General features: G+C 32.3%; 2 protein-coding genes and 2 non-coding genes across 10 annotated transcripts in view; 3 read left to right on the top strand and 1 right to left on the bottom strand.

Annotated features, from left to right (window-relative positions):
* Positions 1–27,185: 27,185 nt before the first annotated feature.
* Positions 27,186–45,719, bottom strand: LOC111283326 (auxin response factor 8-like). 5 transcript variants are annotated; one of them, XM_089758447.1, is made up of 14 exons: positions 45,373–45,719; positions 45,105–45,225; positions 44,912–45,010; positions 44,774–44,830; positions 44,534–44,689; positions 44,377–44,461; positions 40,351–40,441; positions 40,008–40,172; positions 39,809–39,931; positions 37,766–37,841; positions 33,432–33,579; positions 29,673–30,655; positions 29,377–29,567; positions 27,186–27,655 (listed from the first exon to the last, which is right to left on the bottom strand). In XM_089758447.1, the coding sequence occupies exons 3-14, from the start codon at positions 44,915–44,917 to the stop codon at positions 27,469–27,471; spliced, it is 2,268 nt and encodes a 755-aa protein (XP_089614573.1). In that variant the 5' UTR covers positions 44,918–45,010; positions 45,105–45,225; positions 45,373–45,719; the 3' UTR covers positions 27,186–27,468. The 5 variants fall into 5 exon arrangements, 3 of the variants coding, with proteins under 3 accessions (XP_089614573.1, XP_022727508.1, XP_089614572.1); XM_022871773.2 differs by having other exon boundaries at positions 45,105–45,217; XR_016340947.1 differs by having other exon boundaries at positions 27,538–27,655; positions 29,300–29,567; positions 45,105–45,217.
* A 22,442-nt stretch (positions 45,720–68,161) lies between these two features.
* LOC149519711 (small nucleolar RNA R71) lies at positions 68,162–68,268 on the top strand. Its single transcript, XR_016341147.1, has one exon. It is a non-coding gene; the product is annotated as a small nucleolar RNA R71 (small nucleolar RNA).
* A 2,194-nt stretch (positions 68,269–70,462) lies between these two features.
* Positions 70,463–70,569, top strand: LOC149519710 (small nucleolar RNA R71). The gene has a single exon (XR_016341151.1). It is a non-coding gene; the product is annotated as a small nucleolar RNA R71 (small nucleolar RNA).
* Positions 70,570–137,894: 67,325 nt separating this feature from the next.
* LOC111283503 (nucleoporin protein Ndc1-Nup protein) overlaps positions 137,895–144,179 on the top strand; it is a 7,578-nt gene continuing 1,293 nt past the window's right edge. Inside the window, exons 1-5 of one of the 3 annotated variants that reach the window (XM_022872091.2) lie at positions 137,895–138,064; positions 138,239–138,338; positions 139,965–140,412; positions 140,502–140,726; positions 141,538–141,921. In XM_022872091.2, coding sequence (XP_022727826.1) covers positions 140,014–140,412; positions 140,502–140,726; positions 141,538–141,921 — 1,008 coding nt within the window. In that variant the 5' untranslated portion in view covers positions 137,895–138,064; positions 138,239–138,338; positions 139,965–140,013. Of the gene's footprint in view, positions 138,065–138,197; positions 138,339–139,964; positions 140,413–140,501; positions 140,727–141,537; positions 141,922–144,179 lie in introns of those variants that run through there. The other 2 variants (XM_022872093.2, XM_022872092.2) reach the window with 2 other exon arrangements.

The following is a 144,179-nucleotide window of genomic DNA, read 5'->3' as shown; positions in this document are numbered from 1 at the left end:
CTTTTTTTCTTCTTTCTTTCACTATTTTTATTTTTATTTTCCTTTTTTCTTCATTTTTTTTCTTCAATCTTTCACTTTTTCTTTTTATTTCCTTTGGGTGGATTCAAAACTTCTAGGAACTTTTAAATTGGGCCTTTGCCCTCAGCATAAAGGATTCCTTTTGGGCATCACTATTCTTAACCCCTAAATACAACTTTTTTACCCCCTAATGTGGAGGGTGACCCTTAGTTAGGGTTTATTTTTGAAAGATTTTACCAAGTTTAATGAGGTAGTAAGCGATAAAATTTTTTATATTTTGGAAGGGATGATGAAAAATGATCATTTGTCATTTCAAATTTGACCACTTAAAACAATCAAATTAAAAAGTAGTTCCATTTGGGAAAATGAATTTGGAGAATTACGTGAAAAGTTCTCCTCTCTTTTTTTTTATTTTTTCCTTTTTTTACAAAATATTTGGATTTGTTAGGACTTTATTTGGATTTATTCAAATTTCTTAAGTGCATGATGTCATAACCATTTTTCTTTTTTCTTTTTCTTTTTTTTCTTGACATGCCCCCAATAACTCGTACATAAATTCACTTTACCAGCAGTGAGATTCGTGGAAGATAACCCATTTTAACAAATCACCCTTAATGAAAGTTACTGCAAGAAAAGGATCATGTGGAATGAACCTAGTTACAATGTCAAATGATTCTTGCTACTCCACAAAAAGAGAACATATGGGTTGATCATAACTCAAATTGTCTTATGCATATAAGCTACATTTAGTTGGCATTTAAGTTTTAAGCCTAGTTTAGTTGGCACATAAACCCAGATTAGATAGCACATAAGCCTAGATTAGTTGACAAGTAAGCCTAGATTAGTTGACACTTAAGCCCAGATTAACTGGCATGTAAGCTCAGATTAGCTAAAAAGTATGCACCTCTTTTTATCTATTTTATGTGGTGAATTCTTTTTCATTTAATAGAAACCTTTGTATGTTGAATCATCCAATCCATTGGGAAAGAAAATTTTTACCTTTTTCATTTTTGATAGGGATCGTCAATTTCTCAAAAAAATTTAAGTCCACCCAAGTTTTTAGTCTAGTCTAGCTGTACTCAATGAAATTTAAATCCAGTCTAACTAGCGTCTAATGAAAATTTAAGCCCAGTGTAGCTTGCACCCAATGAAATTTAAGCCCAGTTTAACTAACACCAATGAAAATTTAAACCCAATCTAGTTGGAACCTAATAAAATTTAAGCATAGTTTAGCTAGCCTCAATGAAAATTTAAGCCCATTTTACCTAATACCAATGAGATTTAAGCTCAGATTATTTGGCACTTATAAGGTTTAAAGCCCAATTTAGTTGGCATGTAAGCCTAGATTAGCGGTCACCTCACTTGACTTACGGCTAGTCCCAATCACCTCATTTGACTTGTAATTCAATCTCAGTCACCTTATATGGTCTACAGTTTTGTCCAATCACTTCATTTAACTTGTAGTTTAGACCTGGTCACTTCATTTGACTTGCGATTCAATCTCAATCATCTCATTCGACCTGAGGTTCAATTTCATTCACCTTATTGGACTTGTAGTTCAATCTCAGTCACTTATTCAACATGTGATTCATTCTCAATCACCTCATTTAACCTGCGGTTTAATCCTGATTGCTTCATGCAACTTGCAATTTATTCTCGACAACTTCATTCAACCTGTAGATTAATATTAGTCGTCTTTATTTTTGGCTCATAGTTGAATCTTGGTCATCTCAAGAAAGTAAACAAAAAAACAAAAAATAAAACACAAAAAATGATAAATGATAAATGATAAACAATAAACAATAAAATAAAAAATAAAAAACCAAAAAAAAATAACAAATAAAAAATTAAATAAAAAAAACTCTTCTTAGTAAGCAACATCTAGACAAAATTATTATTATGTCTTTGTATTACTCTTGATCTACAAAAATATGCAAATAAGGGAAACTATAGACACCTAATTTTGTCCAAGACTTTTTATCTTTTAATCCAGGCTTGTTTTTGTAATTGGGCTTTGATCATCACTTTTTGAACCCATTACACGATCCACTTTTTAGTGGTCCAGTATGAGACTATATTGGGTCTCTGTAATGAGGTTTGTTATATAAGCCCTAATGAATGCCTAAATCACCCAACAAAAAGCCTAAACAATAACTTTTTTTTTTCAAAACCCAAATAAAGCCCAATGTAGGCCATTAAAAGTGACCCAAAATATTGCCTAATCAAAGTCCATTATGGCCCGATTGGATAAAGCCCAATATGGCCCAAATGGTTAAAGCCCACAAGTAAAATAAAATAAAAAAAATGTATCAATCAATAAAGGCCCACAACCAAACAAAATAAGAACCTAAAACAAAAAGCAAAAGCCCATTCAACCTTATAAGAGTTGTTTCGAGAAAGCTATAGCTCTCATGAAAAAGAGAAAAAACCATGCATGCCATAAAGTAAAACATGTTGAGCAGAAGCTACTACCAAAAACTAAAAGGAAAACTGAATAAAAGTGTGGCATAGACATTATAGGAAGAAGAGAAAAACTAAAAACCAAAATGACGTGGGATAAGGTAGCAAAAGAGAGAAAAGAAATGGGAAGCTTTGTATGAAAAAATTGAAAAAGTGGTTCAAGAGTACATGGAGAATTATTTTTGGGCAAAAAAAACTAAATAGAAGAGAGGGTCAAATAGAAAAAAGATTGAGAAAAAAATATATATAGCAAAAAAAAAACCACCGATAAAAGAAAGCAAAAAAAAAATGAAAACTAGTTGAAGTATGAAAAAATTGAAAAAGTGGTTCAATAGTACATGAAAAATTATTTTGGGGTAAAAAAAACCAAACAAAAAAGAGAGGCAAATAGAAAAAGGATTGAGAAAAAAAAATAGCAAAAAAGAGAGCTCCAGTAGAAAAAATAACAAAAAAATAAAAACTAGTTAGAAGCAGAGAGAAGTGATAGGGTACATCTAGAAAAAGAAAAAAAACCAATAGAGGAAGAAATGAAAATGGAATAGTAAAAAAAAAAAGTTAAGCAAAAAAAAAAAAAACTTAACAGATAACAAGAAAAACCAAAAGGTTGTTGTAAGAAGAGGAACATAGAAATGGATGTGAATAGCAGTAGAAAGAAGTAAACAATAGCAGAATGCCAAAAATTGATGTGAAGAATACCAGCAGAGAATAAAAGGGGAAAAAAATAGAAGACTAGTAGCAATAAAAGGAAAATGTGAAATGAAAACTAAAGAGAAAAGGGAGAGCAAAGAAAAAAGAAGAAAAACCTTGAAAAAAAAACTAGAAAAAGGGATGGCTTGCTGGAAAAAAAACAAAAAAAAAAGGTTTCATGCACTACTAGCATGGAGGTTTGAAGCTTTCACCTTTGTTTTGTAATTTTTATATGTTTTTATTTTTTTTATACATGCTTTTGTCTTGTATGATATTGTGTTTGGAAGTTTGGAGCTTGTCTTTCGATTATGGTTTGTAATTGCAGCAACTAGTAAAAGGGGTTACAAAGCCTAAGCCTACATCAGTTCTCATTTTTCCTTTAGTAGATCACTATTTTTTTTTACTAATGTTTGCTACTATATTTTCTTAGGTTTACCTGCTTACCTTTAAGGGTCTAATGGTGTCTTATTTTTGGTGTTAAAAAAAAGCCTTTTGGCTTTCAAAATGGGGAATAAGGGTTCATGTATGGAATTAGTTTTGAAAGTTTTTTTTTTATACATTGGTGGTTCTTACGAGCAAATCTTTTACAGAAGCATAAAAGTTTCATCTTGATTTCTTACTTACTAGCTTTTTATTTCTCTACTGCATGTAGTTTGTATATGGAAGCTAAAACTTTCTTCTTTCTATAATGGGTGGCTGTTTACGAAGATTAGTGGGGATGGGTGGAATATCATTTTTTAATTATTATCTTAACTTTTAATTATCATTTGGGTTTATAGGGGATTTGCTTTATTTTGGTTTTAAGTTGAAACTAGGGAAAAGAGCTTAAGGATAATTAAAAATTTTACAACTAAAAAATTTAAAGTAAAAAAAAAAGATAAAAGATAAAAAATAAAAAAATAACCAAATGATTAATTAAGATTGATGAATTAAAATTTGTTGTTTTTTCCTACATAGATGTTACAGTGAATTAAAATTCATGTTTTTAAAAAAAAATTCTTCCTAGATGTTGAGAAATTATTAAATACTAAAAAATAAAATTAATAAAAAGTAAATAAATAATAATAATAATAAATTTTCAATGAAAAAGGAAAATATATATAAATATAAAAATTCAATTTTTTTAGAGAAATTACAAAAAAACGAGCTTACTCCAAAAATTAACTTAGATGTTGGAAATTTTTAAAGAGGTTCATAAATTTTTGAAACCCTAAAGTGTAACCCTAAAATGAAATGCTAGGTGAAACCTCGAAGCCTTAGGTAAAACTCCAAAGCCCTAGTTGAAACCCTAAAATGCTAAATCTACCCAAAACTCAAAAACCATCTTAAATTTTTAAGGATTTGTATGAAAACCTTTTGTAGAGTAATATGTTCCTTAATGCCGCCTAGATGATGGCATATTTAGGAAATTGTATTTCATTAAGATTTTTCATATAATTCCTTAATCTTGAAAAAATAAAAGAAAGAACAAAAATGAAAACAGGATCTTAAATAAAAATGGCTACATCTAAATAACGCCTAGAAATTGGAGAGTCACGCTAGTTTTTTTATATTTAAAGACCCGATCCTAAATTTGTGTCTTATAATCATTTGCAAATATCCCATTTATGCATATAAATTTATTTTAATTATTGATGTTTATGGTTAATCATAGCATTTTGCACTTTGTCTACATTAAAAAAATTCTAAAAAAAATCTTCAAAAAGTTGATTTCAAATAAAATTAAATTAAAAAAAATGCTAAAGAAGATCATTTTTGGTACTTTGCCTATATGTTAGAGAGTTACCAATAATTATCATTTGATAAGAATGTTATTTTTTATTTTTAAGAAAATGTTGTGATGAATCTTAGATGAAAAAGATTATCTTTGAATTCTACTTATATGTTGGAGAATTATAAGATATTTCTTTAATCAAAATATTTTCACAATATTCCCAAATAAAAATTTTTAATTGATTTTCTTTTTTCAAAATGAATGGAATTATTATTAAATCTTAAATAAAAAAAACCATTTTTATCCAAAACTATAGATAGCACATGGTTAATTGGTGCCAATTTTATTGGTGCTAGGTGCTAATCCTCCCCACGTATAATCGACTCTCAAACCTAATATTGTTTTCGTAAACAAAAAATTATCCTTTTGATAAACTTTAAGCCTATATTATTGTTTTATTAAAAAAATAAAAATTTTGGATGGCTAATCACACCCTTAAAAAAGAATTGGTGGTGATTTCCCTTTTTTAAGTATCCATGCTTGATCCAAATTGGACTTTTCATAGGACATAACGTAGGCCATGGTTTAGGCTTTTCAAAGAAAGAGATAGATAGGCCCAAAACAAATGTTTAAAGGTTATTAAAACCAAGGATCATTCTTTCATTTAATGGATTTACTCTGGAGTATATTCCCTTTTCATTTTCTTATGCTTTCCACCCATTCATTTATTTTATTTTTTCTTTCTTTCTTCTTTCTTCTTTCTTTCACTTTTTCCTTTTACTTTTTCTCTTTTTCTTCACCTTTTCTTTTTCATTCTTTCATTTTTTCTTTCCTTTGTGTGGATTCAAAACTTCTGGGAACTTTTATATTAGACCTCTACCCTCAACATATGAGATTCTTTTAGACATCATAGTTCGTGACCCATAAATGCATCTTTTTTGTCCCTTAATGTGGAAGGTGATCCTTAGTTAGAGTTTATTTTTGAAAGATTTTACCATGCTCAAAAGGATAACAAGGGATAAATTTATACATTTGTAAAAAGATGATGAAAAATGACAATTTATCATTTCAAGTGTGATCACTTAAATTGAAGAGCAATTCTTTTTGAGGAGATGAATTTGAAGAAAGGTTATTTGTTTAAAAAATTCTCTTTTTTTTTTTTCCTTGTTTCTTTTACAAAATATTTGAATTTGTCAAGACCTTATTTGGATTTATTCAAATTTCTTAAGTAATGATGTCATAACCATTATTCTTTTTTATTTTTTTTCATTTTTTCATTTTTCTCTTTTTTTTCATTTTTTTTGACATGCCCCCTATAACTCATACATAAATTCACTTGCCAATAGTGCAATTATGGAGATACCATATATTAACAAACTACCCTTAATGAAAGTTATTGTAAGAAAATGATCATGTGGATTGAACCTGTTTAAAATGTCAAATGATTTTTGTAACTCCATAAAAAGAAAATATATGGGTTGATTATAACTCAAATTGTCTTAAGGACAATGAGATCTTTCTTTTCTGATCAACGTGTCCCCAAGACATTGGAACAAGCTAGTTTTAGGGTAAAGAACTAAAAGGTTGGTATGTCTAAAGTATTTTACGAGACTTGGGGTGGCTTTGATTTTGGAAATTTTTGGAGTTACAATGTAACATTGACACATCAAATTACCACATCTAAATTCTTAAAAATGTCATGATTGCTTGATTTTCTCAAAATCTCAATTTTTTATTTCTTTTTTAATTAACTGTTTCATTGTTCATTGCCTAGGAAAAGAATATCATCATTTGATATCATACATTATCAGGTGAGGAAAAGGTTCATGAATTCAAATTCATGGCTTTTGAAAGGTTGTGGTTGATTGATGGAATCAACTGAATGATATAAGAAAAAGGGTATAAAAGCATTTGACAAATTCTTAATAGTGATCATCAACTTATTCAAGGCTCTTTTCTTTTATCACAAAACTTTGTTTCCTTTTTTCCTTTTCTTTTTTTTTTTTACATTTTACATTTTTTTTCATTTTTAAAGGCATTTCTCCTTCTATAACCTTGGGATTTAACTATAAGGACTTTATTCAAATCTAAAAATTTTCCTTTTTTTTACTAATTTTGTTTCAAAGAAAACCTATAGTCTAAATTTAAAGGAAATTAAAAACTTCAAATGACAATATTCATAAATTTGTGAGACACTATGATGCACAATATCCATTCATGCCTTGCAAACACTTAGACTTGACCCAAAAAATTCACATACCAATAGTGCTCTTGTGATGGCATTCTAACTTATAGAAACAAAAGTTCCTCACTTGGCACTTTTACTTTAGCATCATTGATCCTCAATTCTATTACTATAAATCATCATAACCACTAACCAATTCTTTAAACTTTGTAAGATTTGCATTGATCAAACCCTAAACTATTTCTTTGAAGATAGTACAATCTTCTATGGAATACCCTTCAAACCTATCATAGAATTCATAATTAGCATTGGGATCATACCACTTGGAGTAAGAAGGCTTTCTAGGCTTTATAAGGGTAATGGAAATCAAATGATTTTTGACAAGTACAATGAAAAGTTCAACGTAAGACATTGAGAGTTAATGATACATCTTGACTCACTTTCTCTTATGACTTTGTGAATGGCTTAGGTTGACCCTTTGTTTAATCAATATTTGTGGCAAAAAAATTGTAGCACACAGATGAGATGGCTGAGAAAAATTACCAGCTTCAGGTGTCGATTGGGAATAATATGGTGACCAATGGGAATAATCATTCATCAAATCTTCTTGTATCATGATGAAGTTTCTCTTATTTTGCCCTTCAACCATTATCCCTTGGGCATATTTGTCAAAAATATTTCCTTACCTTTTGTTAAGAATTTCCACATTGGTATCCATAATCCTTTCCCTTTTTATCCCATCCTCGATTCTACCCATAACAAATAGCAAATCTCTAAATTTTGAGGATATATTACCAATCAACTTATCATAATAGAAGGAAAGATATCCATAAATATAGAATTCAACGCGCTATTAGTTAAAGGTGGTCGGAATTGTGGTGCAACCTCTTTTCATTTAACGGCATATTCTTTATAGCTCTTATTTAGGTTATTTCTCATGTTTTAAAGGGCTAAATAGTTTGGAGCCATCTCTAACATGTGCTAGTATTACGTCAAGAATGCCTGTAATAAATCCCTTAAAATATGAATTTGGCTCCTTTTCAAACTACAATACCAATTGCCTGCTGCCCCAATCAAACTTTTTTGAAAAACATGAATATGTAGCTTTTCATCACCAGCATACCCAACCACTTTGTGACAATATTGAACCAAATGTGTCTCAGGACATCCAGTTCCATCATACTTATAAAACGATGGAACCTTGAACTTAGATGGAATAACCACATCTAGAACTAGTTGAGATTTCTTTGCATCACAAGATTTATCCTTACCTTTAACCGCTTGAATTCTTTCTTCCAAGAGATTATACCTTTTCTATTCATCAAAATTCCATGATTCCTCCTTTATGGGCACTCAGCTAGTTCTTTCAAGTTCATCATTTCCTTGAGTAAAAAGTCCCTCAATAATCTCCTCCATCTCTCCTACCAAATCAATATTCTCCTCATCCTTATAAGAAATAGCAAGTATTATTCTTGAAGAAATTCTTTTGTTTTTAGAACACACATGAATTGCATTTTATTGAGTGGATATATAAATGAATGAATGAATGAATGCACGAATGACAAACTCCTTGGTGAAAAATGTGGAAATAAGAATAGGGGCAAGAATTAAAGGCAAACCATAATTAACATATCCAAGTTCAAAAAGACAACATCATGTTAATAAAAAAAAACATTTTCCAAACAAAAAAAGTCTGCAAACATTTTACTTTCCCAATAACCTATCACTTAAAAAGCCTCTTTAAACAAAAACTCCATCTATGTTCATCATAATGCCATCCCCTTCTCATTGTTCCAAGATTTTTAACCCATTATTGTTGTTAGATCTAACCATTTCATATCTATGAGTGATTGCACCTTGTTTTTGAAAGCCTCACAATTCTCAATGGAGTGCCTCATATTTCCATCATGGTATTCACATCTTGCATTTGGGTCAAACCATTTTGGGTACAGAAGCTTTAAAAGCTCTAAAGTTACAGAGCTAATAAGGTGTCCCTTAAATAGATAGGGAAAGAGTTTTCCATATGAAATGGGGATAGAATCTAGCTATTTTTTTTTCTTGGGTAATTTTTAAACAATAGGTTTGCTAGGAATCTAAGCATTTTGTGGTGATGCATAGTTACAGGATTGAGAAATTGGCTGAACAAGTGGTTGGGGAATGGAAGGTTGGAGATGTGGACTTCTTAAAGACTACATGACATTTTGAGGCCTAATCTTAAATGCTTGGAAAGGAGGTTGAAAATAGATATGAAAAGGATTTGAATGTAAGTTTAGGTTTGAAGTGATTTGTGAAGGTTGTATGGAACCTAGTAACTCCATCTTGGAAATCAAATTCTAGAGTTCAGACACTTGCATGGTCAGATCACTAATCCCTTTTATGATCTTGTCCAGACCTTAATTATTGCACAAACCACTGAATGCTTAGCATACTCAAGAAATGTACTAGGCCTAGCGAAAATCAATTGATCACAACTCCACGAGTTCATAAGACTTATTTAAGTTGAAACTAGTAAAGACCTTAAAAAGCTACCAACTTAAGTTTCTTAGTCTATTAACCGTTTTTGTTAACTCAATGAGTTGTTTTGTCATCTCTCAAATCTCATGACCAAACTCCTCTTAATTACGTTCTAACACACTAATTCGAACCTCCAATTGATCTTTCATATTTTTAGCTTCTTATACCCACTAAACCAAATATTTTATTTCAAGGGTTTAAACCAAAATATTTATGCTAATAACTTGCTAAATGAATGACACAAAACAATTTCTAATTTGCATGCTACACAGAATATGTCTATGAATGCCCAAGTATGATAATGATACAAATATATCTACAAAAATGGAATAGCCCAAAATATACAATTCACTTTAAAGATGAATGTAGAATGCAATGATTGGATTTTGAAAAGATGGCAAACTCCTTACCTATCCTAAATCTCTTTTTATGTTTTATCCTTATTTTTATTTGGACTCTTTTTTTATCCTAACTTTATTTACACTATTACCTCAGACATAAATTGCATAAGAATGCCCCACATATCCTACTTTTGGGTAATTTTTAAAAAAGAGATTGGTATGGTTTTTAACTTTTAAATAATTTCTATAAGTGGTTGACACTGCTGATGGCTTCATGAGAACTTCTTTTGTCAATGACAAATCTAAAATAATAGAAATAACATAACAACCATATAATACAATGGAATATATATAATGTCTTAAGTTTCGACGATTTTCTAAAAAATTAGCACGGCTTTACCCTGGACAGGCTTCCTATGGCTCTTGATATGCTAGGTTAGGATTTATTTATCTAAAGGTTCCCAAATCAATCTCCCCAATCTTCACCCATTATAGGCTTCAAATAAAATGAGTTGAATTTGAGTGGAAGTGTTTCGCTAGCAAATGAAAAAGTTATCACCTCACAAAAGTGTAGCTGCTTCACTTCTTCCTAAAAAGATAGAACCTAGGTCAAAAGCTCATGCATGCAAATGAATATGCAAAGTGCGCAAAGCAATATATTAATGAAAATAACATAAATAAATCACAAATACAAAATCAAAACAAAATAATAACTAACATGCAATTTATTTATTTATTTATATTTTTTAAAAAAATTTAAAATGAAGGGAATTAAATTAAATATCAGCTAAAACAATTAAATCGAAAACATTCATAGCACATGATTAAAATTTTAGCCTAATTCTCAAAATATCGCTATTGGAGTCACCAAGCTATCATAACATATCAGTTCGGAGACTCGATCACTAGACGTAAACATTTAAAATTGATAAAAATGAAGAGTCACCACCAATCCTTTTTTAAGGGTGTGATTGGCCACCCAAAATTTTTATCTTTCTAATAAAACAATAAAACAAGTTTAGAGTTTATCAAAAAGATAATTTTTAGTCTGTAAAAATAGGATTGGGTTCGAGAGTCAATTATGCATAAAAAAGAATTAGCACTCTCACAGCACTCATAAAATTGGTACTAAATAATTGTGCGTTATCAATAGTTTTAGCTAAAAATGGTTTTTATTTAAGATTTAAAAATAATTCCCTTCATTTTGAAAAAAAAAAAATCAATTAAAAATCTTTATTTAGAATATTATGAAAATTTTTAGATTAAAGAAATATCTTATAATTTATAACATATAGGCATAATTCAAAGATAATACTTTCCATCTAAGATTTATCACAACATTCTCTTAAAAATAAAAAATATCATTCTTAGCAAATGATACCTATTGGCAACTTTTCAAGATCTAGGTAAACTACCAAAAATTATCTTCCTCATAATATTACTTTTATTTTATTTTGTTTGAAATCAACTTTTCAAAGAAGTTTTTTACGTGGTGAAAGTGGAAAATGCTATGATTAACCATAAACATCAACAACTAAAATAAATATATATGCATAAATGGGATATACATAAATGATGATAAGATACGAATTTATGATCGAATTCTTAAATATAAAGAGACCACCGGAACTCCCCAACCTCTAGGCAGGGTTTAGATACGACCATTTATACTTAAGATCCTATTTTTATTTTTATTCTTCCTTTTTTTTTAGGATTAAGGAATTATATGAAAAATCTTAATGAAATAAAATTTTCTAAATACTACATCATCCAGGCAACATTCGAGAACAGATTACTTCATAAAGGGTTTTCATACAAACCTTTAAAATTTTAAGATGCTTTTGGAATTTTTAGCAGATTTAGGTTTTGAACGTTTCAACTAGGGTTTTAGGGTTCCACCTAGTGTTATGGGGTTTCATCTAAGATTTAGGGTTTCACTTAGAGTTTCATTTTAGAGTTTCATTTTAGGGTTTCACTTTAAGGTTTCAAAAATTTACCAACCTCTCTAAAAATCTTCAACATCTAGATAGATTTTCAAAGCAAGCTCATTTTTCATAATCTTTCTAAAAAAATTAAATTTTTATATTTATATATATTCCTTTTCATTGAAAATTTATTATTATTATTATTTATTTACCTTTTAATATTTTTACTTTTTGATATTTAATAATTCCCTAACATTTAAGCAAAATTATTTTGTTAAAAAAAACATGATTCTTAATTCACTTCAACATCTAGGTGGGGAAAGACAATAATTTTTAATTAATCAATCTTAATTAATCATTGGTTATTTTTTATTTTTTTCTTTCTTTCTACTTGCCTTAAAACTTTTATTTTTAAAATTTTTTATTATCCTTAAGCTTCTTTCCCTAGCTTTAACTTAAAACTAAAATAAAGCAAATTCCCTACAAACATTAATGATAATTAAAAGGCAAGATAATAACATAAAAATGATATTCTACTTGTCCCTACTGATTTTTTAAACAACCACCCATTGTAGAAAGTATGAAGCTTTAGCTTCTATATACAAACTACATGCAATAGAGAAATAAAAGGCCAATGAGCAAAAAATGAAGATAAAGCTTTTAAGCTTCTATAAACCATTTACACGTAAGAACCACCATCATAAAAAAAAAACTTCACAACTAATCTTATACACAAACCCCTGTTCCACTATTTTGGAAGCCCAAAGGCTTTTTTTTTTTAATGCCCAAAATATGACACCATTAAACCTCTAAAGGTAAGTGGCTAAACCCAAAGAAAATACAACAGCAAACATTAGTAAAAAACAAAAACAGTGATATGTCAAAAGAGAAATGAGAATCGATGTAAGCTTAGGCTTTGTAAACCCTTTTACTACTTGCTACAATTGTAAACCATAACCAAAAGACATGCTTCACACTTCCAAACACAAGCTCATGTGAGACAAAAGCACGTATAAAATAGGATTAAAAACATATAGAAAAATACAAACCAAAGGTGAAAGCCTCAAGCCTCTACGATAGTAACTCATGAAACTTTCTCTATTTTTTTTAGGAAGTCATCCCTCTTTCTGGTTTTTTTTTTTTCAAGCTTTCTATTCTCTTTTCTTTTGTTTTCATCTTTTTTATTTGGTCTTCTTTTTGTGTTTTCTTTTTACTGCTACTAGTCTTCTATTTTTTTTTTCTTTTACTAATATTCTTCATGTTAGTTTCTAGTATTTTGCTATTATTCATTTCTTTTTGCTACTTTTTACATCCATTTCTATGTTCTTTTTCCTGCTACATTTTTTTTCTTGTCTTATTATCTCTTGAGTTTCTCTTTTTCTTATTCAACTTTTTCCTTGTTCCATTTTCATTTCTTTTTTTCTTGGATGTATGCTTGTCACTTTTTTTTGCTTCCACCTAGTTTTTACTTTTTTTTTTTTTTTTGCTTTTCTTCTCTTGGCATTCTCCTCTTTGCTACATTCTTTTTTACTGAATTCTTTTTTTTGCATGCCCCTTTCTTTTGTTTAGTTTTTTACCCTAAATGATTCTCCCTATTCTCTTGGACCTCTTTTTTAGTTTTTCTCATACAAAGTTTCTCATTTTCTTCCCTCTTTTTTGCCCGCTTGTTCCATGCCTTTTTGGTTTTCAATTTTTCTTTTCTTCCCATTTCTAGACCATATTTCCATATATTTTTCCTTTCAATTTTTAGCAATAGCTTTTCCTCCACATTTTGCATTATAGCATGCATGGTTTCTTCTCTTTTTCACATGAGCTACATCTTTCTCAAAACAAATCTAATAAGGTTGAATGGGCCTTTGCTTTTTATTTTGGGTTTTTATTTTGTTTTGTTGTAGGCTTTGTTGATTGATAGTTTTTTTTTAATTTTATTTTGCTTATGGGCTTTAACCATTTGGGCCATAATGGGCTTTAGCCATTCGAGCCATAGTGGACTTTTGATTAGGCCATATTTCATATCATTTATAATGGTGCACATTTGGGCTTTATCTAGGCTTTAAAAAATAGGTCTTTTATCAAGCTTTTTATTAGGCCATTTGGCCATCCATTTAGGCCCATGCAATGAGTCTTATTAAAAAGCTCACATTAGTCTTTATATCGAAACATTAAAAAGTAGATTGTGTAATGGGCTTGAAAAGTGATGATTGAGGCCTAATTACAAAAGCAAGCCTGGATTAAAAGATAAAATATCTCAAACAAAATCATGTGTCTACATGTCTACACAAGTCACTCAAATGATTTCATTCATCAATCATAACCCCTCAAGAAGCATGAACTTGAATTCAAGAACCTTGCCTTCATCGGATAATATTGTGATGAAAAATAGTGATAATCTTTTCCTAGGTAATGAACAATGAACAACCAATTTCAAAAAAAAAAAAAACAGAAAGAAAATTTGAGACTTAAAAGATCAATTAAACATGACATTTTTTTTTAAAATTTTGGATGTGAAAATTTGATGTGTCAAGGCTATGCTCCAAAAATTGCCAAGATTAAAGCCACCCAAATCCTTTTAAATAACCATGAGCATACTAGTCTTTTAGTTTTTTACCCTAAAATTATCTTATTCTAGTGTCTTAGGTCATATTGAACAAAAAAGAAAGACCTCATTGCCTTTTGGACAACTTGAGCTATGATTAACTCATTCTTTATTGTGAAATGACATGAACTCTTTGGCACCCTAAATGATTCATTCCACATGACCTTTTTTTCTCATATTAACCCTCATTAGGGGTGGTTTGTCACTAAAGCATCTTTCTTGAATTGTGGTGGAGGCATATAATGAAAAAAAAAATCAAAATGAAAAAAAAAAAGAAAAAAAAAGAAAAAAAAAGAAGAAAAGAAAGAAACCTTTGATTGTGACATCATGTACTTAAGGCATTTGAATAAATCCAAAAATAAAAAGATCTCAATAAATTTATGAAGAAACTAATGAGAGAAAATTAGAGAGTTCAAAAGGAGTTAAAGTCTGAAGAAATCCCCAAAATGAAAACGCGAACACAAAAAAAACCTTTTTTCAAATCTTTTTCCAAAAAAGATCACTCTTCAAAATTAGGTAACTTTTCTTCATATGATAAATGGCCGGCCATCTTTCATCATCCTTTCATAAATATAAAAGTTTATCATTTACTACCCCTTTGAGCTTGATAAAATTCTTTCATAATAAACCTTAACCAAAGATCACCCTCCACACTGGGGGTAAAAATGATGCATTTAAAAGGGTTATGTCGAATAAGGAACCTTATATGATAAGGGCAAATGTCCAATAAAAGGTCTCCAAGTTTTAAATTTACTCAAAAAAAAAGAAAAGTGAATGTAGAAAAATAAGAAAATAAGGAAAAAGAAAGAAACATGAAAATGAAGAAATGAAAAAGATGAATAAAAAAAATATGAAAAAAAAATAGAAGAAAAAAAAATAGAAGAAAAGAAATGAATAATTGAGTGAAAAGCATGGGAAAATGAAATGATAGATACCTCAAAATGAATCCCTTAAATGAAAAAATGATCTTTGGTTTAATCACCCTTAAACACTTGTTTCGAGTCTATCTATCATTTTCTTTGAAAACACTGGACCTTGGCCTACATTACATCCCTAGAAAAGTCTTATTGGATCAAGCATGGATGCTTAAAATTGAAAAGCTCATCTTTAAGGAATGGTGTGAACTTAGAGTCTTCCACTGTGAATTGTTTACTCTATTATGAATCCAAAGTCTCCAAACTATGAATCATTTACTCTGTTGTGAACCTAAAGTCTTCAACTGTGAAACATTTACTCTAGTTGTGAATCCAGAGTCTTTCAAATGTGAATCATTTACTCTAGTTGTGAATCCAAAGTCCTCTAATTATGAATCATTTATTCTATTTTGAACCCAGAGTCCTCTAAACCGTGAATTGTTTACTCTACTGTGAATTTAGAGTCTTCCAACTGTGAATCATTTACTCTGTTGTGAATTCAGAGTCCTCTAAATTGTCAATCGTTTACTCTATTATGAATCCAAAGTCTTTCAGTTGTGAATCATTTACTCTGTTGTGAAACCAGAGTTTTCTAACTATGAATCATTTTTTTTATATGAATATAGAATAATCTAACTATGAATCATGTACTCTGTTGTGAATCCAGAGTCCTTTAACTATGAATCGTTTACCCTATTATGGACCCAAAGTCCTCTAATTGTGAATCGTTTACTTTAGGCGTAAATCCAAAGTCTTTCAATTGTGAATCATTTACTCTCGGTGTAAATCCAAATACCTCTAACTATGAATCAATTTCTCTTATGTGAATTCAGAATCTCCCAGTTTTAATCTTCTACTTCATTATGAATCTTAAAAAACATAAAAAAAATAGCAACAAGCATAAGCGAAAACCTTTAGACCTTGGTTCGAACAAAATTGATGTCTTTGGTCCTTGCATTATTTTCGATTCTCATAAATATGTAAAGAGGGGAGCTATAGACACCTAATTTTATTCGGGCAAAATCTAGCAAGTTGTAAAGTTCTTAAAATTTGACCCAGTTCAAATCTAACATTTTTTTTAAAATTTTGACAAGGTTTAAAATCGAATTTAGAACCAATTTGACCCAAATGCCCCAAGGTCAAACTTGATCAAATCTGATCAAATAAAGTCAAACTTAATCAAATATGGTCAAAATTAATCAAATCAAATAGAACTCAAGTCAATCTTCCAAATTCACAACCAAGTGGGATTAATAAACCTTGGGATTAATATTTGTGATTTTAATGCACTAAAAACTTTAATCACACTTCGAGAAGGATAAAATTACAGAAACACCCTTAGAGGTATTTTTGTAATTTGACCTTCTCGAAGTTGAATTTTTGTGAAAACTTCTATATCATATTTAAATATTATTTTATGATTTTTGATACATCAAAAACCATAATCACACCTCAAAATATGTGAAATAATTAGAATGCCCTTAAGGGGTATTTTTGTAATTTGACCTTTCTTAGGTCAATTTTTCACGAAAACTTCTAAATCATAATTTCATAATATTTCAAGAATTTTGGTGCAGCAAATACCTTGATCGCACCTTAGAATGTGTAAAATTACTAGAATGCCTTTTACGAGTATTTTTGTAATTTGATATTCCCAAGGTCAATTTTTCATAAAATGTTTCAGATCACATTTTTAAATTATTTTATGATTTGTAGTGCATTGGAAACCTTTATCGCACTTCGAAAGGTGTAAAATTACTAAAATATCCTTTAGGGGTGTTTTTATAATTTGAACTTTTTGAGGTCAATTTTTCATAAAAACTTTCAAATCATGATTTCATAATATTTTAAGATTTTTGGTGCTTTAAAATCACAAAAATGAAGAAAAAAATTCTTTTCCAAGAAAATGGCACATAAGGCGAAAACTTTAACAAAGGTAATTTGGTCTTTCACAAGATTCCAGTAGCACTTAAATCCTCATTTTGTGCTAGATTTATCATGGATCGTTGATCATTTGAAAGCCTTGATCCAAGGGTGAAAGGTGATTGCTTACTAAATGAACAAGGGAGAACGGATAGTCATTAGATGAATTTTTTATCAAGGGCTATTATTCACTTACATGGGATATTTTTTCTCACCATTTTGAGAGTTGAAAAAGGAGGAAGAAGTAGGTAAGTGGTGCGAAAAATATGAAGGAAAAAAATTTTGGAAAGCTTGGAGGAGGTATAATTTCTACTTTTTTTTTTCCTTTACATTATTCATAAGCATTCTGTAACATTTACCGTAGTTTTCATATCATTTAACCTTTAATTTTTATTTTTTTTTTTCTTGAGGAAATCCATAGTTTTTCATCTCTTTTAATCCAAGCTTGGATCAAGATTTCATCTAACTGAACAATTGTTTGGACTGAAACTAAAGAATCAAGCAACAACAATCAAAGATATCCATCATTGTTTGCCATGGAAGGTTCAGCCAACCTCCATTGCACCATGGCTGAACCTCTTATTGGTCCATTTTTTATGTTTTCTTTGCTTATAATATTGTTTATGAATGAGTTGAATGTTATTTCATATGTTTAATGCATATATGTTGAAGATTTAGTGGTTTATGTTTAGTGTGTGGCTATATATGTTTGTTTTCATGGTTTCCTTACCATTTAGATCATTACATGTTCAATAAAATTCCCTCATGATCAAAATACCTATATATTATAGTATTCGAAAGTTTTGATGCATGATTTAACTAAATAAAAAGTTGGATGTTTATGGTTTTCCATGGGAGTGTTCTGCCAAGCTTCCCCATGTTTTGGCCAAACCTTCATTCATTGCATGATTCCCAAACGTTGCTTATTTCCTACTTTTTTAGTTTTTATTTGTTCATCAAGTTTTCTATGTGTTTGATTAAATTTTCAATGAATAAAAATGTTGAATTAGTATACTTTTTAGTGATTTTATGTTATTTATATGAGTTTCAAAATAAATAAAAAATGGTGGAACATGTCCTTAAATTTTTAAAACCCTTAGTTTTTTTATCTATTTTTACTATAATGTTGCATGCATGTTTAGTTTGTAATATACTTTTGAGTATGCCTTAGTTTGTAATAAGTTTATTTTCATACATGTTCCATACATTAAAGTTTGCATTTTCATTAATGACATTTTAGTAATTTTGTTACATTCATCAAACTCTGCATTTTTATCAATGGCATTTAGGAAATTTTATTTCATGCAATCCGAATCCTAAATCCTAAATCCAAATACTAATCGTAAGCCCTAAATCCAAACCTTAGCCCCTAAACTAAACCCTAACCCAAAACCCTAACTTAGACCCTAAAACCGAAACCTTAACCTAGACCCTAAACTAACCCCAAACCCTAAACCAACCCCTAAACCCTAAAACCAACTAGGTCTCATTCATGCATTTGCATTTCATTTCATTTTGTTGTTACATGCATTCTTTAATTGTCATGTATTCATATTTTATCATTCATATTTGATTATCATGCATTCATCACTTATTATTATGTTCATGTATTCCATGCATATACTTTATAAATGAGGTTTTTTTATAGAAAAATGTTTTTAAATAAAACGACATCTTAAATAAATATAGCTTTTGAGATCTAGTCTAAATATAAAGGAACTTTCAACGACTATTATTTATGTAAGGTGTCATCTCAATTTTTGTAAGGTGATTTGAAAACTTCTAAGTTAAAGATATTTTTAAAGCTCTACCTAAATATAAGAGAATGGAAGAAGTGGCCTAACACTTAGGACGATTTCATTTTGATCCAAAAAAAATGTTTTGCTTTTCAAAAAAAAAATTTTAAATGATTTGCTTTCAAAAAAAAAAAAAAGAAATTTTGATTTTTCGAGTATACAATGGAATTAGTTTATAAACATTAAAGAGGACCATGTTTACCAAAATCTAAGGACAACATGCAATTAATTGGTACCATCTTTGACGAGTGTTGTAGGGGTGCTAATTCTTTTTTACGTATAACCAACTCTGGAACCTAACTCTAATTTTCGCAGAGTGCGAAAAAATTTTTTAGTAAACTTTAAACTCATTTTAAATGTTTTATTAAAAGGATAAATTTTTAGGTAACTAATCACATTATAAAAAATATTGGTGGAGACTCCTTGTTTTGGTTTTTATTGAAAATGCTTTTTAGCCCCCATTTTTTTTTCATTATCCAAGCCTGGCGGTTGAGTTCTCAAATCCGTATGTCGCAACACCCCCACAACACCCAAAAATTAATACCAAATTAGTCACATGTTATCTTGTCTAAACCTTAATCAAATGGTTTTTGTTAATTTTTTAATTTCAATATTTAAATATCAAAAAAAAGTCTTTAGGTTTTCACCAAAAAAATTTTTTCTCCATCTCAAAAGTATTCAAGATAAACTTGTTGTTTACTTGAAAAGGTTCTATCATTGCATTTATGAAATATATTATGAAAAAAATTATTTATATCCTACTTATGTATTCACAAATTATAAATTTCAAATTAATTCCAAAATAATTATACAAAACTATTATACAAACATAATGTACAAAAATATTTACAATTTCTAAATTTTACATCCTTAAATTACCATATATAAATAAAATAGCATAAAAAATTGAATAAAAAAGAACAAAAAAAAATCAGCAAAAAAAGAAAAAAAGCCTTGCAATTAAGGTTTGGTTGGGCTTGGTGCAACACACATATCTTTTTTACACAAGTCATAAGGCTACAGCTCTCTATGCCTAAAACAACACCATTTTGATTACTTATAAAAGCCAAAAAAAAATTTTACCCTTTCATTTTTTTTTTTTTTTTGCTACAACTCTTTCTCTCTACTTTCAAACTTCTCAACTTATCTCTAAATATTCTTTAACCCAAGAACAAAACCTAGACACCAATGACCTTTCCCAAAACCCGATGAGCTAGCCATTGTCTTTGCTACTCTCTACTTGGAGTGTAAATGATACATTAATAATCGCAAGCTACTCGGATTCGATTCAAATAAACCTCAATTTTGGTTTGATTATTATCGAGTCGAGCTTGAGTAACTCGATTCATCGATCGAGCTGAGTTCAAGTATTTTTATATCCGGTTCGAGTAGCTTGCGAGCCTAATCGAGCTTTTATATTTAAATATTTTTTATTATTTTAATTAATAAAATATCTCAAAATCGAGTTCGAGTTTGAGTTCGAGCACAAATAATCGAGGTCTTGTCGAGTATAAGAATCGAGCTTATTTTTACATATTAATCGAGCTTAATCGAACGAGCTCGAGTAGCTTGATTTCGATCATGAATCAGCTCGAGTTAGAAAAATGAAACTCGATCGGGTTCGAGCTGAGTATCAAGTCGCGAGTTGAGAGTCCAGCTCAAGCTCGAGCTTTTCATTGTATCGGCTCAACTTGACTCGATTACACCCTTACTCTCCACCGATCGATAGCCCAAAATGATATCTCCTTCCTAACTATTTTCACACCAACAACTACTCATTTTTCTTTCACATCAAAATGTTAAAGCCAAAAATAAACAGCCTAAGCCACTATTTTCACCGCCAATCACCTTCTTTTTGTTTTTCAACCCAGAATCTTCCAAAACCATTATTTTCTATCACTTTAACTACCTAGGACTACCACAAAGTCTTTCCTATATGCCTCTCAAGAACAAACTCCAAATCCAGAAACCTTACTTTGAAATCTTAATGTTGAATCCTTAATCTCTCTTTTTTTTTCCTTGTGTTTTTTGTGATTGTTGATATGTGTGGATTGATTTTTCTATTTCAATTTGGAACCTTTTTTTTTTTTTTTCAATTGGGGTTTGTTTACTAGGCCAATAGCTTTGTTGGTAAGTGAGAATGGGTTTGCTGAACTGTTTATAGGTGTTTCTAATTTGGCTTTTGGGTTTTTGATTGTGCTTATTCAATTGTCTATGTTAGGGCTTTGTTGGCCAATTCTTTGTTGCTCTTGTTCACAATTGGGAATTACTTGGCTCTATTTTATCTCTCTTATTGATTTGAGTTGAAATTGCTTCTGAAAATTGAGCTTGTTACCGTGTTTTTGATCTTTGAGGCTAATTATTTTGCAAAATTGCTTACCGCCTCTGGTTTTGGGTACCACTCACCCAATCTTTGACTGCTTATATTTTTCATGCTCCCACCATTTGTGTTCTTCCTCCTTTATATCAAGGCTTAATGCCTAGCTTTTTTATTGTAAATCAATTAGAATATTTGAGAAATTGAATCTACAAACAGATTTTGATTCTGATTTTTATACAGTCCTAATTTTTTTTCAAAAATTTCTTGATTCTCTCATAATACCAATAAGCTATTCTTGACTCTCAAGTTTAAAACTTTCCAATTTTCACATTATCAAGAATCTAAACCCAAACCCAATCTTAATGTTGACCTTGATTTCCACCTAAAATAAAATAAATGATAATAATAATAATAATAATAATAATAATAATAAGAAAAAATGAAAGTTTTGGGCCATTTTATCTTGGCTTAAAATTTAATTTCATAATTAAAACCCAATCGAATAATTTTGAACCCAATTATCAAAATAAAATTTAAGGCCTATTAATATCGAAAAGATCCGTAATAAAATGGTTTGTCACAAGCGTAAGACTTTTTAGTTTTAAGGCCATTCATAAATATCTAGTATGAAAAGCAAAATGGGACAAAGAAATTTTGTTCCCTTTTAAAGACACTTGCACACTAGTTGGTCCGAAATCAAAAGAAATGCCCTAAAAAAGCAAAATTTTGACCAAAAAAAAAATTTGAAGCTGAGAAGTATAAGATGACACGGAAGATACAAAGGCTTAAAGAAAAAAAAAGAACAATTAAAAGATAAGGTAGACAAGCAATAAGTCAAAATTCGTAAGATCACTAGAAAATGCAATAAAACTATTACTAATTAGGGGAAGTAAATTATGAATGTAAAAGGCTGTATGCCGAGGTGAAGGCCAAAGAAAGAAGGATCACCAAAATTGACTTGCAAGAACAAAAGATAGAAGAAGGAATTTTTTAAAATGGAGAAAAAATACACTCTAATGTAAAAAGAGAATATTATGCTACGTGAGTACGCCTAAGATTTAAGGCAAAAGTTAAGCCAAAAAGGGAATTATATTGATGGGCTTATAAAGAATATGATCAACTACTTATGGAGAAAAAAGGGTTGTTATGCCAAGTATGGAATGGTAAAAGAGAAAATTTAAGATACATAGAGCATTTGGCGAAACCATTTTTCCAAGTCGTGAGTAAGGCAAAAGAGGTGGCTAAAAAGGCAAAGGCATTAAGATATGAAGTTAACCCAATAAGGAAGTATGGACAACACTTGTTGAATTTTTTTGGTGAGGCAAATTAATACGAGCAAATCAAATATTTTATGGATATAATTTAAGGATGAAAAGTTCCATGTGAAAACAAGTTCTTGGAATAAATAAAGCATCTTTCATTGGAAATTGTTGCGGGGCAAATATTCCTACATTCATTTTATTCATATATTTCATTCACCTATATTTATGAGTCATTTTGTGCCTAACTTATGAAGAGGTTTCAATGGTTTCACTTAGCAACATCAAATCTTGGAATGAAAAAAAAGTTTTAAAATATCACAAAAATATGAGGGTGATTTGTCCAAAACCTTTTTTTTATTGAATAAGTCCTCTAATTATGATAATCAAGGTTCAAGGATAACTCAAACATTCCTACTTGCCATTCACATGACACTCATGCCATACCAAAGGTCATGAAAAAGCAAAGTCGAGCTCCTTGCCTAAGCACACAAGGTAATAATTTTAAAAAGACTTTTATGATAAAGTTAAAGCTATTTGTCACTTTAAGAATTAAGTAATGCAAGAAGATTCTTAAGTTTGGTTTTCAAATCATTCTATACTAAAAAAACGGAAGAGGTATAGTAATTTTGTGGTGATTTTAAATGTTTTGAATGGATATAGAGAGTGTTTTTAACAAAAAGGGCCCTAAAATTTGGGATTATATGTATGTCATTTAAGGGAGATTTTAAAAATCTAAGTTGAAAAACTAAAAGAGGAAGTCAAGATTTATTGAAAAAAGGAATTTTTTTAGGCTTTGTCATTGGAGCATGACAAAAGACTATGGCACCATTGAATTTTTTGATGCCACTATCTAGGATTCTTTTTAATTTCTAGTAATTTATGGTTTCTTAAGTGGTTTGTTAATTTTTTGGCACTAAAATTTGGAACATTGGCCGATTTCTAGAATTTTTTGGATTTTTTTATGAAGCTTTCGAGAGAAAGAAAAGATGATAAAAAGTTAAGAGAGAAGAAAAGGAAGAAAACTAAAAGAATTTGAAAAAATTTTACTTTTATAGGCTGTGAAAAATGGCATAGTTTTGCAAGTATATCTATTGTTGATCCATTTGTCTGACTCGTACTCTAAACTGCAAACACTCTGGTCATATGTAGCCTTTTTTCTTAATTCATTTTAGTTTTGTTTTATTTATTTATTTTGATTTATTTTATTTATTTTTATGCATAATTTTTTTGTTTTGTTTTATTTATTCTATTTTTTTATTTGTTATTTTGCTTTGCCTTATTTAATTTTTTTACTTCTTTTCGTGTATATTTAAATTTCCAATATTTCAATAATTTGAAAATGAAGAAATTAAAAGATTGAAAATTTTAGAAACAAAGTTGTAAGTTATAAGAAAAAATTGAAAGATCAACTTTTTGTAAATTTTCACAACAAAAAAAGATTTTGTTTAAATTATTGAAAAAAATTTGAAATATTAATGTTTCTTAAATTTTTACAATAAAAGAATTTTTCAAATAATTATGAAAATTTTTGAAAGATTAATTTTTCCTAAATTTTGACAATAAAAGGATTTTTTTTTAAAGATAATTAGGAAATTAATTTTACATCAAAAAGATTTTTCTAATTTTTTTTTAAAAGTTAAAAAATTATTTTTTCCTAAATAAAGGAATTTTTAAGAACAATTAGGAAAAAGTTGAAAGATCAATTTTTTTTCTAAACTTTTAAAAATTAAAATAATTTTTTAATCAATTTATAAATAAAATTATGACTTGAAATTTTTGAAATGAATGTAACAATGGAACATTTTCAATTGAGACAAGAGTCTTCTTAAATACTCATAAATTGAAAAAATAAGTTTTCAATATATAAATTCTATAATAGATTTTTATTATACAAATTCATTTAAAATTTTTTATTAAAGCTATAATAGATAACATAAAATTAATTAGTACTATTTTTTGGACGAACATCGTAGGGTGTTAATATTTTCCTTGCATGTAACCATACTTATAGGCTTAGTTTTATATTGTGGATCAATTTTTTTTTTCAAATGTGAGTCAAGCTTATAATTTCTTTAAAAATAATAAATTCATATAGATGACTAATTGTACCTAATAAAAAAATAACTTAGTGACAATTTTTTCCTAATAAATGGACCCTACATCTCAAGCGATCAATTTCATATCTTTGGATCATTAAAAAAATCACATTAGCATTTACTTGTTTAAAAGTATCAATTACATATGCATTTAATGGTTTCTTAAGATCACATGATACATGTGACATTTTTTCATTATGTATGAGTTTATCTTGATATAACTTATATGATAAGATTTATCTAAATATAATAAAAATATAAAAATTTATTTATGCAAGATGAAACCGTTCATGAGCATAATAATTTTTTTTATTATTCTTAAAATATTTTTCTTTGTTTCTTATTTATTTGGTCATTCCGTTAACAATCAAAATCGTTATTTCCTTTTTAACCAACTCTTTTAAGCCATTCCTTCAACAATCTACGCTTCTTTCAACAAGAGAAAGATTGTATAGAACAATTCCTCTACATCGATGTATGTCATTTCTATTTAAATTATATCACGTAATCATATTATTTAAAAAAAAAATAAATTATTTGTTACATATAACATGTATTGATTCTATTGAAATAAAAAAAAAAAAATTATTATTTAATTATCATATGTGATTTGTAATAAATGATTAATATTTTTCAATAATATAATTATGTGATGTAATTTAAGTAGAAGTGACATATACTAACATGGAGTAAGAATTTCGTACAAATTTTTTCACAACCTTTTTATTAGAGATACGTGCATTATGCATTAATTATTAAATAAAAATGCTTTTGTTATGAAATATCTTAATCATAATAAACCTTCAAAAACTTCATTAAAATCTAATTCTAATTTTAATTTGATCCACGAAAATATCAAATTATTAAGTTGCAAATTTTCACATGATCAGTGGCACCACGTTGAAGCCTGAAGGGGGCCATTTTTCAAAACTTCTAATACATAAGTTTACAATTTGCAAGTGCTCCTTTAAAAAATAAAAATGACTCCCCAAGAAAATAATTTTTTTTTTTAGTGATTATAAATGTTTTAAATTTTAATAAATTTGTAAACAGTATTAATATTTAATAGTTTAATTATCATTAAATAAAAATAAAAAATAATTATTTTCTTAAATACGACCCATATTAGAAAGTTGAAATTTTTCAAAAAAGTTTAATAAAAAAATAAAAAAAAAGATGAAATTAATAGAACAGAAAAAACACAAAAGCTATTTTCTAAAAGTCTGAACCTAACATAGATCACCGCTATAATTATTGTGAAAGATTAACTTGTGAGAAATTATTATTATTTTGTACCATAAATAAATATTATTATACAAAATAGTACTTAAAATGTAAAATAGATAATTAATTAATACAGTTCAAGTTTTGTTTATTATTAATTTTTTAGATTAACTTGTGAGGAATGATTAAGTTAAGGTGTATGTTGTTGTTGATAAATTGATTGATTTTTTGTTGACTCTTTATTTTTACTGCACCAATTAAAAAATATTTTTCAATGATAAAAATCGTTAAAATAAAGTTTGGCAACAAAATAGAAGAAGAATTTCTTGCAATAATCTTATTCTCTATATTAAAAAAAATTGCTAAAACTTTTTGGTCAAATTATTTTCTTTTTATGAAATATCATTGTGCATAATTTTAAATAAAATTATTTAAGTTTCTTTCATTTTCAATTGTTATATTTTTTTTTTCAATACTAGAATTTTTATGTGTTTTGTTTATGGTACATTATGGAATGTCATATTTCACCTAAATTTTTTTATAATTTTTGATAAACTTATCATATATTTGTCATATACATACATTTAATAATTAATTTTTTATCAGTTTTTATAAATATATTTAACAAGATACTTATCACCTCTTTAATTTTGCTTGTAAAATCTAAACATTTTAGGTTTTAATTTTTTTTTTTTTTTAAATTGTTCATTGATGAATAAAAATAATAATTTTAACTCCAAAAACTCGTGACATTGACTAAAAATTGTATGAAAAGAAGTACTATATCACGCTATAATAAAAAAAAGTTCAAAGTCAAATGTAATGCAAAAATATTATTGAGCTGTCGTACAATTATTTACGTACAATTAAACCTTTATTTGGACATTGACGGAAAACTATGCAATTTAGGTAACATGAAATTTTTTTTCCTAACTTTGTTCATTTTTTTTTTTTTTAATTTTGAATAAAGCTTAAATTGAATGTAGATGATTGTTCCACAACCCAAATTGTTACAAAGACACAGAATCGATAAATTTAAACTTACGCGTACAGTTTAAGCAAGCACAAGAATTGCAACTTGCAAAACCGCTTTTTTTTTTTTTTTTTTTTTTTTTTTTTTGGAGTGGCAAAACTCTCATTGCACACCTACGAAGTAGCACCGAACTTTCATGGGTAAAAAGAAAGAAGTTATTAGCAGTAAAAGCAAGAATTTATCGAGAAACAAGGAGTCATAATTGCAGGATAATAGCAGTAGCATATAATATGTGTTGCTTAAAGTTGAGGGCATGTTTTAGATGATTTAATTCCCTAACCAAGGCTGTGAACTTTAGATACACGTATTCTGAAGGCAAAGAGGGGGGGGAGGGGGGGATGGGATAATACATTATAGTGTTGGCGAAACAAAGTCTTGTTCTGATGCACTACAAACACAATAGCGGTGGGAGGTTGTTGACACCAGCAGACATTGGAAAATTTTCGTTGGAATTTTTGGTTCAGTATTCAAGTGAACCAACGGATGAGGGTCCAGAGACATGATCTCGACCACCAGTGCCAGTGCCACTGCTATTCATCCTTGGACCTGGGGTTGGGCCAAAGGGCTCCTCCACTCGTTGCTCCCTCATCCTCTGCACATCCTCTGGTGAAAGTATCTTTATGTACCAAACATTATTCACAAACGCCCTGCATGGTAGTTATTCGTTATCCAAACAAAAATTAAACACATTTTAACGATCTTAAATGCCCAAATGATATCAAATATCATCAAAATGCAAAACGTCTAAAAACAATCAATGAAAATACTAAACTATGGTAGCTTGCTTAAGGAGAATTCTCACTTTTGAGTTTTAACTATCATATGATTCAGTCTTGTGATCCAGTCACCTCTCTTCAGTTAAGTCCCTCAGGATTTTTTCCTTCTTCCTATGAGATCAATAGTTTCTTGTTATCTTTACTGTTTTCCTTTTGTTTTTCAAAGGGTCTTGGAGAAGAAAGAAGTCAAGTGCTTATATCCAGTGTAAAGGATATGGATGATGAAAAAGTTGCTTAACGGAGTATAAACTACTACAGTCAAAGTTAATCTGAAAAAATAAATAAATAAATAAATAATAAAGTCCAAACCTAAACCAACCTGATTTGAGAAAGAAAAGTCAACAATCCAAACCCGCCCAGGTCAAACCTGGAATGAAACAAACCTAAGCTACTCAACAGACTAACCTTAAGCAATCTGAACTTAAATTGATTTGACTTAAAATCAATACTTTAAACTGAAATGACCCTAACTCAATAACCCTAATGAAAATAACCCATGTTAAACTCAGATCCAAATAACACGAAATACATACATTTTCCATCGACCCGAACTCACCTGACTTGCCCAATTGTCACCTCTAGTTTAAACCAAGTATCAGCTTTGAGACTCAACTTTTGGCTTAGTTATTGATGAACTTACTAGGCACATTGAAGATGTGCTTTTGTGTATGGACTTGGCAATTCGTAAATATAATATAGTGTTGATAGATGAGAAAACTTGAATCCTGAAGTGATTCGGGGCCTAAGAGCTTCTACTTGATCAAATCTAAAACAAAGCATTTGAAATGCAACTTCACTATAAGCAATAATGAGATTGGAAGATCAATGAGAAAGTGTGAAAACATAAAAAGCATAACAAAAACTTAGAAATCTAAACTCTTGGTTCAATTATTCAAAATGATGGGAAAACTGATAAAGATGTCACTCAGAAGATCCAATCAGAACTGAAGGAAATACATTGAGAGTACAAGATAACTGCTAAATTTTACCAAAACTCTTACAGGATGGAAATAAGACCAACATTGTCAATTATCCAAAAAGATGGGAAACTGATGAAGATATCACTCACAAAAAGCAAGCCAAATTGAAGGAAATGCATTGAGAGTCTTGTATGACTGCCAAATTTTACCAAAACTCTTACAAGATGGAAACAAAACAAATATGGTCATCTGGACAACTATGCATCAAACTATGTCAAAAATGAGCATGGCACAAATTAGAATTCTATGCTAGATGAGTGGGCACACAAGGAGGGAAAAAATAAATAGATAAAAATAAATACACAAGGGAAAAGGAGGTCAAACTCATTGAGGACAAAATAGTAAAAATGTTTAAGAGGTTTGGACACAAAATAAGACTCTTAATACTTCTGTGGATGTCCATCTGATCTGATGGGGACCATCCATTTCAAAGCAGAAATAGATCAGTGAGGGCAGAACTGAAACTATAAATATGATCTCACTTTTATTGAGTATACCGAGAATATGTTTGAAAATGCAATTCTGAGTTTTTCACCTTTGACTGTGATCTTAACCAGCATTCCATGCATGCATGTGGAGATTGGTTAATTTATCACCATAGAAAATACTTACTCCCATGGATCGTCTCCAAGAAGAAGAATATCATTCTCCCTGTCAACAAATACAAGCTGCCAGCCTGATCTAAGAGGGTCTTCCAACTCCCCATCAATGCCAAACATCTGAGCCAGCTCCTCTCGCAACTCATGGTAGCTGCTGCACTGGGAGATGTCTAATGAGCGTCCCACCGACCCTGATTTATAAACCTACAAAAAATAAAGAAACAAAAAAAAATCAAATCGTCATCACAATAATCTTGAGCAAACCATGGCCAATATGGAAATAACCTCTAGAAACAGCAGCTCATATACCTTGACAAATGTTCGAGTTGGAGCCAGTGGGTCAACTTGCCCTGTGCTCTGCAGCTCTGAAGAGTCTTGCATGCAACCATACAGAGGATTCTGGAATAAGGGGTCCCCTGATGGAATTGATGGCACATCAGCTTCACTTGAAGATGTAGCAAAGCCAGGCATCATGGTGGGGAGTAGAAGGCCATATGAATTGTTGTTAACACCAAAAAGAGTAGAATTCTGGGCATCAGAGTTACCAATTTCTGGCTCTATTACAGCATCTTTTCCAGGAAACACTGGTGGACGTGATGTTGAGCTAGCAAAGGCATTTACCTGTGAATGAGTATACTTTTGATCCCAAGACTGTTGGGATAACTGCTCAGCTAGCATCGACTGATTAGTTCTGGAGAAGTTCAAAAGATTAACATTGCTTTCAGGATATAATGAACCCAGCATATTCTGGAGAGGGGGCACAGATCCTGAGAACTTTGCTGAGTTGATGAAATCTGTTTTCAGAAATGATGAAGGCACATTAGCCGGCTGCCTCTGCTGGAACTGATCACTTTGAATCATGTTATGCTGTTGCTGAGCATGTTCCTCCGGTTGATTACCTACTTGCTCCTGTCCAAGGACTGGGGGCAAGTTCTCAGTTAAAATTTGGGATTGTGCCTGCACAATGTTACGTGTAACTGACTGTGAAACAGCTTGCTGTTGCTGCTGCTGCTGCAGCTGCAATAGTAAATTGTGGCCACCAGGCTGTTGAACATACTGCAAAGATTGCTGCAACTGCTGTCTCGGGGCATCCCCACTTCCCAGGTTCTGCAACCCATTGGCCAGCATGGCTAGGTACTGCAAAGTATGATCATTTCCAGGGAAACTCAGATCTAGTTTTTGCTGCATCCACGGAATTGAGCCAAACGACTGAAGATTTAGAGAGTGCAGTCCTTGCTCTCCAGATCCACCCCTTAGCCACATTAACCCATTAGCTGCATCATCTCTGTTATCTGCAAGAAGACGATTATCATGGTAAAATATCCAAAGGAAACAGATAAAAAGAACCAATCGTAACAAACATGTTGCCCATGCATCAAGATTAAAGTGTCCACAGTTAAAAGTAAGCAATGAAAACATATATTTGCCAAACTGAGCATAATATTTTTCTTTAATTTTGTAATCACTTTTGCTTCAAATAATCCAGCCTAATGAATTGCAATACTGGCCAAGCATATGAAAAAGTATATGAAAACTCTCTAACTTAAGTAGCACATCACCCTTTTCTCTAAAGAGCAAATAGTTCCCTCTCACAAGTTTAATCAAGAATTGAAAAGGTTTTCCTTCAAAGATTAATGCATTTTGACAACATTAAGTTGAAAAGTCATCACCCTTTCCTCAGAGAGCAAATACCTCCCTGATACAAGTTTAATCAAGAATTGAAATGGCTTTCCTTTAAAGATTGATTCCAATGCTGCATTTGAATGCATGTTGAATACAAAAAGTAGACAAGCCTAGACCATCAACTTAAAGCTTCAGTTGTAACAAAATGGTTGAAAAAAAGTTACCACAATGAATTGGTATTCATTACTTAAAATAAATATAAGGGTTTATATGCACTTTCCATTTGTTTTCATACACGTGTAATTTAATGAAATCAGTTCATGAACTTTCAAAATTTGAAAACCCTTCTTTACGATGTCAGAAAACTGAAAAACAAGGCCTAAATTCTTATTGCATAACTAACTTCTTGAAACAAAATTTAGAAAAAGCATATTTCTTTCCTAAATATCCTCCACAAAAACTTTATTACAATTTAAACATATAGTATATGGTATTATTATGTAATTCTGAAATAATGAAAAAAAAAATGTAAAAGGGACATGAAAAAGATAAGAAGAAAGACATTATGAAAACTGGACAAGTAGGTTAAGATATTTAATCTAATAGATGCAACAAAAAGGAAAAAAGAATGAGATATTTTTGATTTTTTTTTTCCCTCTTATATAATCTCTTGTAATTTTTCTCATTTTCCATCATTTATCCCTTTTCTTTCTTATTTTTCTAAGTATTATTCAAAAGGTTTAATTGCATATTTGGTACCTGAACTATAGTGAAAATGTTGATTTGGTACCTAAAGAAAAAAAGTCATAATTAGGTACTCCAACTTTCAATCCATCAAACAAATTGCAAACTTTGCCAACTCAATCAATCAAAAGGGTGACATGTCCAATAGCACCAATCAAAATATGCCACTGCCACTGTCATTTCATTTTTTTTCTTTTTTAAAAAGTTCTAAAAAATAAATTGAAACGAGGGAGTTAGGGAAAGAGAGGAAGAAAAAGAGAAAGAAAGGAGGGGGAAGAGGAAGGACGGGTGGACCAGCCAATAGTGATCTGGCCAGAACAACTAAGATCAATGCTGATTTGTCTCAAGCCAACCGCGTTCCTTCACCTACCCCCACCCTTCTCTCTTCCTTTCCCCACTTTCCGTCTCTTCCCTTTCTCGCCCCATTTGTCTCTCTTCTTGATTTTCTCTATTTTTAGTTTCAAAAATAGTCTTTTTAGACAATGAAAAATAGAAAATTACATAAACATTTTCTAGATGTGTTACAATTGGCATGGCATTAATAAGACAATTGGTGCATCCTCATTGCGCAATTGAGCCATGTCACGTTTCAGTCAACGGAGTTAGCAAAATGTGCAATCTGTGGAATGAAAGTGAACTACCTAATTGTGAATTTTCTTTTACAAAATGTGTAATCTGTGGAATTAAATGTCATTATAAAGGAAAATAAGAGAATTCTGCAGCATAACTCGGACCCTGTTCTAGTGCCCAACAAATCTAACTCAGTCTTAACCTTGGCCGAGGTAACTCAGGTCAAATTGGTTCCCGTAAGATTAGGTTTAGTTCTTTTAGTTCTTTTCCTAGTAGCCATTTGGACAAACAGCGCAGGTCCAGTATTTAGGGGGGGCAGTGAGAAACACCTAGTCTATTAGATCTAAAATTAAGTTGCCTTATCCTAGATTATAAGAATTTGGCCTTTGTTGTGGGCTGCATTACTCAAGTTAGACCTCTCAACCTATAGCCAACATGTTTTGGACCTTTTAGGTTAGATGCTTATCGGGTATTTCCTATATTTTGTCTTGAAATTTTTTTCCCTCTTCCAACAAGACGTGTGAAATGCCCATTTGTTTCAATTGTTAGTATTGAAGCCACATGTTAAGGGCAGAGTAAAGTGCTGTTATTTCAAATTGGTTATATCTAAGATTTGTTGTGGCCTTACAAGCAAATTCTGCCTATGTGCCTATTGGCTATAGGAAGCTCAACAGTAAGGTAAGGTCGGATCTGGTTCCAAGACAACCAACTTACCCCAACTAATAGCAGCATTAGATTTAAAGCTTCGAGTGGGTTACTACAATATATCTCATGCAATATGCCAAGGTACCCATCTCTAGCATGGCAGAACAAAATCCCAAAGTTTCCTTTGCGACATATCTTTAAACTTAAAATTCTCAATACACATTAGAGATTCATGCCAAAATTTCTTATCAAGGCTCTTGTAAAACAAGAAACACTTTATCTTCAGTCCCCCTGCCCCTTCCCTCTCTCCCCCCTTCCTAAGGGGTTACTAAACACTCTTGCCTAAGGCAACCAACAGTCTAAATTTCACAGCCCCAAAAGAAGACAGGTTAATCCATCTCAAATCCATTGAAATTAAAAAAATAGACGTCCAGCCACATTTCTTTGAAAAGGGGATTAAGACTAGAACCTCAGAAAGAACAATACCATGCAAAGAAGATGAACCAGAATGCCAAGAGCGTTTCAGTCTGAAGGGAAACAGAGATGGATACATTGGAAAAGTTGTTAAAGGCTCAATCTCCCACAATGATACCCTTGGCTGCCTCTCACCTGCCGTTGACTCATCCCAGCCAACCTACACATAGGAGCAGGCAAGATATCAAACTTCAGTCAATTAAAATTAGCAAAAAATTTCTGCATTGTGATCCCTTGCGTAATTAAAACAAATTCACTGTCAAACAGAAGACACATGTAAATTGCCATGCATTCTAATGGGACTTAAAGTAACTCTAATGCAGGTCGGTGAACCTTAAGTTCTGCATTTTGCAAAGGTATTCTCTTTTGAAAACTCACAGGACAGATATGTACGAAGAATCATAAACCTAGGAAAGCAATTTTGAGCATATAATTGAAATTGTTAGAAACATGGTACACATAGATAAAACAGATGCAGAGGCAAATAAAAAATGCCTGTGTTATGCTATCTGAGCCATTGATGACACAGAAAACACAACACAAAACATGCTAACAACAAAAACCCAAAGCCCCTTTGGACCCTAATTTTGAGGCCACTGTAGAATAAAGCGCTTCTCTCAAATTGTTCCTAATGAGATACTGCAAACATTAATAATGCATAAATGATACTGAACCTACAAGATTCACACGCTACCAACAAAATCATAACACAAAACAATGCCTTTGGACCCTAATTTTGAGGCCACAGCAGAAGAAGTGCTCTCGCAAATCATTCTCAATGAGATGCTGCAAACATTAATAATGTGTATTTCTAAATTAACTAGCAATAACCACCTTGCTAGAAGCACAAACTGAGAGCACAACATTGGTTTTGTTTTTAGTTCAAAGAAACCAAAATTGCCAGCCAAAAATAGAAACTTTAAAGTGAAAACAAATTCTCAGCTTTGAAGTCCGTGAAACAGCAGAGTAAGAAACAACAGAATAGAAATTTTCAATAGATTGAACACATTGCTAGACACTTTGAACTATTTTGACAGTTATCAGCCGATAGGATCCCCTTTTGTAAACAAAAGTATAAAGACAATATTTGTAAACAATATCCAAACAAAAAAAAAAACCCAAGTCCTAATTCAACATATAGGCCTGGATTAAAGATGCTACCATGTACCTAAAAGTTTTGGTTTAAAGTTGAATCAGGCAAAAACTAGTTGACATAAGACAATAAAACAGTAATCAAGTAAGAGATTGGAAAGATAAACTAAAAGTTTTTGGGGTGATAAGAGGTGAACAAAAACAAAGAGGAGGGATTATAATTGAGTTTGGACTTGAAACTGAACTGACAGAAAAATCAAGTTTTTGCAAGTTTGTAACCTCACCCCTTCTTTTCCATTTCTTTTATTTTCTTTTATTTTTAATCTTTTTTCTTTTAATAGAGAAACAAAGAAATGCCAGGTAACAAGAGGTTAACCAATTTAAGATGCTACTTTCACAAAAGAAAAAAATGAATAAAACCTAAGGTACAATTAACTTGAATAAATTGTTGGCCATTAAATAAAGACTATGGAGCGGATTAAATCAGACATCCAAGAACTTTCATAAGACTTCTCTTCTCTTTTAAAAGCACTTCTTTTACATACACAAATGAACAATAGAGAGAGAGAGAGAGATCAAATTTATCACTTTGGCATGTCTGGAACAATGTATCAAAAAAGAGACTCCAATTAGACAATCTCAACCCCATTAGCGGATAATAAACACAAATTTAGTCCATCCTCATTCACACCTCGCCAATTAACAAAATGATTTCCTTATTGTCAGACCTAGATATTTCTCATTAATTTACTATCAGATTTACCTCATGATAGCACCCAGATTATTCAAATTACCAACATCATCTTCTTTGCTTCCTTAAATTTGCATGACATGTTTAATAACTGAAAACAGTGAATCAAGTAGAATCCTTACCCTGAGACAAAAAGGACAAAGAAGAAAGGCTAAAAACCCTAGGTTGCCCTCAAGCTTCAACAAAAAAGTCAACATGCTTATATATATTTTAAATAAACATGCTTATAATTTTACTGCATTCAATGTGAACCAGAATTTCTATTTTTATGCAATCAGCTAACATTTCAACATAATTGTGCATGTGTAACTTACATACCATTAAACTTTATTAAGTTTTCTTAAGCGTTTGCAGACAGTTAGACAGATGATAAGGGTCTTTTTCCTCATTTTTCTCCATGCAACTCGTCCATTGCACATTGAAATGGGATTCCTTTCCCACTTGTTCTTCTCTCTTGTTTCTTTCTAGTTTATCTCCCTTATTTCTTCTTTTTCTTTCATAACTTTCATCAACACCATCAATAGAGTACCCCTTTGACTCACTGTTGGAAAATGAATATATGGAAAACTTTTTACTTCTCTTTCCCCTCCCTTGCCCTGTGCCACCCACTTTTGTTAAGAATCTTCAAAGTCACAAAGTTTATAAACCTTAGTAGTATCATCAGTACCAGTAAAGCACAATGGAATCTCCATTTTCAAGAATTTAACTAAAACAACAAATCATTTAGATAGGCCAATATAAAATCAACCACCTATTTTCTAATCATTTCACCCTTTGGTGAACCCATCCTATATACTTGAACATCTTACATGAACAGATTGCTGGTAAAATTGAGTGTATTGTTTAATTTTGGGGTGGATATGGCAGTTATTTGGCAATAAGTATTTGAGGGTTTTAACTTTTGCATAATTTCCATACTATTTTAGGGTATTGGAAACCATGGTATATTATAAATTAAGATGATTACCTTTTCCGCCAAACCATTGACCCAGCAACCTTTCGACATATCAACACCATTATTTTAACGGTGCCACTGGACAAACTTTGAACTCTGTAGTCAATTGGAATTATTGAACAGAAACTGGGGGTTTTTTTGCATATTGGATTCAATGAAAGTTCAATGAGAAAATTGGCTTCGTTTAAAAAGTTCAAGGGCAGCATGGAGTTTCTAGCCAAGAAGAAAAGAGAGCATAGGAAATCTCTCTTCCAACGTGGAAGAGTTGTGGAGTAACTGCATCCCATTCCATCCAGAAATCACCACCCAAAAGAAAAAGGAAGATACATAATTCTCTCCACATGAAAAAGTCCACAAAATCAATAAAATTCTCCTCTCCTATAACTAGTCGTGTGCATGGGCCAGGCCGATTCGACCAGTTGGCAACTCTAAATACCAAACCCAGGTCTCCGCCCAGGCCCACTCAATTAGGCCCGACTATATTTTAAAATATATTTTTATATCATTTTAATATTTTTAATATATTTTAGAGTAAAAATAAAATAAAAATAATTTTTATTAATAGAACATCTCTAGCCCATCCAAGGCTCAGCCCAACTCGGGCCTGGCAAGTCATCCAGCCAATGGATAGGTCTACTTGTAACAATGATTTTTACTTTGGGCCTTAGACATTGAAATATCAGGTTTACCCTGGAATTTGGGTTGAGAAGCAAAATAAAGACTACCTTCACCTGGATAAACAATAATGTGTTGAGGTTCACTCTTTGCAAGCAAGAAAAAAAATATGGAAAGGATTATCTTAACTAAATCTTTCAAAAATGTGGATATTGCAAAAATAAAAATTATCATTTTACAACCAATGTTTAATCATAATGCCTATTCTGTATGTATGATGAAACAATCCTACAACTATACAAGCACATTATGATCACAAATGAATAGAAAATGATTTTAACTAGAATTGTCAAAAAACCTGGAAACCCATCCAAAACCGAATTGTCAAAAAAAAAAAAACATCAAAGATCCAAACTTGAAGAAACCCAAATCCAAAATGACCTGAACCTAACATAGCCTGCACCCAAAACAACCAAACTCGAAATAACTCAAACCCAAAATGACCCTAACCTAAAATCATGTTGAAATGGTTACATATTAAGTTACATAATATCTAAAATTGCCTGAAACTAACTTGAACCCGATGATATGATCAAAACTTGAAATTACCGAACCCGAACCCACCCGTATGCCACCTCTACTCATATTGGATAATCTGACTACCTCTAAACCTCAACAGAATAGATCTCCCAATCAAACCCCTTCCCTAGCCTCTCTTTTGTTCAAGATCTAAGTTCACATAACCAATCAACTAGCATTGAATCCCCGAGAAAGCACAGACATCAATCAAGAAATCATGGACATTAAACACAAATGAATTTTCACACATGCATAAATATAATGGGATATGACATTATGCCACCATAAACAATAAAAAAAAATGTGCCATGAACCACCTATTACGAGATTCATGTAAAATATACTAATAATTACCTTCACAGACCGCCAATGGGAATTTGGCCAGCGAACAGAATCCAAATCACTTATGCCAGTTATTGTACCCATATACCTGGAGAAGGAAAAAGAAAAGAAAAGAAAAGACATATACATATGAACAAATAAATGGTGCAACATAGCAAGAGTAGGTCTTTGGTGCCACACAATTTAGAGCTACACATTTAGGACTGCACTTTCAACAGCAAGCTGACAAAAATCAACTGGCATACAAAATCAAATAGTTTCCATTAAAAACAGTTTTTCAATAAAGTTAAGAGTACAATTTATATTCATGATTCCCTAATCAATGGCTGTCCGACTAGGGGATCCCTCCAACATTAAAAAAGCCCCACTTGAAGCTCCTGCTCTAGTACACAGACACAGCTTCCGCTTCATTAACTTTTTAAAATCATTCTTGTATTCCTTGTTAGAACTTCACTACAAAATTCCTATAATCACTTTTAATGTCCCCCCCCCCCCTACTTTTTTCCCTTCACTTATTTTCCCTTCTTAATTGTTTATTGTCTTTTCTCCCCATCATTTTTTTGTTTCTCCTCTTACCTCTTCTATTTTCTTTTTCTTCAAATCAACCTTTGGTTTCTTTTGATTTATCTAGTCTCATTTTCCTCTAAAGCCTCGAAACTATTTGAAAATAATTTTCCTTATCATCCATCAATCCACATCAATACAATATTCTATTAGATACTACATGTTTGTGTGATGGTGTATTTTACGCTGGCTACCATTAACCCTATCCTTGTCACTCCCTTTGTAATCAATCTTGTACTTTGTTCTCTTTTCTGCTAATATTTTCCTAAAATATATAGATTGTGCCAATATTTACTTGTACTAATAGTTATTTTATCTATAATTTAATTCATTGTTAAAAAGTTTCAGTATCTGCATAAAAGAGTTTTATGTAAAGAAGTTTAATTATCAAATTTTTATACCCAAACTATATCCTGCATTACCAAACAAAATTATTGAGTTCTCTCCCAATTAAAAAGAATGAATAAAAAAAGAAAGAAAGAGATTAGCTAGCTCTTCTTATCCAATCTCTTATCACTCTATTGCCAAACGCCTTGAAACTAAAATTCTGCTATGGAAAAAAAAAAAAAAAAAACTATTCCCATGCATAGAGCTGTCAAAGATGGACCGAACCCAAAAAACTCACTCAAGCCTACCCAAACCAATTTGACCAAGAAAAGTTAACAACCTGAACCTGCACAACTCAAAATCCAAAATAACCCGAATCTGAAATGATCCAAACCTAAACCGCTCGAAAGACTAACCCAAAACTATATTGATTGGACTTTAAAACTTAATAATTTGGACTCGAAATGACTTGAACCCAATGATTCGAACCCAAATAAACCGAGTGTCAAACCCAAAATGACATAAAAACGAGACAAACCGAACCCGAAATGATCCAAATTTTCTTCAGCCCAAAATGACCTGACGCGAAATGACCCAACCCAAACCCAACTGGACCCACCCATTTGCCACCTTTATTTATGTATGTGCGTTTAAGATTTTGATATAATCCATTATTGGTTAAGATTTAAGTTTGCATGACTTATATGTAATATAACAGAAAAGTTTAAACCTTGTCCAGTTATACTCAATTTCTCATAATCTTTAAGTTCAAATAAATGTGGCATGGAAGAATAAAGCATGGTGCAACTGCCCAAGTTTTATCAACCATTACTAGTTCTAATAAAACTAATAAAATTCAAATGTTTTATGCAAAAAGAAAAAGTAAATAAAAATCTTCAAAAAATAAAACATGGATAGCACTTCTACATAATGAACTTTTTATCAAATATTTGAAATCAGACAGCATTAGTGACTAACATGGTGAAGTTCTGTTTCAAAAATACACAAGTTATTTGCCACCATATCAAAAAGTCAATACAACATTTTAATAAAATGTATAGACAGCCTTCGAGAACATGACTCAGATAAACAGAAGCAATTCATAGAATCACACAAGATAAACCACTAAAATAATACTAAATCAACCATTAAGAACTATAATACCTACGAACACTTGATTCTTCAGTCTCAAAAAGCATCCGAAAACGCATCCCAACTGAGACACGCATGTGGAAAACAGCCTTGATGTATTTTGAAAGGGGTATTACAAACTCAGATGGACTAGCCCTGCAGATTAGAAAATACAGCATGTTAACAGATAAGACATAAAGAACGAATGGAAGAGTTAAGAAATCATCACCACCTTGGATTATAAAATACTGTAAAGCAGCTATTAGTTGCTGCAGCATGAGCAGCAGCAGCAAGGAGTCCAATGTGCATGCTATCACTAGATAAAACAGATGATGGCATTACAGTTTGTGGGCGAGTGGCACGGCGAATTCCCAAAAGAAGCTGATTCTTTTCATTCCTAATGACAGGAATTGACAAGATATGGTCAAAAACGCATATTTACATGCTCTTCCCTCCCCTTAGCTTTCTCTCTAGTTAAGTAACCCCAATAAACCACATCTACCAGGCATTATTAAAAAATAATAATATACAATAACATATTTAGCAGCATAACTAGGTAAAAAGAAAATTAATACCAAATAAAAAGAACAGAATCCCCTGCAACAAGTCTCTTAGCACTAACAAACACACTCCAACCTGTAGTAAGAAGGTGACGTTTAGGCTGTCCTGCAAGTTGTGTGACATAACATCAAGTTAAATAGAAAATCAATAGTTGTACAATTAGATAGATTATTTTAGCATGCGACAAAAGACAATCTAATTTGTCATTAACATGGTTGTCTAAGCAGTTTGGAAAAAGATGGTAAAACCACAGTTCCCTCAACTACAGGCACAAAAGAACCAGTAGAGAAAAATTAGTATCAAGTCAAAACTAAAGTAGTACCTCCAAGCATATAGAATATATAAGTCAATCAACTCGGAAGAAAATTTAGGATACATAAACTTCAGTTAATATGTTTTTGAGTCTTGAAGTTTATTTCGTGATTGTTGGTCACAAGCCCTTCCAAGTTAAACCACTTAGTAACAGGATTTTCATTATATACAGTGAAAATTTTTACCTAGTTCTAATTACACAATGAAAGTATTTTTCTCAACCCTTCATAGCATGCATCAATGCTGGTTCTAGCACTGAAACCTTAATTTGAAGCACTTTGATCATTTGAGTCTGTTAGCATTCTTAAAATGATCACAGATCAGAATTCTACATTCATCTACATTTAAATTTGAGAGTTATTCATCCTGTAAAGAGCCATAACTAGGAAATGATCACACTGCTTTCAGCCCCAACCTTGCATTTTCTTCAGTTAAATGCCTCATCAAAACATGATTTTAATCTTCAGACTAACAAGAGGACCACATAAACTCTTCATTTCAAGCCATGAAAGTAATAAACATATATAAAAGAGCTTTGGTCAGCACCACTGGGTTGTTGAAAGTAATCCATTAAGTTTAAATTATGTATTTTATGAATCATTACTTCTCCGAATTACTATATATCCTTACATTGCTTTCAACCCAATAGAGAAAAGCCTCCTTTCCAATTTAGTAGATATATTGATAATGTGTTAATTTTGAGCATTCTAAAAAATCCTATGTTTGTATAAAATGTTGAATCAAGACACATTTAGAACTCAAAATTCAAAATACATTCTTGAAGTATGGTAAAACTATGACAAGAATTGAAACACTTTATATAGTACACAATCGAATATCTAGTAGGTTTGATAAATCCTCATAACAAAAAATCCTAACAATTTATACAAAGCTACGCAAATTACATAAATCTTTTCAAATCGTTGGACATAGTGCCGAAATTGTGATATCAAAAACTCATTTGTTTTATTCAGTTACTTATTCAATTGATATGCATTTTTTTAGCTATGGTTTTAGAAACTTCTTGGGTCTTGTAAAGAAGATAGCCAAAAACTATAATAAGGGTCTTGTAACTTGGACTAATGAGTCATTGACTTGTAATTGGTGGATTTCGTTGAGGTTATTAAAAAGAATTACATGCATCCAAATGACTAAGACGTTGAGGCTATTAAAATGAATCAAATGCATCCAAGTGACTAAGAAAGACAAAGGATCTTGAAGACTCTAGCTTCAAACTTAGAAATTCAGATTAGAACAAAACAAAAACTGATATGTTATTATCATCATGGACAAGACCTTGAAGGGTGATGTTGGGAATTTCAAAAGGATGAGTCAACTCAATATAGTGATTGTATATGCACCTCAAACAAATTGGATAAGTTAACTCAAGGTAAGTTTTGGGGAAGATTTACCTGATTGATCCAAAGGATCCTCCAAGAGGAAAAGATTTTCATTGAGGAGATTTCAATAGCCACGTCAAAAAAGAGGCCAAGGAAATCAAGGATCACTCGAACAGATCATGGTTTCCAAGAAACAAATAGTCATGGAAAGGCTGTAATGTTATGACATTATTCATGATAGCTAACACTAGTTATAGAAATGGGATTACTAATAAGCTACCTAATAAGCTCAATTCGATGTACACTAGAGTTGGATTCGTTCACTGTCTGACCGAACTTGCGTTTAAGCCACTCAGTAACAAGTCAAGCAGACTTCAAGCTTTGTAATGCCCAACAAAGCTATTGACTCGTGAGTCTTATCAAACTTTTGAATTTCTTTTTTTTGTTTTTAATATTTTACACATAAATTTCAAGCTGCTTGTGCAAATTGGTGATAATTGAGCCAACCAGAGTCAAGGTCAAGTTGCTTGAATTTTTAACAAACCAAGTTCGAGCACAAAAAATAAAGCTCAATCTAATTCAAGCCTAAAACTGTATAAGCTTGGGTTGACTCAGCTTAATTACAACTCTAAGTCAAACTATGCAAGGAGAGAAGAAAATTGAGAGATTTGAATGGTGCAAACTTGTGACTTATAAGAATAAGTGGCTTAAACAAGGTTGGTGAAAGTGACCGAGAAAGCAAATTCTGTAAGATGATTTGGATAATCACATTCAAAAAGTGGCTCAAAAAACTTTGAAAAAATCAAATGAGGGTGTCCCACCTACATAACAAATCTCGGTGGTAAAAAGGAACAAGAAAAGATCAAAACTAAAATATTTGTTAGAAAAGCTTAGCAAACATGAGAGAAACCATAGCAAAGTACAAAACAAAAAAGAAAATGGTTATGAAGACTGATAGAGAAATAAAGATTTCGACTTAGGATGATTTTTGTAAGTAGTTGAATTCCAAAGTAAGAGACATACAAACTGGCCAAATCAAGAGAATCGAGGACAATGAATTTAAAGCAATTAAAGTGTATAAGCAGGATAGCAAGGCTACTAAGGACATTTTAAGTTTTGAAGAAACAAAGAGGGGTTACTTTGCTCAAAATGAATCTTGGTGGTAGACAAAGGAACTACAAAATAAATTTGGAGTAAAAAAAAAGCTTTTCATAAAGCATTGTAGAGAAAATCTAGCAATGTGCAAAGCAACAAAGAAAGGTCAAGAAGGTGGTCACAGTAAGTGAAGCATACGCTTTGTCAGGTGCAGATTTTTATCGGCAACCGGTTACCAAAGACATACAAACTTGCCAAAATGAGAGAATAGAGAATAAAAACTTTAAACCAAGTGTACAAGGGAGGATAGAGAGTATATGTTTGTTCTTGAGAAGGCTATGAAGGACAAAAGAAGAAGTTATTTTTAGGATTTATTTAAGGAAAACTCAAATACAATTTGAAAGAAAAGAGAAATTATGATTCTAACAGCAAATTTAGAAAACAGAAATGGACAGGCTAACACTTATGAAAAGACAAAAAAGAAAAAAAATAGAGAAATGGACACTCTAGAAATGATGAAAAGTGAAAACCAATTGGTCAGGATGATGACCCCATTGAAGCATGAAAGTGCACAAGGACAAAGGACTATCTTATCACATAAACTTATTTGGTAAGATTCTAACCAAAAAAAAGTCCATTTAGGAGAAATAGCACTTTAATGCCGATATAAAGAACAAAGGACACAGAAAATTCGGTTAATTTAAAAAGGTACCAAGTTGATAAGTTATATGATGAAACTATGAGAATGGGTGATTAAGAAATGAGACAGTATTTCAAAGTATCCATTTGATTTCACAGGCAGGAGCTAATCCAGGAAAGCTATTTATGTTTTCAAGAATTTCATACACTTTTCTAGGGCAAAAAAAAAATACCCCTAGAAACTACACTGAATATTCAAACCAAGAGTGTATGAGCCCTAACATGAATCATGAATGTTTTACTTCCATATATAAACAAAAGGAACCGATATGGATTATTGATTAAAGGACACAGTAAGTGAAAAGCGAAGAATAAAAATTAGTATTCAAGGCAAAAAAAAAAAAAAGGCCTAGGTTTAAGTAACTTATTCAAACACTATGATCAAGAAAGTAAAATAGCAGCAAGTCCACCATATCACTATGACTTTTGCCAAATGCAGCCAACTAATTCTTCTCTAGTGGAAATTTAAGTTTAGAGAGCAGAGACACATAACCTCAAATTAAGATAGCATTGCAAACTCCAATAACTTAAAAATGCAAAGAACCTAGAAATTATTACAACCTATGAGAATGCTTGATAGAAGTTAAAACTAACCTCTAAAAATATGTCTAAATTTCCATTCAACATCATGGAGATCCCTCGCAATAAGTTCCTGAGCTGGTGGCTGCTGCGAAAAGTCCTGACAAAGAAATAAGGAACGCATCAGCACTCAGAAACCAGTTGGAAGCTAGAGATATAAAAAAGAGAGTACCAGTGGAGGAAAGACTTTCTCAGCAGCACGACGAGGAACAGAAAAACCACCATGAGTACTAGTATCACTTGCTGTCAAGGTCTTGCAGAAATAATTGGTTGGCTGCTTGCTTGGAATTCCCAACTCCATGGGAAGAAATGTATCCTTCTGCTCTTCCTTTATCAAAATATAGATGAGGAAAACATCATAAATAAAACCCAAAAAGTATATTGGACTGAAGAAGAAAGCAATGCTTCTTACTGGTGTCAAAGGCTGCAATGTCATTTGGGCATATACTTCATCTGTCTCAACATCAGCCTGAAATAAAAAATGCATAAACTGTTTTAACTCTTGAGGGATTCTATGATTGAAAAATGAAGAGAAGAGGAGGGAACCGACATGCATGGTAACATTGTGGAGCTGGCATATCAACTGAGGAGGCAAGTTGGGGTAATTTGGAATGTGGGCATCAACTTCCTTGTTAGTGGTGGCTGCTACCTGCAAGTTGATTTCATTTTCATAGTATTTGGAAGTCAGAAAGCCCAGAAAGAGAAGAGAGAGATTTTGTTAAGACAGAAGAAGAAGAAGAAACCTGCTCGCTATGACCCTGAGGAAAGTAGACCAGACGGCTCCCCGCGGTGGGTAGGCACACCAGTGGGCCAGCACAGGCGTGCCATAGCTCCGAGTTCAAGCACTTGTTTTCCCCTAATAATCTTTCATCATTAACTATAATTGTAATGAGATGAAACCAAACTTACATGCAAATGTATCGAGATTTAACTATATGAATAACGACACTTCATGTTTTAATTTTTTCAACAAAGTAATAATGATAATAATAAAAATAAAATAAAAGATACCTTCGTGAGCCTGCTGACCCAGGCCTGATGCTGAATGCTTCATATCAAACTTAATTTTTGTTCGAAAGAAGGGAAGAGAAAAAGGGAATTGAAGCGTTATTCTATATTATTAAATCCAACAGAAACACCAAACCTCACTCATTATGCAATTATTGCACGCGAAATGAAAACCCTAAAACTAGAAAAAAAAAAAAAAGAGAGAAAGAAAACCCAACCCTCACGCATAATGCAATTTTAGATTTATAGGTTGAAAAAGACGAAAAGGAGATGACATAGTTTCGTCTTCTTCTCCCAGAACAGCGCCATTGGCGTTGGGTGTTGGTATCACGCAGCAAAAGAAAGAGAGTGAAAAGAAAAGAAGAGTGCGAGATGAAGATGAGTGGTTTTATAGGGGGGCCGACCAAAGCTAAAGCTGGAGCTGAAGAAGAAAGTAGAAAGACAAGTTGAAAGAGAGGCAATCTCGGCCGTTGGCTCATCCGTACGGAGGCATCCTCAGCGTCCATTGCAGGTTTGATTTGACAACAGGCGTGTGCCACCATCCTCAGTAGTCGCTGTCACAAGTACGGGTTGTGTCCATTACAGATTATATTATTATACTAGTAGGTAGATTCGGGGCGTTACTGCAGTTAGGTATTTAATATTTTTCATAATTAAATTTTTACAAATTTTAATAAAGATAAACAATGCATAATTGATGATAAGATAAAAATTTATACACTTTTCTTTTTATAATACAGTAAGTATGTTTTGATATGTTCTCGTGCGAGTTTGTAAATGTGTATAAAGCACAATAATCTTTTTTTGAATTGGAAATGAAAGTACTCTTTCATTCATGCATTGGATGGGTGCTTCATTTTGTTGCAATGAAGGGAAAAAAAAATATTTAGTATAATTTTGAAATTTTGGATGGTAAGAAATATGTAATGGTATTCTGCTTCTAATATATTATGAATTAAAAATTTTTGAGTACGTAAAAGTCTCTTAATATCTGTTTGAAAAAAGTATATTGTAAAATAAATATTCGTTTGATATTTGTTGTGCAAATTTTTTGTTGTAAACAAATATAATCTTTTTTTTTCCTTTGTGGGGGATTTTCGTCAAATAAACTTTCAAGGAAAGTAGTTTTATGCAGTTGATTTAGGCAATTTTCAAAGAGGACTTCTTTGTCTTTATCTCTTTCTGTATTTTTTTGGGAGACAACATTAACAAGGTGAATTTGCTTAGAATCTCATATGGAAAAGAATAATTATTTTTTGAAGTTTAAAGTGTTTTATAATGAAGTTAAATGTTCTTGAGATCGTGTACTTCTAGAATATTTAGTTTTACAATCATTTGTGAAGCTGAGCATGTACCAATTGAAAAGTAGTCATAATTTATATATGGTATTTGTCTAAAAAAAGTTATATTTCTAATGGGTTCAAGGAAGTATACAATATAGATGTTTAAAATTACTAAAGTTTAGTTGTGTTATGTGATTGTCAATTATAAAACTTTTTCATGGATGCAAAGATGATAATTGGGCTTTCTTTGTTCTTATGAACTGATCTTCATCTAATTATTGTGCAAATTCTCCCCAAAATGTCAATCTTATCATATCATCCCCGTAAAGTTGATTTAATTGCAAGTTTAATTGTAGTTTCATTGTTGTATTTAATAAAAATGTTTGTTAGAATACATACTCTTAGATCTTGATTTCAAGATAATTTTTCACTTATGATCTTTCTCCATCAAAGGCCCTTTTTTACCCATACTGATCAAGATTCCAATGACATTTGCAAACAAAAGGTTAAATGTAGTAAAAATGTAATAATTGCAAAGATTTTATAAGTTTCAAAGATGACAATGCATTACCTCACAATATTTTATGTTTTTTTATTCTGTTTTCACTTTCCTTATAGCATACTTCTCATAATAGCGCCTTGTGGTGCTAATGTTTCGGTGCCTCATTACTTCTTCTTAGGACCTTCAATCAAGATTTGCCTTGCAACCCGATTCTCAGCCCTTGAATAGGTGTTGCAAATCTTAATGTATGGAAGACTAATTGCGACTATATTGAGGAGTAAGGAAAAGTTTTTCATAACAACACTAAATCACCGTATCAATCAACAGAAAACCTTAATTTAAAATTTCAACAGACATAAAATATAAATAACCATGTAAACTATTAAGAAAGGAGGTAGATTAAAACCTCAAATAGAACAAAAAACAAAATAATAAATAAAACCTAAAATAGAAATGAAAGTGTTGGATTAATAATTAGATTATCATTAATCAATTTGTTTATACGCAAGAAAGTGACCATCTATAAGGTATTTCCCACAAATACAAAATAAGAGATGTTTACCTTACGGTTTTGAGAGGAATATATAGGCTAAATAGGCTAAATCATTAGAAGTTGCCTAAATAAAGAAAAAGTAAAGACAGATGAACAAAGAACCTATCAAAACTCAATTGCAAGGCAATTGGGAAAAATATTTATACCATTTTGAAATGTTTTAATTTATAAAGAACCTAAAGTCTTTGAATAGTGTTAAATTTTTTTTCTATCAAGGACTTACCATATTGATAAAATTAAAAAAAAAAAGTTCAGATGTGTTTAATTTACAGTAACAATAGAAATGTTCGATTGAAATTGTTGAATGTGTCCTGCATTAATGTAGAACAAACAAAATGCATAATAATGTTAGAACAATAGATTGGAAAGCAGCAAATCTACACACATTTATTGTCTTTTTCATTTGTTTTTCATTTTTCCCAATCCCTTACTTGAACTAAGTTATGGATAATTGTTGACAATGGGAAGTGAAATATGATTCAGAAAAGTGTTTTTGTGTAACTCATACTACAGTTAGATATTACCTTGCAATTCATTGTGAAAATTGATGAAATGGTAAACTATGGATGAATGCAATATCGGGTTCTATTGGAATTGGCTGTCAACCAATTGTCACCCTGCAATTTCACAACCAAAGAACATCAAAAATTACAACGCCTTATATAAGTAATATACAGTCATCAACATCGAACAAAGTCTAAGAATCAGTGAAACCGTTCAAACATTTAATAAATAAGCATTCTTCTCATAGTGATTGCCTTTCCTATTATGATAAAAATAGAAAGTAAAAAGTTATAGCAAACAATTAATATTTTTCATTTTGATAGTATAAACAATTTGACTTAAACAAATAATTAACCAATTTTTTTTTTAAAAAGTTTATTATGGGTATGTTATCGAAACATTAAAATTTGTTGAAATGTTGGGTATTTACCTTAGATTGGAAGTGCCTAGTTCAGTTTTTTTGTGTAAAAACAAAAATTTTTGTATGCAATTATTGTTAGATTTTGTCGAAACCCCACTGGGTCACTAACATTATTTTAAACTGAAATTAAAATTTACTTGGATGCAGACAAGAGCTTAATCTTGCTTAACCATGGCCCATGAAAGTAATGCCGCCATCACAAGCCCTCCACTGCCACCTTTTGAGCTTCGAATGGTCACTTGCAAAGGAGAAGAGAAAAAACTACTCTTTGCCTCCAAAAACTGAAGTTATGAAACTTAATGGGCCGACCTCATATATATATATATATATATAGAGAGAGAGAGAGAGAGAGAGAGGTGAGAGTAGGGATTTACCTTAACATGTTAGTTAAATTTGACTTATTTCATTCTACTTTTAAATACAAAATTAAATCGAGATCATACTTAACGATAATCATATTACTAATTTAGGTATATTACAATATGGTACCATAATAATTACTCATTAATTGACATTGATTAATATAATTTAGTATATAATGATTTTGTTAATCCACCAATATGAGATAAATACAAGAATTATTCAAAATAGTTTTAGCTATCTAGAAGATAGGTTAAAGATAAAATTATTCTATAAACAAAATGAAGCATAAAGAAAAAAGAGATTGTGAGACACTTGTTTTGTCGGGGATAATTTAAACTTAGGAAATGAAAATTCCTTGATTTTTATTTAAAAACAAAACAACAACAACAAATTAACAGTGGAATTATTAGATGAAGAAACCAAAGAGGCTTAAACATTTTGAGATTAATCAAAAAGAAGCTTTCCCCCTAGTTTTTCGATTGAAATTTGACCCAAGTTGCCTAAAAAAAAAAAAAACTAAAGACCAAAATTCGAAAAAAATCAAATTTGAAAAAAATCTAACCCCAAAAAAACCAGACACCGACACAACTCGAACCCATCATGACTCAAATTTGAAATGAGTAGAACTAGAGATTGATTTGATCTGAAACACATAAAGAATCGAATTATAACCCCCAAAAAAAACCCAAACTATAATTATATGACTTTTTTTATACAAAAATAAAAATAAATGATAAACATTTTTCTTAACTAAAAATTTTAAAATATTATTAATTATAATTATTAAATTAATATTTCAATAATTTATCATCAACAAAACTATATTGAATATTTAAATTCGATTATGAAATAAATTTAATTTTGAAACACACCATATATGAATATTAAATGATTTTTAGCACTATCCTTATTGTATTTACAATAATTATCAATAAAAAAAAAATTGTTAATTTAAAATTTAATTTCCTTATAAAAAAATCATTTACAAAAAATTATTGATTTATTATATTTATTTCAAATTTTAATATAACAATAATTCAAATATAAAAAATTATATATTATAATTTTAACATTTGATTGCATTTGATGTTTTAAGGAAAATATTGAAACCATTATTTACATAAATTAACTTTAGAATATATTTTTCTTAGTGTTTCAAACATATTAAAATATTAAATTTACTTGAAAATAAAAAAAATAAAATATTATTTTATAAATTCAAACATATTGTTTTTAAAATTGAAATATGAAAGACAAAAAAAGTTGAATAATGGTTTGTGTGAAAGTTGAAAGTTAGGATATGATATTGGTTTTGGGAATTTTTTTTTGGAGGGGATTGTGAAATTAGGTTTTTTTATTTGGAGGTTATTATGAAATTGAGAATTCTACCACTTTTATTTTTTGTTAATTTTTGTCACAATTATTTTTAATTTTAATATTTGATGAAAAAAAATTTAATTTAATTTGATATCTAATTGATTTTTTTAGCTCAAGTGTAGATAACAATTTAAGAGGATATGAATTAGATTGTCTACAAATTCTTTCTCAAAGATAAATTTTCAAATAAATGTAAATAAAAAATTGAAAATATGAGAAAATTATGAAATTAAAACACAAATAAACAACAATGAAAATAAAAGAATAAGAGAAGAGAGATCACATACAAGAATTTATAAAGGTTTGGTCTTTCTCCAAAAACACCTATGTCTTCTCCTTTAGCTTTCATAGCCAACCTTCAAATCCACTGAAAAATGTTCTTATACAAATTACAATATCTATCTTATAAAGGTCAAGATAGCAACTTCTATCCATTTTTAGGATTTTATCCAATCCTCATTACAAAAGTTCTCAAGAGGATACCTTACCTCTTGTTTACTAATCCCTTTTAATTGACAAAATATTTTGCAAACCAAATGAAACCTCTAATAGGTGGGTGTTTGCTAGGTTTAAGCATAAAAATGAAGAGATGATACAATACAAGGTTGAGCTTGAATATTACAAGAGTAGGCTTTAACACAAGAAAATGCTCTAGAAATAAAGAATATTGACTTTTGATTAAAGGTGTAAATGAATAGACCTTTCGACAAATCATTCATGAATATGTTCAGTTTATGTTCATTTATTAAACTTAACAACAATCTTAAATAGTATTTTTATTTTCATTTATTAAACAAACCAAATATAAATAGAGGCCTATTTGGTTCGTTTATGTTCATGAATAAGCTCATTTTAATTTGTTTAAAACTTGTTTTTTTTTGTTCATTTATAATAATAATAATAATAACAAAATTATAATTTTATCCTTTACCTTAATCCTATTAAGGTTCATTTATATTTATTTAGAGTTTGTTTGTTTAAATTTGTTTGATTATGGTCTGTTTATTATTCATAAATATGTTCATTTATATTCACGAACATGTTTGTTTAATGTTCATGAACAAGTTCTTTTAACTTAATCAAATCGAACATGAATATCCTATGGTTTAAACGAATCAAGCTCGAACTAATAGAGTAATTTTTTTTATCGAATAAGAACAGAGCTTGAACTCTTTTAACAAATAAACCATAGATATACATTCGTTTATTTATGTTTGGTTCATTTATAATCCTACTTTTGATGCTCTAGAGTGTAATCTTTTGCTCTTGACTACGTTGAAGGCTTCTTTTTATGTGGGTTTTTTATTTTTAGGCATTGTGAGTCATTGGAATTGAGAAAGAATTGTTATTTCCTTTAATTTTGGGCTGAATTCAAACTTCTTGTGTGAAGGTATCAATTCTAAGATCAATCCTCAAGCTTAAAAAGATAGCTATTAGACTGAGGGGATGGATCTTAATGATTGATTCACTTTCCTAAAAAACAAGGAAATAGCATTCTAACTTTGAGCGCATCAATGATGGGATCAATCTTTATGCTTAAAAAATAGAGGATAAGTTTTTAGAAGTGAAAGGATTGATCCTTTTCATGGTGAGATCAAACCCATCTTCCCAAAATTACATATTTTGACATTTTTTACGAAAGAAAAAAATTGATTTTTTCAAACATTTTTTTACAAATGATATTCATTTAAAAGTATGAATTATTGAGAAAAATTGAAGTTTAATAACATTTAGTAATTTTTTAAGAATTGATTAAAAAATAAGGTTACAAAAAAATTACTAAATGAATAAGTTTGAAACTTAATGTTTTCTTATATCAAAACTTAAATCAATTCAAAGCTAATAATCTTTCCCTTTTTGATATAACAATACATAAGATAAATTTACTTTGAAAAGCCCTCTCTTAATCAATTATGAATTTTAAAAATCAATTTGAAAAAATTCCTCCTATTTTCAATACAATTTTTCAATATAACCTCCCTCTGAATACAAGCACAATTTTTAATTTTGAATTAATTTAACTAAGGCCTTTTCCACAATATCCATCATATTTCTAACACAAGCATACTTTGTATATTCATCACATTTTTTATTGAGAATCTGTAAATGCACAGATCATAACAATAGTAAGTTAAGATCATTCCCATAGAAATTGAAAAAGAGTAAATCAAGTACTAAAATTATCTCACATTTCTTATATCTGAAAAAATCATAATAATAATGAATTATTATGCAAACTAATAAAAACAGAACTTAAATAATGTAATTAAACCTATTAACATGTAATAACAGTGAATTAATATGAATTTAAACATAAACTAATGCAAACAACAAGTAACTTATAAATTAAGATGCAAAGAACTTTAATTAAGCTAAAACTGAAGCTCTAATTATGCAAGAATATAAAATTAAACTCAAAGTAGGCAAAATTACTTAAATCAAATTGAAAAGAATGCTATTAACAATATATAATAAAAACCTAATCATGCAAAGGAAATTAAACATGTAATCATGGAAAAGCAACCTAAAGATAAATTCTATATGCTTTGAATTGAATTAAAGCCGAATTTAAACTAAGAACCCTACAACAATAACATAACAAGCAGAGTTAATGTAATTTAAACTTAAGAAACATGTGGCAATCATAAACTCAAATAAATAACTAGAAATTGTAATACAACAGATTGAGTTAAGCAAATTAAATCTTAATATCATGCAATACTATCAAATTAAACTTATCTTAACTTAATTAAACCTAATTAATCCTTAAACCATGCAAATTAAAATTGATTAAACCTTAACCAAATTAAATTAAACCTAAAAACATGCAATCTAATCAAATTAACTTAACTAATAGCAAACTAAATCAGAACCAAAACATTAACATGTAAACCAAATTAAAATTAATTAATTACAACCTGCAAACTTCAAATTAAAGAGAAATAGTAAGTAAATTGCATAAACTTAAATTTATTTGAATTGAAAAAGCAAGAACAAAAACTTAAACTGCAATAAAGAAAAACTTAAGAACAATAAAAACTTAAGAGAAAAGAAGAAGAGCTATTAAACTAAAAATTAGTCTGTCACCTTAACCATGAACTAAAACAAGCTTAAAAGAGAAAAAGAATAGTAAAAAGAGCTAAATAGCTAAATATTGGGTTGTCACCCCAACTATGCTTTTTCCTAATGCCTAAGCTAGCTATTTATAGATCAAGAATACAATAAACCCTATTATCATGCAATACTATCAAATTATACTTATCTTAACTTAACTAAACCTAATTAATCATTAAAACATGCAAATTAAAAAAATTAAACTTTAATCAAATTAAATTAAACTTAATAACATGTAATCTAATCAAATTAACTTAAGTAACAACAAATTAAATCAAAACCAAAACATTAACATGTAAACCAAATTAAAATTAATTAATTTTAGCATGCAAACTTCATATTAAAGAGAAACAGTAAATAAATTATAAACTTAAATTGATTTGAATTGAAAAAGTAAGAGCAAAAACTAAAACTTGAAAATTGAAACTTAAAATGCTTTGGGAACTGAAAATAAACTTGAACAACTTAAATTGTAATAAAGAAAAACTTAAGAATAATAAAAGCTTAAAAGAAAAAAAAAACAAAGTTATTAAACTAAAAATTAATTTGTCACCCCACCCATGAACTAAAACAAGTTTAAAATAGTAAAAGAATAATAAAAAAGAGCAAAGTAGCTAAATATTTGGTTGTCACCTCAGTTATGCTTTTTCCTAATGCCTAAGTTAGCTATTTGTAGATCAAGAATACAAGAAACCCTAAATAGATAAGTAGGAAGGGGTGGTTGGCTTTTGATATGATCTATTAAAGTTCGGTCAAGCTTGGATTCTCTATTACAAAAGTTATCTAGATGAAAAATAAATCTAACTTAACTTTCTTGTATGAATGTAGACTAAATCTAAGCTAGATAAAGTGTTGGCCTATGCAGATCTTTATGATATAGATAGAATTTCATGACATGTCTTCTAATTGGCATTTAAAAAAATGAGATAAATTTGATGTGATATTCCAGAATGCAAGAAAAATGGTTTGACCATCTTTCTTTTATGTGGCAGCTTTGTTTCATGCTTATTTAAGAGTCACAAAAAAGTTTCCTTTAAATAATATATATAGGTACGATTAAGATTTTTTAAGAGAAAATAATACTTTGTAATTACTTAAAAACCTTTTGCAACATTCAGTTTCCAAATAGGATTAGACCTTGTATCTCTTGAAAACTTCTTGGACTACGATTAGGATTTCTTGAATACAAGAGCATTAGGTCACCCATTTTAGTTAAAAGCCCACCCACCAAACCCTACCTGTAGAGTATTTTGGGCTCTATTTGGACACCATTTTCTTTAGTGTGTTGCCCATACCTGTCTACCTCATACAATCCAACTCTAGGTAGGAAAACCAAGTCATTCTATGATTTCCTAGTCAACCTAGGAAAACTTTTCCCAAGTAAATCTCCTAATCAAGGTAGGAATTCTATGTCAAAAATAGGAAATCCTAGTCAAACTAAGAATCCAAGTAAAAGTGTAAAAACATTTTTCAGGTAGGCAAAATTAATGATGAATTAATTTTTTCAATTTAAGGTAAAATTTGTCCAAAATTTTCCAAGAATGAACACGATTTCTTCTTTTCTTCAAAATTAACTACACATCATCAAATTAAGCACATTAAGAGGAAAAAGTATCTTATTTGGCCAAGAATTAAGCAAAAATAGCACAAGTCTAAATAATTTTATTTTATAGAGTTATCAATTCTCAAAACAAAATATCTTCATTTAAGCACATATATCAAAGATAATTTCATTTAAGCAATATTATTGATTTGTTAAGGGAAATTTATCCATTAAAATATTTTCCCCTTTTTTTGTCATTGTAAATAAAAGAGAGATCAATTTAAAGCCAAAAAATTTTTTATGAGTAAATAAGCCAACCATGTATTCAAACATAAAGAATTCATATATTCAAGTTTAATATGCATAATGAAGTTTAAATACCTGTATTCAAGTACAAGAGCATAAATATTTTAATGTATCAAATTTAAACATTTTAACACAAAATTTCAAATTCATTCATATGAGTAAAAGGATAAAAAAAACATATGCACGCTACTCATAAATCATGTCAATGTAAAGTGTGCTTAGAATTTGAAACATCAACATCATTTAAACATATATTCAAGTACATATGTTGAAGTTCATGCCAATCTTTAAAGAATTGTTATCACATAAATAATCATTTTAATTCAAAAAAAATTGTATTATAAGGTTTTTCCACTTTTAGCAAAAAAATAAACTGATTAATTTAAGGCACACAATTTTTGCATGTTATATTGAGAATATAAGCACAAGCATCTATGAAAATTCAAAAATTTATTAGCAATATTGTACACTAACTTCAAGCATATGAAAGATTTAATTAACAACTCTAAAATGGTAAAAGCCATCTTTCATAAGCATATCCTATCTAAAGAAATTCTCAACAAGAACCATAAGCTTATACATAATTTAATAAAAGATGAGTATTCATGAGCAATAAGGTTCAAATCAATATGTTATAACCAAAATTTTATAAGCATGATTTTTGAAACATGATAAACACATATGCTATAGGAAAGAAAGCATTATTATCCAAATACACATTTAAATATATATTTAATTATTTCAATGTATAGTAATGTACTCAATCCAAACATATGCTAGTATTTAAACATAATTCAAACATATATTTCAATCAAAATCATATAAGCATATGCAAATACATTTCAAATCATATATAGTAATATATCAAATTTAAAAAGATATGCAAGCATTTGGCATAATACTGGTACAAGCTATTTCAAAGACCAACAATTAAACTATATAAAAATTTCAAATAATAAATTCATAATCTAAGAGTCAAAGTAATTTAAGAATCAAGAAATCAATATAGTCAACTCATAGTTGTGTTCAAAGATTTATCTTAAGCAAATATTCATGCATTAAAAATCATTAATATCATTAATTCAATAAAAAACTAAGCATGAATATCATTTAAGGTGTATTAATAAATTCAAGCTTTTAAGAATGTTAAAATAATCCCTCACTAGTGGTTTGGTGGTTAATTTGTGTAAAGTGTTTGTATATTCGAGCACAATATCATATATTTTCTCATAATTTCTAATAAAAAAGCATTCAAAGCAATATTCAACAATGATAGACATTTAAACATATATATATTTAAACTTATACATCATAGCATAGTGTCAGTACATTTATCTCCCTTCATCAAGCTTTGTTATTGTGCTCATTTAGTTTGGGATTCTTCATTCCACATAATTTGAGCAAGTCTTTTAATAAACTTGGATTAATTGAAGAAGATGATATGCTTTGCTACCTATAGTTGAAATCCTCAAAAAATTGTTGACTCATTTATGCTCATTTCAAGTTTTCTTACTAAAGACTTAGAAAAATTTTTGATAAAAAATATTCATTAGTAGCATCAAGGATATCAATTGATAAAAGTTATACCAGTAGTTAGAAAATGATTTTCATATTCTAAGTTGTTATAGGCAAATGAATATTTATTCATTAAGTATAATTTGCTAAATGCAAAAAAGACACATTTTATCAAAACACACCATTCAATATTAATTTAAGCTATAGGCCATATATCATATTGAATATCAAATAATACAATGTGGTATTAAAGTTAAAGTTTCCAAGCAATGTGCCAAAATTATTTTTTTTAGGTGATATATGAAAATAATAAGCATAAAGAAGACATATTCAATATTTAAATATATTTAAGAAATCACAAAAAAAAATGTCAACACCAATTTTAGGTCATATAAAATTTGAAAGGGCAAGAAAGACATATTTATCATCCAAATATATTTAAAAAATAACACAAAAGAATAAATATGTCAACACAAGTTATAAGCCATAATCAACAATAGCTTAAGGTTAAAAAAAAAACCATTAGATCATCTTTCACTTAAGCCATTTTCTATTCATATGAACTTTGGGCATAAAAATTTCAAATATCAAGTTAAGCTAAATGATTGCTGCTTTTTATATCCTGCAAGTGCACAGGTTATGTCCAAGTAATAAAATGATTAATAAGGTATCGTTCCTTAAAGATTATATTTGGGTGTGAGACCAAGTACCAAAATGGATTCCTTTAAACTTTATATTTAGACAAATTAAAAAAAAAAAGAGTTTGTATTGAAACTAAAAATAAAATGTAAAGGTCGAATGCTAAGCTAGACAAGATGAACACTTGTGAGCAATGAGGCTAGCCGATTATAGCAAGAAAAATAAAAAGGTAAGTTTGGAAATATAATAGAATTGAAAAGTAATAGAACCAAATGCTTGGAAAGGAAAATAGAGTTAGCCGAATGTAAATAGTAATGCAAAGTGAAAAAGTAAGCCAAAAGCTAAAGTGAGCTTGAAAGAAAAACTTGAGTCTTGAAAGTAAAAAAGAGTGCATGCAAAGTAAAGAAGAAAAGCTTTGAGTGAAAATGAAAGTAAACTTGTATTGAAAATTGAACTTTGATAAAACAAAAATGTAGCCTACTTTGTCACCTTAGTTGAAAATATAAAATAATATAAAATAATTCTTAAAAGTCAAAAACTAAAGAGAAAAAAGTGAAAAAATAAAATGAAAAATGAATTTGGAGATGATTTACAAGTGAATGAATTAACCTATTTATAATACAAAGGTTGGCCTAGGGGGATAAATCTGGACACTTCCATTATGTCTCAAACTCTTTTAAATTCAAAAATGAAATCTTCTTGGATTTGAATGAAGCTTAGCTGAATGGATGCTTCTTGGATGATATGGACCTTGTGTGGTTGAATGTCATTCTTTAATTAGTCCACACATGCTGGCCATGCTTAGGTGTCTTAGCCAAGTCAACCAAAATTTAAATTTCAGTGAAGATCATAGGAGATTCGACTGGTTTTAACTTGAAATGCATAATCTCTTAAATTGTTTCACTTGGTTTAAAACTTTTTTGAAAATTGAAAGAGTTTTTATGCATTACTCTTCTTCCTTTGGTCGAACGTGTTATCTTACATCATTGGGCTTGTTGGTTCGGTTACATAAGCTACCAAAGTTGTCACCTTTTTGTATGAATTGAGGCTTCTTGCATGCATGGTCAAATGGGCTTTGGTAGACTTCTTATGTCTTGGCTGAATGTCATCCACCAACTTTGCATGGAGTGCATGGTTCATGCAAGGTTTTATTCTTGCTACTTTTGTATGGTTTGCATGGATTTTACCATTTACATCTAAATTGACTAATTTCTTCTTGCAAACTTGAAAATCAAGATTTTAACACATTAAGGCATGAAATTTATGAAAATTTTCAAAATTTCAAAGCAAATATAGCCTAAGAAAAGCTATAAATTTCACAGTTATCACACCCCTACACTTAGCTTTTTGCTTGTTCTCAAGCAAAATCCTCAAATTATTATGCCAACAACCAAAATAGATGCACTCATAGTTAAAATATCACAAGTCGTAATCATGCACTATGGTATAATGTCAAGATACTTATAAAGATAGTTAGACATAAAACTTATTCAAAAGTAAGCTTTAAATTTCAAGCAACTTTCATGTATGTAAAGTTTATCTATCTTTAATATATGCATGCAATTTAAGCAAAAAGTATGAAACATATGCCATTACATATTAATTTAAAGAAAGAGCATACTTTACATGTTTATTTTCCTCATTCTTTCTCCACTAATGTAGACTTACATATTTGACTTAAAATATTAAGTCTTTATAAGTTTGAAATGTAAGACTTAGTTCAAGGTAGGAAAAAGGATATTTTAGGCTTAAAAACCCTTTTGCTTACTTTTAAAACTTTTCTTGGACTTGAGAACTTTTAAAACTTTCAAGGCTTAAGGCATATTTATTATAGATAGCCATTTTTTTCTTTTTCTTTTTTTTTTCTTTCTTTTGCCTCCCTACCTCCCTAATATGAATTGTATTTTTGTTTTGTCCCTAACATGCATGAAAAATGTGGATTAGGTGAGAAAAATATGGATAATTCATAGAAAGGTCTTGGGCTTATTTGATATGGGTAATTTGTAAATGCTCAAAATAAGGTACTAAGGATGTTTTATTCATAGATGGGCTTAAAAAGGCTCAAACAGTCTAAAAATAGAAACAATCATTTCTTAAGTCAAGTATAATCTAGGATTTCACCTTGAAGATTGAATAAATAAATTCTAAAGTTATACTCATGCCTTAAAATCTTTATCCAACTTTATATTTACGTGACTTTTCACAAAAATTGATGCATGTCAAAGATCAAGACTAAAGCATATGACAAGAAAATCAACAATCTAAAGAATAGCATACTCAAGACTTTAATTCATGCTTCACTACATTCACACTTGTTCTAACAACATACATAAGTCATTCATGAACAACTTATGAAAAATTAACTAAGATCACATTATAGTTATTGTAGGCATGTTAACTTGGTTTGAAAAAAAAGATGTTAGAAATAATTATTGAAAATTTTTTTGAAGCAAATATTTATAAACAAAAAGTTTTCCTCATTCACACTTGAATTTACATAATTTCACATGAAACATTTAAGGTAATTAGGGAAAAAATACTCCTATATCTTTGCTTTTTTTTTAGGCCAAACTTATAGACTTCTTTAGGCATCCTTTTTGTCATCCTCATTTCTAAGAAAACATGTACTGATAGTAGCAAAATTTATAGTGTTTTACAAGTCCAATTTAGTTGAAAATTTTGAAAAATTACTTAAATTTGGTACATTTAATGTGTGATTTCTAGATCTTTATGTTTATTGCATATGGGACGAGAAAACTATGTGATGCCATACAAGTTTGGCCAATGCAAGATAGTAGTTAGCCAAATCCAACTAAAAATAAGAATCCTACACGCACTTGGTTATTAAAGAATCCTAATCAAACACAGACTCTTACAAATACTTGGCCAAAAAGAGATCTTATTAAAATAGGACTCTTTGATCATCTTGATATAATTTTCATGTAAAATAAATGCAATACCAAAGATAAAGGCTAGAATTTATATACAAGAAAGACTTTTGGAGATTTATCTCGAGAGTTTGTGATTAAAACAACTACATGGTCTTGGATAATTATACTAGCCAAAACTCCTTTCAAGATTGCAAGATGATGAATGGCATGACACATGTGAAATCAAGATTAAATCAAGAAACCCATTCAGTTAAGACACTTCATAAATGAAGAAACCTTGTTCAGCCATAACATTTCAAGATCAAGATAAAGCTTAATCTTTTTAAAGTTTGATGTGCAAAAGGATTTGTAATCCTAATCCACTTTGGCCAAACCTACCTTTATAATTATAGAGGCTCTTTGCACTTGTAACATATCCCATCTTTCATCTCATTCCACACACCACTCTTTTTTATTCTTTCACACATCACTCTTTTTTATTCTTTTCTCTTTTCTTTTCAATGTTTTTATAGTTTTCTTAGTATTTTTGTTAGGGTGATAGACTAGCTTAAATCTAATTCTTTGTAGTCTTGGCTAGGGTGATAAACTAGTCCAACAAAAAATTATTTTCTCAATTCTTTTTTGATACAAGCATTCTTTATATTCAAGATCTTTTTCTTTCACAAGAAATCTTTTAAAATTTTTTTTATGCTTTCTACAAAATTTGGCCAACCTTTACAATCTTTAAAAGCATTCTATTTTCTTTAGCTTCTGTTATATTCAACCATTTCTAAAAACTTTCAAGTGACAGTTTGATAGCTATATGATGGCTACACAATTGCTTTTTACATTGTTTTTATTGATTTGCTTTTATTTGCAACCAATGATCTTTTTCCTTCATTTAGATATAAGGATAGTAGATTGTCGACATTGGTATTTGATTTACACCCAATAATTGCAATATATAATCCTTAAGGATTGATACCCTTGAGAGGTGAACTTGCTCTCTTAGTTGGTATAAGAGACTGAATTAGGTTTCAACATTGGGCTTTTTGAATTTGGACTAGTGAAATTGTTTTTTATATTGCATGGAGTTAGGCTTTCTGAGCTTGACATGTGGGTTTTTAGAGTTTTAAAAATTGAGCTTATGGGCTGATTTTTTCCATTGTGGGTTTGTTAAGGCTCTCTATGGATTGGATTTTCCTTTTTATTATCTTTAAGGCTGGACACTCTTTGAACATATTTCTCATCCCTAGGAATATCTTAATCTCTAGTTTTAAAGGTTATCTTTTTTGTTTTTGAACCTTAGTTTTACCTCAAAATTATACATATCAATTAAGGCTCTTGAGGTCATTAGGGATGGTCTATCTAATAAAATAGGGGTTTCACTATCTTCCATATCTAAAATAGCAAGATTGACTAAAAGAGCATATTTATCATTTTAACAAGGATATTCGTTGATATTCCTTATGGCTTCTTCATGTATCGATAAGCAAATTTAATGCTAAAATTTAGAGATCTCAATGTAAAGGTCCAAGCTACATAAAAATATTCATTGGCATCAAATTAATATTAGACCCTAAGTCACATAAAGCTTCATTAAAGAATAAATGACCAATAGAACATGGAATGCAAAAACTCCCTAGATCATCTTGTGTAGTTGGAAGAATTTATTAAAGTGCTAGGCTATATTCATCAACAGGTGTAACATTTTTATCTCTTTGAATAGCTCTCTCCATTTAAGCTTAGGCTTTGACTAATATTCTTGCAGTTAATCTTATTCTCTTTGCTTCTTGATTTTTCTCTTGCATTTCTATAATCGAATCTAAACTTTCCAAAAATGTTTTTCCAACTTGTAAGAGATTTTCATTTTCCTTTTTAGTTTCCATGTATTCCCCTTCAAATTTTTCTTGTGGTTCCTCTTTTTGGACTTTTTCCTCAAGGTCCTCTTCTATTTTAAAATGCTTTTTCATTTTCTCAAGATTATCTTCTTTTAAAATGTCTTGGACTTTATCTTGAGTTTCTGTAGTTTGGTCCAAGCTTTTTAGGATTTTTCTCTCAAATCGTAATAGCTTTTCATCCTCCTTGTCAACTTTTTCTTCCATGTATTCTTTTTCAAACCATTTTACAAAACTTGGCAAGTTCACCATCAGTGGTTCATTAACCAAGTCATCCTCATCATCTAAGAAGTAATTTCCTTCTTTTCCATAGGATTATATGGCATTGCACACTTATTTACCTTGTTTTTTAGGGTTAGACTCGATATTATTGGCTAAAGATCTTAATGGGTGGTTTATTAAGGCATTGGCTAATTGGTCCATTTGGATTTTTAGATTCTTGATAGAGGCAACTTGGCTTTAAATTGTGGTGTTCTACGTTTGCAAGAGTTGTAAGAACGTTTCTTCAAGGTTGGGCTTTTTTTTATGGGATGGATTATGGGTTGTTGGTTTTGGCGAAAGTTAGATTGTTTGGTGGTGCTTTGGTGGTTGTTTTGGTTTTGGTTTTAAGAAAAGTTGAGAAAATTATAAGTGTTGTTGTAAAGGTTATAGGTTGGTTTGGATTGGGATGCATATTGCATTATTTTTACCCTATAATGGCACCTATTTGAGCAATATAGGCCTTCGCAAATATCGTATGTGATAAATAAGCTTTGATTGGCTTGGATAGTGGTAATGGATGATTGGGTTTCTAAGGCATCTATCTTTTTGGTTAGGCTAGCAAGTTGGGATGTAATTGAGGTAAGGGTGTCAGCTTATATAACCTAGAAGCTTTCTTGTGCACTTTTTTTTTTATTCCTTATTGATAAATATTAGCAGTCATTTTTTCAATCAACTCATATGCTAATTGCCTATTTCTATAATGCCAGCAAGTGCATAGATCATAATCAAGTAATAAAGTGATTAGAGTAGAGTATCGTCCTATAAGGATTATAGAATTAAAATGTTGGGTGGATTCAATTACCAAAGTTGATATGCTACTATCTTATATCTAAACTAATGAAAAATTGGTTGAGACTTGCAAAGAAAATAAGAAAACATAAAAGAAAGTTTATACAGGCCTAGATCTACTTAATCAACTATCACTTGGCAAGTTTTAGGTTTTGGCCAAATATTGATCAAAAGAAATAATGATTAAAAATGAAAAGTAAGAAAGAATTGCGAAGGTCGAATAACAGGATTGCGTAAAAAAAGGTATTGAAACAAAATAATATTAAAATTGAGACTTGTATTGAAACAAAGATTGTGGCCGAAACTATTAAAAGCTTAAATGAAAGATAAGAAATCAAAAACCAAAACTATGGAAACAAGATTGTGAAAATCGAAACAAGAAAGCTATAAAGAACTTAAAACTAAAATAAAATGTAAAAGAGCCTTGAAAAGAATAAATCTTGAAATTAAAAGAATGTTTTAAATTAAAAGAAAATTTAGAAAACAAGTTGTATTGACTAATTTGTTACCTTAGCCAAACTATAAGAATTCTAAAGAAAACTAGAGAATCGAAACTAAAAAAAGACAAAAGAGAAGACATGAGTGGAATATTTGGTGTGTTGAATCAAGAACTAGCATTCTTATTTATAATAAAGGCTTTGGCTAAGGGGTAAGTACAAGTTTTAAGGTTGAATTCTATCAAAACATCAATGGATAAGAATTATCTTAATCTTTTAATAGTCATGGCCAAATGGGGTTTTTCCTTTTTAAATCATTTTGGCCGATCATGCTACCTAGGGAACTTTTTTTGGATGTTGGATCATGTAATGCTTCATCTTGATCATGCTTCATGGTATATTTGGCTAAACTTGGACTTTCAAGACATAGTATTAGATCTCCATCCAAATTCTTAAAACTAATCTTTACACAATCTTTTTTAAATCATAACTCTTTGAATGGATGATCAAAAAAGTCATGGTTGATCGTAAATTGCTTTAGTCGAATGTCATAGTGTCCTTGTTTGATTGAAACTTTTCAAATATCACACATTGGCATGAAATCTTCTGAACATGATATAATTGAATTCTTGTGGAATTATTGTGCTATGAGAACTCCTACTTTAAGTTAAATTTGGTAATTTTACTTCAAGTCAAATTCCATTCCATCCTTACATGCTTGGTTAAAAATTATAAGGATAATGCTTGTCTTAATTTTACATTATTTCTTGTATGAAAATGAAAGAAATCCTACTTCCAGTAGAAAAACCTAATGATCAAGAAAATAAACATTAAACGCAACAAAATCAATCAAATCTTAAAAATTTTCTACCAAATTAAACCTAAGAATCAATATATATTTAAGTGCTATCACACCCCCACACTTAAGTCTTTGCTTGTCCTCAAGCAAAACTCTTAAATCAACATCACTAAACTTCAATATACATACTCACAAAGTTAAAATTTCACAACTTTCATTCATGCACTATCGCATAATACAAAGATAATTGCATAGATTCATAAGAAATACATCTAAAAAGTAAGCTCTCAATATTTTATAATTTCCAAGCATATGAAATGCCCCCATCTCCAATCCGTACATATAATTTAAGTAAAAAAAATGCATAACTTATCATTACATATTAACTCAAAGATAGAATAAACTTCATATATCTACTTTTCCTTTCCCTCTCCACTAATATTGACTTACATATTTGACTTAATATAAAAAGGTCTTTAAAGCTTGTAATGTAAGGCTTGGATCAAAGTAAAAAAAGAAATTTTAGGCTCGTAACCCTTAGCTTACTTTCTAAATTTTTTGGACTCAATATAAATTTGAGAATTTTTAAAACCTTGAGGCATCATTTTATTTCAACAATTTCTTTTTTTTTTCTTTTTTATGTATTAAGCCATTTTTGGCTTTATTATTATTAATATTTTTTATTGTTTCTTTTTCTTTTTCTATTCTTTGCACCTCCATTCCTCCCAAATAAGTCCATAATAAGTGTAAGCACATTGGGTTAGGGTAAAATAATAAAAAGGATTAATAATAAAAGAAAAGGCTTTTGGCTTATTATTATGGCAAAAATAAACAAAGAAAATGAATATATAAGGCTAAATAATAAGGGTACTAGGGATGCATCATTCATAGGTTCACTTGAAAAGGCTCAAATTATCTAAAGAATACCTAAATAATCTCTTAGTCAAGTACAGTCTAGAATTTCATCTCAAAGGTTGAATGATAAATTATAAAGTCTTATTCTTACTTCAAATTTTTATACAACTTAACACCTCACACATTTTTCATGAAAATTAATGCATCTCATAAATCGAGAATAAAAACATATAGATAGAAATCATATTCCAAAAAAAAGCATATTTTTGAACCTGTTTAATGCTTCACCACATTTATAACTATCCTCATATCATACTCAAGTCATTCTTGAAAAATTAATCAAAAATCAACTAAGCTCGTATAATAAAAAAGTTAGCATGCCAATTCATTTTAAATCATCAAGCAAAAATGGGTAAAAACCTTTGAAAACATGTTAAGCACAAAAAGCATTCATTTCCCCCATACTTACATTAAACATTATTTCAAAATAAAGTAATTAAAAACAAGGAAAAAGAAATACTCCCCCAAAATTTGTGTCAAGGCTGAATCTCCTTATGTTCTTCATAATGTTTGGCATTCCATCACTCTCCATTCCTATGAAACATAAAAGAAAAACAAATCAAAGAATACCTATCTTAAAAATAAACAAAAATAAAGAAAAAAAATGCATTAACTATTAAAGTAAAACTTAAGTTGCTTCATAAGCAATGTTAGTTTTGGTCAAGCTTGACCTTCCTTAAATTTAAAAATCAAATCATCCCTACAGAAGGTAGTTTACCTTGTCACATCCTTCTTTATGGAATCACAAAAATAGAACTAGGCCTGAGAGGTGTACTAACTTTCATTGTAGGAATAACATATGTTGGACTAGAATTCAACGTAGGGGTTTTTAGGCTAAGGGTTTTAGTTATAAATTTGCTAGAGTAAAAAAATTTCCCTAAGTGGGCTTGTGACACTAGGTTAGAAGGTTTAGACATCAAGCTTGACTTCCTAAAGTTATCCTCTTCTTAACTTTTGTTATTGAGTGTACATCATCTTTATCTCTAAGGATACCACATCCACTAGTCACAAATTATATATTTTATCTTTAAATCTTAGAGTGAGGTCATAATTATACATATCAATTAAAACTTTGAAGGATAATAGGAAAGGTATAAGGTGAAAGCAAGAAGGCTTTATTATCTTTCATATCTAATACAATGAAATCCATAGGGAAAGCATACTTATTAACTTTTATCAAAACATTTTCTAACATTCCTTATGGCTTTTTAGTAGATTTGTCAACAAATTTAATGGTGAATGTTAATGGCTTTAGTATTCCATAACCTAGCTGCATAAAAACATTCATAGGCATAAGGTTAATACTAAATCCAAGATCACAAAAAGCTTAATCAAATTTTAAATGACTAATTTTACAAGAGATAGTTAAACTCATTATATTTTTTTTGCTTTTTTAGAAATAGTTTTCGAAGTTCAAGACTATAGTTTTCAACCAAAGTAGCATTTTCCAACTCTTTAAGTAACAATTTTGGGATAGCCCTTGGCATTGATGGTGTTATCTCAAAGGTTTGACTTTGAGTTGTTATTCTAGGGGTTAGTCTTAGTTTTTTGACTTGTTAAATCTTTCCTCCTTCGTCTCAGGTTAAATACTTTCTAAAAGTGCTTTTCCCACTTGCATAAGCATCTTTCTTTCTTCAACTGATCTTTCAATGAACTCTTTAAGATCTTTCTCTTAAATATACTTTTTAAGATCTTGCTTAATTTAAAATTCTCTCCATCTTCTTCATAAGGCTCAATGCTTTTGGAGGCTTCTAATGCCATGTGATCAAAGTTTCCAAAGATCCCCCCACCACACTTCAATAGCTCATCATCCTCTTTTACATCATCCCTCCTAATGAAGTCTACCTCAGGTTACTTAACAAAGCTAGGAAGATTAACCACCATAGGTTTATTCATAATGTAATCATTATTAGAGTCATATATACCTTCTTCCTCAAAGGAGTATATAGCATTACATGCTTCCTTGTCATGTTTCTTAAGGTTTGACTTGATATTACTAGGCAAGGTTCTTAAAGATCAGTTAGCTATGGCTTAAGCAAGTTGACCATGGCTTAAACAAGTTGACCATTTTGGTATTCAAGGTTATTGATTGATGTAGCTTTGTTTTGGATGTTTGCATTGTTTGCTTGTATCAATTGGGTCAACATTTTCTCAAAACTAGTTTTCTTTTCTTGGGATGGGTTATAAGGTTGTGAGTTAGGGTGAAATTTTTTATTTTGGTTGATGGTTTGATGGTTGGGTTGGTTCTAAAAAAAGTTAAAGTGGTTTTGTTAGCCTGAGTTATAAGTGCTACTGTAAGGGTTATAGGTAGGCTTAGACTATTGGGCGGACTGAATTGTTTCTATCATAAACTAGCATTTTGAATGAGATCCATCACATATTTCAAAGGAAACAAAAGGGTTTTGAATAGCGTGGATTGGGTTAGTTTGAAATGGGGTTCCTAATGCTTTAATCATTTTAGTTAAGGTTGCCAATTGTGAATTAATGAAAGTAAAAGCATCTAACTCATAAACACCAATGGGTTTCTTGTGTACCTTTCTTTCCATACCCCATTGATAATTATTAGTAGGCATCTCCTCAATCAACTCATGGGCTTCCATAGTAGTCTTGCTCATTATGGCTTTTTCAATAGTTAAATCCAAGGTAGTTCTCATGGATAGAATGAGATCATTGTAAAATATCTAAATCTATAGCCATTGGGAAAAATTGTAATACGGGCATTTCCTTAATAGCTCTTTAAATCTCTCCCAAGTGTCATAGAGATTCTCACCATCCATTAGTAGAAAAATGGTGATTTCATTCCTCAATTTATTGGTCTTAACAGGTGGAAAGAATTTTGCTAAGAATTTTTGTACCACATCCTCCCAAATTATAATTGATCTAGATGGTAGTGAAGATAGCTAGCTTTTCACCTTGTCCCTAAGGGAAAACAAAAAAAAAGCTTTAGTCTTATTGCATCATCTGAAACACCATTATATTTAAAAGTATTGTATAATTCAAGAAAATTTGACAAGTGAAGGTTAGGATTATTGCTTGGTAAACGACCAAACTGTACAAAAGTTTGGACCATTTGTATAATCGAAAGCTTGATCTTGAAGTTATTAGCTTGTATGGCCAACCTTAGGATAGATGGTTGAAAACCATTAGCAGTAAGGATAGCATAATCCCTTAAAGTTCTTGGACCTTCATTGTTTGCATTTGCCATTGGTGTAGGTATAGGTGGTGTTTTCTCTTTCCTTAGATGTTTTAGAGTTGTTTCAATCTCTTGGTTGAATAGAGCTAAGCCAATACTTTTAGATCTATGCATACAAATAAGAAAAGATCAAATTAGATAAAAGAAAATAAAAATGATTGATTAGATTACAAAAAAGCAAAGAATCCTTATTGATATTGAATTGAACACTACTATAAATTCCCAGTAATGGTGTCAAAAACTTGATTGCTTATTTCTGCAATGCCTGCAAGTGCATAAATTATAATTAAGTAGTAAAGTGATGAAAGTAGAATATCCTCCCACTAGGATTATAGAATTAAAATGTTGGATGGATTCAATTACCAAAGTTGATGTGCTACTGTCTTATATCTAAACTAATGAAAGATTGGTTGAGACTTGCAAAAAAAAAAATACAAAATATAAAAGAAAGCTTTTATAGGGCTAGATCTACTTAACCAACTATCACTTGGCAAATATTAGGTTTTGACCAAATATTGATCTAAAGAAATAATGATTGAAAACAAAAAGTAAGAAAGAATTGTAAAGGCTTAAAGCAAGATAGCATAAAAGAAGGAATTGAAACAAAATAACATAAAATTGAGACTTGTGTTAAAGCAAAGAATGTGGCCGAATCTATTAAAAGGTTAAATGGTAGAAAGGAAATAAAAAACTAAAACTATAAAAACAAGATTGTAAAAATCAAAATAAAAAAAAAACTATAAAGAACTTAAAACAGAAATAAAAATGTAAAAGAGCCTTGAAAAGAATATATCTTGAAACTAAAAGAATGCTTTGAATTAAAAGAGAATTTAGAAAACAAGTTGTATTGACTAATCTATCACCTTAGCCAAAGTAAAAGAATTAGAAAACTAAAGAATCAAATCTAAATAAAGATAAAAGAGAAGAGATGAATGGAATATGTGTTCTGTTGAATCAAGAACTAGCCTCCTTATTTATAATAAAGGTTTCGACAATGGGGTAAGTACAAGCTTTAGGTTCAATGCTATCAAAACAATAAGGGATATGAATTATCTTGATCTTCGAAAAGTAATGGTTGAATATGGTTCTCTTTATTGAATCATCTTGGTTGATCATGCTATTTAGGGAACTCTTTTTGTATCTTGGATCATGAAATGCTTCATCTTGATTATATTTCACTGTGTATTCGACTAAGCTAGGATTTTTAAGACATAATATTTGATCTTCATCCAAATTCTTGAAATTAATCTTTACACAATCCTTCTTAAATCATAGTTTTTTGAATGAATGATAAAAAAAGTCATGGTTTATCACAAATTGCTTTAGCCAAATGTCATAGTGTCTTTGTTTGATTGAAACTTTTCAAATATCACTCATGGGCATGAAATCTTCTTGAACATGACGTAATCGAATGCTTGTGGAATTATTGTGTCATGAGAACTCCTACTTCAAGTCAAATTTAGTAATTCTAATTCAATCAAATTCCATTCCATCCTTACATGTTTGGCCAAAAATTAAAAGGCTAATGCTTGTCTTGATCTTGCATGGTTTCTTGCATGAAAATGATGGAATTTTTACTTTGAGTAGAAAAACCTAAAGCTTAAGAAAATAAACATTAATGGCTCCAAAATCAATCAAATTTTAAAATTTTTCTTCGAAATTGAACTTAAGAATCACTATATATTTAAGTGCTATCAATAACCTCTTCCATTGACTTGCTCATGATGGCTTTTCCAACAGCTAAATCTATAGTTGTTCTTATTGATGGTGGTAGCCCATTATAGAATGTTTGGATTTGAAGCCATTATAGGAGACCATGATGTGGGCACTTGTATAACATCTTTTTATATCTCTCTCACGCATCATTTAGCATCTTACCATCATATTGTTAGAAGGTTGTGATCTTATTCCTAATCTTTGCCATCCTGGTTGGTGTGAAAATTGTAGAAAGAGCATTTGGACTAGATCATCCCATGTTATAATGGACCCAAAAAGAAGTGAAGACAGCCAACTATTTTCTTTGTCCTTAAAAGAAAATGGAAACAATCTTAGTCTTATTGCATTATTAAAAATTCCATTATATTTAAAAGTATCATATAGTTCAAGAAAAGTAGAAAAATAGAGATTAGGATCATATCATTCGATAGTCCTCCAAACTACATAAGAGTTTGGATCATTTGGATTATGGAAAGCTTGATCTCAAGTTAGTGGCTTGGATCACCAGCCTTTGAATGGATGGTTGGAAGCCTTCAAGTTTGGGAATGGCATAGTCTCTAAGGGTTTTATAACCTTCATTTGTTGCATTCACCATAGGGATTGGATTAGGTGCTTGCTTACGTCTTAGTTGCCTAAGTGTTCTTTAATCTCTTTATTAAGTGGAGCTAAATTAATGTTTTGAGATCGGCTCATGCAAACAAAGAAAAGATCAAAATAGATGAAAGCAAGTAAAAATAAAAAAAAGTCTAAATTACAAAGTAGAAAGAGTCGATATTGATATTTGTCTTCTAGCACAATAAAATCTCTGACAATGGTGCTAAAAACTTAATTGCTATTTTTGATAGCCTGCAAGTGCACACGTGGCATCCAAGTAATAGTAATGATGAAGTAGAGTATCATTCCCATGAGGATTATGTTTGGAGTGTAAAACGAAGTATAAAAGGAGAATTTTCCAAACTTTATATTTAAACAAATCAAAAGGTTGATTGATAGAAAATATAAAAGCAATGAAAAGTATATAGTATTGAAAATGTGATAACCAAATGCCAAGCTAACCAACTGTCACTTGGTAGCTCTAAAGGGCAGGCCAATTATACAAGAAAACAAAAGAAAATCGAAAGCTTGTAAAGAATTGAATGTTGGCCAATTATAAAGAAAGTGAAAAAAACAATTGCATAAAAGTAAATAACATAACTGAACTTGAAAGGTTTTAAAGTAAAAAAGAATGCTTGAGAAATCAAAAGAAAGTGAGCCTTGAATAAAATGTAAACAACTTGTACCAGAGAAAACTTGAGAAAACAAAACTATGGCTAGCCCGTGACCCAAGCCAAATTACAAAGAAACTAAAGCAAACTAATAAAGAAAGAAAGAAAAGAAAAAAAGAAAAAGAAAGAATGAGATGGGATGGGATGCGTTACAAGCGAGAATTCCTAGCCTATTTATAGTATTAGGTTCGACCAAGTGGGGATAAAGTCTAAGTAGTCTTACTTCAACTTAACTCTAAGAGATTACAATGTGATCTTGATCTTGATAAGAGGTTGACCGAATGTGGGAACTTCAATAATGAGATGGAACTTGTGTTAGTTGAATAGGATTATTTCAATGATCCTCCATGCCTACGTGTCTTACCAAATCAACATGATCTTGTCATCCATTAAGAGTTTTGACTAAAGCAAATTCCAAGACTAATCTTCTTGATTTGATTTACTTGATTTCAAACTCAATTCAAAGAGTCATTCTTGCACCATAACTCTAGCTTTAGCCTTCTTTAATGTGTTCTTCATGGTTCAAAACTTTTTTAATATAAATAAAAAGTCTTAATGCAACTACAATTCCTCTTTTGCCGAATATATCATGATCAATTCTTAACTAATTAGGTTTGGCTATATCCATTAGTGCATGGCTGAATGGCTTGACTCTTGGTTTTAGTCGAATAATTCCACCATCTTGCATGGGTTGCATGGCATTCATGTCCATGTGTACCAAACCATAAAATCAAGATTTCACACATTAAAAGCACCGAATTTATGAAGATTTTTAGAATTTTAAAGCTAAAATGGACTTATCAAAACTATAAATTTAACAGTCATCAATTACCCCGAACTAGTATCCTAAATGTGCTTAGGATTACCTTTTCAAGTTTGATTAGTGTAGGTGTTTGAGTAAGATTGGGATAGTTGGTCAAGTGTACATCTATCACTATGGTAAATTACACTATGCACTTCACCATTATCATTTTGGCTTGGGAATTGATGGACTAGATTAGGCTTAGGATCACTTTTAGCTTTAATGGCCTTTATCTCATTTTGCAAATAGTCAAATTATGTGGATAAAGCTTTAAAGATTGCCTCTCTTTTGGCTTTCCTTTCATCACATGGCCATTATACTAAGTAATCATAAAGAAAATAGGTTTAGTCTAGTCTTCATGGTGCTCGACTACCTCATAAAGGTTGAATTCCCACATAAAAAATAAATAAAACCTAAATAAGAAATTAATAACTAAGTATATTAAAGCTATCTACACTAACTTATCTACATTAAAGCTATAGAAACTAAAAGATGAGATAATCTACAAAAAAACATATTGAAGGATGATATTAGACTAAAGACTAGCCTTTTAGTCCTCGACAATAGTGCCAAAAACTTGATTAGAACTATAAGTGCACGATCATTCAAAAAATAAGAGGGATGAGTAGAGTATCGTCCCATGACGACTAATCATTTAGGAAGTCTAGTCTAAGTACTGGTTATCAATATATTCTCACTATATTTAGTTTGATCAAATATTAAGAAAATGAATTACACTACTTCTAGGCTAAACAAGTAAGTAAAAGCATGTAAACATAAAAATTGAACATGTAAAACAAAAGAATTTAAACAAACAGTAATTGAATATGAATGAAACCTAAGAACATATAATCTAATGCATGAATGATGTAAAAATAGAATTTAACATACATGAGAAATACCTAAAATTAAAAATATAAAGTGTGATCAAAACTAAGATGCAATGTAAGTAAACTATACATTTAACAATGAAAGTAAATGAATCCAATCCTAATGCAAGGTTATTGGATTAAACCAAAACTTAATAACAGTGAATCAAACTAGATCTAACTGCATTTAAATGAAATCTCACGAATGAACAACAAGAAAATGCAAGAACACAAAAATTGAAAGCTAGATATAAGCTTGAAATTTGAATTTTCTTAAGCTTAAAAACTAGATCGACAACACAATAACTAGTTCAATGAACTAATAACATTAAAGAGTGTAAAAACATAGACAAAAAAAAGAGAAAATAGAGGATTAATGGAAAAAATTTGCAAAACAATGATTCAATTCAACAATTAAATTATAAGGAATTGAAGATTAACAAGTAAACAAGTAAAGGAAAGCATTTAAAGTAAACGAAGAGTTGACCGTATGCCAAAGAAAGGAGGAAACCACCAGCAACTCTCTCACTGTCATTGTTGCCACCTCTACTAGCCATCAGTGCCACTCACTTCCAAAATTGTTAGAAACAAATGTAGAAAGAGTTTGACAATGAAACTTTCTAGATATATAGATCTATGAATTAAGAGTATTCAAAAAAAATTTGAAGCACAACAAGCAAGAATTGAAGGAGAAAAGCTATGAAAACCAAATAGGGCTCAAAAATAAAATTTGCCAAAGCACATTGAAATTGTAAAGGAAAAACATGTGAAACTACAAAAAATCTAAAAGAAAATTAAAATGCATTGCAAAAATCTTAAAGTGCATGAAAAATAAATTTTGTAGAAAAATTAAAGGATTTTCTCTCCAAACATCCTTCTAAATGCAGTGGAGGAAATTGCTTGGAGAGAAAATTTGTAGAAAATGCAAATTACAAAAAAATGTAAATCTAGCTAACTCCCCTTCCTTGGCCAAGCACTCCTTTATCTATAAGCAAAGAGTGATGTGTTTAGACCAATGAAATTATAAAGAAATGCCACATAAGTGTAGACTTCTAATTTTATCCAAGATATTTCATTGTTTTAATATGGGCTCGGTTTTGTAATTGCGTTTTGACCATAATTCTTTTAGGTCCATTACACAATCCATTTTTAAATGCTCAAGGATGAGGCCCAATGTGGGCCCTATAATGAGGCTTGTTGCATTAGTTCGATGGAATGCCCAAAATAGCCTGTTGTTGGCCATTAAACAAAAAATCCAAATAAATAAAGAAATAAAATATATAAAAAATCATTAAATCAATTATTAGATATAAAAATAAAAAAAGCTTGCCTCACAATAAATGAGAGCCCAAATGAAACAAAATGAAACAAATATGGATAGCCCAAAACACAAAAAAAAAAAAAAGGAGTCGCCCAAACAAAGCCCAAGCTTCAAAAACAAAGCTCAATTTGGCCATAAAATCTAAGCCTAAACAAGAAGCCATGAAGTAAGAAAAGAAGGATCATTCGGCTCACAGTAGCTGGAATGAAGCTGCTTGAAGCTTCACGTGGAAAAAGAAAAAACTGTTGAAAACAAGTTACATGGAGGCGTGCGCTATGGACGTTGATAACCAGAAGCTATTACGTGGAAAAACTGAATTGAGAAATCGCATGAATAATGGCCTGGGACGTGGTGCATTTAGTGGGTGCAAAATGGCTCAAAAAAAACTGATCGAAGACTGCATGAAGAAGATGGGCAGCAAAAAGGAAGCAAAAAAAAAGAAAGCAAACAGCGGAAAGGAAGGGGTGAAACAGGGGAAAACTGGAGAAACGAAGAAGGAGGAGAGAATGAGAAGGTACAGGCAAAAAATGAAGAAGGAGGCGTAAACCAGAAACGAAAAAAAAAAAAACTAAAAAACGAAACCAGGAAAAGAAGCAGCACGTGAAGGCCGAAAGAAAATAAAAAAAGAAAAGACGTGAGATGAAGAAAGGGGAGGAGAAAACGAAAAAGCCAGCAGAAGAAACAAGCTACAAAAGGAGAGGCGAGGCGAACGTGCATGGAAACAGTTCTGTAAAAAAACAGAAAAGCTGAAGCAAGCAGCCCAGAAAAAAAAAAAAAAAGCTGCCAAAAAGAAGCCAAAAAAAAAGAAGGAAACTGTAGGAGGCAGTAGCGGGGAGATACAGGCAGCAGAGAAAGCAAAACAATAAGGGAGAAGCAAAAAGCCACGGTGGAATACGAGAAGAAGAGCGACAGTAGCAGGAGAAGGGAACGAAAAGAAAACTGGGCAGTAGGCATTTGAAGCAAGCAGTGGTGAAACGCAACAGAAAAAAACTATAGCAGAAAAGAAAAAGAAACGCAACAAAGCAAACCAAAAAAATAATTATCAGCAAATGAAACCGTAGCAGGAAAAATAAAAACCAGAAAAATTTCAAGATAAACCAGAAGACACTAGAAGGATTCAGAAGTTAAAGACCAAAAAAAAAGAAGAGGCGGACGCGACTAGAAGAGAAGGTAGAAAAGCAAAAGAAACAAAAGAGTAGGAAGCAAATGACATGAGTAAGCAAAAAAAAGGAAAAAGGGAAGAAAGCTGGGAAGATTTAGCATAGAAAAGAAGGAAGCTCGATTTGGCAGAACGTAGAAAGAAAGTGTCATTTTTAAGGGTTTCGGAGCATAGAAAAGAAGGAAGCTCGATTTGGCAGAACGTAGAAAGAAAGTGTCATTTTTAAGGGTTTCGGAGGAAAGGTAACCCCTCTCTCCTTTTCTCTTTCTTTTAAATATATGTTTTGATTTCTTTGGGTACCCTTTTTCCGCATGAAGTCGTTTGGTATGAACTTAAAGCTCCATCATGTTCTTTTTGCATGAAGTTCATGCTTTGCATTGGATTTGCCATGTTTTTCCTTCTCATTTCCTTTGCATTTGCTTAATATATTAAGGTTGCATGGAGTCAAGGTTTTTTTTGTTCTTTTTCATTTTTCTGTTCGACATTATCTGTTTACAGAGCATAAGCCTTCATTTCGTGCATGACTTTGACTTTCCTGCATGAGTTATACTTTCTCCCGTGGCTTACATCCATTTGGGAATTAACTGAAAAACACTTTGATTCAAAAGAAAATGCATTTAGGAAACCAATCGAGGAGAAAACCAGTTTACATACATACATATATATATATATATATATATAGATATATTTTATTATTATTTTGTTAATAAAAAAAGACTTAAAACATGAGGCTAAAAATTTATTTTTAAAGTTTATTTTCATTTGCATTTCACATTATTCATGTTCATGCACATTTCTTATGTTGGTTGAGCTTGGTTAAAATTTAAGTTTCATATATTTTGAATTTCCTTGTTGATCACATTTCGATGTCTATTTTAATATTTTTGCTATTTAATTCTTCATGCTCAGTTCCATACTTTGAATATAATTTAGCTCCCATATATTTTTAGATTTATGCAAAAACTAATAATGATAGTAATTTTTTTAAAAATATATATAATAAAATTCTAAAATCCCTACCTAGATGTCGAAAAGAACTAAGGATCATGTTTTAAAAAAATTTATTAATTCTGCCAAGATGTTAGAGAATTATTAAGTAACAAAATTAAAATAATAAATAAATAATAAATAGTTTTAATAAAAAGAAATTATATAAAAATATAAAAATGTTTTTTTTAGAAAAATCATAAAAAAATGAGCTTCCTCTAAAAATTGGCTTAGAAGTTAGAGATTTTTAATAAGTTTGTAAAATTTTCAAAACCCTAAAATGAGACGTTAAACAAAACCCTAAATCCTAGATGAAAGTTTAAACCTAAAATGAAACCTGAAACCCTAAAATGAAACCCTAAACAAAACCTTAAATCCTAGATGAAATTCTAAACCCTAGTTGAAACCCGAAACTTTAGGTGAAACCCTAAACCCTAGGTGAAACTTGAAACCATAAGTGAAGTCCAAAACCTTAATCCATTAAAAACCTCGAGACCCTTCCAAAATTCAAGGATTGACCTTTTGTGAAATAATTGGTTACCAAATGCCACCTAGATAATAGGGTTTTTAGGAAATTTTATTTCATAAAGAATTTTCATATATTTTCGTAACTTAAAACAATAAAATTAAAAAAAGAATAAAAATAAAAATAATAAAATGAGATTTTAAATATAAATAGTCACACATAAACTCTATTTAAAAGTTGAAGAGTCTAGGTGGTCTCTTTTTATTTAAAAACCTAATATCTTACACTCATTATGCATATATATGTTTATTTTAATTATTGATGTTTAATATTAATTATATCATTCTTTGTTTTTACTGCATAAAAAGTTCTTCGAAAGATTTGTTTCAAAAATAAATAAACAAAATAAATTTAAAATAACATTCTAGGAAATATAATTTTTTGGTATTCTGCCTAGATGTTGGAGAGGCACCAATAGTTATCATTCTCAAATAACATTATTTTTATTTTTAAGGAAATGTTATGGTAAATCTTAGATAGAAAGAATTATTTTCGAATTCTGCTTCTGTGTCGAAGAATTTTAAAGTATTTCTTTAGTTTAGAGATTTTCATAGCATTTCTAAATATTCTAAATAAAGATTTTTAAATAATTTTATTTCTTAAAAACAAAGAGAATTATTATTAAATTTCATATAAAAACCTTTTTTTTTGTCTAAAGTTATAAATAGCACATGATTAACTATTACCAATTTTATGAGCTCTGTGGGGGTGCTAATTTTTCTCCATACATAACTGATTCCTGAACCCAATCCTATTTTCGTAGACCAAAATTATCTTTTAATAAACTTTAAATCTGTTTTATTTTTTTATTAAAAAGATAAAATTTTTGGGTGGCCAATTACACTCTAAAAAAAATTATTGGTGACTTCTCGTGTTTTTATGATTTTAAATTTTTATATCTAGTGATCGAGTCTCCAGATTGATACGTTATAATAAGTTGGTGATTCTATTGGGGATTATGAAAGTCAGGCCATAAACTTTAATCTCGCACTATAAAAAATTTTGTATTTAATTGGTTTTATTTGATATTTAATTTAATTCACTATATTTTAATTTCTTAAAAAATATAAGTTAATAAACAAAATAAATTTCATGTTAGTTATTATCTTGTTTTGATTTTGTATTTGTGATTTATTTATGTTATTTTGATTAATATATCACTTTGCACACTTTTGCATATTCACTTACATGTATGAGCTCTAAACCTGGGTTTCATCATTGTTAGGATGAAGTGAAGTAGTTATGCTATTGTGAGGTGATAACCTCTGCATTTGCTAGCGAAACACTTCCATTCAGATCGGACCCTTTCCGTTTGTAGCCTATAATGGGTGAGGATTAGTGTGCCTTATTAGTTTGTAATGAACGATGATATAAGGTCTGATTTGGGAACTTTTAGATGAACAAATCTTGACTCAGCATGTCAAGAGTCATAAGAGGCTTGCCTAGCGTAAAGCCATGCTACCATTTTTAGAAAATCACAAAAACTTAGGATACTGTATATATCCTATTATTTTGTTGTAGTATATGGTTGTTCTATTATTTCTATTATTTATTTGTTTAGGATTATTGATTCATTTTTATTTGTATAGTTTTTGATTTTGTTGCATACATTATATATGCATTATATTTTAAGAGGTGGTATTTGTTTATGGTCAGTCATCAGCAAAAAAAGTTTTCATGAAACCATCAATAGTGTCAATCTCTTGCAGAAATTATTTAGAAGTTAAAAGCTATGCCAATTTCTTCGTAGAAATTACCCAAAAGTAAGATATGTGGGGCATTTTGATGCAATTTATGTTTAAGGTAATAGTGTAAATAAAGTTAGCATAAAAAAATAGTCCAAATAAAATGAAAGAAAAAGCAAAAGAAAGATTTATGATAGGTAAGGAGTTTGTCATCTTTTTGGAATTCAATTATTGCATTTTACATTCATCACTAAGGTGATTTGTATATTCTGGGTTGTTCTATTTTTGTAGATATATTTCCATCATTTTCATACCTTAGGCATTCATAAACATATTTTGTGTAGCACGCAACTTTGGAATTATTTTGTGCCATTTATTTAGCACTAAAAATAGCATAAACATTTTGGTTTAAACCCTTTAAATAAAATATTTATTTTAATGGGTATAAGAAGCTAAAAATATGGAAGATCAATTGGAGGCTTGAATTAGTGCATTAGAATGCAATCAAGAGAAGTTTGGTCATGACATTTGAAAGATGAGAAAATAGCTCGCTAAGTTGATGAAAATGGTTGATAGGCTCAAAAATTTATTTTGGTGCCTTTTCAAGAGTCCTTACCAGTTTTAGCCCAAATAAGTCTTATGAATTCATGAAGTCATGATTAACCAATTTCCGCTAGGCCTACCACATTTCCTGAGAATGTTGAAGCATTCAATGGTTTGAGTAATGATAAAGGTTTGAACAAGATCATAAGAGAGATGAGTGATTTTGACCACACATGTATCTGAGCTTTAGAATTTGATTTCTAGAACGGAGTTAGCAGGTTCTATACAACTTTCACCCATCATTTTGAACCCAAACCTACATTTAAATCCTTTTTATGTCTATTTTTGACCTCTTTCCAAGCATCTAGGTTCAGGCCCTAAAATGTCATGCAATTTTCAAGAAGCTCATATCTGAACCAAAATCTTTAGCTTACCATTTCTTAACCACTTGTTCAGCTAATTACTCAACTCCACACCTTTATACCACCACCAAATTCATAGATTCCTAGTTAACTTGTTGCCCAAAAATTACCTAAGAAAAAGAAACAGTTAGACCATATCCCTATTTCATATGGAAAGCTCATGCTCTATTTGTTTGAGAGACACCTTATTGCCCTTGTGCCTTTAGAGCCTTTAAAGCCTTCGTACCCAAAATATTTTGACCCAAATACCAAATGCCAATACCATGGTGGGAATATAAAGCATTCCTTTAAGAATTGTGAGGGTTTCAAACACAAGGTGCAATCATTTATAGATGCAAAATAGTTTGATCCAACAACAATAAGGGATTAAAGATTTCAGAACAATGAGAAAAGGATGGCATGATAATGAACATGATGAATTTTTTTTATTAAAAAAGATCTTTAAGTGATAGGTTGTTGGAAAAATAAAATGCTTTGTGAATTTTTTTTTGTTTGAAAAATGTTTCTTTTTATGTTAATATGATGTTATCTTTATGAACTTAGATATATGAATTATGGCTTGCTTCTGATTCTTGCTTCTATTCCAATTCTTACATTTTTTACCAAAGAGCTTTTTTATTCATCATTTGTGCATTCATTCATTCATTCAGTCATTCATCCATTTATGTATCCACTTAATAAAATGTAACTCATGTGTGGTCTAAAAAAAAGGAATTTCTTTAAGAATAATCTTTGCTATTTCTTTTAGGATTAAAAGAATATTGATTTGATAAGAAAGATGGAGGAGATTATCAATGGACTTTTTACACAAAGAAATGATCAACCTAAAGGACTTAGCTTAAGAGTGAGGTATTATGGAATCTAGATTAATAAAAAAGGTATAGTCTTTTGGAAGAAAGGATTCAAGCTATTGAAGGAAATGATAAATCTTGTGATGCAAAAGAATCCCAACAAGTTCCAAATGTGGTTATTCCCCTTAAGTTTAGGATTTCAACATTTGAGAAGTATAATAGAATTGGATGTTCTGAGACACATTTGGCTCAATATTGTCACAAAATGGTTGGGAATGCCAATGACAAAAAGCTACTTATTCATGTATTTAAAAAGTTTGATTGGGGTAGTAGCCAATTGGTATTATAGTTTGGAAAGCAGCCAAATTCGTACTTGGAGAAATTTATCTTAGGCATTCTTAAAACAATACCAGCACATGTTAAAGATAGAACTAAATTGATTAACCTTTCAAAACATGAGAAGGAGCCCCAATGAGAGCTAAAAAAATATACCACAAATGGAAAAAGGTTGCATCACAAGTTCGATCATCTTTAACCAATAGGGAGTTGAATTTTTTATTTGTGGATACCTTTCATTCTCCTTATTATGATAAGCTGATTAGTAATACATCTTCAGAGTTCACTGATTTGCTATTTGTTATGGGTAGATCGATGATGGGATAAAAAAAGAAGAATTATGAATGCCAATATGGAAATTCCTAATGAAAGATAAGGAAATATTTTTGATGAATATGCTCAAGATACAATTGTTAAAAGGCAAAATGAGAAAAACCTCACCTTAATATAGGAAGATTTAATGAATGAGTATTGCTAATGGTCACCATATTGTTCCCAACTAACACCCCGGGTTGGCAATTTTCCTCAACCATTTTATCCATGTGTTCCAATTCCTTCGCCATAAACATTAACAAAAAAAAAGATTGACCGAAGCCACTTATAAAGTCATAAGAGAAAGAGAGTCAAGATCTATCATTCACTCCCAATGTTTTATGCTGAGCTCTTCGCTTTACTTGTAAAAAATCATATGATTTTTGTTGTCCCTGCAAAACTTAGAAGGTTTCCTTACCTAAAGTCGTATGATCCTAATGCTAAGTGTGAATTTCACGATAGGGTTGAAAGGCATTCTATAGAAGATTGTACTACCTTCAAGGATACAGTTCAGACTTTATTTAATGTAGATCTTGTAAAGTTTAAAGAATTGGTTAGCAGTTATGATTGATCAATGACACTTAATTTGACGTATCAAGTAAAGAACTTTTATTTTTATAACTTTGAATGTCATCTCATGAGCATTATCGAGAATGTGAATTTTTGGGTCAAGTCTGAATGTTTCCATTGAATGAATGGACATTGTGCATCATAATGTTTCAATGATTTATATTATCATTTGATGTTTTTTTTTTAATTTCTTTTAAGTTTTGGACTTTTAGGTTTTCTTTGAAAGAAAATTAGTAAAAAAATGAAAAATGTTAGGTTTGAATAAGTCCTGAGGTTATAGAAAGAGAAATGCCTTTACAAATGAAAAAAAAATGAAAGAAATGGAAAAATGAAAAAAAAAAAAAAGAGAAAAAGTTTTAAGTCTTGAATGATTTGGTGATCACTATTAGGAATTTCTTAAATGCCTAAACGTTAATTCTTAAATCATCCATTTGATTTTATTTCATTAGCCATGACTTCTCAAAAGCCATGAATTTGAATTAATGAATCTTACTCTCACCTGATAATATTATAATATCAAAGGGTGATAACCTGTTTCTAGGCAATGAACAATGAAACAACCAATTTAATTAAAATGTGGTTCCTAGAAGATCATGCAACCATGACCTTTTCTTAAGAGTTCAAATGTGGTAATTTATTGTGTTAATGTTATATTGTAACTCCAAAAAATTCCAAAGTCAAAGCCACTTTGAGTCTTGTAAATAACCTCAAACTTACCAACATTTTAATTATTTATCCCAAAGTTGACTTGGTCAATGTCTTAGAGGCACTTTGGGAAAAAAAAAAAAACTTCATTGTCTATAAGACAATTTGAGCTATGATCAACTCATTCATTCTCTTTTTGCTAAAGTAACATGGACCGTTTGATACTTTAAACGAGTTCATTTCATATGACCATTTTCTCATTTTTTCCATATAACCCTTTTTTTTAGCAATAACTTTAATTAAGAGTGGTTTGTTAAAATGGGACATCTATCATAAATTACACTATTGGCAAAGTGGATTAAAGAATGAGTTATATGGGGCACGTTTTTAAAAAAAAGAACAAGAGAAAAAAATGAAAAAAATGAAAAGAACGAAAAGGAAAAAAAGAAAAATGATTATGACATCATGTATTTAGGAAATTCGAATAAATCTAAATAAAGACCTGACAAATAAAAAAAATTGGAAAAGAAACAAGAAAAAAAACCAAAAGCCAAAATGAAAAAATCCAAAGAAAAGTTAAGAGAGCTAAAATATATAAAAAAAAAAAACAAAAGAAAACTTTTTAGAATGAAAAACCTTTTTTCAACTTCATTTTCTTAAAAAGAACTGCTCTTCAATTTAAGTGATCATGCTTAAAATGACAAATGGTTGTCTTTCATCATCCTTTCACAAGTATAGAAATTTATTCTTTGTTACCTCTTTGAGCTTGATAAAATTCTTTCAAAATAAATCCTAAACTAAGGATCACCTTCCATACTGAAATGCAAAAAATGATGTATTTAGGGGTTAAGAATGGTGATGTCCAAATGAAATCCTGTGTGTTGGGGCAAAGGCCTAATATAAAAATTCTTAAAAAGTTTTGTATCCATTTAAAGGAAAGGAAAAAAATGAAATAATGAAAAAGAAAAAGTGAAGAAAATAAGAAAAAGAGAAAATAAAAAAGAGCAAGTGAAAATAAAAAGAAAAGGAAAAAGGAAGAAAGAAAATAAATAAAATGAATAGGTGGAAAGCATAGGAAAATGAAAGAGAATATACTCCAGAGTGAATCTTTCAAATGAATAATGATCTTTGGTCTTAATAATGATCTTTTAAATACTTATTTTGGGCCTATCTATCTTTTTCTTTGAAAACCCTGAACCTTAGTCTGCGTTATGTCTTATGAAAAGCCTATACTGGATCAAGCATTGATGTTTTAAAATTGAAGAACTTCTTTTAGTAAAATGACCCTAAATCTATTAGTCCTTCTTTATTACTTAATTTTCTGCTTGGACCATTATCCTCTTTTGGGATAAGTTTGAATTTTTAAGTATATGGTGTAATAATTAAAAAAAAAAAGAAAACAAAATAAAGAAAGAGTAAAAAAAAAACAAAAAATGAATGTGACTCTAGGGTGAAAACCCCACAAAAGGTAGTCTAGAGCAAACTTTGAAGGCCACTCCTAATACTAGATAAGGTGATTGCTAAACATAGATAAGCTAGACCTTGTGAATGATCCAAAATATCAAAGTCTCAAATATTTGAGAAGGGTTGATTTTGAAAATCTCAACCTTTTTCCATTCCCAAATAACCTTTCAAAATCTTAAGCTTTTATAGTTAACTTTGACATATATCAAAATGTCATATTTTGAGGTTAAAAGAAATGTTGAAAATGTTTGGTTTTCAAAGGATTCATGTTTTTAGAAAAACTTATATTTTATTTGTGAGCCTGCATGGAAAAGTATATGCCTATTTTATCTTTTTCAAGCGAAGTAACTCTTTTAAATGAATTAAACCCTCTATATGCTGAACCATTCAATCCATTTGAAAATTTTTTTTCACCTCTTTCATTTTTAGTAAGGATCTCTAATTCTTGTGAAAATTTAAATCTAGTTTTTTTGGCACTCAAGAAAGGATTTAAGCTAGAGTTTATCTAACACCTATGAAAATTTAAGCTCAATTTAGCTGGTACGTAAGCCCAAGTTAGTTGAAAAGTATGAACTTTTTTTATCCCCTTCATGTGGTGAATTATTTTTGAATCAACAAAAATCTTTGGGTGTAGAAGCATCCATTAGGAAAGAAAATTTTCTGCCATTTTTTTTATAGGGATCGCCAATTCTCGAGAAAAAGTTAAGTCTAGTTTTTTTTATACTTAGGTTTTAAACCTAGATTATTTGGCACATAAGCTTTAAGTCTAGTATTAGCTAGTATCAAGAAGTTTTAATCCCAAATTATCTATTTCCAATGAAAATTTGAGCCTAGTTTAGCTAGCATCAATGCAAATTTAAGTCCAAATTAGCTAGCACCTAATGAAATTTTAGTCCAGACTATTTGGTATCAATGTAAATTTAAGCCCAGATTAACTTGCACTTAATAGAAATTTAAACTCAGTTTAGCTGACACCAATACAAATTTAAGCCCATGTTATCTGACACTAATGAAAATTAGTTGGCACCAAATGAAAATTTAAACCCAGTCTAGATGACACTTTATGAAAATTTAAGCCCTGTTTAGCTAACTCCGAGGTTTTAAGCTCAGATTATTTGGCACCGATGAAATTCTAAGCTTAGTTTAGTTGGCACCCATGAAAATTTAAGCCTAGTTTAATTGGCATTCAAGTTTTAAGCCTAGAATTAGCTGGCATCAAGAAGTCCTAAACCCAGTTTGCTGGCATGTAAGCCCAAAATAGTTGGTACATAAACACAAATTAGCGGTTATCTCATTTGACCATTGGTACGTAAGCATAGATTAGCAGTTACCTCATTTGACTTGTGACTCATTCTTGGTCACCTCATTCAACTTGCAGTTCAATTTTGATCACTTAATTCAACTTGCGATTTTGTCTTGGTTACTTTATTCGACTTGCGATTTATCCCAGGTTATCCTTATCTTTCGACTCACAGTTTAATCTTGGTCGTTTTAAGAAAAAAACCAAAAATAAAAAATGAAAAACAAAGAAAACAAACAAAGAAAAAACTCAAAACTCAAAAATAAAAAATCAAAATAATAAAATAATAAAAATAATAAAAAAAGCTAAAAAAAATCTCCTTAGGAAGTAGCATCTAGACAACATTATTGTCTATACCTTTGCATTTTTCTTGATCCTTAGAAATATATAAAGAAGGGCGGCTGTAAACATTTACTTTTGTTTAGGATATTTTATTGTTTTAATTCAGGCTCGGTTTTGCAATTGGATTTTGACTATAAATTTTTGGCCTATTACACAATCTATTTTTAAAATGCTTGAGTATGAGGCCCAATGAGAGCTTGATAGTGAAGCCTGTTGCATTGGTCCTATTGAATGCCCAAAAAAGCCCGTTGCATTGGTTCGATTGAATGCCCAAAATGGCGCATTGTTGGCCATTAAACAAAAAATCCAATTAAAAAAAATATAAGATATATAAAATATATAAAAAAATCATTAAATTGATTATTAAATAAAATATATAAAAAATAAAAAAAGTTTGGCTCAAAATAAATGAGAGCCCAAATGAAATAAAATAAAACAAATATGGATAGCCTAAAATAAAGCCCAAAAAAAAAAAGAAGAATGCCAAACAAAGCCCAAGCCCCAAAAACAAAGCTCAAGTTGGCCATAAAATCTAAGCCTAAATAAGAAGCTATGAAGACCCAAAACATGGCTAAAAAAATAAGGATCATTCGATTCTCAGTACCTGGAATGAAGTTGCTCGAAGCTTTACGTGAAAGAAGAAAAAAACTGTTGAAAATATGTTGCATGGAGGCGTGCACTAGGGACGTTGATAACCAGAAGCTATTACGTGGAAAAATTGAACTGAGAAACGGCATGAAAAATTGCTGAGACGTGGGGCATTTGGTGGGTGGAAAATGGCTAAAAAAATTGATTTAAGACTGCATGAAGAAGCTGGGCCGTGAGCAGCAACAGGGAAGTAACAAAAGAAGAGAGCAAACAGCAAAAAGGAAGGGGTGAAATAGCAGAAAAATAGAGAAACGAAGGAGGAGAAAAGGAGAAGGTGCAGGCGAAAAATGAAGAAGGAGGCGTGAACCAAAAATGAAAAAAAAATAAAAAAATGAAACCAGGAAAAGAAGTAGTACGTGAAGGCAGAAAGAAATCAAAAAAGAAGAGACGTTAAAAGAAGAAAGGGAAAGAGAAAACGAAAAAGCCAGCAAAAGAAACAAGCAGCGAAAGGAGAGGCGAGGGGAACGTCCATGGAAACAGTTCAGTAAAAAAAAGAAAAGCTAAAGCAAGCAGCCCAAAAAAAAAAAAATCAAAGGTCCTGCAGCAGTAAAAAAAGCCAAAAAAAAAGAAGGGAATTGCAAGAGGTAGTAGTGAGGAGATACGGACTGCAGAAAAAGCAAAACAATAAGGGAGGAGCAGCAAAAAAAAACTGGAACAGAAACAAAAAAATTGCAACAGAATACGAAAAGATGACCAACGGCAATAGCAGGAGAGGAGAACGAAGAGAAAACTAGGCGGTAGGCGTTTGAAGCAGGCAGTGATGAAACACAACGAAAAAAAATTATAGCAGAAAAGAAAAAGAAATGCAATAGAAACAAACCAAAAAAATAATTCTCAGCAGACAAAATAGTAGCAGGAAAAATAAAACCCATAAAAATTCCAAGATAAACCAGAAGACACAAAAAGGATTCAGCAGTTAAAGACCAAAAAAAAAGAAAAAAAAAGAGAAGAGGCGGATGTGACCAGAAGACAAGGCAGAAAAACAAAAAAAATGAAAAGAGTAAAAAGTAAATGACGTGGGAGGCATAAGCAAAAAAAAAAAAAAGGAAGAAAGCTGGGAAGTTTTAGCATAGAAAAGAAGGAAGCTCGAGTTGGCATAAAATAGACCAGAAATATCATTTTTAAGGGTTTCAAAGGTGTTGGTATCGAGTTCCAACTTGAGGGCAATCCTGTAAATATAGAAGGGAAGGACAGTTAGAGGCAAAGGTAGGGGGTGTTCGTTGTGTTTGTATTCTGACGCATAAGTTAGTAAGAATCAGGCAGAAAAGGAAATGAGAGAGTAGGAATGAGAGGAAGATATGGGATAGATGAACCTAATTTCATGATGCTTGAGTCTTCATATTTATACGTAAGTTAAGGGGGTAAAAATAGGACAATTAGGACAGGGTCAAGTTGAGGTGGCATTGACCATGTTAGACCAACCTGACATGTCAAATTGGCAGAAATGACCAAGATACCCTCCGTTGTCTATTGAAGGCTTGAGAGGGGAAAGACTTTTATGCCCTTTTGACCATTATATGCCTCTAACACTCTGTGCCCCCATCAAACGGTTTGAAAATCGGATCACCAAATTTATTATCGACATCCTCAGTGTAGGGCAGGTTTGCTGCATAGTTTGTTGAGAGCCAACATTGCAAAGGAAGGTTAGTTTTGGATGATAACTAGCTTTGACCCACTGTTTAACCTAGTGGTTATTCGATCTCGTACATGTGTTCAAGATTGAGTCCATAATAGATTTAAAAGTTGTTAAGGTGATAATTGTTCAAGATGGTTTGAGGTAGTTGCTAGAGTTCATTTGGCCATGGTGAGACTTGTGTTTTCTTTCAAAAATTTGGATTTGAACCTCTGTTTTGGATCTTTAAAGTGGATCGAGCTCTCGGTTAACCCCTGACAATTATTTGGTTTAGTTGATCTGATATGGGGTTTGTCCGGTTAGGTCGATCTGATAGCATTAAATGAAGAGAGAGGTGATTCGAGTGGGAAAGTTTAAAGCAGAAAGATGAAAAAATGTCTACCCACCCATTCTCTAATATGTGGTAAGGATCTTATCATTCATATAGTCTATAGTGTGTCTATCTATACATGCTGGTAGGGCTTTAGCCTTTCACCTTTTGCTTTCTTTGCTTTCAATCCGACTTAAAATTTTTGATCTCAACAGTTTTCCAAACTTTCAAGTTCTTTCTACACCTACTTTGATATGTATTTCTAATCATGTCTTCTAGTATGAGTTTTGAACTAGCTGAAAGTTATAGGGTAGAGCCAAAGGGAGGTCAGTAAGAGTAGGATGACAACTTGATTGCCTTTGTTATTAGGGGCCATAACTATGAGAGGACAACTTATTGGTTCAACTTGATGTCTGATAAAGGGCAATGGCACAATGAAAAGAATGCTCGGGCAAGAGGTGAGTGAGTTTTAAGCATTGAAAAGTTATGCGATCGGATCAATTTTGAATTTTAAAATCCATCTACTTTCTCCATCTCTTAGGTCTGTTCATCTTTTATGGCTAACCTTTCTTCCTCTTTAGTTATTCTTTCTTCTGGGGTTTAATCTTTTCCATTTTTTGCCACTTCTACTCTCTCCTTTCAATTAGTTTTTCTTAATATTTTATCTTTTCTTGATGGGTTTTCATCTCGTCTTTCTTTTTTCAGGATTAAGCTACTTTTGTTCACTACTCTTCTTTTAGATCCACCTCTCATGTGAAAGTCAGATTCTTCTTACGATGGAGGTTTTGAAGGGGAAAAAGAAAAAAAGAGCACCTTGACTGAAAAAAGTGGCAGGCGAGGGAGAGAGTCCTGCAGAGTAGGATAAACTCGTCAAAGTCCTTGTATATACTCCATGTGACTTCGACTTGATGTCCAAGGACATGATAAATGAGCTAAAAGGTAGAAAAATCCCAAAAACTATCCCAACATATGCTCGGCTCATTATGTTTGAGATTTAGGTCCCATTTTCCTTTTTCTTAAAAAAGGGTATAGTGTAATAACGCTGAGCTCCTCAGACTGGGTCACTGATATATTAGAGCCATATCAGCTCTACATATATTGGGATTCGTTTGTGGTCGCTGTGATGTTTTCTCTTCATCCCTTATTCATTTCAATTTTTAATTCTTATAATTTGACCATTATTTAGTTCACCCCAAATTCTTTTTAGTACATAGTTTCTTTATTATTCTTTGTCAACATTTAAATATTCTTCCTTCTCTCCCTCTGTTTAGGGAGTTTTTTTCTTTTCAAAAGCATCATAGTGATAATAGGTGGTTTTATATCATAGCTTGACCAAATAAAAAGATTCTTGCTGATTGCTTGAGCCTAATAAAGAATTGGAAGCTGCTCTTCCTATGCCTTGAGAAATAAAAGGCTAATAAAAATAATGAGCCTGAGGTTGGAGCTTGGAAAATAAAGAGTATACTCAGCTCTTTTATGGATGCAGCAGTGGCATTCTCTATCCTTGATCTATCAGATTAGGATAAAAATTTTAGATTTTATGTGTATGAGGGAGCTCAATATCGATACTCATAGGCTGACCTCCCTAGAAGTAATAAACAAGACAAAATATTAGGGTAGGTTAGAGAAAACCTCATTGCATTTTGTTTTAAGTTGATTTTTCATCTAACTACTAGCTCAATTTTACAGATATGGCTGAAGTCAAAGTGGACTTTGATGTCACTCTATACCAACATGCCTTGAGGCCCAAAAGGGGAAAAAAGAAAATCCAACTCAGGGTCTTGTCACATGGGGGAGACAAAGTAATTAGCTTTATGATTCCTTATGGTTCACCAAGTCAGAAGTCGAAGGCCAAGGCAAGTTGGGACCTGTCCTCTATGTCAACATCGATGCCACCTCTTCCAGCTAATAGACCACGAGTGAAGGTTTTATCCTCTCCCCTTGAGAACCCCAAGGCTAGGGTGCTGAGACCTAGCTATAAAAAAAAACTATGGGGTTAGAGTTTACTCTAATGGATGACCCTGTCTCTAACCTCAACATTGCTAAGAAGTTTTGTAAGGTCACGGTTTCTCCTCTTGGTGAGTATCTCCTAACTTAAGCTCAATTTCTTCCTACTATTTTTGCTTTTATTTTTCTAAGTCTAAGGTTTTCTTGTGCAATCTAAAAGAAGTTTCCACTTCAGCCCATGGAGAATAGCATCCAAGCCTTCTATCATGTTTATCTTGCCATGGGGCATGTGTTGAGGGCTAAGAGAGATATAATTGTCATTGCTAAGGAATATAAGAAGAGCTCGGAGGTATCAAATCAAGCCTTATTGCATCCTGTGAGAAAGAGGCAGAGTTAAAGAGAAAAGTAGATGACTTGTCGACAAAGCTAGAGGTCGTCTCAGTGGACAAGGCTTTAGCTAAATCGATGAAGGAACAAGCTAAGCTGAAACTAAATGATGCTCAAGCTTATAAGCCAAAGGTCGAGTTTCGAGGTGATTTTCATATATTCCTTCATGGATTTCTCTCAAGACGTACTCTGCCTCTTCCTCATCAACACATCTCAAGTAGGGTAGACTGAAGAACTCTTGTATAATTTATCTTCGATCATTATGTATCAGAGGGACTTTCTCATTAGTGCTTTAGCTCAGACTCTTTCATTGGGTAGCACTCCCTTAGTCATGTATGCTTTAATTGGTATCATCTAGGTTTCTTTTTTTGTGACTTATCCCACAAGTTTGTCCTTGGTGCTTTTATGTGCTAATTCCTCTACTAGGACTTGGTCTGAGCTTTCCATTGCTACTTTAATGAGTCTGCTATTGAATTTTCTAAGCTCAATATCTTTTTCACTTCGAATTTTTTAAAGCCATCAATCAAAGATAATGCTTTGTCGAGGTACTTTCGAATTCCATCTTTTTGAGCTCCAAACTCCCCATTTACCTGACTAACCACTAATTGGGAATCACTATAAGTGGTTATGTGTTGAACATTCAACTCGGTTGCCAATCTTAGGCCGACTATCAATGCCTTATATTTTGCTTCATTATTAGATGCCTTGAACTTAAATCTCAAGTTATATGGGTACTATAGCCCTTTTGGACTGATTAGAATGAGGCCAGCTCCACCATCTAGCTTGTGGCAGATCCATCTATATAGAACTTCTAGTCATCCTTCTCCTGAGTTTTTTTTTCCTCATGTTGTCCTTTTGATTGCAACAAGGTGCGCTCTATTATAAAGTCTGCCAGTATCTATGATTTTAATGTCGATTTGGGTAAAAAGTGTAGATTAAATTTGCTAAGCTATACTACCCATTTGATTAGCCTTCCCAACATCTCAGGCTTTTGTCAGACTTGCCTTAGTGGTTGATCGATTAGGACGTAAATCGTGTGGGCCTGAAAGTATGGCTTGAGTTTTTTGGCCGAGGTGACCATGGCATAGGCCAGTTTCTCTAGACTACTATACTTAACTTCAGGTCTTGTCAATAATTTACTTTAAAAGTAGACTGGTTGTTGTTTCCCTTCTTTTTCTTAGACTAAGATTGAGCTAATAGCCTAATTTATGCTGGCCAAGTACAAGTACAGAGTTTTGCTAGCCCTCAGTTTTGATATGATAGGTGAGGAGGATAAGAACTATTTGAGTTTGTCGAAAGCTTTTTGGCATTGAGGAGTCCATTTGAAGTCAAAGACATTTTTAAGAATTTTGAAGAATGGTAGACATCGTTTTGTTGATCTGGACATGAATTGGTTGAGCGCGGCTATTTTACCTGTTAACCTCTGCACTTCTTTTATCGAGGTCCCTAATAATGATAATAATTTTCATAAAAATATATAATAAAGTTTTGAAATTCCTGCTTAGATGTTGGAGGGATTTAAGAATCATGTTTCAAAAAAAAATTATTAATTTTGCCAAGATGTTGAGGAATTATTAAGTAATAAAATTAAAATAATAAAAGACAAATAAATAATAAATAATTGTTAATAAAAAAATTATATAAAAATATAAAAATTCATTTTTTAGAAAAATCATAAAAGGGAGATTGCTCTAAAAATTGGTTTAGAAGTTGGAGATTTTTAGAGAAGTTTTTAAAATTTTCAAAACCCTAAAATGAAACTCTAAACAAAACCCTAAATCCTAAATGAAACTCAAAACCTAAAATGAAACCCGAAACCCTAAAATTAAACCTAAAACCCTAAATGAAGTCCAAAACCTTAATCCTTTCAAAGCCTCAGACCTTCCTAAAATTCAATGATTTATGTAAAAACCTTTTGTGAAATAGTTGGTTACCAAATGCTACCTAGAAAATTTTATTTCATTAAGAATTTTCATAGATTTTTGAAACTTAAAATAATAAAATTAAATAAAAAATAAAAAAAATAAAATTTGATTTTAAATATAAAGAGTTGCACCTAAACTCTGCCTAGAGATTGGAGAGTCGAGGTAGTCTCTTTATATTTAAAAACTCAATTCTTATATTTGCATTTTATTATCATTTGCATATATCTTATTTTTAGATTGATATTTACACTCATTATGCATATATATATGTTTATTTTAATTATTGATGTTTAATATTAATTATATCATTATTTGTTTTTACTGCATAAAAAGTTCTTTGAAAGATTCGTTTCAAAAATAAATAAATGAAATACATTTAAAATAATATTCTGAAAAATATAATTTTTTGGTTTTCTACTTAGATGTTGGAGATGCGCCAATAATTATCATTTTCAAAGAATATTATTTTTATTTTTAAGGAAATATTATGGTAAATCTTAGACGAAAAAAATTATCTTCGAATTCTACCTTTATGTCAAAGAATTTTAAGATATTTCTTTAATTTAGAGATTTTCGCAATATTTCTAAATAAAGATTTATATATAATTTTATTTCTTAGAAATGAAGGGAATTATAATTAAATTTTATATAAAAACCATTTTTTGTCCAAAGTTATAAATAGTGCATGATTAACTGGCACCAATTTTATAGGTACTATGCGGGTCCTAATTCTTTCCCATGCATAACTGACTCTCAAACCAAGTCTTATTTTCGTAGACCAAAATTATCTTTTTAATAAACTTTACACCCATTTTATTGTTTTATTAAAAAGATAAACTTTTTTTGTAGCTAATTACACCCTAAAAAAATTGGTGTGACTCCTCGTGTTTTTGTGATTTTAAATTTTTACGTCTAGTGATTGAGTCTTCAGACTGATATGACAATAGGCTGCCTATTAGACTAAAATTTTCATGTCATCAAGATTGCTTCACAAGCTTCCTTATTTGCTCTCTTATCTTCATTTCTTTTCAAGCTTTCCTCATTTGATCATTTGAGCTTCGAAATGTCAAAATTATAGCCAATGAAAACCTTCTTATTGCCACATAAGCAACTGCCTATGATCTCTCCATTTGAATACAAAATCGATTCTAACTTTTCATGATCATCAGGTATTTCATCCAATGGTTAAGCATGATTCATTATTTTCCATTCAGGTGATAGTTGTAGTAGTTTCCCTTCTTCAAAATTCATCCAATAAATAGCCACCTAAATGCCAAGTAAGTATAAATGCGGCCATCACATCCACAAGCTAAAAGGGATTAAAAATCATAAAAAATATAACAAAGTTAAACTTGAAGTGAAGTTTTATAAGCTTAGTCATGCAATAAGAAGTAAAAAAGAAAAGAAAAAGTAGGAAATTTTCCCTTAAAATGGCAATGGAACAAGGTTAGGGCACTAGGTTGGACTTTGAGTGACTTTTCCACCAAAATGCATCCAAAATGACTTCAATTCATGGTTTTTTTCTCTTTTTCCATGATTTTACCTATACGTAGAACTATTGTGCATTTAGGAATATTTTTCCCTATTTTTTTCTCAAGGATCAAGCTTAAAATCACTATAAAAATGCCCTAGAAAGCTATAATAATTCTATAAAAATATAAATTATCAAAAACTTATCTTAGAGTATTGATCCTTCATAGTTTTAAGCCTAATTTTACATTTCAAAATCCATTGAAATTATCCATATAGATCAAAATACATCTATATTATACCATAATTTAACATTTAGTTCATTTTAATAAAATCTACCAATAGTGCCTATATAAACAAACAAGAAATTTGTAGTTACCATCAATTCATTATAATCCTCCAAAAATATATATGAAATTCATAAACATCTAATAGTAAATCTAGTGTCTTCCAAATAAATCCATCATCTTCAAATAATAACATCCAACAATAAAAAGTTAGTGTCATTTACTTGATTATAATCTATTCATTTGCAGGCAATACAAAAATAAGCAATCATAATGAATGTAGTTAATCACTTCAATAGATCATACCAACCAAGTTAGATGATCCAAGGAGTTTCTCCATTCCATGTTTAATTGATCTTTTATTTTTTAATGAGGCTTTATGTGATTTAGGATCAAGTATAAACCTAATGCCTATGAACATTTTTGTGTAGCTTAGAGCTAAGACGTTGAGATCTCTAACTTTCATAATAGGTTTGCTGATCAATCTGTAAAGTAGCCTCAAGGAATCATGAAAAATGTTTTGGTAAAAGTGGGAAAATATGCTTTCTTGATTGATTTTGTAGTTTTAGACATAGTTGATAATGAAGCCCCTTTCCTACTAGGTAGAGCCTTTTTAATAACCTTAAGAGTTTTAATAAATGTTTACAACTTTTAGGTGACCATAAAATTTAAAGATAAAAAATAACTTTTAAGAATAGTGGACAATTCTTAGGGAAGAAAAAGATAAGGTGGTTTTAGCTTAGAAGAAAGAAAAAAAAATCAACTTATAAGGAGCCTGTCGTAACGTCTAGATCCGGGGATCTATCGCTAGACATTGATTTTCAGGGAGTCGCCACCAATCTTTTTTATCTAGGTGCGATTGGCCACCTAAGGAATCTGCACTTTTAGGGAACACCTAAGCTTAAGGGTCCCTAAAAGAATAGGTTCGGGTCTGCTTAACCAGAACAGAGTTCGGGAGTTCGGTTACGTGTGAGGAAGGTTATAGCACCCTCACAACGCCCATCAAAAGATGGTACCAGCTTGAATTTGTGTTATCCAAAAGCCTTAAAATTTTACCAAGTAGTTAGTTGTTGAAAATTATTCTCAATTGACTCTAATACTTTTAGCAAAAAATTGAGAAAATTCCCTCACCTCAAGAGTATGCAAGAAAAACTACTGTTTCACTTGCAGAGGCTCCGTCGTCGGATTATTTAAAGAAAAATCAAGATCAACCAATTAATTAATTATCGAAAATTATTCTCAATTGACTCTAATACTTTTAGCAGAAAATTGAGAAAATTCCCTCACCTCAGGAGTATGCAAGAAAAACTACTGTTTCACTTGCAGAGGCTCCGTCGTCGGATTAATTAAAGAAAAAAAAAATCAAAATCAGCCAAGTAATTAATTATCGGAAATTATTCTCAATTGACTCTAATACTTTTAGCAGAAAATTGAGAAAATTCCCTCACCTCAGGAGTATGCAAGAAAAACTACTGTTTTTACTTGTAGAGGCTCCGTCGTCGGATTATTTAAAGAAAAATCAAGATCAAAATCAAAGTCAAAAAAAAAAAAAAAAAAAAAAAAAACCTGGAGCGGCTCGGCTATCGGCTCGGCTCGGCTCGGCTCAAGGAAGAAAAAAACGGCTCGGAGGAGCGGCTTGGAAGCTCGGCTCGGCTCGGCTTGGCTCGGAGGGAGGCTGGCACGCGCGGGTCAGAAGCGGGTCGACGCTCGGGTCGGGTCGGGTCACGGCAAAACGCGCGGATCCTCTGGTTACTTAAGGCCAAAACGACGTCGTTTTTGGAGGGTATTTAAGGCACTCTCCTCTGTTTTTCGGCAGAACGCTCCTCCCCTCTCTCTCTCTTCCTTCCCTTTTCTCTCCCTTCTCTCTAGAAAACCGAAGAACACCGGTGCCGGATTCTGGAAATGTCGTCGGAATCTGGAATTTTTGCCGGAATATGGCCGGAATCTTCGCCGGTTTCTAGGAATCTCATCGGAAACTGGGTTGGTCACCGGAATCTTCAAGTTTCGCCGGAATTTGTGCCGGAAAATTCAAATGTCGCCGGAATTTTCGCCGGAATCTGGAAATTTCCCAGAAATTTCCAGAAAAAATTTTCGCAAAAAAAATTTCTAAAAATTTTTTCAGATCCCTACAGCTATCCTAACACTTCTCGACCTTCTTTAGCCTTCGAAAACTCTTTTAAACACTTTTTTTCTCTCAAATTCAGTAGCTTTGCTCACTGTTTTTTTTTGTCTCTGAACTGTTCCAGGAGGTGTTTTATATAGGGATTGATCAGGAGTTTCTGATCAATCCCAATTCCTCCTTGGACGGGGATTCAGTCTTTGAATCCAATTGGACTCTTTAGATTGAATCCCCACTCCCAGTAGGATTCTTCAGCTTCAATCTCAACCTTCCAAAAAAAAATCAAATAAATATAAAAAAAATAATAGATAATTAGAACAGATAAATAAAAAGATATTATAAAAAAAAAGAAAAAAAAAATATCTGATAATCAGAAAAAAATCAGAACAGATAATTTAAAAAAAAATAATAATAAAATAAGATAAACCCAAAAATATCTTACAAAAATAATAATAATAATAATAATAATAATAAATATATAACTATATAAATAATATACATATAAATCTAATCTAAATAAATAAATACAGATATACATATATTAATAATAATAAATATAAAAATACAAAAGAAAAGAAAAAAAAAGGAAAAAAATAATAATAATAATAATAATACATGATTGAATTGGGCCTTACCCATTTGGGCCAGGCCCAAATGATCTGGGTCAGGCCCAATTGATCCGGGTCAGGCCCAATTGATCCGGGCCCGGACCTGATTGGGTGTCTACAGCTGCCCCTCTTTGCACATTTTCTGTGAAACAGAAATTGCGCAAAGACGTAGACACCCAATCAAGACTCAACTCAACATTTTTATTTTTGATTTTTTTTTATTTTTGTTTTTATTTTTTTTGATTTTTTTTGATTTTTTTTTGATTTTTTTGTTTTTGTTTTTTTGTTTTTTTTTTGTTTTTGTTTTTTTGTTTTTTTTGTTTTTTTTTTGGCCGAAGCTCCTCTAAACAGAGACTCAACGACTTTTGAAAGTAAATTGCTCCTCTAAACAGAGGCAACGGACTTTGGAAAGTAAATTGCTCCTCTAAACAGAGGCAACACGACTTTGGAAAAATAAATTGCTCCTCTAAACAGAGGCAACGGAACTTTGAAAAATAAATTGCTCCTCTAAACAGAGGCACCACGACTTTTGAAAAGTAAATTGCTCCTCTAAACAGAGGCAACGGAACTTTGAAAAATAAATTGCTCCTCTAAACAGAGGCAACGAACTTTGAAAAGTAAATTGCTCCTCTAAACAGAGGCAACGAACTTTGAAAAAATAAATTGCTCCTCTAAACAGAGGCACCACGACTTTGAAAAGTAAATTGCTCCTCTAAACAGAGGCACCACGACTTTGGAAAAATAAATTGCTCCTCTAAACAGAGGCACCACGACTTTGGAAAAATAAATTGCTCCTCTAAACAGAGGCACCACGACTTTTGAAAAGTAAATTGCTCCTCTAAACAGAGGCAACGGAACTTTGAAAAATAAATTGCTCCTCTAAACAGAGGCACCACGACTTTTGAAAAGTAAATTGCTCCTCTAAACAGAGGCAACGGAACTTTGAAAAATAAATTGCTCCTCTAAACAGAGGCAACGAACTTTGAAAAAGTAAATACTCCTAGACGATCATGTCCGAAGGAGTTGAAAGTTGTGTTTGAAGGGATTTCAGGAGATTATGCCCAAAGGTCTTATAAATCAACCCCGATACCAAGAGACATCCTATTTCAAGGATTAGGAACTTACCTGACAAGTTTCTTCTCAAACTTGCAAAGTCTTTTCATATCTGTCTTTTTCATGTGGGATGTTGGAACACCCCTGCTTCTTGAATTTGTACACTATACTTTCTTGAAAGTAGTGTATGCTATGCAAATGCATATGAATTTCAATGCATGCTATGCAAATGTTGGTCAATTAATTCCTGTTCAATGTATGGTACTCAAGTTTCTCAAGCTCTTTTTTTCTTGGGTGTCAAGCCCTTTGATTCCTCAAGGATCCAATTGCACTGCTCTTCTAAGATCGAACCAGTGTAGCTCTCAATTGTCTCTTCCACTCACATTCTTCTTGTAAGAAATCTCTTCCTAGATTCAATTTCCTAATTAGGAACTGAACATGTCGATTCTGCCTTTCTCACTCTTGACTCATTCAATGTAATGTAAAAATCTTTCCTGTGGTTATTCATTCATCAATCATTATTTCAAATTCAAAAAGTAAGAATGCATTTGCACATTTCTTCAATGGTAGGGTATTAAGAAGAAAAGAATCTGAATGTTGAGAAACAGTCATAAGAAAAAAAGACACAAAGAATGGAATAGAATGTCTCTTATTAGCAAAATGTTGGCAAACTTTGGTCAAGAAAGAATTACAAGGATAGGTATGGGGACAAAGCCCAAAATGAACAATCAGATAATCATGATAACACATCTCAAAGTCTTTTATGAAAACTCAACCCTCTGATGTATTTAACAACTTGAAACTCTTCCGAACTTGCTAGCCCCTATATCAGCAGACTTTTAAATTCGATGCCGTATCCTCCTTATCTAAGCTGCCTTTTCAGGTTTTCAACTTAGACAACCCCCTATGACTCAAACCGCCCTTTTTGGGTTTTCGCCTTGAGTCCTCCTTTTTCATTCACTTTTTTTTTTTCCATTTTTTCCATTTTTTTTCATTTTTCATCATTTTTCATTTTTTCCATTTTTTCATTTTTTTTATTTTTTTATTTTTTTGTATTTTTTTTCAAGCATAGTATTTCTTCACAGCATCAGAATTTACAGGATGGGGTAAATCGTTTCCATCCATCTCAGTCAGTATCAATGCTCCACCCGAAAAAGCCCGTTTCACCACATACGGCCCTTCCCAATTCGGAGTCCATTTTCCTCTACTATCGTGCTGGATTGGGAGAATTCTTTTCAAAACCAACTCTCCTTCTCGAAAGCAACGAGGCCGAGTCTTCTTATCATGAGCCCTCATCATTCTTCTTTGGTATAACTGACCATGGCACAGTGCAGTCAATCTCTTTTCTTCTATGAAATTTAACTGCTCATAACGTTCTCGAATCCATTCAGCCTCTTCCAACTCAACTTCTTTTAAGACTCTCAAAGAGGGGATCTCTACTTCCACTGGTAGTACAGCTTCCATCCCATAAACCAAAGAAAATGGGGTTGCCCCAGTAGAGGTGCGAACTGACGTTCGATATGCAAGCAAGGCAAATGGCAACTTCTCATGCCAATCTTTGTAAGTCTCGGTCATCTTCTCCAGAATCCTCTTTATGTTCTTATTGGCTGCCTCAACTGCTCCATTCATTTTCGGACGATAAGGTGCCGAGTTATGATGCTTGATCTTGTATTGAGCACATATTTCTTGCATCATCTTACTATTTAGATTCTTGGCATTGTCTGAAATAATTCTCTCCGGAAGTCCATATCTACAAATGATCTCTTTCTTTATGAACTTGCAAACCACGGAGCGTGTCACATTTGCATATGATGCTGCTTCCACCCACTTTGTGAAGTAATCTATCATCACAAAAATGAATCTGTGCCGGTTAGAAGCTTTTGGAGTGATTGGACCAATGACATCCATGCCCCACATTGAAAATGGCCATGATGGTGCCATAACATGTAAAGCAGATGGTGGAGCAAGGATCTTATCAGCATATATCTGGCATTTATGACATTTACGAGCATAGTCGATGCAATCATTCTCCATCGTCAACCAGTAATATCCCGCTCTCATGATCTGTCTTGCCATCATATGTCCACTAGCATGTGCCCCACATATTCCCTCATGCACCTCTTTAATGATTTTCTTCGCTTCAGTCTCATCTACACACCTCAATAATACTTGATCTTTACTTCTTTTGTACAGGACATCCCCATCCAGGAAAAAGCTCATAGCCAATCTTCGGATGACCCTTTTATCATTTTCTGTTGCATGAACTGGATACTGCTGATCCTTGACATACTGTAAGATGTCATAATACCAGGGTTTTCCATCTCTTTCCCCCTCTACATTAGAACAATACGCTGGTATATCCTTAACATCTAACTTGATGGGCTGAATGTCCGTATTATGATTAATTCGAATCATCGCGGCCAGAGTAGCCAATGCATCAGCAATCACATTCTCTTCCCGGGGTAAGTGATCGAACTGGACATCTTCAAATTGTTTTGTCAGCTCTAGAATATACTTATGATACGGAACGAGTTTTGAATCTCTCGTCTCCCATTCTCCTTTCAACTGGTATATGACTAGAGCTGAGTCTCCAAATACTTTCAGTACTTTCACTCTTCTTTCTATAGCAGCTTGCAGGCCCATGACACATGCCTCATACTCAGCGATGTTATTTGTGCAATTAAAATTTAACCTCGCTGTTACAGGATAGTATTATTCTTCTGGAGAAATCAAAATTGCCCCAATTCCATGCCCCAAGGCGTTAGCAGCTCCATCAAAGTACATTCTCCAACATCTTTCCATATGCTCCCTTTCCTCCAGTCGGGAAATAGTCATTAAGTCTTCGTCAGGGAATTCCAGCTTCATCGGCTCATACTCTTCAGTAGCACGATCTGCAAGAAATTCTGCTATAGCGCCTCCTTTTATTGCTTTTTGGCTCACATATATAATGTCATATTCTGAGAGCATTACTTGCCATCTAGCGATTCTTCCTGACAAAGAAGGCTTCTCGAAGATATACTTAATTGGATCCAATTTTGCTATGAGCCACGTAGTGTGATAAAGCATATACTGTCTGAGTCTTTTGGCAGTCCACGCTAATGCACAACACATTTTCTCCAATGAAGAATACTTGGATTCATATTCCGTGAACTTTTTACTCAGATAGTAAGTAGCTCTCTCCTTTCGGCTAGCTTCATCTTGCTGCCCCAGCACACATCCCATTGAATTTTCATTTACAGTTAGGTACAGAATTAAAGGTCTTCCTGGAACAGGTGGCACCAATATTGGAGGGTTCGATAAATACTGCTTAATTTTATCAAATGCCTCTTGACATTCTTCGTTCCATTTCCCAGGATTATTCTTACGGAGAAGCTTAAATATGGGATCACATTTGTAAGTAAGCTGAGAGATAAATCGAGAGATGTAGTTCAATCTCCCCAGAAAACCTCGAACTTCTCTTGGCGTGCTGGGAGGTGACAAATTTTGGATGGCCTGTATCTTATCGGGATCAACTTCAATTCCTCTTTCACTGACCACAAAGCCTAGCAACTTCCCTGACTTTACCCCAAAGGTGCACTTGGCTGGGTTTAATTTGAGCTGAAATTTCCTTAACCTCTCAAATAACTTTCTGAGGCTAGTAACATGATCTTCACCCTCACAAGACTTTGCAATCATATCGTCTACATACACCTCAATCTCTTTATGCATCATGTCATGAAAGAGTGTTACCATAGCCCTTTGATATGTTGCCCCAGCATTCTTTAACCCAAAAGGCATGACTTTGTAGCAGAAAGTCCCCCACATGGTCACAAAAGTAGTCTTTTCCATATCATCTGCAGCCATTTTTATCTGATTATACCCCGAGAAACCATCCATAAAGGAGAAAATCGAATGCTTAGCTGTGTTATCTACCAGTGTGTCGATATGAGGTAAAGGAAAGTTATCCTTTGGGCTAGCCTTATTCAAATCCCGATAGTCTACACACATTCGTACTTTTCCATCTTTCTTAGGAACTGGGACTATATTGGCTACCCATTCTGGATACTTGGCCACTTGCAGAAAACCTGCATCAAATTGTTTCTTCACCTCCTCTTTAATCTTTAGCAGCATTTCAGGCTTCATCCGTCTTAGTTTCTACTGAACGGGCTTACATTCTGACTTTAAGGGCAATCTGTGCTCCACTATCTCTGTGCTCAGTCCTGGCATATCCTGGTAAGACCAAGCGAATATATCTATAAATTCTTGAAGTAGGTCTGCCAACCGTCGCCTATCTCCAGATGGAAGTGAAGTGCCCATTCTAACCTCTTTCTTATTTTCTTCATCTCCCAGATTCACTAAGTCCACTACCTCCTGATAAGGCTCAATTGGCTTATTCTCTTGTTCAATGATCCTCATTAGGTCCGGAGACATAACATATTCTTCAAAATTCTCTTCATTGTCAAGTTCATCAGTATTAATTGAATTCTCAAAGTTAACCTCTTGATGGTTATCATGATTATCTTCTTGTTCATTTAAAGACCTGAAATTGAATGAAATGGGATATGTTGGCAAGATGTGTTTGAAAGGTGAAAATAATGAAGGCATGAGAAGAAATAAATGTAAATGCATCCTCCCTATTTTTTATTAAAAATAATAAATGATGAATGGCCCAAACAGAAAGGATCACCCCATAGCCTTGGGCAAAAGCTATTGAGATGTTACAATTACATTGAATCAAAATCAAAAGTCAGAGGCATTTCAATGGCACTCCAATTGTTCAGCTCATAGTCTTGTGGACAAAGGCGAACCCATTCTTCTTTGTTGAGTCCCACTTCATCTTCAACAGTATTAATGGCTAACTGGGCAAAGTCCTCTTCCACACTTTTCTTTGCATCTGGGTTCATAAATCCTCCAGGTCTGAAGGTTTCGTACAATTGTGGGATAAACATCAGTCTTGCTGTCTTTCTTGATGGCCTTCTTTTGACTTCCCACTCTGCCATCTCGTATCCTAAGCCTGCCCTGTCGCTATTGTCCGCTATTGTCGGAGGTTCTTTAATTCCCTGCAAATTTTTGCCTAGCCCAAGTCCTGGACACCAGCCTTTGTTGATGACTTGGCTCACCACTATCTTTGAAAAAGGCTGACTTTGAAATCCTTCACCTACAGTATTGACCAATTCAAAAGATCGATAGGAGCACTCCAATGCTTCTTCGGCAGCCTCTACATATGGAGTGTTCAATGGTTGGGTCACTAGCATGTCTTCCTCCCCAACTACCACTACTAATTGACCTTTCACATTGAATTTGATCTTTTGATGCAAAGTAGAGGGTACAGCTCCTGCCATGTGAATCCATGGCCTTCCTAACAGACAGCTGTAGGATGGAGAGATATCCATCACTTGAAATGTTATATTGAAGGTGCACGGCCCAATTTGTAAGGGCATCTCAATATCCCCCAGGACTTCTTTTCTGGTTCCATCAAAGGCTCTCACAATCATCTGACTATCTCGCATATGAGAATAATCGATGGGTAGCCTTGCCAAAGTTGACATAGGCATGACATTGATGGCAGAACCATTATCGATAAGGACTTTAGCTATGATATGGCTCTGGCACTTTACTGTGATATGCAAGGCCTTAGCATTTCTCTTTCCCTCCAAAGAAATCTCATCATCACTGAATGAAATGTGATTTGGCATGACTAAGTTTTCAGCCAAGTGATTCACATATTCGACAGACACGTTATGTGCCACGTATGCCTGATTCAACACTTTCAGCAAGGCATTTCGATGTGGTTCTGAATTCAGCAACAGTGATAACAATGAGATTCGAGCTGGCATTTTATTCAACTGTTCCACAACTGACTATTCACTATGTTTTACCAACTTCAGGAATTCACAAACCTCCCTTTCTGATACTGGCTTTGGCTGATCTTCTTCAGGCTCTATCTCTGGATTATTTCGTCTTTCTCCTTCTTTAGCCTTCTCTCTTCTAGCCTTCTCTAGCATTTCTGGGGTGTAACATCTCCCACTTCGAGTAATGCCTCCTACACCAGTAATGTTAGAAGCATCGGCTTTGGAGACCTCTTCTTTTTGCCCCTGCACTACAGCGTCACATCCATATCTCCAGGGTACAGCTTTATCATCTTTGTATGGGAAAGGAGTTGGGACTTTAAAAGTTACCTGCCTAGGGAGGAGCTTGTCTATGACTGATTTTGGTTTGTTTCCACACCGAATTGTCCCTGGTTTGGGAAACAGCTTTTCAGGCCTATCATTCATGCACACCTCAGCATTCTTCAAGCTTTCTTTTTCTTCGTAGACCTCTATCTGATGTGAATTCAGGAGTTTTTGCACCTCTCGGTGAAATTGTTTACAGGTCTCAATGGAGTGGCCTCTTGCCCCACTATGATACTTACAACTAGTACCAGCTATATATGCTCCATGATAGCTGTGTGGACTTACCAGTTGCATCATGTCTGCCTTTCGTAAGACATCAAACAACTGATCGAGAGGTGTCTTAATATCTACCACTTCTTTCTTCACATGGCGCTCATGCTCTTCACCTATAGCATTCACATTATGATTTGGCAAAGGATTGCCACTAACATTTGGTGCAGTCATCCCTCCAGTATCAAAGCAAATCATTCCATCCTTAATCAATCGTTGCACTTTATATTTCAGGGTAGTGCAATTTTCGGTGGAGTGACCAGCAATCCCATAATGGTAGTCACAGTGGGTAGTGGGATCATACCACTTAGGGTAAGGTGGCTTGAGGGGTTCCAATTTACTTGGAGCAATCAAATGATTGTTGTAGAGCTCCTTGTATAATTCCGTATAGGTCATGGGAATAGGGTCAAAAATAGGTCTTTCGCGAGTGGTTCGTTGCTCCCGCGAGCCACCAGCAGGGTTAGTTGGGCGAATTTGTGGTTTTGGGGTGGGTTGAATGTTAGAACTGTACATGGTGTTTTGGGGTCTATGAGAGGTTTGATAGGTTTGGGGGTATGGTGGTTGGTATGGGTGAAAAGAAGTGTTATTTACAGTGGGGTGATAGGGCAGATATTCTGGTGGGGGGTAGGGCGAATAACCCCTAAGTTGCTGTCTATCAAAGCTCACAGCCTGAGCTTCAGTTTCTTTTTTCTTTGGGATTCTTTTGCTAGATGCTTCATTCCCTTCTAGCTTGCCATTCTTGATGGCACTTTCAATGATTTCTCCTGAAATTACCATATCGGCAAAATTCTTTGTTGCATTCCCTATCATCTTTTCATAATAGGGAGGTTTTAAAGTGCTAACAAATAGCACTGTAGTTTCTTTCTCGGTCAGAGGAGGTTGTACCTGAGAAGCAATATCTCTCCACCTCTGGGCATACTCTTTAAAAGATTCGTTTATCTTTTTCTCCAGATTCTGTAAAGACAAACGATCTGGAGCCAAATCGATGATATGTCGGTATTGACTGATAAAGTCATGCGCCATATCGCTCCAAGAGTGAATGCGAGTCCTGTCCAGTTGAACATACCATCTGGCCGCAGAACCAGTAAGACTGTCTTGAAAAACATGCATCAAGAGTTTCTCATCCTGTGCATGAGCTGCCATCTTCCTGCAATACATGGTGATATGGGTTTTGGGGCACTTTGTACCATCATATTTTTCAAATTTTGGTACCTTGAACTTATGGGGGATAACCACATCAGGAACCAGGCAGAGCCCCGCAGCATCAACTGACCCATAGAAGCTAAATCCTTCCACGGCCCTTAGCCTTTGCTCTAGCATGCTAATCTTGGAACTCTCCTCAGCTTCCACTCTCATCTTTTCTTTCTCCTTCTCTTTTAAATCATCTAGATCAGGAATTGGTTCTACTGCCTTTTCAGTGAAGACAGGATTTATATAACTGTTATACTGCCCTGGGTTGAAAGTTGATGGCATTCCAGGATATGTTGGATATGCGAAATGTTGTGGTGGGACCTCTTGGGCAGACGGAGCTTGAGGCGGGCCAAAACCTGGAGGGTACAAAGGGTCAGCCACTTCTTGCTGGCTTGTACTTCCTTCAACTCCTTTTCCTTTGTTCATGTTATTTAGAGCCTCCAGAATCTTGCTTAGCTCACTTTCAATCTTCTCCTGAGCTTTTTCTAGCTTTTCGAATCTATGAGAATTTTCCTGCTCCATTTGCCTTGCTCTGGATCTTGTGTTGAAACGATGGGCAGGGTTTTCGCTAGATGGAGCTATCCTTGGAACCTTGAGTACCATACCTCAGAATTAGTAACTTTGCATGATTATCACATGGTTAAAGTGTAATGAATGAGAATGCAATGAATGAAAAATGCATGTATGCAGAGAACATTTGCCTTAAAACGGTATTCAACTAAAAAAATTTCATTTATTCCAAAAAACTTTGATCTACATTGAGTTTATCCCTCTAGAATTATAGCCATAAAATTGTTTGATCTGTTCATATTGGGCTTTGGCTTCTTCTATGAAGTTCAACAGACGCTGTCCATGTTCTCCTACTGGGGCCACCACTTGTCTTAATGCTTCTGCCTCTTCCACCATCTCTTTTGCCTTACATACCCCTTTATGGATCTGGGTTGTTAAGTGCTCAATGTATTTCTACCTCCCTAGGTTCTCTCTTTTACCACACCAGACTTGGTATGATAATTCTCTATGTTCTCTAACCAATGCAGCAATGTGGTCTCCTTGTTCATCCAACCTTTGACTTAGCCCGCTCAAATAACTGTTTAGCATGTTAATTTCTGCCTGTGCTTCAGTACTTTCTTCTTCTAATTCGGCATACTCTTGCTTCAGTCTTGTGTTTTCCTCAGTCAGCTCGACAATGGTTATCCCTTTGGCCCTTTCTCTCACACATAGCCTCTTATGCTCCTGGTGTAACCTTGCTAGATCTTCAGTAGCTGCATCACGTTCTCTAGCAATCTTATGAACTTTAACTTCATAATTTTCAGCTCTACCTTTCCACTGGGCTTTTTCTTCTTGAAGTTCTTGAATCTCTTTCTTTAACTTGATCTTTTCAAATTCAAACTCTTTTGTTGCCAGCTCTAACTCTGATGGTATCTCTTCAAGCTTTTCTTCTGTCGGTGGTTGAGAGACTTCATAAGTGAATACCATTTCCTGTCTTCTCTTTGTTCTCCAAACCAAGTAACCTGGAGTGACTTTTTCAGTGAATGGTCCAGGACTCACTCTTTGGGGATTTTTCCATGCTTTGATCATCCCATTCATCCTCTGAAATGCTTTAGGCTCACTATAAGAGAAATCTAACTGATGAAGCCCATAAGTCATAGGAATAAACTGTTCTCCCCCTAATTGTCTCCTCACTAAGAGCGGTGCATAATTCGTCACTCCCCATAAACCCAGAAGTGGAACCACTGTACTATCTCCACATTGGTATAACATAGGCTCTCGATTCATCCATGGGACTAACCATCTCACTCTGGCACCTTCCAAATTTTGCAAGAAAGTTATCCATTCTTGTTTAGACTTCTGCTTTGACCACCCACTTTCACAGAACTCTTTGATCGGAAAGCGATTACGGATATAAATCTTCGAGAAAGCACCATTTCCATGTTCGAAATGGCTTTTCATCCACACATACAATAACTGTATGCATCCTATGAAGCGCCCTCCATTCCGACGACAATAACTCAAGGATCTGATAGTCTCTGCTAATATCACCGTTGAGGGATTACAGCCATTGATCACACTCTCGAAGAAATCAACTACCTCTATCTCAATATGTCCCAAAACCTTTGGAAAGATTACCAGTCCGTATATAGCCAAGGCAAATATGTCCAACCCCCGTTCTTCATTGGCATGTTGCATCAGAAACTCATGAAAGAACTTCCAAGGTAGGCAGACCTGTTCCTGTTTCTTCTTTGTATGAGAATCCACAACTTCCTTGTTTATCCCCATGAGTTGAGCCAGACTTTTACGAAATCCTGACTTATGCTTTTTGACATATATCTTGTCAGGAGTCTTGAGATACAAACCCAACAAGACCGAATATTCTTCTATGGTGGGAGTCATATCAACTTCATTAAAGATGAAACACCTGTATGTAGGATCCCAGAATTGTGTTGCAGCTCTAATTAGTTGGTCATCAACAGCCACTGCTAGAAGGTGTGCTATATGCCCATGTTTCTGACAAAACTGCTCTTGTCTTGACGGACTCATCTTCTTCCAGATGTCAACCAAATCTTCTAAATTATTCTGTTTGAGGAGGATAGATGTTTCTTGAGACAGAGTAGACTCATACCCAATTGGCAAGCAATCTCCCATCTTCAGTTGGGTCTTTTCTGACAAGGCCCTTACCTCATTAGGTGTCCCACAGGGTGCTAATACTGATGAAGAACAAACTAGGCGTTCATTGGTGTCCATGAAAAAAAATTTGTTGAAGACCGTTTTTCAGGCAAATGTTCTTTATGCAACTTTATGATGTGCACATGAACCAATGCAAAAGAAAAAAAAAAGGTTAGTATACCCAGAAAAAGAATAAATAACTAAATAAATTTAAACATCACACAAAGTAAAAAGGATGAATCCTATGCTTTTGGTCAATTCTAACAGGGAAGGGTGATGGCTCTATCTATGGGTTAGGCACTCTTAAAGTTCACTATATGCGGTTTTAGGGTCAAAGTCTAAAGGTCCTCAAATTGTTCCTTACATCCTTGTCCATCACAGACTAGTAAGGCACCCTAATCCTCACCCATTACAGGCTACAAGCGGAAAAGGTTCAATTTGAGTGGGAGTATTTCGCTAGCCACTGCGGAGGCATTAGACCTCACGAAAGCAATAGGTACTTTACTCCCTCCTAAAGGGACGGAGCTCGGGTGTAGAGCTCATGTTATGCACATGCATATGAATGACATAATTAACAGACATGAATGAATAATAATACATATATACAAAAAGGTTCAATTTTATTAGGCTTTTGGATAACACAAATTATTTGCTGGCCTGACTCTCAGGGTCCCCAGTGGAGTCGCCAAGCTGTCGTAACGTCTAGATCCGGGGATCTATCGCTAGACATTGATTTTCAGGGAGTCGCCACCAATCTTTTTTATCTAGGTGCGATTGGCCACCTAAGGAATCTGCCCTTTTAGGGAACACCTAAGCTTAAGGGTCCCTAAAAGAATAGGTTCGGGTCTGCTTAACCAGAACAGAGTTCGGGAGTTCGGTTACGTGTGAGGAAGGTTATAGCACCCTCACAACGCCCATCAAAAGATGGTACCAGCTTGAATTTGTGTTATCCAAAAGCCTTAAAATTTTACCAAGTAGTTAGTTGTTGAAATTATTCTCAATTGACTCTAATACTTTTAGCAGAAAATTGAGAAAATTCCCTCACCTCAAGAGTATGCAAGAAAAACTACTGTTTCACTTGCAGAGGCTCCGTCGTCGGATTATTTAAAGAAAAATCAAGATCAACCAATTAATTAATTATCGAAAATTATTCTCAATTGACTCTAATACTTTTAGCAGAAAATTGAGAAAATTCCCTCACCTCAGGAGTATGCAAGAAAAACTACTGTTTCACTTGCAGAGGCTCCGTCGTCGGATTAATTAAAGAAAAAAAAAATCAAAATCAGCCAAGTAATTAATTATCGGAAATTATTCTCAATTGACTCTAATACTTTTAGCAGAAAATTGAGAAAATTCCCTCACCTCAGGAGTATGCAAGAAAAACTACTGTTTTTACTTGTAGAGGCTCCGTCGTCGGATTATTTAAAGAAAAATCAAGATCAAAATCAAAGTCAAAAAAAAAAAAAAAAAAAAAAAAAAAAACCTGGAGCGGCTCGGCTATCGGCTCGGCTCGGCTCGGCTCAAGAAAGAAAAAAACGGCTCGGAGGAGCGGCTTAGAAGCTCGGCTCGGCTCGGCTCGGAGGGAGGCTGGCACGCGCGGGTCAGAAGCGGGTCGACGCTCGGGTCGGGTCGGGTCACGGCAAAACGCGCGGATCCTCTGGTTACTTAAGGCCAAAACGACGTCGTTTTTGGAGGGTATTTAAGGCACTCTCCTCTGTTTTTCGGCAGAACGCTCCTCCCCTCTCTCTCTCTTCCTTCCCTTTTCTCTCCCTTCTCTCTAGAAAACCGAAGAACACCGGTGCCGGATTCTGGAAATGTCGTCGGAATCTGGAATTTTTGCCGGAATATGGCCGGAATCTTCGCCGGTTTCTAGGAATCTCGTCGGAAACTGGGTTGGTCACCGGAATCTTCAAGTTTCGCCGGAATTTGTGCCGGAAAATTCAAATGTCGCCGGAATTTTCGCCGGAATCTGGAAATTTCCCAGAAATTTCCAGAAAAAATTTTCGCAAAAAAAATTTCTAAAAATTTTTTCAGATCCCTACAGCTATCCTAACACTTCTCGACCTTCTTTAGCCTTCGAAAACTCTTTTAAACACTTTTTTTCTCTCAAATTCAGTAGCTTTGCTCACTGTTTTTTTTTGTCTCTGAACTGTTCCAGGAGGTGCTTTATATAGGGATTGATCAGGAGTTTCTGATCAATCCCAATTCCTCCTTGGACGGGGATTCAGTCTTTGAATCCAATTGGACTCTTTAGATTGAATCCCCACTCCCAGTAGGATTCTTCAGCTTCAATCTCAACCTTCCAAAAAAAAATCAAATAAATATAAAAAAAATAATAGATAATTAGAACAGATAAATAAAAAGATATTATAAAAAAAAAAGAAAAAAAAATATCTGATAATCAGAAAAAAATCAGAACAGATAATTTAAAAAAAAATAATAATAAAATAAGATAAACCCAAAAATATCTTACAAAAATAATAATAATAATAATAATAATAATAAATATATAACTATATAAATAATATACATATAAATCTAATCTAAATAAATAAATACAGATATACATATATTAATAATAATAAATATAAAAATACAAAAGAAAAGAAAAAAAAAGGAAAAAAATAATAATAATAATAATAATAATACATGATTGAATTGGGCCTTACCCATTTGGGCCAGGCCCAAATGATCTGGGTCAGGCCCAATTGATCCGGGTCAGGCCCAATTGATCCGGGCCCGGACCTGATTGGGTGTCTACAGCTGCCCCTCTTTGCACATTTTCTGTGAAACAGAAATTGCGCAAAGACGTAGACACCCAATCAAGACTCAACTCAACATTTTTATTTTTGATTTTTTTTTATTTTTGTTTTTATTTTTTTTGATTTTTTTTGATTTTTTTTTGATTTTTTTGTTTTTGTTTTTTTGTTTTTTTTGTTTTTTTTTTGTTTTTGTTTTTTTGTTTTTTTTGTTTTTTTTTTGGCCGAAGCTCCTCTAAACAGAGACTCAACGACTTTTGAAAGTAAATTGCTCCTCTAAACAGAGGCAACGGACTTTGGAAAGTAAATTGCTCCTCTAAACAGAGGCAACACGACTTTGGAAAAATAAATTGCTCCTCTAAACAGAGGCAACGGAACTTTGAAAAATAAATTGCTCCTCTAAACAGAGGCACCACGACTTTTGAAAAGTAAATTGCTCCTCTAAACAGAGGCAACGGAACTTTGAAAAATAAATTGCTCCTCTAAACAGAGGCAACGAACTTTGAAAAGTAAATTGCTCCTCTAAACAGAGGCAACGAACTTTGAAAAAATAAATTGCTCCTCTAAACAGAGGCACCACGACTTTGAAAAGTAAATTGCTCCTCTAAACAGAGGCACCATGACTTTGGAAAAATAAATTGCTCCTCTAAACAGAGGCACCACGACTTTGGAAAAATAAATTGCTCCTCTAAACAGAGGCACCACGACTTTGGAAAAATAAATTGCTCCTCTAAACAGAGGCACCACGACTTTTGAAAAGTAAATTGCTCCTCTAAACAGAGGCAACGAAACTTTGAAAAATAAATTGCTCCTCTAAACAGAGGCACCACGACTTTTGAAAAGTAAATTGCTCCTCTAAACAGAGGCAACGGAACTTTGAAAAATAAATTGCTCCTCTAAACAGAGGCAACGAACTTTGAAAAAGTAAATACTCCTAGACGATCATGTCCGAAGGAGTTGAAAGTTGTGTTTGAAGGGATTTCAGGAGATTATGCCCAAAGGTCTTATAAATCAACCCCGATACCAAGAGACATCCTATTTCAAGGATTAGGAACTTACCTGACAAGTTTCTTCTCAAACTTGCAAAGTCTTTTCATATCTGTCTTTTTCATGTGGGATGTTGGAACACCCCTGCTTCTTGAATTTGTACACTATACTTTCTTGAAAGTAGTGTATGCTATGCAAATGCATATGAATTTCAATGCATGCTATGCAAATGTTGGTCAATTAATTCCTGTTCAATGTATGGTACTCAAGTTTCTCAAGCTCTTTTTTTCTTGGGTGTCAAGCCCTTTGATTCCTCAAGGATCCAATTGCACTGCTCTTCTAAGATCGAACCAGTGTAGCTCTCAATTGTCTCTTCCACTCACATTCTTCTTGTAAGAAATCTCTTCCTAGATTCAATTTCCTAATTAGGAACTGAACATGTCGATTCTGCCTTTCTCACTCTTGACTCATTCAATGTAATGTAAAAATCTTTCCTGTGGTTATTCATTCATCAATCATTATTTCAAATTCAAAAAGTAAGAATGCATTTGCACATTTCTTCAATGGTAGGGTATTAAGAAGAAAAGAATCTGAATGTTGAGAAACAGTCATAAGAAAAAAAGACACAAAGAATGGAATAGAATGTCTCTTATTAGCAAAATGTTGGCAAACTTTGGTCAAGAAAGAATTACAAGGATAGGTATGGGGACAAAGCCCAAAATGAACAATCAGATAATCATGATAACACATCTCAAAGTCTTTTATGAAAACTCAACCCTCTGATGTATTTAACAACTTGGAACTCTTCCGAACTTGCTAGCCCCTATATCAGCAGACTTTTAAATTCGATGCCGTATCCTCCTTATCTAAGCTGCCTTTTCAGGTTTTCAACTTAGACAACCCCCTATGACTCAAACCGCCCTTTTTGGGTTTTCGCCTTGAGTCCTCCTTTTTCATTCACTTTTTCTTTTTTTCCATTTTTTCCATTTTTTTTCATTTTTCATCATTTTTCATTTTTTCCATTTTTTCATTTTTTTTATTTTTTTATTTTTTTGTATTTTTTTTCAAGCATAGTATTTCTTCACAGCATCAGAATTTACAGGATGGGGTAAATCGTTTCCATCCATCTCAGTCAGTATCAATGCTCCACCCGAAAAAGCCCGTTTCACCACATACGGCCCTTCCCAATTCGGAGTCCATTTTCCTCTACTATCGTGCTGGATTGGGAGAATTCTTTTCAAAACCAACTCTCCTTCTCGAAAGCAACGAGGCCGAGTCTTCTTATCATGAGCCCTCATCATTCTTCTTTGGTATAACTGACCATGGCACAGTGCAGTCAATCTCTTTTCTTCTATGAAATTTAACTGCTCATAACGTTCTCGAATCCATTCAGCCTCTTCCAACTCAACTTCTTTTAAGACTCTCAAAGAGGGGATCTCTACTTCCACTGGTAGTACAGCTTCCATCCCATAAACCAAAGAAAATGGGGTTGCCCCAGTAGAGGTGCGAACTGACGTTCGATATGCAAGCAAGGCAAATGGCAACTTCTCATGCCAATCTTTGTAAGTCTCGGTCATCTTCTCCAGAATCCTCTTTATGTTCTTATTGGCTGCCTCAACTGCTCCATTCATTTTCGGACGATAAGGTGCCGAGTTATGATGCTTGATCTTGTATTGAGCACATATTTCTTGCATCATCTTACTATTTAGATTCTTGGCATTGTCTGAAATAATTCTCTCCGGAAGTCCATATCTACAAATGATCTCTTTCTTTATGAACTTGCAAACCACGGAGCGTGTCACATTTGCATATGATGCTGCTTCCACCCACTTTGTGAAGTAATCTATCATCACAAAAATGAATCTGTGCCGGTTAGAAGCTTTTGGAGTGATTGGACCAATGACATCCATGCCCCACATTGAAAATGGCCATGATGGTGCCATAACATGTAAAGCAGATGGTGGAGCAAGGATCTTATCAGCATATATCTGGCATTTATGACATTTACGAGCATAGTCGATGCAATCATTCTCCATCGTCAACCAGTAATATCCCGCTCTCATGATCTGTCTTGCCATCATATGTCCACTAGCATGTGCCCCACATATTCCCTCATGCACCTCTTTAATGATTTTCTTCGCTTCAGTCTCATCTACACACCTCAATAATACTTGATCTTTACTTCTTTTGTACAGGACATCCCCATCCAGGAAAAAGCTCATAGCCAATCTTCGGATGACCCTTTTATCATTTTCTGTTGCATGAACTGGATACTGCTGATCCTTGACATACTGTAAGATGTCATAATACCAGGGTTTTCCATCTCTTTCCCCCTCTACATTAGAACAATACGCTGGTATATCCTTAACATCTAACTTGATGGGCTGAATGTCCGTATTATGATTAATTCGAATCATCGCGGCCAGAGTAGCCAATGCATCAGCAATCACATTCTCTTCCCGGGGTAAGTGATCGAACTGGACATCTTCAAATTGTTTTGTCAGCTCTAGAATATACTTATGATACGGAACGAGTTTTGAATCTCTCGTCTCCCATTCTCCTTTCAACTGGTATATGACTAGAGCTGAGTCTCCAAATACTTTCAGTACTTTCACTCTTCTTTCTATAGCAGCTTGCAGGCCCATGACACATGCCTCATACTCAGCGATGTTATTTGTGCAATTAAAATTTAACCTCGCTGTTACAGGATAGTATTATTCTTCTGGAGAAATCAAAATTGCCCCAATTCCATGCCCCAAGGCGTTAGCAGCTCCATCAAAGTACATTCTCCAACATCTTTCCATATGCTCCCTTTCCTCCAGTCGGGAAATAGTCATTAAGTCTTCGTCAGGGAATTCCAGCTTCATCGGCTCATACTCTTCAGTAGCACGATCTGCAAGAAATTCTGCTATAGCGCCTCCTTTTATTGCTTTTTGGCTCACATATATAATGTCATATTCTGAGAGCATTACTTGCCATCTAGCGATTCTTCCTGACAAAGAAGGCTTCTCGAAGATATACTTAATTGGATCCAATTTTGCTATGAGCCACGTAGTGTGATAAAGCATATACTGTCTGAGTCTTTTGGCAGTCCACGCTAATGCACAACACATTTTCTCCAATGAAGAATACTTGGATTCATATTCCGTGAACTTTTTACTCAGATAGTAAGTAGCTCTCTCCTTTCGGCTAGCTTCATCTTGCTGCCCCAGCACACATCCCATTGAATTTTCATTTACAGTTAGGTACAGAATTAAAGGTCTTCCTGGAACAGGTGGCACCAATATTGGAGGGTTCGATAAATACTGCTTAATTTTATCAAATGCCTCTTGACATTCTTCGTTCCATTTCCCAGGATTATTCTTACGGAGAAGCTTAAATATGGGATCACATTTGTAAGTAAGCTGAGAGATAAACCGAGAGATGTAGTTCAATCTCCCCAGAAAACCTCGAACTTCTCTTGGCGTGCTGGGAGGTGACAAATTTTGGATGGCCTGTATCTTATCGGGATCAACTTCAATTCCTCTTTCACTGACCACAAAGCCTAGCAACTTCCCTGACTTTACCCCAAAGGTGCACTTGGCTGGGTTTAATTTGAGCTGAAATTTCCTTAACCTCTCAAATAACTTTCTGAGGCTAGTAACATGATCTTCACCCTCACAAGACTTTGCAATCATATCGTCTACATACACCTCAATCTCTTTATGCATCATGTCATGAAAGAGTGTTACCATAGCCCTTTGATATGTTGCCCCAGCATTCTTTAACCCAAAAGGCATGACTTTGTAGCAGAAAGTCCCCCACATGGTCACAAAAGTAGTCTTTTCCATATCATCTGCAGCCATTTTTATCTGATTATACCCCGAGAAACCATCCATAAAGGAGAAAATCGAATGCTTAGCTGTGTTATCTACCAGTGTGTCGATATGAGGTAAAGGAAAGTTATCCTTTGGGCTAGCCTTATTCAAATCCCGATAGTCTACACACATTCGTACTTTTCCATCTTTCTTAGGAACTGGGACTATATTGGCTACCCATTCTGGATACTTGGCCACTTGCAGAAAACCTGCATCAAATTGTTTCTTCACCTCCTCTTTAATCTTTAGCAGCATTTCGGGCTTCATCCGTCTTAGTTTCTGCTGAACGGGCTTACATTCTGACTTTAGGGGCAATCTGTGCTCCACTATCTCTGTGCTCAGTCCTGGCATATCCTGGTAAGACCAAGCGAATATATCTATAAATTCTTGAAGTAGGTCTGCCAACCGTCGCCTATCTCCAGATGGAAGTGAAGTGCCCATTCTATCCTCCTTCTTATTTTCTTCATCCCCCAGATTCACTAAGTCCACTACCTCCTGATAAGGCTCAATTGGCTTATTCTCTTGTTCAATGATCCTCATTAGGTCCGGAGACATAACATATTCTTCAAAATTCTCTTCATTGTCAAGTTCATCAGTATTAATTGAATTCTCAAAGTTAACCTCTTGATGGTTATCATGATTATCTTCTTGTTCATTTAAAGACCTGAAATTGAATGAAATGGGATATGTTGGCAAGATGTGTTTGAAAGGTGAAAATAATGAAGGCATGAGAAGAAATAAATGTAAATGCATCCTCCCTATTTTTTATTAAAAATAATAAATGATGAATGGCCCAAACAGAAAGGATCACCCCATAGCCTTGGGCAAAAGCTATTGAGATGTTACAATTACATTGAATCAAAATCAAAAGTCAGAGGCATTTCAATGGCACTCCAATTGTTCAGCTCATAGTCTTGTGGACAAAGGCGAACCCATTCTTCTTTGTTGAGCCCCACTTCATCTTCAACAGCATTAATGGCTAACTGGGCAAAGTCCTCTTCCACACTTTTCTTTGCATCTGGGTTCATAAATCCTCCAGGTCTGAAGGTTTCGTACAATTGTGGGATAAACATCAGTCTTGCTGTCTTTCTTGATGGCCTTCTTTTGACTTCCCACTCTGCCATCTCGTATCCTAAGCCTGCCCTGTCGCTATTGTCCGCTATTGTCGGAGGTTCTTTAATTCCCTGCAAATTTTTGCCTAGCCCAAGTCCTGGACACCAGCCTTTGTTGATGACTTGGCTCACCACTATCTTTGAAAAAGGCTGACTTTGAAATCCTTCACCTACAGTATTGACCAATTCAAAAGATCGATAGGAGCACTCCAATGCTTCTTCGGCAGCCTCTACATATGGAGTGTTCAATGGTTGGGTCACTAGCATGTCTTCCTCCCCAACTACCACTACTAATTGACCTTTCACATTGAATTTGATCTTTTGATGCAAAGTAGAGGGTACAGCTCCTGCCATGTGAATCCATGGCCTTCCTAACAGACAGCTGTAGGATGGAGAGATATCCATCACTTGAAATGTTATATTGAAGGTGCACGGCCCAATTTGTAAGGGCATCTCAATATCCCCCAGGACTTCTTTTCTGGTTCCATCAAAGGCTCTCACAATCATCTGACTATCTCGCATATGAGAATAATCGATGGGTAGCCTTGCCAAAGTTGACATAGGCATGACATTGATGGCAGAACCATTATCGATAAGGACTTTAGCTATGATATGGCTCTGGCACTTTACTGTGATATGCAAGGCCTTAGCATTTCTCTTTCCCTCCAAAGAAATCTCATCATCACTGAATGAAATGTGATTTGGCATGACTAAGTTTCCAGCCAAGTGATTCACATATTCGACAGACACGTTATGTGCCACGTATGCCTGATTCAACACTTTCAGCAAGGCATTTCGATGTGGCTCTGAATTCAGCAACAGTGATAACAATGAGATTCGAGCTGGCATTTTATTCAACTGTTCCACAACTGAATATTCACTATGTTTTACCAGCTTCAGGAATTCACAAACCTCCCTTTCTGATACTGGCTTTGGCTGATCTTCTTCAGGCTCTATCTCTGGATTATTTCGTCTTTCTCCTTCTTTAGCCTTCTCTCTTCTAGCCTTCTCTAGCATTTCTGAGGTGTAACATCTCCCACTTCGAGTAATGCCTCCTACACCAGTAATGTTAGAAGCATCGGCTTTAGAGACCTCTTCTTTTTGCCCCTGCACTACAGCGTCACATCCATATCTCCAGGGTACAGCTTTATCATCTTTGTATGGGAAAGGAGTTGGGACTTTAAAAGTTACCGGCCTAGGGAGGAGCTTGTCTATGACTGATTTTGGTTTGTTTCCACACCGAATTGTCACTGGTTTGGGAAACAGCTTTTCAGGCCTATCATTCATGCACACCTCAGCATTCTTCAAGCTTTCTTTTTCTTCGTAGACCTCTATCTGATGTGAATTCAGGAGTTTTTGCACCTCTCGGTGAAATTGTTTACAGGTCTCAATGGAGTGGCCTCTTGCCCCACTATGATACTTACAACTAGTACCAGCTATATATGCTCCATGATAGCTGTGTGGACTTACCAGTTGCATCATGTCTGCCTTTCGTAAGACATCAAACAACTGATCGAGAGGTGTCTTAATATCTACCACTTCTTTCTTCACATGGCGCTCATGCTCTTCACCTATAGCATTCACATTATGATTTGGCAAAGGATTGCCACTAACATTTGGTGCAGTCATCCCTCCAGTATCAAAGCAAATCATTCCATCCTTAATCAATCGTTGCACTTTATATTTCAGGGTAGTGCAATTTTCGGTGGAGTGACCAGCAATCCCATAATGGTAGTCACAGTGGGCAGTGGGATCATACCACTTAGGGTAAGGTGGCTTGAGGGGTTCCAATTTACTTGGAGCAATCAAATGATTGTTGTAGAGCTCCTTGTATAATTCCGTATAGGTCATGGGAATAGGGTCAAAAATAGGTCTTTCGCGAGTGGTTCGTTGCTCCCGCGAGCCACCAGCAGGGTTAGTTGGGCGAATTTGTGGTTTTGGGGTGGGTTGAATGTTAGAACTGTACATGGTGTTTTGGGGTCTATGAGAGGTTTGATAGGTTTGGGGGTATGGTGGTTGGTATGGGTGAAAAGAAGTGTTATTTACAGTGGGGTGATAGGGCAGATATTCTGGTGGGGGGTAGGGCGAATAACCCCTAAGTTGCTGTCTATCAAAGCTCACAGCCTGAGCTTCAGTTTCTTTTTTCTTTGGGATTCTTTTGCTAGATGCTTCATTCCCTTCTAGCTTGCCATTCTTGATGGCACTTTCAATGATTTCTCCTGAAATTACCATATCGACAAAATTCTTTGTTGCATTCCCTATCATCTTTTCATAATAGGGAGGTTTTAAAGTGCTAACAAATAGCACTGTAGTTTCTTTCTCGGTCAGAGGAGGTTGTACCTGAGAAGCAATATCTCTCCACCTCTGGGCATACTCTTTAAAAGATTCGTTTGTCTTTTTCTCCAGATTCTATAAAGACAAACGATCTGGAGCCAAATCGATGATATGTCGGTATTGACTGATAAAGTCATGCGCCATATCGCTCCAAGAGTGAATGCGAGTCCTGTCCAGTTGAACATACCATCTGGCCGCAGAACCAGTAAGACTGTCTTGAAAAACATGCATCAAGAGTTTCTCATCCTGTGCATGAGCTGCCATCTTCCTGCAATACATGGTGATATGGGTTTTGGGGCACTTTGTACCATCATATTTTTCAAATTTTGGTACCTTGAACTTATGGGGGATAACCACATCAGGAACCAGGCAGAGCCCCGCAGCATCAACTGACCCATAGAAGCTAAATCCTTCCACGGCCCTTAGCCTTTGCTCTAGCATGCTAATCTTGGAACTCTCCTCAGCTTCCACTCTCATCTTTTCTTTCTCCTTCTCTTTTAAATCATCTAGATCAGGAATTGGTTCTACTGCCTTTTCAGTGAAGACAGGATTTATATAACTGTTATACTGCCCTGGGTTGAAAGTTGATGGCATTCCAGGATATGTTGGATATGCGAAATGTTGTGGTGGGACCTCTTGGGCAGACGGAGCTTGAGGCGGGCCAAAACCTGGAGGGTACAAAGGGTCAGCCACTTCTTGCTGGCTTGTACTTCCTTCAACTCCTTTTCCTTTGTTCATGTTATTTAGAGCCTCCAGAATCTTGCTTAGCTCACTTTCAATCTTCTCCTGAGCTTTTTCTAGCTTTTCGAATCTATGAGAATTTTCCTGCTCCATTTGCCTTGCTCTGGATCTTGTGTTGAAACGATGGGCAGGGTTTTCGCTAGATGGAGCTATCCTTGGAACCTTGAGTACCATACCTCAGAATTAGTAACTTTGCATGATTATCACATGGTTAAAGTGTAATGAATGAGAATGCAATGAATGAAAAATGCATGTATGCAGAGAACATTTGCCTTAAAACGGTATTCAACTAAAAAAATTTCATTTATTCCAAAAAACTTTGATCTACATTGAGTTTATCCCTCTAGAATTATAGCCATAAAATTGTTTGATCTGTTCATATTGGGCTTTGGCTTCTTCTATGAAGTTCAACAGACGATGTCCATGTTCTCCTACTGGGGCCACCACTTGTCTTAATGCTTCTGCCTCTTCCACCATCTCTTTTGCCTTACATACCCCTTTATGGATCTGGGTTGTTAAGTGCTCAATGTATTTCTGCCTCCCTAGGTTCTCTCTTTTACCACACCAGACTTGGTATGATAATTCTCTATGTTCTCTAACCAATGCAGCAATGTGGTCTCCTTGTTCATCCAACCTTTGACTTAGCCCGCTCAAATAACTGTTTAGCATGTTAATTTCTGCCTGTGCTTCAGTACTTTCTTCTTCTAATTCGGCATACTCTTGCTTCAGTCTTGTGTTTTCCTCAGTCAGCTCGACAATGGTTATCCCTTTGGCCCTTTCTCTCACACATAGCCTCTTATGCTCCTGGTGTAACCTTGCTAGATCTTCAGTAGCTGCATCACGTTCTCTAGCAATCTTATGAACTTTAACTTCATAATTTTCAGCTCTACCTTTCCACTGGGCTTTTTCTTCTTGAAGTTCTTGAATCTCTTTCTTTAACTTGATCTTTTCAAATTCAAACTCTTTTGTTGCCAGCTCTAACTCTGATGGTATCTCTTCAAGCTTTTCTTCTGTCGGTGGTTGAGAGACTTCATAAGTGAATACCATTTCCTGTCTTCTCTTTGTTCTCCAAACCAAGTAACCTGGAGTGACTTTTTCAGTGAATGGTCCAGGACTCACTCTTTGGGGATTTTTCCATGCTTTGATCATCCCATTCATCCTCTGAAATGCTTTAGGCTCACTATAAGAGAAATCTAACTGATGAAGCCCATAAGTCATAGGAATAAACTGTTCTCCCCCTAATTGTCTCCTCACTAAGAGCGGTGCATAATTCGTCACTCCCCATAAACCCAGAAGTGGAACCACTGTACTATCTCCACATTGGTATAACATAGGCTCTCGATTCATCCATGGGACTAACCATCTCACTCTGGCACCTTCCAAATTTTGCAAGAAAGTTATCCATTCTTGTTTAGACTTCTGCTTTGACCACCCACTTTCACAGAACTCTTTGATCGGAAAGCGATTACGGATATAAATCTTCGAGAAAGCACCATTTCCATGTTCGAAATGGCTTTTCATCCACACATACAATAACTGTATGCATCCTATGAAGCGCCCTCCATTCCGACGACAATAACTCAAGGATCTGATAGTCTCTGCTAATATCACCGTTGAGGGATTACAGCCATTGATCACACTCTCGAAGAAATCAACTACCTCTATCTCAATATGTCCCAAAACCTTTGGAAAGATTACCAGTCCGTATATAGCCAAGGCAAATATGTCCAACCCCCGTTCTTCATTGGCATGTTGCATCAGAAACTCATGAAAGAACTTCCAAGGTAGGCAGACCTGTTCCTGTTTCTTCTTTGTATGAGAATCCACAACTTCCTTGTTTATCCCCATGAGTTGAGCCAGACTTTTACGAAATCCTGACTTATGCTTTTTGACATATATCTTGTCAGGAGTCTTGAGATACAAACCCAACAAGACCGAATATTCTTCTATGGTGGGAGTCATATCAACTTCATTAAAGATGAAACACCTGTATGTAGGATCCCAGAATTGTGTTGCAGCTCTAATTAGTTGGTCATCAACAGCCACTGCTAGAAGGTGTGCTATATGCCCATGTTTCTGACAAAACTGCTCTTGTCTTGACGGACTCATCTTCTTCCAGATGTCAACCAAATCTTCTAAATTATTCTGTTTGAGGAGGATAGATGTTTCTTGAGACAGAGTAGACTCATACCCAATTGGCAAGCAATCTCCCATCTTCAGTTGGGTCTTTTCTGACAAGGCCCTTACCTCATTAGGTGTCCCACAGGGTGCTAATACTGATGAAGAACAAACTAGGCGTTCATTGGTGTCCATGAAAAAAAATTTGTTGAAGACCGTTTTTCAGGCAAATGTTCTTTATGCAACTTTATGATGTGCACATGAACCAATGCAAAAGAAAAAAAAAAGGTTAGTATACCCAGAAAAAGAATAAATAACTAAATAAATTTAAACATCACACAAAGTAAAAAGGATGAATCCTATGCTTTTGGTCAATTCTAACAGGGAAGGGTGATGGCTCTATCTATGGGTTAGGCACTCTTAAAGTTCACTATATGCGGTTTTAGGGTCAAAGTCTAAAGGTCCTCAAATTGTTCCTTACATCCTTGTCCATCACAGACTAGTAAGGCACCCTAATCCTCACCCATTACAGGCTACAAGCGGAAAAGGTTCAATTTGAGTGGGAGTATTTCGCTAGCCACTGCGGAGGCATTAGACCTCACGAAAGCAATAGGTACTTTACTCCCTCCTAAAGGGACGGAGCTCGGGTGTAGAGCTCATGTTATGCACATGCATATGAATGACATAATTAACAGACATGAATGAATAATAATACATATATACAAAAAGGTTCAATTTTATTAGGCTTTTGGATAACACAAATTATTTGCTGGCCTGACTCTCAGGGTCCCCAGCGGAGTCGCCAAGCTGTCGTAACGTCTAGATCCGGGGATCTATCGCTAGACATTGATTTTCAGGGAGTCGCCACCAATCTTTTTTATCTAGGTGCGATTGGCCACCTAAGGAATCTGCCCTTTTAGGGAACACCTAAGCTTAAGGGTCCCTAAAAGAATAGGTTCGGGTCTGCTTAACCAGAACAGAGTTCGGGAGTTCGGTTACGTGTGAGGAAGGTTATAGCACCCTCACAACGCCCATCAAAAGATGGTACCAGCTTGAATTTGTGTTATCCAAAAGCCTTAAAATTTTACCAAGTAGTTAGTTGTTGAAAATTATTCTCAATTGACTCTAATACTTTTAGCAGAAAATTGAGAAAATTCCCTCACCTCAAGAGTATGCAAGAAAAACTACTGTTTCACTTGCAGAGGCTCCGTCGTCGGATTATTTAAAGAAAAATCAAGATCAACCAATTAATTAATTATCGAAAATTATTCTCAATTGACTCTAATACTTTTAGCAGAAAATTGAGAAAATTCCCTCACCTCAGGAGTATGCAAGAAAAACTACTGTTTCACTTGCAGAGGCTCCGTCGTCGGATTAATTAAAGAAAAAAAAAAATCAAAATCAGCCAAGTAATTAATTATCGGAAATTATTCTCAATTGACTCTAATACTTTTAGCAGAAAATTGAGAAAATTCCCTCACCTCAGGAGTATGCAAGAAAAACTACTGTTTTTACTTGTAGAGGCTCCGTCGTCGGATTATTTAAAGAAAAATCAAGATCAAAATCAAAGTCAAATAAAAAAAATTCAAAAAAAAAAAAAAAAAAAAAAAAAAAACCTGGAGCGGCTGGGCTATCGGCTCGGCTCGGCTCGGCTCAAGGAAGAAAAAAACGGCTCGGAGGAGCGGCTTGGAAGCTCGGCTCGGCTCGGCTTGGCTCGGAGGGAGGCTGGCACGCGCGGGTCAGAAGCGGGTCGACGCTCGGGTCGGGTTGGGTCACGGCAAAACGCGCGGATCCTCTGGTTACTTAAGGCCAAAACGACGTCGTTTTTGGAGGGTATTTAAGGCACTCTCCTCTGTTTTTCGGCAGAACGCTCCTCCCCTCTCTCTCTCTTCCTTCCCTTTTCTCTCCCTTCTCTCTAGAAAACCGAAGAACACCGGTGCCGGATTCTGGAAATGTCGTCGGAATCTGGAATTTTTGCCGGAATATGGCCGGAATCTTCGCCGGTTTCTGGGAATCTCGCCGGAAACTGGGTTGGTCACCGGAATCTTCAAGTTTCGCCGGAATTTGTGCCGAAAAATTCAAATGTCGCCGGAATTTTCGCCGGAATCTGGAAATTTCCCAGAAATTTCCAGAAAAAATTTTCGCAAAAAAAATTTCTAAAAATTTTTTCAGATCCCTACAGCTATCCTAACACTTCTCGACCTTCTTTAGCCTTCGAAAACTCTTTTAAACACTTTTTTTCTCTCAAATTCAGTAGCTTTGCTCACTGTTTTTTTTTGTCTCTGAACTGTTCCAGGAGGTGCTTTATATAGGGATTGATCAGGAGTTTCTGATCAATCCCAATTCCTCCTTGGACGGGGATTCAGTCTTTGAATCCAATTGGACTCTTTAGATTGAATCCCCACTCCCAGTAGGATTCTTCAGCTTCAATCTCAACCTTCCAAAAAAAAATCAAATAAATATAAAAATAATAATAGATAATTAGAACAGATAAATAAAAAGATATTATAAAAAAAAAGAAAAAAAAATATCTGATAATCAGAAAAAAATCAGAACAGATAATTTAAAAAAAAATAATAATAAAATAAGATAAACCCAAAAATATCTTACAAAAATAATAATAATAATAATAATAATAATAATAATAAATATATAACTATATAAATAATATACATATAAATCTAATCTAAATAAATAAATACAGATATACATATATTAATAATAATAAATATAAAAATACAAAAGAAAAGAAAAAAAAAGGAAAAAAATAATAATAATAATAATACATGATTGAATTGGGCCTTACCCATTTGGGCCAGGCCCAAATGATCTGGGTCAGGCCCAATTGATCCGGGTCAGGCCCAATTGATCCGGGCCCGGACCTGATTGGGTGTCTACAGAGCCCATAAGTCTAACCTCAAAAACTCCAAAACCCCACTTGGCAAGTCAAAAAAGCTCGATTCCAACAACTTATCCTATCTATATAATACTTATTAGGAGGAAAAACCTAATTGTCAAAACTAGTTCTGTCTATGTATTCTAGTAAGAGAAAACAACAAGGGAAAATCCCACCAAAAAAGAAGTGGTAGTCGTTAGATTTCTTAAGTATGGTCCAACTTAACCAAAACTAACTCTACTTGGGAGGCAACCCAAGTTTTACATTTTCATGTTGATGTTTTATATTTTTCTATAATTTTTTTAATTCTTAGGACATGTATGTTTTAATCCTGTTTGCTTTTTTTTTGTTTTTGTTTTAGGAATAAGGATGAAGCAAGGATGTTTCAAGGAGCCCAAACCATTCAACTTTAAAAGAAATAGATGTTAGGGAGTTTGCCTTTACTCTAACTTTTTAACTGTTTTAATTAAAATATTATGCAATTCAAGTGTGGGGAAGGAAAATGTTTTATGCTAAACATGTTTTAAAAATCATTTTAAGAGTACCCTAAAAATCTTTGTTTTCAAACCAAGTTAGCATTGCCTTCAATCATGATAATGCAATCTTAGTTAAGTTTTAACAAGTTAATCATGAGTGACTTATGTATAATCTTAGGACATGTATGAATGTAGTGAAAACATGAAATTAAGTCTTAAGTGTGTTATTCTTTTGATTTTTAATTTTTATGCATATGCATCTTAATCTTGATTTTGAAATGCATCAATTTGTGTGAAAAGTCATGTAAGTATAAAGTTGTATAAAGATTTAAGGCATGAGAATAGCTTCAAAATTTGCCTATTCAACCTTCATGGCAAAATCCTAAGCTATACTTGATTTAAGAAATAATTTAGGCCATCATTGGATTGTTTGAGCCTTTTCAAGCTACCTATAATAAATAATCCATAATACATTTACTTTGAGCCTTTATATTTCCTTTTTCTTGTTTATTGACCACAATAAATAAGCCCAAGCCTTTTATTATGAATTTTCTCTCTTTCCTTACCCAATCTACCTTGTTTATGCATGTTAGAGACAAGAGAAGAGAACAAATTATATTTGGGATGAAACGAGGCACATGGCAAAGGAAAAGCCAAAATGGCCAAAGAAAAAAAAAAGAAAAAGTTGAATATGGCTATGTGAAAAAAAAATCAAAATAAAGATGCCTCTACTTTGTAAAGTCTTAAAAGTTCTCAAGTCCAAGTTCTAAAAAGTAAGCAAAGGGTTCTAAGCCTAAAAATATTCTTTTTCCTACCTTAACTCAAATATTACATTACAAGCTAATAAATATCTAGATTAGTGGAGAAAGAATGAAGAAAGTAAACATACAAAGTATGCTCTATCTTTAAATTGATATGTGATAACATATTTTACATACTTTTTACTTAAATTGCATGTATAGATAAAAAGATAGATTAACTTCACATACATGAAAATTGCATGAAAATTGAAAGTTTATTTCTAAATTAGTTTTATGTCTAACTATGTTCATAATTATCTTGACATTATACTATAGTGCATAATTGATAAAATATGAAGCATTGACTTTATGTGTATCTATTTTGACTGTTAGCCTTGTTAATTTAAAGATTTTTCTTGAGGACAAGCAAAAAGCTAAGTGTGAAAGTGTGATTACTATTAAATTTATAACTTTTCTTAGGCCATCTTTGCCTTTAAATTTTGAAAAATTTCATGAATTTTGTGCCTTAATGTGTTAAAATCTTGACTTTCAAGTTTGCATGAAGAAATAAATAAACTTGGATATAAATGTTAAAATCCATGCAAACCATGCATAGGTGACAAGAAGAAGCCATGCATGAACCATGCACTTCATGCAAAGTTGGTGGATAACATTCGGTCAAGCCTTGAAAGAGTCAACCAAAAGCCCATTCGATTATGTATGCAAGAAAGGTTAATATATGTAAAGGTGGTAACTTTGGTAGCCTATGTATAGCTAAACCAAGAAGCCCAATGCATGCAAATGATATATTCAGCCAAAGAAGAATTAATGTGCTTGAGGATTCTTGTAAATTCAAAAAAGTTCTAAGTCAAATGAAAGAATTAATAGATCTTGGATTTAAATTCAAAACCAACTGAGTCTCTTATTTAAAATTCAAAAAAACTTTGACTTGGCAATGCACTAATAATTTTTTTTTATAGAATTATCATGAACTTATTTGATTAATTGTGACACTTACTTGGTTAATTTTGCTTGTTTTTTAGCAAATTAATTTAATTATCCACCTAATTGTATTTAATTATCACATGTATAGGATATTAAAAGATTAAAAAGACAAGGTGAAATTTGCTTGAATCTATGATGCATATGCATGAAATGCATGGTACATCCTATCATAAACCTTTGGAACAAATAGACAAAGATGATGTGAGTTACAATTGTTTTTGGCTAAATTGGTACTACTAATTGGGAGGTTGACTTGGCCATTTCATACAAAGGCACTGGTTGAAAAAAAAGAGAGGAAAGGATTATTACATTTAATGCATAGGAAAGCCATACAATTCTTGCTTGCAGACAAACAAAAGCTGGCAATTGCTACTTGCTCTAGATACAACCTAAATGTTCAAGAATGGCACAAAATTAAAGCTAAAAAATTTAGCTATTTACTTGGTAATAAGATGAAAGCACATTAGTGCATGTAAGATACCTAATTAGCTACAAATTTCATGCAAAAAAGAAAGAGAATCCAACTATGTAGCGAGGGGGTCACAGTTTGAATATTACATTGGTTGAAATCATGACTAGCCCTCCCTAGAAAATTGATGCCTAAGCTGGTGCCAAAAACATGTGCTACAATTGCATTGAAATTTCAACAAGATTAAGGAGTTAACTTGGAAGATGATAAGAGCTAACCAAGAGCCAAATGAATTCACATTTTGACCTTGGTAGTCATAAAAATAAAGGATGGAAATTGGCATCACATGAGCACAATGATAGAGAGCACATGTAGATGAACATAAAGGGAACAATTTGTGCTAAATTTGTGCTACTATAATTATTGACTTCTAAAAGGAATTTTGTACTAAAAAATTCAAAGATGATATGAAATTAAGAAGGATAGGATCATCACATTTTATGCATGGGAGAGCCACACATTTCTTACTTGAAGGCAAACTATAGCCGGCAATTACTACTTGTTCTATTTGCTTGGCAATGAGATGGAAGCACATTAGTGTATATGAGACACTTAATTAACTACAAATTTCATGCAAAAAGGAATGAAAAGCTAGCTATGTAGCAAGTTGTTACAATTTGAATATTACCTTGGCTAAAATCGGGACTAGCCCTCTTTATAAAATTGATGCCTAAGCTATTGCAAAAAACATGTGCAACAATTTCATTAAAATTTCAACAAGATTAGGGAGTTAACTTGAAAAATGATAAAAGCTGACCAAGAACCAAGTGATTGATATTTTGACCTTGATTAAGTCATAAAAATAAAGGGTGGAAATTGGCATCACATGAGCATAATGATAGAGAGCATATATAGCCAAACACAAAGGAATAATATGTGATAAATTTGTGTTGCTTTAATTGTTGACTTCTAGAAAGAATTTTTACTGAAAAATTATAAGATGGTATGGAATTAAATTGCCTTTCCATTGACCAAGAGGATAGCATAAGGTTCACTAAACATGAAAGATGTTTTTCATGTGAAATTATTGAAATTTGCAAGTTGTGCTTTCTCTTTAAGTCATGGTTTGTGCTGGTTTTAAGCTAAAATAAATCTTGTGAGCTGGCCTACTAGTTGACATAAGAGAGTATTATTATTCTAAGAATTGAGCTTCACATAATTCACAAAAAAAAAAAAAGCAAAGACAGTTAACAAAAAAGGCAATTATTACTCTTAAAAATTTAGCTTGAAAATAACTCACAAAAAAAGAAAAATTTAAGGCTGCTTACTTGACTTCTTGAGATAACCTAATTGCAAGAGCAAAGAGCTAGGAGATGCATATTAAAGTCACATTGTTCAACTATAAATGGAGACTTCCAAGGCCATTATTTATTTATCTTCCTTTCTTTCTTGTTTTGGGAATCTTTTTCATTTTTTTCTTTCATTTTTTATGTTAATGCCACTGGTAGATAGCACTCTTATTGACCTTACCGTGGCTTTTAAAGGCTCCATTTAGATGTTTTTCTATTTTATTTAGTTGCTTTTGATGTCATTTTAATGTCACTCTCCTAACACTAATACTTTGTTTTCCGTTTAAGCTTGTTTATTTACCTTTTCATGAATGCAATTTTTTTAGTTTCTATCCAGATTTTTCCTACACTATTTTATGTATTTGCTAGCCTTATTCTAATGTGTATTGAGCTTGTAAATGTGGAAAAGGATAGTTTTTGATAGCTAGATGAACTCTTGTTCATCATTGGCATCAAAGTAGCTTGACTTTTAGAAGATGATTTTATTCTTTTTGCAATTTCGATTCTGACTTTGTTCATTTTTGTCCAAATTTAGTTTTTGATTACTACTTTTTAGATAGTCTGCAAGTGCATAGATCAAACAATAAAATAAAAGTATTCCAATATTTTCTTAAGGGATTATATATTGTAGTGTAAGATTGCTTATAATTACCAAATGTGAAATCATAAAATTCTATATCTAAACAGAAAAAAACTTGGGCTTGGTTGTAGATCTAAATAAATAGAAGATTGAAAAGTAATGTAAACTTAGATCTTTACTTTACCAACTATCACTTATAAAGTAAAAGAGAGTAGCTACAAATAACTAAAGAAAACAACTTGAAAAATAAGAATAAATGATGAAGGCCGAATGGTATAAGATTTGCATAAAAGAGTAAAAAAACTAAATTGCATGAAATCTTGTAAAGAAAAGCAATGGTTGAAACTTGGAAAGAACTAAAGCAGAAATTCTTGAATCAAACTTGCAAAAGAACACTTTGTCGAAAATAAGAATGTAAAAACAAGATTTGAAATCTAAAATTAATGAAAAAAGATCTTAGAAAATACTTCTTTGATTGAAAGAAAATAATTTAAAGAACAAAGCTTTTTTTATTGGCAAATATGTCACCTCAACCAAAAATTAAACTAAAAAACTAAAAAAAGGAATTAGGAAAGAAGAAAAAAAAGAAGAAAGAAGAAGTGAAGGATGATTTACAATTGAAAAGGCATAGCCTATTTATAGGGGTAGGTTCAGCTAGAATGGGGATAAAGATCACAAGTTCTTTTTATAACTCAAACTCTTAAAAGATTAAGCTTAATCATGATCTTGAAGAGATATGGTTGAACAAGGATTCTTCATTTGTAGAGTGCCTTGCCCGAATGGGAGTTCTTGAGTTGATATTGTCCACCCATGTGTCACACAATCTTTATCTTGCAATTTCAAAGGAGTTTTGGCTAGAATGAATATCCAAGAGCTTATCCTCTTAGGGTGGTTGGATTAGGCTCAAACTTTTGAGATAAAAGTCACTATTCAATGTAACTCTAGCTTTATCTTTTGTAAAAGTGTTCTTCTTGGTTTTAAACTCTCACAAAATAAATTAAAGAGTCTTTTTAAAATTAAATCACCCTTGGCTGAATACAACTATTAGTCATTATTCAAGTATAAGTCTCCAATTACCAAGTGCATGTAGGATTCCTCTTCTTAAATGGGATAGCCAAATATGTATAGAGTTATAATGCCATTAGTATTTCATTCTCCAAGTGAACTTAAAAGTCCTAACATCATTAGGATTCGACTATTATCCTTCTTGAATGGAATTTGCGTCTTCTTGTATGAAATTCACGTCCCATGTGCATTATACCTAAAGATTAAGAAAACAAACATTAAAGCACCAAAATCATCAAATTTTAAAACTTTTGGACTAAAAATAACTTGTAAAACACTATATATTTTAGTGCTTTCAGTTTCCATTTTGCCCTTTTTTTTCTATTGCAGTTTATGTTAGCTAGCATGCTTGTGAATTGGTTTAAATAGTATTTGTTTGATGCTTATTACATGTTTGTTAAAATAGCTTTTTTATGATTTTTGTTTCCTTGCATGTCATTGCATTTTTTTACCATCTTGCAAACTAGTTTTTATATCATTTTTAATTCTTTTTTCGGGATAGTCCCTTACATCTTTTTTATCCATTTGCATGTGTATTTTAAGGTTCTACACTTAGATTTTATGTTGCATAAGTGCATTTTTTTTTTTACTTTGGTAACATTTAGCCCACAAGGTTGTCATTTTAAGCCAAGTTCATGCTTATGGTTTGCACTTTTTTTTATTTTTCTAGTCAGTTTTGAAAAAACTTCACTTACACTTTTTTTGTTCATTTTCATGTCTATTTTAGGGTGGTTAACCCAAATTTTGCAATTCCTTTAGGTAGTAAGCATTTTCATATCATTTTAGGTCATGGCTCTTAATCACGTTACACTTTAAGACCTCAGTTTGCATGAATTTTAATTCCATTTGTGTTTGATCTTTACATATAGTTTCCCATAGGTTTTTTATTCCATTTTAGGTCTATATTAACCATGTGAAACAATTTTTATTTTTATTTATATTTCATGAATGTTTAGGTGGTAAATAGTCACATAGGTCAATTAGGAATTTAGGTTAGTTTACTTGCAAGTTTAAAATTTATTTTTTGTTTTTATTTTTATTTTTTGCATTTAAATTATTATGTTTTCATGTTTAATTTCCTGTTTAAGTTTGTTTAAATTATTTTTCATGCCTTAGTTAATTTTTGCTTAATTGTTTGATTTTCTATTTTTATTTTGCTTAATTGTTTAATTTTCTATTTTTAGCAACTTTCCATTTTTTTTAGTAATTTCTGTATTTAATAAGCTTTAGTTCTTAATTAGTTACCCTTTTTATAATTTATAATAATTAGATTTTAAAATATTTGGTAATGATTAATTTTTATGTAGGATAATTAATTAAGAAAACAACATTTTTAGTTCGACTATACATACCATAAGTATAAAAATGGTACTTAGCCCTAACTCTAGAACTCCCAATCCCTATAGATATGATACTCGATACTTTCATCTATATTACTTGTGTGATCTATAACAATAGACACCTAAGCATGGATGACATAAATAGACCGATCCAAGAGTCCCATTTGACCACGCAAGCTCCACATCAACTAAAAGGCTTCCCACATTTGGCCAATCTTTTTTTAAATTCAAGATCACATTTTAAATTCAAATGTGTTTAAGCTAGAATAAAGCTACCTAGGTTCATCCCCCCTAGGCTAACCCTTGTACTATAAATAGCCATGCCATTCACTTGTAACTCATCCCTCATTCCAAATTTTTTCCTTTAGTTTTTGGTTCATTTAAGATTTTGTAGTTTTTAGTTTTATTCAGCTAAGGTGACAAATGAGCTCACATTATTGTTTTCTTAAAGTTCTTTCAATACAAAACATTGTTTATATTTCTTTAAGCTTTCTTTCTTTTTCGTTGGAAGCACTTTTTTTATTTTATGTAATCTCAATCACTTTCAAGCAATCTTATTTACTTTCCAAGTATTTAAGCTTTTAGTTTTTGCTATTGACATTCTTGCACTTGCTCTTATTATTTCAAGTACATTCGGCTAACTTTTATTTCCATTGCTAACATTCGGTTCTGTTACTCTCCAAGTCTATTTATATTGCAACTTGTTCTTTACTTTTCTTGTTCTATATAGCCTACTCAATTGCTAACAAATTTCAAATCTTGTATAGCTTTGCAATTGGCCTTTACATTTTCAAGCTATCTTGTTTTCATTTCAACCTCAATTTTTGATTGTCTTAATATAAGGTTTGAAGGAATCACTTTGGTACTTGGCCATGCACCCTAACATAATTCTCGAAGAAATAATAACTCTATTCAAACTTTATTACTTAAATGTGACATGTGCACTTATAAGCTAACAAAAAGCAGCAATCAAACATCAATTATTCCCAAGACTTAAAGCCATTTAATTGTTTGACCTTTAATGATGATCCATACAAACACAAGTTCGAATCATTCTCCAAGGTATGGGGAACCCTCGTATTAGCAAAGTGGCTCAAAGACCTAAATTAAAAGCTTCTTTTTCTCTATGATTGAATCTCAAAAGAGGAACTCTTTCTCATGTTCTAACATGTATGGTAAAGGAAGAATGTGAAGGAAAAACATGATAGCCACCAATTTACCCTCCTAGATACTTATCTCTATATGCCTCATTGGTTGTATGGCAATGTCATAGGGTTTTGTATATAAAAGCCTTATTTTGTCACAATCCTAATTTAGAATTCCAATAATTCTAAATTAGCCCATTAATTTAATTAAACTCTTCAATTAAATCCTTCACTTATTTAGTTTTTATTCAATTAAATCTTACTTAATTGAATCTTAATTTTAATCCAACTTAGTGATGAATTTGTGTGAGCCACTAGGCTTCTAACAATTGGCAATAAATATAAATCTAAATCAAATAAGTATAATCTAATTATATTTCTAGATCACAAGTGACATTTAACAATACATTATGACCATCCAAATGTCAAAGAGTCAAAATAATCTTGATATAGCTTTTCAATGCTTAGTCTGTTAGTGTAATTCTCTCATTCCATCACATATCTCAAAAGACCAAGAGAATGGTACAACATCTATTCATGAAATTCTTTTATGTTTCTTCATGTAACTTCTAGTCAACATATATGTGTCGTAACTGTTTTGAGTACCGTTAGACGAATTTGGAAAAAGAAAAGAAATTGAGTCACCACCAATCTTTTTTTAGCTAGGTGTGATTGGTCACCTATTAAAATTTACCTCCTTAATAAATTTTAAAATTAATTAAAATTTATTAAAAAGATAAATTTTGAGTTAGCGAAAACAGTTTGAGTTTGATAATAGGTTACGCATGAGGAAGGATTAGCACCCCTATAGCATTCGTTTAAAATGGTACCAATTAATTATGTGTTATCATTTAATACTGACTAAAATGATCTTAATTTTGGTATTTAAAAATTAATTTCCTTAATTTTCTTTGAAAACCTATTTTTTATTTTTTTATCAAGCTTGAAAAATAAATAAAAACGTTATATTGAAAAATTCTTAAAAATATTCTAATACTCTGGCGATATTAAAAAGAACCATCTCACCCAATGAATTTTTAAGAATCGCTACTCGAAATTTTAAAAAATCCTATCCTTGGTAGTTTATATTTATTTCTAGTATTTATTTTTGAAAAACGTAAAATATAATATCTATGAATAGCATAGAAAATAGCATTTTTTAGACTTCTTTCTAAAAAACAAGAAATATTTATCGAAAATTAATCTATATGCTCCAATACATTGGCAGCATTTTAGATAAATTTTCTTACCTAAAGATTTATAAAAAATCACTACTCGAATTTTTTTAAAATCTCATCCTCGAAGATTTTTCATTTGTTATTTTTTTAAACATTAAAAATCATGTAATAATATAGTTATCCATAAATACATTTATTTATTAAAACATGTTTGTTTATTATTCCAATTAAGGAAGATAATTAAACAATGAAAATTCTTTATATTGAAAAGATATTTCTAAATATTCCATTACTTTAGCAATTTGTAGAAAGCTTTTCTCACCTAGGGAATCCTTGGGAATCTCTACTTGGACTTCTCGAAGTCTCATCATCGAAAATTTTATTTACTTTAAAATGTGTAATAATATCATTATCTATAAACAAATTTATTTCTAAAAATGTATATTTTCATATAAAATTACTCAAATTGAGAATAATGATAAAATGGAAATCTTTGGTATTGAAAAGAGGCTTCTAAATATTTCAATACTTTTGTAATTTTTAGAAGACTTTTTCTCACCTAAGGAATTCTCGAAAATCACTACTTTGACTTTCTTAAGTCCCATTATCAAAAAATTTTATTTCATTTAAAAATATGTAATGCAAATAATCAAGTAGAATATGCATACAAAAACATATATTGATTATGCTTAAATCATCTTTACTTATCTTCCAATTATCACCAACACTTTTGAAAGGAACAAAGTAAACAAAAATTTTATTGAAAATTTTCCTAGATACCGCGATACTTTGTTGGTATTTTAAAAAAAATTTCTCACCTAAAGATTTCTTAGGAATCTCTACTCAGATTTCCTTATAATCTTATCCTCGAAAACTTTTATTCACTTTGTCCTTTCTTGCTTAATTAATTAAATTTTTTAATCTAATTTTTAAACTTTGAATACACCAATTTTATTACTAAATGAGTCGTTACACATTATTATTAACATCTATCAAAATTTTTTTTAAAAAAAAAGACAAATGAAACCTTTTTTTATTGAATCTTTTTCTAAATACTCCATTACTTTAGTAGTATTTTTAGAAAAATATCCTCATCTAGACATTTTAGAGAATCACTACTTGGATTTCTCTAAAATATCATCCTCGGGAAATTTCATTTGATTTATTATTATTAATAAATGAAGAACAATTTTACATTTAAAACAAATTAAAGTGTAAAAACTAAATTGCATAATAATTAAAGTGAACATGGAAATTTAACCAAACTAACAGTGAAAGGAAAATGCATGGGATTTAAATTATACTCACATTGGAAACAACATTAGAGAAATATGAATGGTGATATAAAACATACATGAAAATAAGCCTTAATGTAAAAATGTCAGCATTTTTTCAAAACTTTGTAAAGTTGTAAACAATCCCAAATGAAGAATAAGAGGTGATTTTAAGCTAGGTGAAATAATACCATTAAAAAATAAAATGAAAACAGAAATTCCAGCTTTCCATGAGTATTCCTCATGCCAAAGACCAATTTATTCAATGCATATTTAAAAGAAAAATTAATGACTAAATCCAACTTATCATTAAACAAATCAATTGGGAAATGCTTTAACCACAACTTCCATGATGTTAAGTTGAAAATGCATATGGTATGTAAAGAAAAGTAAACCAATTCAGTCAACAATAAGTTATATAAATAAGAATACTGCAGTAGCCAAAAACAACTAAAAAATAATTGAAATCATGCCACATGAAAGAACAAAGAAAGCCAACTTGAAACCTTTTCTACTTTGGTTTGCTTCATCCCTTTCCTTTTTGGCAGCTTCCTCCCTATTCCTTTTTTTTCTTTTGCTAGCAGCTTCTTCTTCCTTTTTGGCAGCTTTTTTTTTTCTTTTTCTTTTTTCCTTCTATTTCCCCTTTTTCTCTATTCGACTAGCTTTCTTCTCTCTTTTTATTTTTTCAATAATTTCTTTCTTTTTTTTTTATGTTGGCTTTTTTTTTTACCAGCCTTCCAGCCTCCCCCTATTTTTTTGTTGGCAACCCTCTTTTTTAGGGTCAGCCTAAAAAAGATTTCATTCTTAATAAATATAGACCCTCTGATAAGATTTTATCCAAGGGTCAAAGCTTGTCTTTTTATTCCTTTCAATGAACCACCTTTGGCCATTAGATTTAGATCATTAAAAGATCCAATGGTCCTCATTATTTACTGCAAAGGTGAGATTTTTATACCCTCCAAACACATGAAAAGATCATTTTACTCATAGTGCAAAGTATTCGATATTTAAGCCATTTTCTTAGAAGTCAAAGTTTCAATGCTTAGTTTTAGGATTTTAAAACATCAAAAACATAAAAATATTATAAAAATGAGATATGAAAAGTTTCATGAAAATTCGAGTTCGGAAAGGTCAAATTACGAAAATACCGTTATAGGGGTATTTTGATAATTTCATATTTTTTGGGGTACTGCTATGATTTCAAATGCATTAAAAATTATAAAATATTATGAAATTAAGATTTGAAAAGTTTCACAAAATTTTGAGCTCAAGAAGGTCAAATTATGAAAATACCATTGTAAGGATATTTTGATAATTTCATATTTTTCGAGGTACTGCTATGATTTCAAATGCACCAAAAATCATGAAATATTATGAAATTAAGATATGAAAAGTTTCACAAAATTTCAAACTTGAAAAGATCAAATTATAAAAATACCTTTATAAAAGTATTTTGGTAATTTCACATTTCTTAAGGTATTGCTGTGAGTTCAAATACATAAAAAATTATGAAATATTATGAAATTAAAATCTAAAAGTTTCATGAAAATCTGAGTTTGAAAAAGTTAAATTACAAAAATACTCTTATAAGGATATTTTAGTATTGTACTTCTTCTAGTGTAATAAAAATTTTTAGTATTTTAAAAATCACTAAATTTAATTTTAAATCACATTGATTTCAATTAGACTTTGAACTTTGAAGATTAACCCCAGTTCTATTCATTTTGACAAAATTTTATTTAATTTTCGCTTGAGTTAACTTTGAAGTTTACCCATTTTATACATTCATATGAAAAAATATCATCCATATAAATCCTATGTAAAAGAATTTGATATTAATCAAACGAGTCCCGTTTTTCTTTGTTTATCAAGTTTAAATATTGATGCATTTTATGAGCTTTTTAAAGGACCTTTTTAAGGGTTTTAAATGGTTTTTATTCAATTATATTAAAATATTTTGAACAAAATTTGATATCTGTAATATGAATTTAACAATATATATATTTCTTCTAATTCATCTTGCTTTTTACAAAGATATTTTCTAAATCTTAATAAAAAAGAACTTGAGAGATAATTTTTTACGATGAAAAATATGATTTATATAAAAAAAATCAGTATATTATTTTTATATTTAAATATTTATACTCGGAATCATTTTTATTGTGATGTTAAATACATTCTCTGCAACGCACAATTATCTGTTTTTACTTTTTCCGGGTGCACTAGGCAATTCTAGCTTACCCTAATAAATTTCTTTTACATAGAAAACGTAAGGTCTCCCTGCTCCCTCCTAGTCGTTTCGCCGTTTCCTGCCTTCAGCCTTCCTAAAGTACCTCACGACTCTTTCTTCTTCTCGTCTTCTAAATTGTTGTCTCCTAGGCTGCCACTCTTCATCATTCTTTCAGATTTAATCATTTTTCTTTTATATTTTAGATTTTGACAATGGGAAACTTTGATTTGGAGTTTGATTTGGTTTCTCTGTTTTTTTTTTTTTTAATTTAAGTTCAGCACTCATATGCCATCTAAAATCTGTGAAGTTTGACATGGATTGTGTTTGAAATTTCCGAAGCTTGAGACCCAACGAAGGCCATTTTTCATTCAAGGTTAGTCTCGGCTACTTTGAAATTTCTGGAAACTTTTCATTTACATGGATTTAAGGTATCTAGTTCATGGATTAATAAGAGATGAAACCTTGTTCGGACACTAATATGTCTATCGTTTCCTTTCTTCTTCACTCTTTTTTTTTTGTCTAGTCTGGCTGCAGTAGAAATTTGTAAACTAAGAAATTTAATTGGCAATGGCTTTTCCTAGCTATTTCTTTTTATCATATTTTCTGTGTTTTAGGTGTTACATCTATTGAAATATATAATTGTTGTATTCGAGTAGCTTTGGTTTTCCATGGTTGTTTGAGTTTATTAGTTGTCCTGTGCACACTAGGTGTTTGATTTTTTGTCCATCTCAATTGTTGTGTTCGGGTATTGTTTATATTTTTCGGGCAGGGTTCCGGTAGAAAAAAAAAACAAATAGTACTTGTAAAATAGTTGTTTATACAAATGAAAATTATAAATTTTAATTATGATGATGTATTTTATCTTACTCAATAAGTATTAATTAACTCATGTTATGTTTAGTTTTAATTGATTGTTTATATATTATTGATTTACTCATTTTTATATTAACCTACGTATTTTGTTTTTTCTAATTTAATTTTCATTTAAATATTTTTAATTTTATATTATTGAAAGTAGAATTTACATATTGAATTATAATTATCCAATAGTTTGTAAAACATAAAGCAAAAGTTTTATTACTTACAATTAATAATTTCATTATTGCCAAGCATAAAAGAAACTCTTCATAAGTGCTTTTCATATATATATATTTTTTTTACTTTTAATCTCAGCATTCATCAATCACTTATTTTTTTTTATCATAAAACAATGGATTACAATTTCTTTTCTCCTTAATTAACCATTGCAACCTGCGGGCTCATCAGCTTATATGTACATATACATGTTTATCATTATGTATTTTGTATATAGTGATTAAAAATAAATTAATTGTAATATAATAAATAGTCTCTGTCCTTTTTTTTGCCAACAGATTTATTTTCTTTCTAATAAAAGAAGAGCAAAATAATTTGACTTGAGGAGGGAAAGTCATTTAAAATTCCACTGCTAAGCCATTTGCACCTTTCAGGCTCCAATTTTTCCCCCTCGGCCTTCTATTTTCTCTGCTGCCTTCACTCCATTTTACCTTGTTTTTATCCTTCCTCTTCTTCATCTCCCTCTCCTTCACTTTGTGGCCATCATCATTTCTCCTGTGCCATCCCTCCCTCACTTAATCTCACCTTATCTCTAACCCTCTTCCACCGTGCAGCTCAAGAAGAGATTTTGCCACCTCAAACCCATTGAACTTTTCCCCACTTTGTTCTGTAAGATGCATGTTGATTTCTGGATATTATCTCTTTTCCATTTTGTTAACTTTTAGGTTTATTGTTTACTTTCTAATTTGTCTATATTTGAAGATCTGAGGATTGCAAATAAAAGTCAGTTTCAAATATTGATACCTCTTTTTCCAAACTTTCTCCATATGTATGAGCCTATTTTTTCTTCTTCCTGATGATATTATTTCTAACTAAAATTTATTTTGTTCTATTGCTTGTCTATTGTACTGAGAAGCCATTAATAACTGTAAATTTTGACCCAAACATCTATTTTTGATGGCAGCAAGTAGTTTCAGAATTTTTGAATCTTTTAAAGGAGAAGAGAAAACAGTATGTGTTCATGGACTGCAGCAGAGTCAGACATGGTAGTGAAGAATCGGTTGGTAGGGTTCCTACTATGGCAGTCGATTCTAAGTAGCTTGATTTTCTTGGTCTTCACGACAATGATCGTTACTTGGCACTCCCCCACAGCAATCTTCACTTCCTTTTTCAGCTTTCATCTCTCCCAGCTGCTGTTCTCTGTCTCCCTTTCAACTGTCTTATCTCCCCAGCCTAAATGTAGTAGTTTGCCGATGTTGCTGGCAGCTGCAGCAGTTTCGGGCTTTGTCTTTGCAGTGTCTTTTTGTGGGTTCAATGGAAGAGTAGGATTTAAAGGTTTTGCTTCAGGGTTGTTCTATGCCTTTTTTTATGGTTATAAGCGAAGATGGGTATTGCAGTTTCCCATCATTCAGGTGAATTAATATTGTCGGTCTTTCTTTTTTTTTTTTTAAATATCTTTTAAATCTGCTTTATGATTTGGGTTGCTTTCTCCTTTCAACAGCGTTCCCATTTCTTTAGCTTCAAGATGGGGATCCCTTCTGCAACTACACACGCATTAAAGCTTTCGGCTGCAGCATATCTATTTTCAGCTCTGCTGTTGGCATTTATGCCACACCATTTTAACACTGATCTCAAGCTAGGAAACTTTTTTGCTTATCATATAATCTCTTATGCCGTCAGCTTTTTTATGTTTCTCTGTTGGGAATTAACTCACCATTTACATCAGGTTGGTTCAAAACATATAAAACTGTTGTCATTTCTAACATATACTGTACACAAATATTGGGATTAAAGTTAAATTTGTGGCTGGTTTATGTTGAATGTTGAAATTTGTGACTGTAATTCAATTTTATCGAATTTTGCCCATATGCTTTAATTTTGTTGATTTTTGGACAAAAAGGTAAAGGAGTTCAAGGAAATTTATCACATGCATTAATGGGAGTATTTTGTGGAATATTCAGATTTTGTTATTTTGTCCAAAAATCAACAAAATTGAAAGTTTAGTGTCAAAATTCAATAAAATCGAATTATAGCGACATAATTCAACATTGAATGGTAATGGTAAATTTGACCTTAATCCCAAAAACATTTTTAGTTTAATTATAGTCCCTGCTTTACTACTGCTTTATTTGAATTAATAGATTAAATTCATTGGATGTTAAATGTTTTTCAATGTGGTGCAAGCTTTTAGGTAGTACGTGCTTATCTTCATGTTGAATGCAACTTAATATGTCTTGTTTTTTTGTTACTTGCTTTTTACTTTTTGCTTTTCGTTTTTTGAAATTGCTGACATGAAAAAATGCAAATAGGAGAAAGAAAAATCATATTTGATTAAGAATGAAAAATAGATATTTTGAGAGAAGGGGTACATTGATATTTCTGTCAGCTCCTACCATCCGTAGTCCTATAAGAATTAAAACCAAGATGATCTTCTTGGTTACTTGCTTTCTTAGTACACAGAGAACATACTCATTCACATTCACAGATGTTCCTTAATAGACATCTTTCTTTTCAAATATATTCACGTTTTCATATAGGTGCTACATACAAAAAGGTTCATATTTGCACCACCAAAAGGATCAGCAGCAGCAGAAACAAATCCAAGTGAGCCTCTCCTAGCTGCGTTAGAGGAGAGCTCTCCAACTTCTCTTCTGAAATATCTTGCATACCTTGATCTATGTATGGTTTGTGAGAATAATGTTGATTACTGGCGTCGAGCTGCCTTCTTTGAAGAAACTGGTGAGACTTACAGAAGAGTTGCAGCTGTATGCATGAGACCTTTGGAGCAGCTTGCATCAAAGTTGGTCCAAGGTTTGGAAGGTTCTCTGGATGATAAAGCCTACCGAATATCTGACCAGTTGCAGTCATCAACTAATCCACGATTGAATTCAAAATGCTACGAACTAATGAATGACTTCCAGGTATGACAACTGTTTTCTAGAGGTGTGTACGCATGCATTCCTTATCAATAGTCTAGATGCAGCATCATTACACCTGGAAGATAGAGTCCAAACTAATTGGGAAAATCTTTTAGGATTATAACTCCAATTATGAAAACAGGGAAAAACACTTTAGTCTATAAGATTTTCTTGAAATTGTAAGTTTCAACCTTCAAAAGCTACCCTCAGTAGTTTAACATGAGCTTATTGGTATGAGCTCAACCTTGATTTTAGCTACATAAAAATAATGAAGCCCTTGTAAAAGTATAAAGTTCAAATGGAAAGCAAGCCCAAAAATATGGAATCTAGTTTTTTAAATCTATCTAAAATATGTGCCTTAAGCTTATGGTAGGGTGGTCTTCAGATCTGTCTATTTGTGTAATTTGCTTTTACTAAAATTTTTTTTTTTTTGAGTTTGGATCACATTTTAGACAAATAAAGGGCGCTTTTATCACTATATATTTGGTAATAATTGCAAGAAGGCAATGAAGTGCAACTTTTTATGAATGATTATTTTTCTTTTGCAGTAATTACTGGCATTTTTCGTCATTTATGTGGTATATTTCACATTTAAAGAGCAGGTTGAACTTTCTAAGATAAATTGTTAACAAGATCAAGGATAACAATTTGGCTTGAACCAACACATCTTCCACTTGCTTTCCCCTCCTGTCCCTATTTATTTGACTTGTTAAGAGTGTAACCTCACTGTAGGTATGATCCTATTGTTTCTGAATGAATAAATGATCCTAGTCACTTTGAAAATCATACAGGTGTGAGGATCATATGATCAAACTGAAATTGGATGCTAATAGAACAAGACCACCAATTGTATAGAGCAACTTTGGCTTTTAAATTGAACCACTAAACTATTAGGCATAGTGGAAATTTAATTGTTACTGACAAATACAAGTCTTTCTGCATGACTAGATAAGTAACCAAATGTGATGAAGAAAACATATATTTTTTGGCTGGGATTATGGCAGATTATCAATTTTATGGTGTTAAGTTTGCAATAATTAGTTTTTTGGAAGTTCCAAGTTGCGAGCTATATGCGTAGAAATTTTATAGAGTACTATTTTCAGGAGAGCCATGTATAGTGTGTGATCTGAATAGGACGTCAGGTTTCATAATCTTAGTAGTATTTGGGGAAGGCATTTGAATGCTGCTGATGTTAATAATATGGTTAGAAAAACAAGCACTAGTGCTGCAGGATGGCGATGGAATGGAACGGAAAAGTTTGCTATTATTATAAAGCTTTAAAATTAAAACTATAGTTTATAGATATTAATTTAAAAAAATGAGATATTACTGATCTTAATAAAAATAATGAATATTTATGATTTCTATTATATAAAACTAAGAATGAGATTAAATCATTTGGGTTTTTGTTAGGCTTTGTTTGGTTAGTGCTTTTAATATTTGCTTTTTGGAAGCAAAAATATAAAAGCATGTTTGGATACAAAAACAAAGAAAAATTTTGATGGATACACAAAATATATTGTACTTTTAGATGATAGAATTGGAATGCGTGATTTTACTTCTATATAGACTAATTTTAAATTTGAGGTTACATTTTAGGTATTTGTCCTTTAAATCAATTATAATATTGCTTTTTACTATTTGCTTTTGCTTTAAAACAATTACTTAAAAAGCAAAATGCGAAAAGTAAATAGTAAAACACCAATAAAAAAGGTGAATTGAGAAGTTAGTTTACAGATATTATGGATTTCAATACTCGGTTTATTTGTACTATTGGGTTCAATATTTTGGTTTATTTATAATTAATATTTCTTTTTTAATAATCTAAGTATCCAGTTTATTTCAATTATAAAGAGGGGATGGCAAAGCCTTTGGTGGCTGAAAGGAAGGAAAGGAGATGTTCTTTTGGCCAAGGGTAAAATGGGGAATTTACTGTTACAGTAATAGTGACTATATACACACCTTTAATAATATTTTTAATTGTCAGTGAAAGATGAACTGCGTTATATCCCCCTCTCCCACAAACACTCTTCAAATGACGTTTCAGTCCCTGCCCTCAATCCCCAAACTGGGAGGGATTCCGCTGTCTGTTGCCAAAGATACTTTTGCAGGTTATAAATTACTAAATTTTTATTTTCTTTCTGGAAAATAGAACTAAAATAGTTACATTTCCACATGTACCACAATCACTAACCTAATCTAATAGTATTTGACACTAATTTAAGTAACATGCAGTAATAAAATAATTATACAAATATAAA

Source organism: Durio zibethinus, chromosome 3 (genome assembly GCF_047325235.1).
Source record: "Durio zibethinus cultivar Kanyao isolate XHJ-2024 chromosome 3, ASM4732523v1, whole genome shotgun sequence".
In the NCBI taxonomy this organism is placed as follows: domain Eukaryota; kingdom Viridiplantae; phylum Streptophyta; class Magnoliopsida; order Malvales; family Malvaceae; genus Durio; species Durio zibethinus.
This window is presented reverse-complemented; position numbering and strand designations above follow the sequence as displayed.

Coding starts and splice junctions, on each gene's coding strand:
- LOC111283326 (XM_089758446.1), bottom strand. CDS start 45,415: ATGAAGCATTCAGCATCAGGCCTGGGTCAGCAGGCTCACGAAG. Junction 33,580..37,765: donor CCCATTGGCGGTCTGTGAAG/GTAATTATTAGT, acceptor TCCTATGTGTAG/GTTGGCTGGGATGAGTCAAC. Junction 30,656..33,431: donor TGGTTCATCTTCTTTGCATG/GTATTGTTCTTT, acceptor GTCTTCTTGCAG/ATAACAGAGATGATGCAGCT.